The 102,346-nt window shown below is 47.2% G+C and overlaps 1 protein-coding gene and 2 long non-coding RNA genes across 3 annotated transcripts; 1 reads left to right on the top strand and 2 right to left on the bottom strand.

The window, feature by feature from the left end:
- Positions 1–362: 362 nt before the first annotated feature.
- On the bottom strand, positions 363–99,211 carry LOC144165205 (uncharacterized). The gene is made up of 6 exons (XM_077695325.1): positions 99,100–99,211; positions 87,495–87,568; positions 58,172–58,279; positions 46,144–46,182; positions 16,739–16,789; positions 363–487 (listed from the first exon to the last, which is right to left on the bottom strand). Exons 1-6 carry the CDS (start codon positions 99,188–99,190, stop codon positions 434–436), a joined length of 417 nt encoding a protein of 138 aa, XP_077551451.1. The 5' UTR covers positions 99,191–99,211; the 3' UTR covers positions 363–433.
- Positions 70,264–81,557, top strand: LOC144165206 (uncharacterized). Its single transcript, XR_013321408.1, has 3 exons — positions 70,264–70,474; positions 71,189–71,326; positions 78,368–81,557. It is a non-coding gene; the product is annotated as an uncharacterized LOC144165206 (long non-coding RNA).
- LOC144165207 (uncharacterized) lies at positions 81,680–85,209 on the bottom strand. Its single transcript, XR_013321409.1, has 2 exons — positions 84,907–85,209; positions 81,680–84,228 (listed from the first exon to the last, which is right to left on the bottom strand). It is a non-coding gene; the product is annotated as an uncharacterized LOC144165207 (long non-coding RNA).
- Positions 99,212–102,346: the final 3,135 nt, after the last annotated feature.

Raw genomic sequence — 102,346 nt, 5'->3', positions numbered from 1 at the left:
AGCAATAAAGCTAGGAGGAGTGCGCTTGTCAATTCACGGGGACCTGTTGATAATTGAAGGTCGCGAGTGGTCCACAATAAGCCCAGAAGACCGCCGTGCAAGTGACGTGGGGATTAATACGGCAGCAGGCCAGGCGAAGGGCTCACCGGCGCGAAAGGCGAATACCCGGCGCCGGGGGGTGTATGCGAACAAGAATTGCTGCGTCCACCCTTCGCGTTTCTGATTACGTCTCCAGATTGCACTTACAAGCTCGTATCTCCCTTTTTTGCATATATAAAGCAAACTCGCGTCGTTGCAATTACGGGCTCGTGTACAGCAATCCGAAGCAATGTCGTAACAGTACTCGTGAGACATTTGATGACAATAGCGAATGTTTTATTCTTTATTAACACACGAGAGAGGCCAGAAGACTTCCGTCGGCTTGGTTGCGAAGTTAAGTCTTGCGCCGCCTCATCACCAAGTCAGTGTGGAAATCCTTGAGGCATTTCTTTCGAAGAGAAGGGGGGAAAGGGGATTCGGGACACGAAAAATACCGTGAAACTCTATGAATCTTTACGTCGCATCTGAGGGTCATTTATTTATTTAATTATTTATTTATTTGTTTTTTTTTGTTTCTTTATTTGTTTGTTTGTTTATTTACTTATTAATTTGCTTGCTCCTAATCACCGAAGCTTTGTAGAGAGGAGTGGTTGATAGAGTACACAAAAAAGGGCAGCTGCGCAAAATACAAAAAATCTCTTATAAATTGGCTAACTATACTTGGTCGCGACATAAATAACATAATGAAGAGCAACTAGTAAGACCAAATATACACTTATCACAAAGGCATAAAGCAAACTATATGCACATCGCAAAGGAAAAAAGAAACGGAAGGTGGCAATGTTGCACATCACAGAGAAGCACTGACACAGAGTGGTATATGCTGAACGAAGCATACAAAATGAAGAATAAATGCAGATACAAGGGCAACTGTGCGCCAAAACCGGACGAAAAGATTTATGATGGGTCATCCGGAATCAAATACGCATATAATGAGCGTCAAAAAAGTGCATGATCTGTTATTGACGCTAGATCTGCACGAAGAACGAGTGACAAATTGTGTTAGTTTGACAATGAGTGATTCCAACTTTATCCATGTGATCAACACGCGACGAGCGACAATAGTTGATATCTGAACGTTGAACTCCGGGTCCAACATTTAAAGCGCAGCACGCATGAGCACGCTAAGACGAACGACACACCGCCACAGGTTATTAGTGACACCGCTTGTTGTGTGCCCCTCGTCCTGGTTTTTCTCGTGCTTCGATGCCTTGTGAATATTTGATTAGAAGTATCAACAAGCCCAGCATTTATTTTGCTACTGAACCCGTAGCTGAAACCCTTATTCGTGATGGGAAACACCAGGCGAACGTTTTTTTTTCTACCACAACCTTATCTCAAGAAAATATATAATTTATGAATTTAGATAAAGAGATAAAGAAGGATAGGAGAGGACTCTGTTCATGTTGGTCTCTTATTTTTGATATGGAATATTTACAGCACGTTTACAGCATCAAGTATAGCAAGTTTACAGCATCGTATCTTCTGAAACATTACAGCTCCCAGTTCACTGAGTTCCTTAGCAATATTTGATCCAGTGCATTTTGCCGTATGTAAATCTTCTGCGGTTCTTGCACACTTGCACAAGAAAAGTTTAACATTCTCCAGAACTAGGAAAGGTATTTGTGAAACGTGAAATTTTTATTCATGTGGCCTTGCGATTTCGAAAATACCCGCATAAATAAATGCTTTATGTTCTGCAAAAAAGCTATTCAGACACAAGAAAAACAAAATTACTCTGTCGCCAAACTTTTCTCACTTCACCAAGCAATTCAGGAAAAAGCAGCGCAAAAATCCTACACCCCTCCGTCTAGCCAGGACGATGGGTGAACGTGACGCTTTCTTTTGATGGATGTTTTGGTTGGCCAATCCCACACTCTAGAATGGGCTACTCATGAGGTATGCAGATCTTTTCTAGAATACGCACAGCAACTCTCGAGTGTGCACTACAACGACTAATGCTTGCGTTTGGGGTGTACTGCGCGAATCCGGTACATGCTGCTTTGAGTGAGTGCCGGTTTGAGGTGTTAACATAACGGTAAACAAACCTCAAAACAAAACAAAACCTCAAAATAAAAAAGTTAGGCCTAACGTCTTCTGGGTAACAGCCTTACGGCACGCAGAGCAACAACAAACTCATCCTGCGTCGGGGTATGGGTTACGGCTGTTGATGTTCACCTCACAACAGGACGTTAGGCCTATTTACGTCACGCTGTCGCACGCCTGCGTCACCTCCCTCTACTGCACATCTACGTTTAGCGAACGGGGCGTAACAGAGCTGTCGCCAAGCTTCGCACGGAAGCGTTTTAATTTTGCTACACTTCACGCCCAATCACCATCATCGTGGGAGAAAGTTCGCTTTCCTACAGGATGGGCCCCATATTAATAGTGCACGCATATTTTACACACTCAACATTTTTTACCCCTAATGTATTCAAACAGTATTGTATCGGTGGCATATGGTGGTGCAAAGCAGTTACACACATTTTCTTTGGGTACTAACACCCTGAATTTATATTGGTGGGTTGGTTAGGTGAGTTGGCGTTTTGGTGGGTGTCTGCACAAACGCTACTTCCCTGGCGTGTGAGATGCGTGGAGTCGGCATGTATTTGAGTTTCAGTTTATTATTGCTAACGACATATAAATGTGTGCAAACAATATTCAGAAACAATATACACAGAATATACTTTCAGGTGTTCACTTCGTGCAGCTTCCCACAGTCGGCTCCCTTTCGGTGCGGACTTGGGGTGTGCTGTGCTTTAAAATCCCTTGCAACTTCCACTCTTCCGCGCCGTAATGTGAGAGCACAACACCACCACACAGACAGGTAGGAGGACCACATTAATCGAAGTTGACGCAGTTATAAAGCGGTAAACCAGCCTATTTGTTCTACATTTATACAGAAGTCCGAGGAGAAAAGGCTCCGGGTCTACTCTTTTCGTATTCCATGGAGTTTTAGTTGTGACGCACCTTAGGACCTCGCGATGTCCGTCCAGCATTATGGACGAACGGTTCAAAGGGAGTCGCAGGGAAAAAAGGAAACTAGCACCGGCAAGATTGGAACCACCGACTCCCTCAACAACACGAATCCAATGCGCTACCACTATACTACGCCGCCAGACGAATGTTTGGATAGAAAATAGGTACTGAGGTGTACAGCGACCTCGCAATGTCCGTTGGCTTCCGTTGGCGTCCGTGCACCCAGCATTAAAATCGAAAAATATGTGAGTCAAGCCACCTAACAGGGTACAAAACGCAAAAAAAAATCGCACATCTCCACGCCGTGAACAATGCCGAGGGTGCGAAGTACTGGGACGCGAATTGTCTCTCGTGTGGCGCTTGTCATTTACACTGCATTTACTGCACCTCAAAATCATTTAGGACTCAGAGTGCATCAGCACGCACGGACGACGACACTCATTACACAAGCAATACACTACTTGCGTCCCAGTGCTTCGCACCCTCGGCATCGTTCACGGCGTGGAGATGTGTAATTTTTGGTAGCCGTTTCAAATGGTGTAAAATCTGTGTTCAGTTGTACCTTTTTAGGTCCATACAACACGGCGAGGTAAAAAATATTTCCTCGCTTGTGAAAAATGTTTCTTCTATTTCATCAGATTTCATCAGGTTTATCTAAACCAGACCCCCGCGAGTGCCCTGTTCAGTGGTGTCATGCACCACAGGGGTCAATTTCCTTCTTACACTCTCTCTCTCTCTCTCTCTCTCTCTCTCTCTCTCTCTCTCTCTCTCTCTCTCTCTCTCTCTCTCTCTCTCTCTCTCTCCATTTTTTGTAATTGAATTTTTTACACAGATATTGTCAAAGGGCCACCACTGGCAGTTTCTGTTCATAAGTTGAGTTATACCTTGTTTGAATTGCATACCCGCCTATGCAATACCCTTCGGGGCCTTTGGGGTATTCAAAATAAATAAATAAATAAAAATAAAGAAATAAATAAATCTGCTGAGCTGCTCTTTTTGAAGCAATGCGGCCTCCTTGATATCTGGGTAAAATGATCGTCATGCATAACGAGTTTCAAAAATGTACTTACTGTACCTGTGTCATTGCTAGTCGTCTGAACGCTCTATTCTTGTTACACTATTCAGACAAGACATTCTATTGTGAATCAACTAGAAAGATAACACGATATTAGCCATGTATTATTCGTTTGCTCGCATCAATAAACATGCTCTTTTAGGTATATAAAAATGAATATGAAACAAATATGACCCCCTTTGGAAGGGTCCTGGGCATATTTTTCCGCAATACTCCCTGAACGAAAAGCCTGATTTGGCCGTATCAGTAACATAGAAGCGGTGCTTTAATTATCCGCTTGAAAATCTGCACTACCTTCTGCACAAGCAGGCCGGTAAAAACGTTCTTAATATTGGCTTCGTGCTTCCACGTAGCCCTTCCTGTTTGCGTCGTGTGTTGCTGGATGAAGCACAGTATATTTTTTGTGCACTCCTAGTAACGGTCCTGGGCTTCCCGTCGTAGAGTGGCGTTTATTCATTTTGCAACCAGTGCAGAAATCTTCTTTCAATCTTCATTTCTCGCTTCCATCTTTGCGAGGATTTAAAGGATTGCAGTAAAGCATGTCTTTTTGTATTTTGGTCTCTTGTCTTTATGCAGCGCTTTTAAACCACGTCAAGTAAGTACCAACGGGCGAAATGACAACAATATTGTGGTTTTACTTTGAGTATTATTTCCTTTCTACGCTGCTCGAAGCATCGCAGGGCAATTAACTAGTGTATTATTCATACGCCCTAAACTGTGCGTATTTGCATTTCTCAACCTATGATGTAGTGGCAGTTCCGAACTACGAATCTTCCGCCTGTGTATAGACGATAAAGTCTGCGCAAAGAAAGACCATCCAAATTTAAAAAAAAAATACTTCCAACGGCACTGTGCGCTAAAGTCATAGGACGCAGGTGCAGGTACTCAGACTTGCTCCCCTTCACGCTGCATCAAACAGGTTAGCAGATGTTTGAAGGCTACGCACGCGTGTTGACGGACATTCACAGCCGCAATGTGGCGATCGAGCAATATTTATACATGCCACGAAAAGCAGCGATCACGATAGCTCTCTCGTGAGGTACCGGATGAGATTTGCTCAATATTGCCGCCCGGCAATGCTTAACTGGTCATTCATTATATAGCGACATGCACTTCCAGTTGCTGCACCCGCCTTTCTTAGCTAAGGCGTTTAATTTGACACCCCAGACACCCTGGCGGAACCACTTTGTACTTTAGCCTAAGGTATAACAATTCGTGATTATACGGTATGAATGCGCATCCGCGAAACCTTTTATTAGACACCTAATTTTTGGGAGGGCAATCCGAGCGCCGAAGCAGGCATTTCGCGCAGTTTAACTACTCTGCACCGTTACTGACCGATTATATATATTGTATTTCACTGCAGCAGTCTCCTTTTGTTGAGACCTTATTTTAAACCCCACGCACCCTAGTGGCATCCTTTTGAGATGGGGTCATGAGATGGTTTAACCATGCGTCCGCGAGAGCTTCCATATTACACCTCATTTTCCCATGCGAGAACGTTTCAACGTCCGCAGGGACCTTTTAGAGATCCTATTTTGCAACCCCGCATGTCTTCGTGACAAATCGAGGTAAAACTGGTCATGTTTATTTTACTGTGCAATCATTAGCTGGTTAAACCCGCATCTCGAAAGTGTCTAATATGACCTCGGGTTTGCGTGTGTGCGACCATTCCTGCGCCCGCAGGAAGCTCGCGGAGTTTAACTATTCTTAACTAGCACTCATAAACAGTAGGCCTCTTAATTGGTAGTACCCGTCTCTACTCAGAGGCAGCTCTAAATTGATGCCACACGATGGTCCAATGGCAACACTTTGTACTTACGTACTCTGTAACTAGCCATGGCAATCCCAGGATGCTGCCCCAGGACGCCTTACTTCGCACAATTTGCGAATCTGCGACCTAGTGAACGTCCGCATTGAGTCCGCGAAAAACAGGTTTCCTGCTCTGAACTCGTACCGATCAGGGTTTATTTGCAGGCCCTGGCTGCCGTCACGGAGGCCGTCATTTGAAACCCAATACTGGTGAGTGACATCACACTGAACTGAGCACAAGCTGTGACTAGTAATGAAAAGATTGCGATGTCATTTGGTAGCTCATTTCTGTGTATGCAGCATGTATGAGTACTTCCCCTACTTGTAACTAGTCGTAACTGGTTGTAAGTATCATAACCAGTATAGTAACTAGTATCGTAAGTAGGCGTAACTAGTATCGAGCAGCTCTGTCAGTTTTGATTACTTGCGCCTGTCTGCCCTTATTGTGACCTTTCAGGTGCTTCAAATTAGTTGACATCGTTGCAAGCGGAGACGGAAGGACAAAGGTCCTCTGGGTTGTAGAGGTCGTATTTCAAACATTCACTTTGGAATACACTACTCCGGCAGCCCAAAAGTTTTGAAGAACCGCAAAAATATCTTAACGCTATGCGTGACATATGAGTGTAAATTGATCAATTTTTATTTTTAAAAACAATTTTCTGTTTCAGACCTTTGTTTCTACTGTGCGCGCATGTGATTGGGCGTACGGTCATGTCACCCTGTAAAGGTCGAAAAGACAGTGACTCCCGTAGTCATTGTTTAAAAAATAAGATGTTCGTATCACAGTACTAAATTAATGACAGTCTTCAATTGAAAGAGCGAAAAAAAGAATGGAGTCCTTTTGTGGCACATGCACCCGCCATGGCATGGACATGCTATGGCGGGTGCATCTGCGGATTCAGTGGATTCATCTGCTGGCGGCGCTGTTGGCCGGCTTCAGAAGCGGCACGTAGGCAGGTTGGGGACCCACAAGAGAAACAAGTAGAAAGCAGTACGTTTGGGTCTGCGGTCTCCCAATGGCCGCGTATCCGCTCACGCCTCTGCAAACTTTTCCCCTGCCACGTAAATGCCTCTCTTCTCTCCGCCACCTCTATCTCATGGTTTTTCCTCCAGTCTCGCTCCTGCAGCGATAAACGCGGTGTAGTTTTGCTTAGGCAAATTGATTTTCGGCGCGCCAACTACTGAAACCTTTTTATTCTTGAGCTTGAAATTCTGCCACCTGGTACAGGCTCGGGCGTGAGCTTTTTTTGCATTTGTTTCTGTCAAAATATTGTTTTCAATGGGTATTCCAAAAGCGGAGCTGTTACTGCTTGAGCTTGGTTTGTTGGCGTTTCCGAAAAGAATGCCAGGCCAAGAAACTCCACCGGCGCGAAACCCCGGGCACGGCCTTCGCGCAGCTGCGTAGGCAGAGGCAAGCGCCGTCTATCTATGGAATCCTACGCGCTCCGGCACCGCTCGACCTTTGAGAACACTCTTTCTAGCGTTTGTGGCGTCATCTATTGCGTGCTCTTCTCCTCGCCAGAGGACGGGCTTTCTTGCCTTAAGTGGGAAGCACAGAATGGCTCGTATTACAGACGTTGAGTTCGCGGAGCTGGCTGCCACCGGTTCTAGCACGACATAACGCGGTCCACTTTGGGAGAGATGCCAAAGCCTGCACAAGAAACGATCAGGGCTTGCCAGTCATGGAAAACTTTGGGCGGCAGGTTCGGCAGCATATGTGAGGTGCAATAGCAGGGTCCCCGACGAAGGGAGACATGACGCGATAGAAGAACGCGACTCCCGAAGAGGAGGAACAGCAATGCTAAGGGTGCCGCTCCGCTGCTCGCGAACGGATCAGACGAATTCGGTCCAATCTCAGAAACGCGCCCGTGAAGTGGCGGCGAATCGCCGAGCATCTGAATTTACGAGCTCGCATGCATTGCGCGTACTTTAATGACCGAGTGTTCAATGTTCTTTGCGAGTCTAAGGAACATGCGCCGCAGAAAAATTGAACAGGTCTCGAAGCATAACCATGCATCAACTTAGCCGAGCCAAGAATAAGCTAGGAACGGCCGTCCGCTCCGCTGCTTCTGCAGCCTCGCACCACTAATGCAAAGTGCCCCATTTTTTTGTGTTCGGTATCGGAAATGTCAAGTTCCTATTCATAATGAACCAAAACAACACAGGCTACTACCAGTTACGTATCGATGTTTCTTTGCCAATTATGCCTAATGTTTTTTTTTTTCTTTTGCTCTACAATGTTGACAAGTGATAAGTGTCGATATATAGAAGCTTCTTATTTCAGAAGCATTTTATCTTTCGCCAGGTGGCTGAATCGAGGGGAAGACAAACACAGACAGATGGACGGACGGACCGACGGACGGACAGACAGACAGACAGACAGACAGACAGACAGACAGACAGACCAAAACTTTTGTGTTTGAGTAGCCCAAGAAAGGCTACCGTCTGAAAATCGGAGATCACTCAGGGTAGCGTCGTGCTCCTTTACAGCTTTTCTGCGCAGCCGGATGTCCCTGGCATCAAAGCATTGTGGTGCAACATTATCTCAAAATAGAACTGCTAAATCGGTGTAGGTTGTAAACCGCCCAATGGTGACACTGTGTATCTTCAGTCGCTTCACGAATGCAAGCACTCAAATGTACGTGGGAGGCCAATCTAAACTTTATTGAAGTGTACGACTGACTGAGTGACTAATTCACCATTGCCTAGCCAAAACTGCTGGACTACTCCACTCTAAACTTCGGTAATACATATTTATCAAGACGTATATGCTCACAAATGCGTGATTTCTTGAAAATACACCCCTGAGAGAGAAAAGCAGAAATTTAAAGATTCCACAATATATATTTCACTGGTTGATATATCCAATTGGCTTTCTCCACTTTTCATGTACTTGCAAAAAACAATTTTAACAATTTTGACCTGCAACGCCACCGAAAGAACGCAAGAAGATTTTTTTTGAAATTACACCCATAATGCCTAATAGATGATACGAAGCCCAGAAAAACGTCGTGTTCTGAAGGCTTCAAATTCCAGGACTACAATTGTTATTATGGCGTAAAAGCTGAATATTGCGGAATATTTTTATTGCACGAATGCGGAGTGCAAAATAAACACGTGTTTGGAATGAAATTCTTCTCGTGCGAGTAGATTTATTTTCTCATAAATAATGTTGACATAGGGTCAAATATATCTATACCTATTGTTCGTCTAGGAAGAAATTATCTCCTGTTCTACGGCCAACTGCTTGTGGGTCTTGATTCGCAACCTCTTTACCCATCCTTCCTCCACGGCAGAGCAATAAAACTACCAGGTTTTTTCGGGGGGCTTGCTAAACACCCAAATTTACGCACAGTCCTCTCCCTGAATTGCCCATGCTATATCCACTTTGTAAGAAGCTCGTCGTTTTCAGGGCTGCGAAACTTGCATTCGTTCTTCGCGCATTGCACAGACCTCATTTCTGCTCGCGTGACCTCAACACGGCACAACATGCACATGATGCAACGCCTTACCCTGGAAAGTCATGGTAAGCTATTTGTATTTGTTTGCAAAATGTTGTGTCCCCTGAGAAGGAAAAAAACAAAGTGGGGAAGGCCTGGGCGGGTATTGTTTCTCGAACCACTGACCAACAACTGACATCGTGCTCAGAGTTTGTAGTAGTTTAAACACAGACCAGCTACGCCAGAAACTAACTAGAACGTTAAGAAGAAACTCAACTACTTTTTAGATTCAATGACGATAATTTTGTGGCCCCACATAAATCCATAGACCGTCATTGGTCGTCCAGATTGGTACTCTGTAGATTTATATCAATTCTTTTATAAACACACGGGTGCACCCACGCATAAAAGAATACACCCGCGCATAAAATTAAAAAAAGAATAATGCAACCCTGTTTATTTTCTCGCTGGCCGACAGTTTCGGAGAGTGGATTCCTGCAGCACGAGTTTCAAAATATCTGTTTCATTTCGAACGTCGTAAATTACGTGCACCCGGGGACAAAAAATTACAGGACACGATTTCAGCTTTAAACTTCAGTTTCTCTGCTCCCTGGAAAATCAGCAGTTCATTTGGATTTGTAAGCATACAATCACGCTTTTGAGTATCGTAACCTCACGCGTATCAGGGGCTTAGCCCCAAGAAACCTTGATCAGAAATATTTTATTGTTTTTTCGTGATATCTTTTTTTCCTTAGTTACTTATTAAAATCGTTCATTTGATTTGTCTGTGGTGGTTCCGGAGCCGGGTGTATTTTTCAAGCTATTCTGGTTTGGTAAATGACGGGACAGCGCGTATCGACCTGTTCTAATGAAGTGTTGATAGTATTCAACGACAGGATTTCAGGGTGGTTTAACCTCTGCGAACACTTTTTCATTTTTGTATATTGCGGTGCCACCACCACCATCATCATCATCATCAATAGCCAACTACGTCCACTGCAGGACGAAGACATCTCCCATTGACCTCTATCCCCTCCTGTCCCCCGCCGCTCGTGTGAACTATTTGTCGCCGCCATTCCTTATTTTGTTTTTTCATCGATTAATTGGCCTTCCACTTTTTTTGCTCCAGTCCCTTGGTGTCCGCCATGTCATCCTGCTGGTCCGCCGGCTGTCATTTCAACTAACAACGCGGCCAGCCCAGGTCCACCTCTGTTTCTTTATTTGAACTATGATATGTTGCACTTTAGTTTGTTTTCTTATCCAGGTAGCTAGTTTCCTGCCTCGAAGGGTTACTCCGGTCGTTATTCGTCCCATGGCCGCTTCAAGTAATCTAAGTTTGCTTTAAAAACTATAACTTCCTGAACGGTAGCATGATGTTAGGGGAAGCAATAAATACCTTCTCTGTCTTAACTGACTTGTCTTTTGAAAAAAAAAAGAACTCACACATATTTTTCTCTATTTCGCAGGACTATGTACTACCACTGCGAGACATTGGCGAATTTCAGGCCCACCAAAGACAATGTGTGGGATGGCACCACTGTATCATCATTTGACTGCACCTTTTGCCTGCGTCATACAACAGGGCTGCGCGCAACAAGTCGTCTCGTCGTCCTTCATGCTGGAATTGAAAAGGGCATTGTGGACGTGGGTGGGACATGGGTTTTCTAGGCGACAAAGGCTGCTATGACTGCCTACCACAGTCAAATAGATGGCCTAAGCTTTGAGAAGTGCTGCAAAGAGCCATTTCTACCTAACATTGAAGCATGGAGTGTTATTGTCATAGACAAGGGTCGCTACCATAGCGCTCAGCTCGAAAAGGTGCCCTCGACTTTATCCCGCAAGGTTAAAATTATGTCTCGGTAGACTGCAAAAAAAAACATCCCGACGTCTAGTGGCAGCCCGAGTAGCGTCACTGGTCAACTACAACAAGCACATGTTTTTTGGGTACCGAATTGAAGCCCTGCCAATGTTGCTGCTCATGACATATTTGTCTTTCTCCTTACCACTGTGAGTTCAACCCTTTTGAAGTAGAATTGAGGCAGGTCAAAGGGTATAGTGTTGCCAACAATACATCATTCACTCTGGCCTACAGTCAAAGAACTGCTGAACTAAGTCATTGCCCTCGAGACTCGAGAAAACTTGGCGCGGGACTGCGCTCACCTGGAGCGTCTTCAGAAGGAGGTGCGATCGACATACCACGCGAAAACGTCATGATTCCTATAGATTCGGACTCCAGTAGCTGCAATAGCCGTAGTGTCAGCGAAATGAACGTTGTAGAGGGATTGAGATGAATCCGACATGCGCTGGCTCATGTACTGCTAGCTGTGTACTGAGAATGACGAGATGCTGTGCTTACCTTTCCCATGCCCGGCAGCTTGGAAATATGCTGTGTCGGCTAATGGGGTGTGTACGACACCTTGTGTACGACACCTGACAAGACGGTTTGTGCCTTTGTCGTACATAAAATGGAAGCTGGTGGCGAAAGCTGAGAGCGAGAAGTGTTCAGTGGTACATTACGTGTCCCGTTTCACGCAGAAAAAACGGAAAGTAAAAATTTGGTTACTACCAAACAAAGCGAAAACTGTCTTTGCAGTTATGTATTACCGGTGGATTATATGACAAGGCTAGAAGAATTATCTCTCAAGAACTGCGAGATGGTAGTTACTTTCAGAGATGCATTGTTGAGTTGTCTCCTAATTTCTATTTGTTTCAGTCACCTGGCAAACTGATATACAACTATCCCTTGCATATTGCGCATAAGATTATAATCATTTGTACCCACCGGATCATGTTTCATGTGTTTTCGACTACAGAGGGTAGATTGTTAATGTAAACAAGCATGTCCAACTTGCACAATTTTTTTTCAAACGCATTTTTACACGGGCAAATGGAGAATAGTAATTTGTATCGTCAATTTCTCTATTTAGAATGTCGGAACGCTGCATTTTCCGCGCCACTATCCTAAGCTTTTGTTAAATAAATAGTTTCTTCCCCAGGCCTTCGGATCTTAAGGCCATCCCCCGAGAGACAAAGGCGTGCTCTACGTAACAGTGCTTGTATCCCCGACTAAAAGTGATCAAGACCTCAGGAAGGTGAATCCCATAGTCCTATTCGTAGCCGTCAAGACTTTGCTTGGGCAAGCGCCTATTCATAGCAGGTTCAGTGCTCCGGGTGCCTTGCTTCTCGACGTGGCCTTAAATGCCAGCGTTTTGGCCATGTGGGAAAATCCTGCAGAGGAGACCAGCACTGTAAGTGATGCGGCGGCCCGCAAGAATTCTGGAAATGCACTGTGGGTTTCACTAGTGCCAACTGCAGCGGTGACCACCCTGCAGGTTACAACGGCTGCCCATTTGAAGTCAGGGCTCAGCACAGGATGAAAGCCTTCATCGATGGACCGAAATCTCTGACAGCCCGGTTTACACCCCCCGACAAAGACAGTTTCCCGGCTCTCAACGCTCAGGAAGCCCACAATGAATTCAACACGACGAAAAATTCGTCAAGTGCTGAACCACTGCAGTCATTAAAGCTCCTTGTTCGATCCCCTCATCTCGGCGTGAACTTCAAGACTGCGGAAATTCAACGGAGATGTGAAATATATGCGAACGTAATTAGGGAGCGCCGTGTTCATTCCACGTAAACTAAGATGGAGGACGGTAGGGATGTTATACGAGCCTTTTTTGCAGCCCTCTGGTCTCGCCTTGCTTTTATGGCCCCAAGATTTTTAAAGACTTTTTTTACGCCATGCTTAGCTTGGAACCAGTAATATTGGGATTTTCTGCGGCGCTCCGGCCAGAGCATGATGTATCTGCTTAAGGTAACGTTGCCCACAAAGACAAAATCAGTGCCCTTTATTATGTTAGGGAATTCTGCTGGGCTTACCTGTCGGTTGGCTGAGCTAAACTGATTCATCAAAGATTCACCGATACCTACCAATATTGGCTTTGGTGAAAGCAAAACTATTATGGAAAAGATCGCTTCCCGGTTATGTTCCTCATAAAACCCCCAGCGTTCCTACTTTTACACATGGGAGCGCCGCTTTGTATGTTCGACGTGAGCTTCCCCACGCTATAATATATCTGCGGGACCTTTGCTCAGATCCCGGCAATGAAGCGGCTCACGCCGCGGCTCGCGATATGATACACCGAGCCATTGCCGACGGTGGCCAATGTTTACCCCCTCACGATCAACCCCACCCACTGAGTGGCTACACGGAGATTCTCGCGCATTACCGGCAAACTCGCCGTCGTCTCCCACCACCACACTGGCGCCTCTCCAGAGAGGACGCTACAACTTGGCGGCGGCTACAAACAAATACCTATCCACATCCCACCCGCCTTCACCTCATCTTCCCCACCCAACACTCTTCCCTCTGTGCTCACTGTCCCCAGCCTGGCACCCTCTACTATATACTGTGGGAGTGCCAACGAACTCCAGACTTGCCCCCCCTTTCCAACCCAACCTTCGAGCAGTGGAGGGCTTCCCTGGCCAGACCGGACCCGGATATCCAGCTTAAGTTGGTGACCCGAGCACGGACGGCCAGCCGAAGTCAAGGCATCCCGGACTAGGGACGCCTTCCACAGGGCAACACCCACACATCAGCCTCTGCTGGAGAAATAAAAATATTTTCTCTCTCTCTCTCTCTCTCTCTCGCCGAAGTTGTGGCTGTGAACTTGCAAATAGAAATTGAGCGTTGCATCCGTCTACCTCCCACTACGGAAAGATGTTGATGTGAAGACGTTGCTGGAGCAACTTTGTGGCCGCTGTCCAGTATATGTTGAGATTTTAATGCGCACCACCCGCTGTGGGGAGATAAAGCAACAGACTCTCGAGGAAAATATTTAGCAGATTCCATTGATAGGTTGGATCTCTGTGTTGAAAATGATGGCACTCCAAACTTTTTCAGGCCTCCTTTTGCTACTAGTGCCGTCGATTAAACCCTAATTTCCACTAATACTCAGTTTAGGTAGAGAGTGGCACCAGACCGAATGAGTAGTGATCATTTCCCTATCTTTATGACAAAGGAGGATTTCCACTACAGGCTCCTAAGATGGCCCAGGTTGTCAACTGGGACACGTACCGATCGGAATTAGCGGGTCGGAATTAGAGAGAGGGGTGCCTGCACGTGCAGCTGTAGGTTTCATATCCTTCCTCGTGACATCCTCTCTTGTGCTAGCGGGAAATTTAAACGCGGACACCAAACGTCCCAATCTGACCTGTCCGGTGCTTTCAGTGGTCGAGCGCATTGTCTTGTTGTGTTACAGAAACGACGCCGGAGGGAAACAGACAAGTCGATGCTTGTCCGTTGGAATAACGCTCGGATCCTTGCAAGTTTCATTCAGTTAATTGACTACAAAGTTTGCTCCATCGCAAATTTAAAGCAAACGTGTTTTGTTTCGTGCATAGCCTGGACTGCGTCCATCTTCGAAGGTCCTCCTACTTCACAGAGCGGGAGGGCACTAATTGTTTTTTTTTCTACTTTTTTGTTCTCTAGGTTTCTGCCTCTCTCCTCAGGAGAAGAGCGGCACAAAACTCTCCCTCGCTCTTTTTTGCCTTTTCTTTGCCGCTGGCTCTGCGAGTTTAATGGTTGCAGAAGTGGTAGCTTTACCTTTCTCGCTCCCTCCCTTCCTCTGTGGCACGAATTCGGTTCAAGCTGTGCTTTTCTTTTACTTTTCTTTGCCCCTGGTTGCGTCAATGCCCCGCTGCACCCTATCACGGCTGCCATGTTCGCTACCCAGAATCGCCAGCAGTGGTGGTCCCGAAAGTTGTTCGTCTTAACTGAAGAGTACGTGTAAGGCTGTCCGTCTTAAGGGGAGTTTTTAGATGCGAAGCATCTCATGGTCGGGGCTATGTCCCTCCCTTGTCGTTGTCGTTGTTGCGCCGTCCACACCCCCACTGCGCATGCTCGGCTTTCTGATTGCCTGGTCCCTTCTACGGCTCCTGGAGCAACAGTGTTGCCGGTGTCTTCCTGGCCGGCACGAGACGAGCACGCTTCACTCGCCTTCGAGGTTTCATCGTCGACGTCAGCGGCGTGCGTCGGCGAGTCTCGGCAGGCTGTGATTACAAGCAGCCCACAATCATCCGGTGAACGTGCATCGACCCCATCTCCAGGAACTTTAGGGTTCATCCATTACAACAACCCTTGACTTTACATTTCACAGACCATAAGGCGGTCATAATCAGAGCGGTACGCCAACCACAGCTCGACGTCACCTACGTTGAACATGATGATGATAATGATTAAATAAAGACAAACTCATACCACATACAACGTCTCTCTCTCTTTAATGCCTCTCCACTCTAACACCCCCCCCCCTCCAATAAAATTACACCATCTCCCCGTAGGGTAACCCTGAGTAGTATGGGAAACAGCCGTGGGGTAAACGTAATTTCCCATTTCGTAGTTCCGGTAAGTGAAAACTGTGGTAGTTACCAAGAAAACCAAACGGTTTTCACTTACCGGAACTACGAAATGGGAAATTGCGTTGACTCCACGGCTGTTTCGCATACTACTCAGGGTTACCCTACGGGTGTAATTTTATTGGAGAAGAGTGGGGGTGTTAGAGTGGAGAGGCATTAAAGAGACAGAGAAAGAGAGACGTTGTACGTGGTATGATTTTGTCTTTATTTAATCATTATCATCATCATATTACCAAGAAAATAAAAAAACCAAACGGTACTAAGTTACCTTTTGGTTAACTTGGTATCATCATCATCATGTTACCAAGAAAACCAAACGGTAAATATAACGGTAGCTACGTACCTCAACCTCACGGAAATGATGATGATAATGATTAAATAAAGACAAACTCATACCACGTACAACGTCTCCCTCTCTCCCTTTTATGGCTCTCCACTCTAACACCTCTACCCCCCCCCCAAAAAAAAAATTACACCATCTTCTCGTAGGAGAACCCTCAGTAGTATGCGAAACAGCCATGGGGTCAACGAAATTTCCCATTTCGTAGTTCAGGTAAGTGAAAAGTGTGGCACTGTAATGCCAAAAAGGCGCTGTGGGTACCAAATAAAGAAAGAAAGAAAGAAAGTTACCATGTAAATCAAACGGTAAATATAACGGTAGCTACGTACCTAAACCTCACGGAAACTAGAACTGAAAACTAATGGGCACTTGCATCGACCCCATGCCTGCTTCGCATACTACTCAGGGTTCCCTTACGGGAAGATGGTGTAATTTTTTTTTTGCATTGATTCCACGGAAAACCAAACAAACGTTCACATGTGGTTCGGCATAAGCGAGAGTTTGTGGTAACTGAGGTCGTCTTTACGGGAGTTCAAGGTATAATTGTTTTTGTGTCAAGTATGCAAGCAAACTTACAAATACCAGGTCACCAGTTTTCTTCTCTTCCGGGGCAAGGTTCAGCTTTTTCTGTAAGACGTTTCACAAAACACATTTTAAGTATTTGCTGAAAAAATCGCCTGGGCGGCTGCATGCTTTATATGTGTTGGGATATGTACGCTAAGCTCATACAGATTATACAGCTCGAAGACGCGCGCGTAGAAGGAGGAGACAGGATGCACGCCCTTTATTTACGCCTATTATCTAGCCGCTGTTCGAGCATTACGAACAAGTACCGACTTGACTAACTAGCAGGCCTCTTATGAAGTACGTGTTGGTCTACCGTAATGCACAGGAAAACATTTATTAACACGAAGGGAACATTACTTCACAAACAAGGCTTGAGTACAAACATGCAGGCATTCCACCAACCGTATAGTTATATTTTCTATTCATTTGTGTAAGTTGTTTGATGTCACGAATGAATGGGAGTTTCTTGTCAAACGCTACACCTAAAATCTTTTGTTCTTTTTCGACAAGAATCGAGGCACCATTGAGAGTAATATCAGTGTCGGGCCGGACTCCGTGCCTCTTTGAGAATGCAACACGGGTACTTTTCGCAGGACTGAGTTTAAAACCCTTTTCGTCTGCCTAGGAAGCATATTTGTTCAGACCAGGCTGGAATTTATGTTCACGTATGAACATGGCACATTATTTGGAAGACGTGTATATCATCCACCAGCATTGAACAGGAAAGTGACGGTGGCAATGCCTTCTGAAGCCAATTCATCTTAATTATAAACAACGCGCAACTCGAAACTATGCCTTGACGAACTCAATTTTACTGCACGTGAACCTTTCAGAGTGCTGACCAGAATCTGAAGCCAAATGTTTGCTTAGAGAATCACATGGAACTAGGAAATGTTTTCAACACGTTATCTGATACCGAGAGAAGTTACGCCTCTATGACTGCCGTATTGCCATGCCGTAAAGTGCCTTTTCTATATGAAATAATATTGTCACTTAGCCAAGGACGACGCAGTTGTCTTGAAGGAGAAACACGTTTATTGGAGCGAACTGGTGCTCCCTTAACAACTCAAAAGAATAGAGGCGGCGAAGCAGCGGTCAACAAAGTGACTTGCGTCGGCGAGCGTCGCAGAATCGAATGCCTAGGCGTCTGCTCTGCAGGCTTTTTATCTTTCGGCGCGAGTGTTTCTGGAAACGTCGATTCACATCCAGAACATTGTAGATCACAGACGATTATTCTGGGTTAGCGACGTTAGGGCGAAACAGTTTGCTTATCTGAATGTGATAGCCCGTGCGGTATACAAATAAAGAATGGAATACGCGCTTTGCTTGGAACGCAGATAACACAGCCGGGCGTGGTCCGGCAGTAAAAACAAACAATAAATAAGCAAGCCCATACATGGTTCGCGGCATTACCCCCCTCTAAGAGTGCATCGACCCGATGCTAAAATAAAAGACAGTCCGAGGAAACAACAACAACAACAAGAAAGTCCGTCATCTTGCATAGTAAGGTTTCAAACGAACCACGTGGACGACTTCGGGCCGCGTGCGTCATCGTGAAGTTCCGGAATCACCATCGGGGATCACCTCGTAGCAGGGGCGTAGCCAGAAATTTGGCTCGGGGGGGGGCTGAGACTGCACCTCGACCTCCTCCATATGATTTTTCAAGGCATTAAAAATATGTTTTTTATTTATTTGTTTAGGTACACTAAGGGCCCCGAAGTGCATTACATATTGGGGATCGAAAGAGAAAAAATATACATAGGATCAGTGTACAAAGAAAACCATGGTAAGACATTATACACATATAAGGCAATAACACAATTTGTACACTCACTAGTTGCTATCAGCAATAGCAAAGTGGACAGAGTATGTTATAACATAGACAAGGCAATAGAAGTTCATTTACCACTTGGTTTCCGAATTGATAAAGTCCGGTTCAATCCATTCGCGTGAGGTACTCATTTTGAAGATATGATAAATATGTATAAGTATTTATGTATATTATACATACTAAATACAAAACTATTAACTGATAACAATGTATGTTACACGTTGGGGACGAATTATTGAACCCGTCGTACTGTCAAGAACAAGAAGAATAAAATATTTCTTCATAAAATGTATTCGTATGTTCCGAGAATTGCTGCAGAACTGCTATCACTGCATGCAATTTTGTTTTGTCTACATAACAACTAACACTTAAAGAAATATGTAAAAATATAAACAGATATCCTTAACAAACATGAAAGCAAAAGACACAGAAGTAAAGAACTACATTCATCTAAAACTAACAAAAGATTGCATGCAGTGGATATTATAAACGTGAAAAGCACGAAACAACTTGCGGGCGGACGTTTTAATGTCGCTTTGTCATTCAAGAATTTTTTTCCATTTTTGCTGACATGCGACGGTTAGGGACAAATCTGAACGCCGCTGTCTTTTACGCCATTATAAGGCGTAGGAGCAGCTTGTTAACAGTCGCGTACAGCGGATAATTCCACCAAGATTATTCACAGAAAAAAAGGAGTCAAAACGTACACTTGTGGAGAAAAAAGCGAGACGATTATATTTGGATGACAGCAACAAAAGTTTCACTGGCAACAAAGTGCACATTTATACAGAAAACCTAGCAACAAGATACTTAAATCGGAAAGCTGCAGTTAACGCACATATTTAAGCAACAGTGACTGTACAGTGTACATATTACATAAAACAAGGCCAACAAAGAATAAAGTTCAGCGAGCACATGAGGTTAACCCCACACATAGAAACGCAGTGAACCCAGGCAAAAATAAAACTATTACCCTAGAAATTGTAATGTGCTTTTAGAACACTGGCGTCGTGATGTAACAGGACCATATGGGTAAAATGGGTAGAAGCATAAATGCTTAAAATATTAAACAAAATGTGTATTTGAAAGGTGCTTTAGTGTGAACACAATTGCGTTGTGCCCGATGTAAAATAAGGCTCTACTTGACATTAATAGAATGACAAAAGACAGAAGTTTAAAAGACAAAAGATTTACGTAAGTCGCAGACGGTACATTTAGTTGCACATAGCCCATAGAGCAACGGTTTGTTGAAAAACGCCGCGTAAACCAGGTTTTCCAGAGCAAGGTGGGCGATTCGTACTTGACGTGCTTGTTAAATTTTAATTTCCAATTTCGTGATAATCCTAGAATATGATGTGGGCGGTTGCAGTGAACGGAAGCAATCTCTGTGGTTTCTAAAACTAATGTGCAATGATTCGTTACCACAATTACACTCTTATGAAGCAGAACTAACATCGTTTCTTTTACTTGCAATGGTTTCTTACTGATTCTCTGTTTAAAGGACAAAGCTTACTCGGCGGGAAATTTTAGCGAAGCGGTCAATGACTTCTGATACGCTGACATCAACGTCTCTGTGAGCGTACAGAAGCGCTAGGCCAACCATGCGTTCCTGGGACATCGTGAAGCGCAAGTAGTTCTTTAACAACCTCATGCTCGAAAATGTTCTCTCTGCGGTGGCAGTTGTCACTGGAAGGGTGACTAGAATCTGAAGCAGTTTGTGCACATTCGGATAGAACTGGCTGTCGCAGTGAGAGAGGGCAGTTATTCCTGTGCTGGGGCGGAGGTTTGCTGCTTTGTTCATCCACTTTGCCCACCAAAGTCGCAGTTCTCCCAAAGCAGCCCTTGCGTCCACGTCCTGTGGAAAACTAGCGACGAGGTTTTCCGCTGCTTTCTCGCGATTGTCTTGCAGTGGTGGTATTGCGGATGGCACAATTACACAAAAACACTCTAATGTTGTCCTGTGCTTTTCGAACCGTTGGTGCAACTGTGCTAACACGTAGTCCATGAATGGAATGAATACGGCTCTTCTAAAATATTGCTCTGGATTTTCTAATGCAACGCCACGATCCTGCTGGCGGACGCCGGCTCGTCGGCTGGTGATTTCGACATTCATTTTGTTTGCCACGGCCTGCACTTGTGCAAATATTTTCGAGAAGGAGGCAGTGGCACTGTCTCGGTCATTCTGAATAGTCTCCTGTACCAAGTGTAGGTCGTCCATCGCGGCGCTCATGTCGATGCTGCTGGACTGCAGCCTCTTTGACAGCGGCAGAGTCAATGCAAGCACATTCTTCGCCACACGCAGGCTCACGAAGAATGCTGTTGACAGAAGTGCCAACGCCAAACTATTCGCCTGAGCTGAACTTTCACCACTGCCATTGTCTTGAATTTCCTCTAGTGCTGCGATCACCGCTTCAAAAAGACTGACAAATGAAAGCACTGCATCACGCTTTTCCACCCAGCGCGTTTCGCATAATCCCAGAAGCCGCTGCCTTGTGGACTCTGGGCACCTCAAACTTATCATTTTTCTCAGAACGTGCGAACGGTTAGCAGATTTCCGAAAAAAATTCGATGTTTCCTTTAGCGTCGCAAAGCAGTTTCGGATATCTGTAATGGAGCAGGCCGCACACAAAACTAGGTTAAGGGAGTGGCTGGCGCAATGTGTGTACAATGCGGTCGGATATTTTTCGCGAACGACGGCTTGCACACCATTGGTTCTACCTGCCATAGAGCTTGCGCCGTCATACCCTTGGCCACGAAGGTGTTGCATGTTAATTCCTAGGTCAATGAGAAATTTGATAATTGTGTCGGCAAGGGCTCTGCCGCTTTGGTCCTGTATTGGCACAAAGCCTAAAAACACTTCTTCGATGTTGTCGGTATCCTTGTTCAGGTACCTTGCGCAAACGGTAAGCTGTTCAATTCCAGCAATGTCTGTAGTTTCATCGGAAAGTACTGCAAAGCAGCCTGAGGCGTTTACTTTTGCAACCAATCTTTCTTTGATGACTTCGCCAGAAATTTCTATAATTTGGTTTTGTACCGCTGGGCTTAAATACGAGGCATTAGTGAGGCAGCCCTCCAGGTGGTCCTTAAGAGCTGTATCGCCACAATCGGCTCGCATTCGAAGTAGCGCTCTGAAGTTTCCTTCGTTTTCCGCGGAGACGGCGCTCAAGTCCAGAGGACCGCTGTCCCTATGGCCACGCAGAGCCAGACCCTGCCGTGCGCAAAAATGAACTGTCTCAACAACAGGCTGCAATTTTCTTCTGTTTTCTCTTATTTGATTTTGTCTGCCCTGGTCCAGCTGATCAACCACACTAGGTGCGTTTCCTAAGAACGTTTGGATAAAGTTATGAGCCGCCAGTTGACAATCACGGTGATATTTGGTGCTTTCGTGCGCATCAAAGATTTCGAGAGCGTGCTTCCATTTCTGGAAAGGCTTAGACACGAGGGCTCCAGTGCGTGCATGTTGGCCCTTGCCAACCTCCGGCCCGCAGAACAGGACGCACACTCGACAAAAAGCACCTTGTTGAAGGTCTGAGTAGCTCAACCATCGATATCTATCGAGCCATGCCGACTGAAATCTTCGGTTTTGCTTCTAATCTTTCGTAGATTTGAATCTGTATCCTTGAGGTGGAATCCACGGAGATGTCAGAAGCTGATATCTGGTCTGGTCTTCCATTTTTGAGTAATTCGAGTGCAGCTCTATGTCAAATTTGCTTGTTAGGACCGTTTGCGCATCTGAAAGAGTTAAATATTTGATATCACTATACGTGGTTCGATACATAAGCGATCTGTTTCTAAATTGTGCACAATAACTGAACGAATAAGAAAAATATGTGCGAATTCTCACCAGATGAGCATGTTGAGCCTGTCGGTACAGACGGTACAGACGCATGCTTCTGAGTTTCCAGATGTGGCTCTGGCACCAGTCCTTCGTCTCTTGTGTCAGTAGAGATTTTTTGTCTTCAACCAGTACCTGCGCAAACCACAAGGGAAAAAAATAAACAGCAGCCCTCTCTTGTCGCTATACCCAATGACCCAATAATGCGCCATCTTTGTTTATAAGCTCCTACCGCCATGTATATAAGTAGCATAATGTTCGATGTGTGAAACTGCACCTTTGGCCTGCGCGAGCAAGGTGTTTCCTGCAATGCTCAGCGTAACGTGCTGGTTCACCGGTTTGTGACTTAGAAGCTGTTTTCGGACTAAGAAGCGGAATCTATATGTGTTTAGGGGGAACAGCGTAAGATGTGCCACCTAGGCTAAGGGTGCAGTGGCGACAAACTCAATACGAGTTGTAGAAAAACCAAATTTTTTAGACTGCGCCTCGTCATAGCTCCGTCACCCCCGTGGTTATCCGGCCTGTTCAATCCTACGCGTAATCAAAACCAGACGTGAAAATTGCATGTCAGGGAAGGGGACATTTTTTTTAGCGTGAGTAGCGATTTTTTCGATTTTTTATGCAAACCATGGAAGGAAGCGCTCCTCTGTGTTCTTGAAAAGAGAGGAATTTTTTTTTTGAAGGGGGAAGAGGGTTGTCTCATCACGCGACTGAAGGACCTACTGAATAAAAAGACAGCGCAAGGCTTGATCCACAGTGCTTTTCGTCCTGCCGGCATCGTCGGCATTGTATGCCGGCGTGGTGAAAACATTTTAAGAAAGGCAGCGACAACATCGAAATAATGATTTCCAAACCGAACATGACTGAATTTCAAGCAGTTGCATGACTGAAGGAAAAAAATAGGACATATACAGAAAAGGTATCAGTACTGAAAAGAATGCAAGCAAACAAATGTCTCCACGAATGAAAGTCAGGAGACCTGACTTTTATGAGAAAGAGTTGCTGTTACATGTTGGTTATGCTAACGCTTACTTTCGCAAATAATGCATCTTATTCCCCTCACTTGACTACAGGTTTATCAGTAATAATGTTGCTATTTTGCAAACGTAGCTGCCAATACCTGTCCGCCTACGAAAACCCGATTCTAGGCTTCAAGATCATGCATTTTACGCACCATACATTGAACACAAGAAAACCCGTAAAAGAAATAGCATAGTTACCTTTGCTGGCTTCAGTGTCTTGGCACGGACGCTTGGACGTAGGAGGAAAAAATGTCGATATCCTCTTCCGTGACATATTGTAATGCCGAATTCCGTGCAGTCGCTACGCGGCATTGAAGAGCAGACAGATGAACTCCGAAGACATATTAAGTTGAATATTTACACTAAAGGTTCTTATCTTCCCTGATGATCTGACGACGACGATTGTAGGGGAGGTTTCTTTAAAAGTATATTTAAACGAAAGAAAAAATATTTGCAGACTGAAGTTGAAGTTGAGCAGAGTAAGAAGTAAAATAAGCGTATCAGACAGCTAACTTTGTGTGAAACCCTGAGGATCCGACCCCTAGACGTCGTGTCTAGTTGTTTTGATCGGTCACTTAGGCTCCGCCCACGACGCACGTGCCAATCAGCATCTCGTGGCGATCTGGTTGGTTGCATTCGCAAATCCGTGCATAAACTGCGGCAGACAACGCCCCCGTAACCCCAAAACGTTGGTAACTCTCTCCCACCACTAGAAAAAAGGAACAGACGAAAAACAATTAAGTAAAACACAAAAAACGAAACCACGTGCAAACACTTGAGGGCACCTCTTAAGTTCGAGCACCTCTTTTCCTAAAATCGCGAGCTGCTCGTTTATTCTGTCATATGTTCTTTTTTTTCCCGCCGATTGGGATGCGGTGATGAATGGACAGCGCGGAGCGCAGACGGAAACGCATTTTTACTTCGCGCCTCTGGGTTTGACGCGGGCGGCCACGGGGCGGGTTCAAAGAAGGGACGCGCGCTGCGCATCGTTTCGTTTGTTTCTAATGATCCCGCAGCGCCCGGTGTCGGCGCCTCGGTTTGAGGGAAGTGGTAGGCTTGGCCGCTGCTCTATCGGGCAGGTCGACGAACTGCGGCAAGTATTCGCGGGGAGGGCTATGACGAACTAACGAGGCCGTCTGGGTGGCCCTCGTTTTGTGCGATCCCGAGCACTTTGGACCAACCGCGGGTAGAAGGGTTGTTTTCGCCTGCAGGTGTACCCGCGAGGCGGTTGAATGGCCTTCTCCCGCCAGTCATTCTGGGGATCTAGGCTTGGAAACATTGGGTCGCGCAGGTCATTTAGTCGCGTGTCTCGTGCCGGCTACGTGTGGTCTTTTTTCCGGCCTGAAAACGCGACGTCGTCTGGCTCACAACGAGGGCGGCAATAACGGGACGGCGGGGCGCGTGGAACGAGAATGGGAGGTCCGTCGGGAAACAATTAGTCGCCTATCGGCGGCGGAAAAAGGGATAAGTGCCGTGCGCGGTGTGTGGCGGCGTGCGCGGCCACAGAGTGGGGTGGGGGGGCGCTCGACAAAGCGACGTAGAATTGTCGGCTTGAATGTCTGTCGGCGACCCGAAGCGCGCGCGCCGTCTCAAAACTTTAATGACCACCAGGAGGGAAACGGGCCGCCAAGGGAGAGCTGGTGCGCTTTCCGGACAGGACTCCTGGGGTTCTCGACAAAATACTAGGATGGTTTCCGGCGCAGGTGGTTGCCTTGGTCGCCGTGCATGAGAGCGCGTCAAAATTTCGGGGGGGGGGGGGGGGGGGGCTGAAGCCCCATAAGCCCCCCCCCCCCCCCTCCCTACGCCCCTGCCTCGTAGGTAAGTTGGCCGACACGTCGTAGAATTTGGTAGGGTCCGAAATATTGTCGCAGAAGCTTCTCACTGAGTCCACGTCGTCGGATGGGAGTCCAAACCCAAACACGGTCCCCTGGGTGGTACTCGGCTTCTCGGCGTCGGAGGTTGTAGCGCCCGGCATCCACGAGCGGCTGGCGCGTTGTACGAACTCTAGCCAGCTGGCTGGCCTCCTCCGCACGCTGAAGGTATCCTTGGACGTCTGTGTTGAGGTCGTCGTCTTCTACGTGCGGAAGCATGGCGTCGAGCATCGTAGTTGGCCGTCTTCCGTAGACAAGCTCGAACGCCGTCAGCTGCATCGTCTCCTGGATAGCCGTGTTGTACGCAAACGTGACATACGGGAGCACTTCGTCCCAAGTCTTATGTTCAACATCAACGTACATTGACAGCATATCTGCGATTGTCTTGTTCAGACGTTCTGTTAGCCCGTTCGTTTGGGGGTGGTACGCCGTCGTTCTTCTGTGATCCGTGTTGCTGTAGCGTAATATTCCTTGCATCAGCTCCGCAGTAAAGGCCGTTCCGCGGTCCGTGATTGGTACTTCCGGGGCTCCATGTCGCAGCACAACTTGGCTTATGAAGAACTTTGCGACTTCCTGTGCAGTGCCCCTCGGAAGAGCGGCGGTCTCTCCGTAGCGCGTCATGTAGTCGGTCTCCACGACAATCCACTTGTTCTGTGCTTGTGACGTAGGGAACGGGCCTAGAAGGTCCATTCCAATCTGTTGAAAGGGCCTCGACAGGACAGCGATCGGTTGCAGAAAGCCGGCGGGTCTTGTCGGCGGCGTTTTTCGTCGCTGGCAGTCACGGCAACTCCGAACGTAGTGGGTGACGTCGGATGTAAGGCGGGGCCAAAAGTACTTCGCCTTGATTTTTGCAATAGTGCGAGCTGTGCCGAGATGTCCAGAAGACGGGTCGTCGTGGCACGCTTCCAAAATTTCGTCACGGAGCTCTACAGGGATGACAAGTAGGTAATGCGTTCTCGTTCCGGGGCTGAAATTCTTCTTCACGAGGACGGAGTTTTTGTGGCTGAATGCTGGCAAGTTCCGCTTGAACGCCCTAGGCACGGCGACATTTCGTCCTTCGAGGTAGTCGATCATGGCGCGCAAGTAGGGGTCGGCACGCTGCTGGGCGGCTAGGTCGCTCTCCGTAACGACTCCGAAGAACGCGCTGTCTTCATCGGAGTCTAGTGGTGGCGGGTCGACGGGGGCGCGGGACAGGCAGTCGCGTCGGAGTGTTTCCTGCCGGATTTGTAGACGATTGTAACGTCGAACTCTTGCAGGCGCAAGCTCCACCGCCCAAGACGGCCAGAGGGGTCCTTCAAATTGACGAGCCAACACAGCGCATGGTGGTCTGTGACAACCTTGAATGGTCTACCATATACGTATGGGCGAAATTTTGAAATGGCCCATATAATAGCGAGGCACTCTTTTTCAGAGGTTGAGTAATTTCTTTCCTCCTTCGATAGACCACGGCTGGTAAAGGCGATTACTTTTTCGCTACCGCTTTGCTTTTGGGCGAGAACGGCACTCAAGCCTATATCGCTCGCGTCGGTGTGCATTTCTGTTTCGGCGTTTTCGTCGAAATGAGCGAGCACGGGAGGGCTTTGCAGGCGTTTTGGCGTTTTTGCAGCTCGCGGAATGCCTCTTCCTGGTCGTTTTCCCAGCTAAAAGGCGTGCTATCTTTCGTCAACCGTGTGAGTGGCTATGCAATGCGGGCGAAGTTTGCGACGAAGCGCCGGTAGTATGCGCACAGTCCGAGAAATCTTCGCACGCCGTTCTTGTCTTTCGGCCTTGGGAAGTTCGCAATGGCCGAAGTTTTTGCCGGGTCAGGTAGGACTCCCGCGGCGTTGACGACGTGGCCCAAGAACTTCAGCTCCTCATACGCGAAACGACACTTTTCAGGCTTCAGCGTTAACCCCGATGTACGAGTGGCCTCGAGTGCAGACTCCAACCTTGCAAGGTGTTCGTCGAAATTCCGGGCGAATACCACAACGTCGTCGAGGTATACGAGGCAAGTGTGCCACTTCAGGCCAGCTAGCACAGTGTCCATGACTCTTTGAAACGTTGCTGGCGCCGTGCACAGCCCAAAGGGCATCACCTTGAACTCATATAGGCCATCCGGGGTTATAAACGCAGTCTTCTCTCGGTCTTTCTCGTCCACTTCAATTTGCCAGTAGCCGGTCTTCAAATCCATCGATGAGAAATACTCGGCATGGCAGAGGTGGTCAAGGGCGTCGTCGATTCGTGGCAGGGGATACACGTCCTTTTTGGTGATTTTGTTTAGTCGCCGGTAGTAAACGCAGAACCTTAATGTGCCGTCTTTTTTCTTTACAGCCATCAAAAAGCCCAGGGGCTTACTGATGGCTGTATAATGTCGTCGCTGAGCATGTCGTCGATTTGAGTCCGGATGGCTTCCCGTTCGTGGGAAGAGACACGGTATGGCGACTGTCGGGTAGGTCGGGCTCCATCTTCAGTTATAATACGGTGCTTCGCTAGGGGTGTCTGGCGTAATTTTGAACTCGGCGAAAAACACTCGCTGTAGCGACGCAGCAAAGCCAAAAATTTGTTCCGTTGTTCTTGCGGTAGCGCCGGATTCACGTCGAAGGGATGCGGAAGCTTGAAGGTGTCATCTGGTGTGCGTTCAAAGTCGGCGACCGCGATCACGTCACTTGCTTCTTGCATTTCTTCGAGGAACGCAATTGCAGCTCCCTTCTTTAAATGCTGGTACTCTTCGGTGAAATTAGTGACCAAAACGTGAGATTGGCGTTGCTTAAAGTGCGCAATGCCTCTTGCGACGGAGACACCGCGGTCGAGAAGCAACCTTCGATCACTCTCTACGATAGCGTCGATGTCAGCAGCTTCATCCTCACAGTAGACGGCGATCATCAAGCTTGCGCGGGGTGGCAGGGTGACGTGATCGTCGGCGATCCTTACAGCAGCACGGGGATCGGGGTTCAGTGGCGGCGTCGTGAAGTGATCACAGGAAAAAGTTATCGACTTGGTCTGGAGATCAATTATTGCGCCGTTGTCCGTCAAAAAGTCCATTCCGAGTATTACGTCGCGGGAGCAGTTAGGTAAAATTACGAACGCAGCAGGGTACGTGATGCCGTCTATGGTGACGCGGGATGTGCACGTTCCACTCGGCGTTACGAGATGGCGTCCTGCTGTGCGTATATGCGGACCGTCCCATGTTGTCGTAACTTTCTTCAGCTTCGACGCGAATCAGCCGCTCATTACCGACTAGTCGGCTCCCGTGTCGATAAGGGCGACTACGTCAAAGCCGTTGATGGACAACTGGACGTCGGACGCCGCTTTCCTCGAGTTTCTGGTGCATCGGGGCGTTGTATCTCGGCTTGTGCGTGTTGATGATCGGGCACCATGCGTCGTCATTCTCGTCATCTTCTCAGCGGCAGGCTCTGTCGTTTCGGGTACGCGTCGCGTCGTGTCGTCGTCGGGTTCGGGAGTCACGTCCGGGTTAGATCGAGTCGATGGGCTGCAGGTACGGTGTTCGGTGTGGCCATGCGTCGTTGGAGGGTTTTCATTTTTTCGCCGTTCTGCAACTTCACCTCCAGAAGTTGCTGCTTTTAGTTTCCCCAGCGTGGGCTGGGGGACCTTCCACGTGAGAAGTCAGCGGTGTTATGGCGGTTTGGCGACTGGTACCGGTAGGGCGACGGCGAACGGTTGAACGGGCAGGTCCTCGGCTCGTGTTGGACAGGTATTCGTCGATCTCAGTAGGGCGCTGGCCGGGTCGGGGGCGCGGTGCGTCGACGGAGAATCTTAGCAGACCGAGCCTCTTGCAAGGGCAGCGACGGTAGATGTGGTAGGCCTCTCTGCAGTGGTACAGTGCACAGCGGGCGATTATCGGGCGTTCTCCACACGTCGGTTTTCCTTGGTGTCTGGTATTGGTCTACAGGGCGTCGGGCGGGCGGCATTGGACGGCGGTATGGCTGGGCCTCTTGACTACGGATTGGAGCAGGGCGGGGTTGACGAAGAGCTGCAGAGTAGGTCATCGCTTGGGGCTGACGGGGTGCTTCTGAAGGCATAAAAGTTCCCAGTGCCTGTTGATCCTCTTCACGGATGACGTCAGTCAGAGAAGCCACTTGAGGTTGCGGCGTTGTTGGAAAAAGCTTCTGAAGCTCCTCCTTGACTACTGCTCAAATGGTCTCGCGCAATGTGTCGGAGCTTCCAGTTGCGGCACCGATGGTCTCCGAGAACAGCGCGTTGACAGGGCGGTCGTACTGCCTCGTTCGAATTTCTAGCGTCTTCTCCATCGCGGCCGCCTCAGACGCGAATTCCGCCACTGTCTTCGGAGGGTTACGGACTAGACAAGCAAAAAGCTCTTGCTTCACCCCTCGAATTAGAAAGCTGAGCTTCTTTTCTTCGGTCATTTCAGGGTCGGCACGGCGAAAAAGTCGCTTCAACTCCTTAACGAAAATCACGACCCCTTCGTTGGGGTGCTGCGTTTGAGTTTCAAGCAAAAGTGCAGCTCGCTCTTTTCTCACCACGGTAGTGAAGGTCTTAAGGAACTCTCTTTTGAATTGAGTCCAGTCGGTCAAAGAACTCTCATGGTTCTCGAACCAAGTTCGAGCAGCATCTTCTAAGTAAAAGAAGACATGGCGGAAAGTTTCTTCGTCGTCCCACCTGTTGAAGATGCGGACGCGCTCCAGCTTCTGCAACCATTCTTCGGGGTCTTCAGCAGGGGCTCCCCGGAACGATGGCGGTTCCCGGGGCTGCTGCAGGACGATTGGCGACGTTGTTTCTTGCACCATGGTGTTGGTTGCAGCGTTCCTTCTCTTGGGCCCTTCTGGCATGAGACCGAACTCGGGTAGCAATCCTTGCAGTCGGCGGCTTTCTCTGGTTGGGCTGGCTTGGCGGCTTCCAGATGTCGTAGAGAGCATAAAGGGTGAGTACCCCGCACCTCCACCAGATGTCACGAAGCCAAGGACGACGCAGTTGTCTTGAAGGAGAAACAAGTTTATTGGAGCGAACTTGTGCTCCCCTAACAACTCAAAAGAATACAGAGGCGGCGAAGCAGCGGTCAACAAAGTGACTTGCGTCGGCGAGCGTCGCAGAATCGAATGCCGAGGCGTCTGCTCTGCAGGCTTTTTATCTTTCGGCGCGAGTGTTTCTGGAACCATCGATTCACATCCAGAACATTGTAGATCTCAGACGATTATTCTGGGCTAGCGACAATAGGGCGAAACAGTTTGCTTATCTGAATGTGATAGCCCGTGCGGTAGAAAAATACAGAATGGAAGACGCGCTTTGCTTGGAACGCCGATAACACAGCCGGGCGTGGTCCGGCAGTAAAAACGAACAATAAATAAGCAAGCCCATACATGGTTCGCGCAATATGGCCGTGCAATATTATTCATATATAAAACCCCCTTCAATGTAGGATTCTAGGGCGACAGGTTCAGCATTTTGGTTTATCCCCACACTGAAGCCTGCCTCGCCGTTCAATAGAAGGCTACTGTCCTCTCAAAACAAGACTCCTGTTATTCATATTCTCGAGAAGCTTGCACAGGCAGGGACTCCTTTTCTTTTCTTTTCAGTGACCCATCTCCGCCAGCTCAACAACTTGCGGGAGAAGATGGGTCCTTCCCCTCCAGCAGAAAAGCTGTCACTGTAGCCTCCTTCCGAGACCTGGGAAGTTGCTTCGAAACCCATACACAACAACATAATTGCACAAGTGTTTCGAGTGTGTGTTCGTGTATGTGTTGTATATATATATATATATATATATATATATATATATATATATATATATATATATATATATTGTAAAGGAGATAGTTGGCGTTCCGGTAGAAGGCTGGGCTCGTTTATTCACGAACGAGGCGTCGACGCAGACGGGGTGAGCCGAAACGACCAGCTTTTCGGGAGACAGACGGTGAACAAGCGCGTCCTCTTCCTCGAGCGGCATCCGGCGCAGCATGTCCCCGTAGGAGGATTTGCCCGTTGTGGCTGATGCTCATCACAGTTCTCATTGGGCGCAACATGCTTACTACAATACCCCCGGCGGAAAGGGGAGCCATCGTGGCGACCTACGGGGAACACGAGACGAGCGGGTCATAGTATAGCTTCAGCCTCTGGACGTGAACCGTCTCGCGACCACGACGTCGGCGGTCCGAGGTGGACGTTACGAGTTCAACAACATAGTTCACTGGTGGCGTTTGTTCCAGTACTCGGTAAGGCCCTTGGTATTGAGAAAGAAATTTCGACGAAAGACCGGGAGCCGGGCACGGTACTGAAAGCATGACTAGTGATCCTTTCGTAAATGTTGGAGCTGTAATGGAGTCACCGTGACGCGCCTTTTGGCGTTGCTGCTCTTCCGATGCAAATCGTCGGGCTAGCTGGCGACATTCCTCGGCATGTCGAGCGATGTCAGACAGTGGTGCGTACTCGGAGGCGTCAGGTCAGTACGGAAGTACTCTATCTAGCATGCAGGAGGGCTCGCGACCATAGAGTAAAAAGAACGGCGAGAATCCTGTGGTCGCCTGCGTGGCCGTATTATAAGCATACGTCCCGAAAGGAAGAATGAGGTCCCAGTTAGAGTGGTCCAAGGAGACGTACAGCCGTGAGCTGAAGTAAACGGACCACGGGAGCGCTGACCAAAACTAATCGCTGCGCCGTCTGGTTGCTCGGCGCCTGTTGTCGAGACCGCGCACAGCGCAGGCGCGGCCTAGCAGTACAGCACACATGCCGCTATCACTCGCTGCTTCGCGATTGTCTCACGCTCCGATAAATTGACGCCAGGGGAGCCGCGCTGCCCTTTTACTGGCTGCGGGTCACGCACCTTCAGTGGAAATGGCGCGCTGGCGCAATCGACGGCAACGCGGCTCCGCTGGCAGAGTGGGCGCGCTGGTGATTATCTCGGGCTTCAAGCTTTTTTTTTTTTTGCGATCCCCCCCCCACCCCTCCACCCCCCTGCCGTCATATATTGAAGCAGAAAATGAAGCAGAAAAAAATCACTGGACAGTCGAAGAAAATAAAACACAACCCCATCTTTGTCGGTTTTGAGGATAGATGCGAAATCACAGCCTCCCGAGAATATCAGCGAACTGGGAAAATTATTGATGCTAACCTTACATGCCAAGGTTTTGACAAATACTGCTGTGTTTAGGTATGTACTGCATTGCTTTATGAAACTTCGTTTGCCGCATGCGGCATATGTGCCATTTCGCAATTGCTCGGGAAAATCTAGCTTCGCAGTTTTTCAAGTGCGAGGCACCGATACATACATTTTATGTTCAAAAACTATATTGCGATATGAGATACCATTGAACCACGCCTTCAATTCCCAGCGACTGTGGAACTGCATGCAAACTACATTTTTCGATTAGATTTATTTGCACTTGAAAACATTATTGACAGTTCTTGCGCACTTCCGTGCCATGAGTTGAAATTGAAGGATTTGATCCAAAGAGGGTCCTTCAGTCGACGATTGGAGATAAAAAGATTGCTAGCTTATGGTCGACAGCATGCGGCAAACAAACGACGGTATACTTCAATACAGCCAAGTTTATTTACACGTAATATTTTACAAAGCATTGCACAGGGCTGTCGTCCGTAGATGGGGGTCCTCAGACAAAAAGAGGAACGTGGGAGAAGAGGAACTCCGTGGGTCCCTCCGCGATACTCCCAACTTTCTTTTTTTTTCCAAACCCTGCCACGAACTAAAAAAAGTGGATTTGCTGGATGACATGCTAGAATAACGCCTCCGCACAGCACAAATTTTGAAGCTGGCTTTTTGCACAACGTTTAAATTATGCAGAAAAGCCACACTCAAAGGGCGTGCATAGAGATATGAGTATGAGCGACTTTGGCTGCAAGGGTTAGTTGTGCGACAATAGGGCACGTATCAACATATTTCATCGTGGGGTCCCTCACCACTTTTGCAAGCCCAGAAGGAGTATTTGGCACGCTACCGGCCGAGTACCACTGGCATAAAAAATCAGAGGTCGGGCAAATCCCAAGTCTGGCGGGCAGCCCTTTCCTTCACCACGCCATAATCTTTATTTAATTACAAAAGTCCCGCCTCCCAAAGAGACGTCTCAACCGAGAGTGAGTAGGACCTATCAATTAGCCAATACTATAGGCCGCTGAGCGGCCACAAAGACAGTCAGTTGTTGTTGTGTACACAAATAGCTATGGGACCCAACTCTGTCACTCTCATGCAGAAACTCGAAACTCGAAAAACACGAACAACACGAAAAACACAAAACACGAACTCGAACAAACAACAAGACAGCAGATATCAACTGAGAAACTTCATCACGTAACAAAAAAGAAACCTCCTGCTTTTTGAATAAAAAAAAGGCTACGAGCCCAACGCAGCCACAGCACGCTATGTGTGGCAGCGTAGCACCATTGCCACTTATCAGGTGAGTCGCATCGTTTTCAATGATAGGGCGGTGCCCGGCAGAGTTCCTCTAACTGCGCGGCGTGATTCCCCTGGCGTCAATTTATCGGAGCGTGAGACAATCGCGAAGCAGCGAGCGATAGCGGCATGTGTGCTGTACTGCTAGGCCGCGCCTGCGCTGTGTGCGATCTCGACAGCAGGCGCCGCGCAACCAGACGGCGCAGCGATTAGTTTTGGCCACCGCTCCCGTGGTCCGTTTACTTCAGCTCACGACTGTACATGGCGATCATATCGCCAAGTGTGCGGCTAAACCTTTTGGTCAGGCCATTTGTCTGGGGGTGGTAGGACGTGCTCTTTCGGTGGACCACGTGGCACTCGGCTAAAAGGGCCTCCACGACTCCAGACAGAAAGACGCGGCCTCTGTGGCTCAGAAGTTCGCGAGGAGCACCGTGCCGAAGAACAAAACGGCGTAGAAGGAAAGACACAACGTCCCGAGCCGAGGCGGCCGGTAGCGCAACTGTTTCGGCATACTGCGTTAAGTGATCAACGGCGACGATGATACAGCGGTTACCGGCGGCTGTGCTTGGGAGTGGGCCGTAGAAATCGATGCCTACCCGGTCGAAAGGCCGCGCTGGGCAGGGCAATGGCTGGAGTGGGCCACTCACGTGATGCGGTAGAGACTTGCGACGTTGGCAGTCCGGGCAAGATCTAACAAACTTGGCGACAAAGGTGTACATCCCGCGCCAGTAGTAGCGGAGTCGGAGGCGCTCGTAAGTTTTAAGGATTCCAGCGTGAGAACTTTGCGCATCGGTGTGAAACGTGGTACAAATGTCCTTGCGCAAGTGGCGAGAAATCACGAGTAGCCATTTTCGACCTTCGGGGAAGTAGTTCCGGTGATATAGGAGCTGGTCACGAATAGTGCAGTGGGTAGCTTGACGGCGCAGTGATCGAGGCACAGGAGCTGCCCGTGAGTGCGACAAATATTCGAGGATCGAAGAAACCCAAGGGTCTTTGCGCTTATCGGCAACCATGTCCGTCATGGCAAGATAGGTCAGGCTGTGGTATGCTACGAACAAGCTATCTATACCCGACGCAAACGGGGATCTAGAAAGAGCGTCGGCGTCGGTATGCTTCCGTCCAGATCGGTACACAACACGGATATCGTACTCTTGAGAAGGAGTGCCCAGCGGCCAAAACGGCCGCCGGGATCCTTCAGCAACGATAACAAACACAGAGCATGGTGGTCCGTTACGACGTCGAAAGGACGACCGTACAGGTAAAGACGAACTTTGCTGATTGCCCATACAATAGCCAAACATTCTTCCTCTGTTATGGAGTAGTTGACTTCGCCCTTCGTGAGTGTACGGCTCGCGTAACTCAACACGTATTCGTTAAATCCGTCCTTTCGTTGAGCGAGCACAGCACCTAAGCCAACACCACTGGTATCAGTGTGGATCTCAGTGGGCGCATTCGGGTCAAAGTGCCGCAGTATCGGTGGTGACGTAAGGACCTCACGTAACGTTAAGAAAGCGCTCCCCCACTCGGGGGACCATTCGAAAATATCTCTACTTCCGCCGAGAAGCTGTGTGAGAGGCGTAATGATGGAGGCAAAGTTTCGTACAAAGCGGCGGAAGTACGAACCGAGGCCAATGAAGCTTCGCAGGTCCTTCAGCGTTGTTGGCTTCGGAAACTCCGACACGGCACGAAGTTTTCCCGGATCCGGGAGGACACCGTCTTTCGAGACAATGTGTCCTAAAATGGTGAGTTTTCGAGTAGCGAAGCGGCACTTCTTAAGGTTCAGCTGGAGACCAGCAGAGGCAAGGCATGTTAGCACTTGTTCGAGGCACGTGAGATGGGTTGAAAAATCATGCGAAAACACGACAATGTCGTCTAAATAGCAGAGACACGTTTTCCATTTCAAGCCCCGCAGTACGTTGTCCATCATTCCTTCGAATGCGGCCGGCGCATTACAGAGTCCGAACGGCATGACGTTGCACTCGTAAAGGCCATCGGGCGTCGTAAAAGCCGTCTTTGAACGATCAGCGTCCGCCATGGGCACTTGCCAGTAGCCGGATTTCAAGTCTAATGACGAGAAAAACTGGGCTCCCTGCAGGCAGTCGAGCGCGTCGTCTATGCGAGGCAGCGGGTAAACGTCCTTGCGCGTGATTTTGTTCAGGCGGCGATAATCCACACAGAATCGAATAGAGCCGTCCTTTTTTTAACGAGAACCACAGGAGAAGCCCAAGGACTCACGGATGGTCGAATGACGTTGCGTTTCAGCATGTCCGCGACTTGTTCATCAATGACACGCCGTTCGGTGGAGGACACGCGATAGGGTCGCTGTCGCAACGGTGCGTGCGTGCCGGTGTCGATCTCATGACCCACAGTCGACGTGCGGCCCAAAGCGGTGTCGTAGCAGTCGAAGGATGAAGTGAAGCGGTGTAGAAGAGTAAGTAGCTCGTCACGGTCGGCCGAAGGAAGGTCGTCGTCAATGGCGCTTCTCAAAAGGGTGTCTGTCATCAGGTGTAGACTGAATACCAAGTGCCGTGATGTCAACGGGTGTCGATTCCTTGAATACACTGACAACTAGACCGGGATGCACTTCTACAGCGCCAAGGCATTCGCCGCGAGAAAGTGTGGTAGGGAACGACGTCGGGTTTGAAAAAAGCATTGTGCCGGCACCAGCTGCAATATCAAGAACGGCGAACGGCAGCGACAACCCTTTGCGAGCACAAATCAGACCGGATGGCTCGAAGACGACGGTGGCGTCAGAAATACTGTTGCACGACAACGGCACAAGCGCAGATGAGCCAGGAGGAATGTTCGTGTCGTCATTGACACGCAACTTGGCGGTTGTCTCGTCCTGCGGGTTTTCTACCTCCGGAAACAGCTCAACTTCGGCGCGATCACAGTCAATGATGGCGTGGTGGCGCGACAAAAAGTCCCATCCGAGAATCACGTCGTGAGAGCACGCCCACAAAACGATGAGCTCGGCTACATTACAACCCCTTGAATTGTGACCCGAGCAGTGCATGCGGCCAGCGGCTTTAACGGTTGCGCACTAGCGGTTCGGAGAGTAAAACCACCTATACGTGTCGTCACTTTTTGTAGCATTCGGCAAAGTTTCGCATCAATAACAGACACCGCAGGTCCAGTGTCAATAAGTGCCAGGGTAGCAACACCATCAACACACACTTCGATTACATTGGACGGCGAACAATGAGGACTTAGGCATTTGAACGGTGACGCAGTTTGTGCCTCCGAAACTGCGGCGTCTAGTTTTCCGGGTCATCGTTGGCAGTACGACGGCGCATCGGAGAGAGTGAGCGGCGTCGTGGGGAATGGGAAGGACGGCTGACGAAGTCGTGGTTATCAGACGGAGCAGTCGTCGGCAGCCGGGTCGGAGCGTGCTCCATGGGCGGTGTTGGCGTATAGGGTAAGGACCACGATGCGTTGTGCTCACCTGTCATGCCACGACTGCAGTAGCGTGCCACATGTCCGGCAATCCCACACGAATAGCAGATAGGGCGGTTATCCACCGTGCGCCAAGGATTCGCGAATGTCAACACTGGATGCGGGGCGACAGGCATGGACCGGACGCGTTGAACGCCGGCAGCGGCATGACTCCCAGGGCTTGCAGCAGGCGCAAAGAAGGGTCCCGGCATTGTTCCAGTGTAAGGTTGTGCCACGGTCTCGGCATAGGTGAAAGGCCTATGTGGCACTGGGTCGACGAAGGTCAAAGGGGCTGGCATCGTAGTTTGCGGCGTTATGTCGGCATATACCACTGGAGCTACTGCGGAATTGGGCGGTCGAGTGCTTGGTAGTGCGTCAGCGACTTGTTGTATAACACTCCTGAGGGTTGGGGCTAAAGCCGGCTGAGGTGGCTTCGCTACGTCGCTAACGAGAGACAGCTGACGAGCCACCTCTTCGCGAACAAACTGCTGAATTTGAAGTCCGACCATGTGCGTAGATCAGCCCCGTGGTTCTTATACCAGGTCTCTGCGACACCGGTGAAGGAGAGACTGAAGTTGTTCTGTTTGAGTTTATCGTCCCAATTGTTATGGGTGCTCACTCGTTCGAAGGTGGTGAGCCAATCCTCAGCATCCTGGTCATCAATGCCGTTGAAGAAGGGGGGATCCCCCGAACGGACCGTGCCAAGGCAGATGATAGGTGCCACAGGAGGTGTGGACTCGTGGTGGCCACCCTGAGACATCCTCGAGGGAAGTGTCCGGTTGCGCAGCTCCAGGATAGATAAATGGGGACCCGAGCAGCACCGCAACCTCCACTAAAAATTGTAAAGGAGATAGTCGGCGTTCCGATAGAAGGCTGGGCTCGTTTAGTCACAAACGAGGCGTCGACGCAGACGGGGTGAGCCGAAACGACCAGCTTTTCGCGAGACAGACGGTGAACAAGAGCGTCCTCTTCCTCGAGCGCCATCCGGCGCAGCATGTCCACGTAGGGGGATTTGTGGATTTGCCCGTTGTGGCTGATGCTCATCACAGTTCTCATGGGTGCAACATGCTTACTACAATATATATATATATATATATATATATATATATATATATATATATATATATATATATATATATATATATATATATATATATATATATATATTGGTACAGTGTGTCAGTAGTTCAAGAATGAAATGTTAGTACATAGCCCCAAGCATTGCGGGCATGTGCTAGGGCTCAGCTGGGAGGAAGAAGAGGTTCGGGCTAGGTCCAACGCGGTGCTCGCTTCTCTGTGTGTATGAAATACACCTTCATTTTCACGTACTCCTCTCCGTAACATCTTGGTAGAGGTTGCCCACCATCCGTTACCTCTCGTCTTGGCGCTCAAATCCTCGAGGCTTCGTCACCATTCATCACGTTACTCCGCAGCGGGAGTCATATTCACCCTGCCACCATGGCTCCGTAACCATATATATATATATATATATATATACATATATATATATATATATATATATATGTGTGTGTGTGTGTGTGTGTGTATATATATAAATTTCTTTCTTTCCAAATTCTGTATCTGTTTCAAACACCTACCACATTGCTTTCCGAGGTGTTCTTGACTGCCAACTCTTCTTTCTGTGTTATTTTGAACGAGCCCCTGATTTCCTATATATATATATATATATAAGGAGCAGTTGAACTTTTGAAGATGGTAGAGAACACAAGAAAAGAAAACTTTGAACAAGGTAAAAGCACGATTGTTGCCAACGTTTCAGCAGAGAGACTTGCTTTCGCCAGGGCAATCTCTCGCCTGGCTGGTAAAGTCAGGGCAATCTCCAGCCAGGCGAGAGATTGCCCTTACGAAAGCAAGTCTCTTTGCTAAAACGTTGGCAACAATCGTGCTTTTACCTTGTTCAAAGTTTTCTTTTCTTATATATATATATATATATATATATATACAGTGGTGTATGTCACTGTCGGCACCCAGAGCTGAAGGCTTACATGTACTTAGGGCAGCCCTTAGCTAATGAAGTGTTAATGTAGAGTTGTGAGGGGAGTTTTGCGTGTTGTTGCAGCATAGGGACTTCTTTTCAAAGCACATTTTATGATTCATGAACGTTTTTGTGTAGTGTGTTGGACTGGACACGTGTGGGAAGTGTTGTGCAAGTGTGCTGGCCCTTCAGTGTGTCCCCTGTTGTGGCAACCAGGGGTAGACTGCGTGTATGTTGTCCTTTAATTTTGGTATTCGTGTCGATACTTGTGTTTGTGCGTGAATTTAGTGATGTTAGGAACGAGTGCCACCTCCCCCTTTCGGCCTAGCGGCGCACACGCGTCCGTTTAAAAGATATAGTTTTCCGCTCTGGGGTACCGACTAAGACTACCCCAGGCCTTGTTCTGGGACAGAAAAGAGAACGACAACATTTCTTCATCTCCTCTCTGTCCTCGTGTTAATTTGGGCTTCCCGCCAATTCAATGTATTACGCTCTTGCTTGTTCTGGGCTTCCTGAGCCCGTCTACAGTCCCCGTTCCACGAACGCCTCCTTGGGCTGCGTAGTCCAACGAAGGCCTGTGGAATGGGCTTTTCGGCGGAGTCAAGTATGTGCGCCGTGGTAAGTTCGGTTGCGTCCTCCACGTGTAAGGGGGTATGAGTGTGCGCTATAGTTTTCATGTTTCTGTGAATGTGTTTCAGTTTGCTTTTGCTTTATTTAACCTTTTATGGGAAAGTGAACTGGTTGGGCTTTGTGTAAGTAAATAATGTGGCGAGGAAGGGGTCACTACTATACGGGTTCTTGTGCACATCCTACTCAAGAAATGGAAAAAGAACTCACACGCCAACAGCCACGTCAATGTGCGAGTATGCGTTGTGTCACATATTATGGTATGTCATCTGCTTCTTATTGAAACGATATGCTCTAAATGATGATAAAAATTTAAATTCTGGCGACCTGGGGCATCCGTGCGGAGAGAGCCCTACAACCAATTATGTGCATTGAGGACACCTACGACTGCGTAAGGTTCAGATCTATCGGGGCATAAAACTCAGAGCTCGATAATTGTTAGTCAGAAGCAATGTCGAGGGAGCACACAGCTATTATTTTACTAAAATTATTTTTCGACGGGCAACAGCCTCAAGGACGGTCTCTAAAGGAATGGTGTGAGATGTAAGGATTTTTGGGCAATAATAGTCACACCCCCCTGTGGTGTGCACCACCATCACAGCCCTTCGTACATACCACGTCTATTTTCGAGAAGTTTGTGTGTTTGAAATGTAAATGTGTTTCTTGCAGAAATATAACACTTGTCTCACTGGATTGTAGCATCTCGTTCACATCATCAAGATCTTTAAGACACCTGCTGTTCTACTGGAAAATGTTTGCACCCCATGTAAACATATTACCAGTGAAAGAAGACACTAAACTAGAAAGATACAAACAGGACGACTGCTAATTTTCAAACTAAATATCTTACTTGGGACACGTAACGCATGAAAACACTAACACACCAGGTTAATATTGAAATATATAATGAAAACCTATAAAAGATACAAAATCAAACAATGTACAATCATAGTCGATTGCAATCCCACCCATTCCTGCTACGTCTCGCCCATGCGCCCCAGCAGAAAGTTTAGCTCTTTACCTGTAAAAGCGATGGAAGGCACGAATATACAGTTATCTTCTTCTCTGGGGATATAAAAGCCCTCAGATATCTCCTGGTTTACTTTTGTCGTTCCAGCTACCCAAAACACGTCAGGCATCATATGCTTGCTGGGACGCATTCAGGGCACCGCTTGCAGTGGTCGGCCAAGTAAATGAGTAAATGATCACAAGATCCTCGGTGTAACGTTCCAATCCCAGCTTTGTTGGAATAAACATGTAGATACTACCTGTAAAAAACTATCTTCTGTAGCCGGCGCAATAGCGCGCACCCCTGTTTGTCGGGGTTCTCTTAGACGGTTCAATCAATCAATCACTCGGTTTATTTCCCAGAAATACATCTGGAGAGGTCCATGGGCTAAAAGCAGACTTAACCGCTTGACTGGGCCCATGAACCCATACACAACAGTGTCAGTATAACGCAGGGAGCTTTTTATACAAACTCTAACAAAATGAAACACATCGATACACACTGATTTTCACACAATGAGATACACAGCAGGTAACAGTTCCAGTACATAATGTTGAAAAAATGCAATTTCACATATTCAAACAAAATGCAAATATGCCACGTCATAACGCTCTGAAGTATAAAACATTTAAATGTATATAATTGTATAAAATTTATAAAAACGCATCAAGAAAATGGGAATGGGAGGAGAATGTATAACTAAAGAAATGGGCTATCAGCAAAACCATTTGCACTGCAGGGAGTGATGCTTATCAATCAATACATGGCTGTTTTCCAGTTTACTCTTTGGCGGCAAAAAACACTTTTAGCTCTCCTAAATAAAAATTAGCTGCAAAATCGTATCTATTTAGAATTAATGGCAAGTTGTGCTCTAGTGATTGCAACTTGTAGTTATTGCGGAATTTTCGTTGGTGCCAGTTTTCTGTGTTACGGGTATTTATAGGGTGAGTTTGGGCCTGGAGTGATGCCAATTGTATGAGAAAGTTTTCATCGGTAGCGAAGAAAAGTAGAAGGAGCGGAGAATTCGGAAGTCGTACATGTAATTTGCCTTGATTATGTTGTAACGTGGGAAGAAAGTACGAGTGGAACACGAATAATCAAGGTTTGCAATATGGCGAACGGCTTTCTTTTGTAAGATGAGTAGTTTATTGATATTTTGTTTAGTTGTAGTAGTCCATACTAAGCTGCAGTAATTTATATATGAGGCAAATAAAGCATTGCAGATGTTCAGTTTAACTTTTTCTGGGAAGAATCGTCGCTTGAGCGCTATCGCGCCGGCTACAGAAGATAGTTTTTTACAGGTAGTATCTACATGTTTATTCCAACAAAGCTGGGATTGGAACGTTACACCGAGGATCTTGTGATCATTTACTAATTCTACATCACGATTGGCATATTTAAGGTATATTTCAGTTCAACTCTTCTGTTTTTAGCTCGGAATAAAACTGCTTTTGTTTTCGTCGGATTAACCTTAATTCTATTTGAACTTGACCAATGAAATAATTTATCCAGAACCGCGTTACATTTGAGCATTAGACTATTCTCATCAGGACCAGAAAGAAGTATAGTACTGTCATCGGCATATATTACAAATGTTGCATTTAAGTCAATGTGCGCAATATCATTTATATATAAATTAAAAAGCAGGGGACCTAGCACGCTGCCTTGAGGAACAACATTTAAAATTGGTAGAAAAATAGACTGTTCAGCAGAAATATACAATGACTGCACTCTGTTTTCGAGATACGATTTCATAAGTGTTAGGGGCTTCCCACGAATTCCTGATTGCGATAACTGTTCGGCTAAAATATTATGGTTTAGACAGTCGAAGGCTTTACTAAAATCAATAAAGAGTGCTAAAGTGAGCTTATTATTTTCTATATTTGACAATATGTACTCCTTAATTGTTAGCAAGGCTGCTTCAGTGGACCTTCCTTTGCGAAAACCGAATTGTGCGTTTGTAATGATACTCCTTGCTTCAAGATAATTAGACATACGCGAAAAGATTAATTTTTCTATACATTTGGAGAAGACTGGTATGACAGATATGGGCCTGTAATTTTTAGGATCATTTCTATCTCCATGCTTAAAAATTACCGTTATTCTGTCTGGAAACAACGCATGCTGAAGAATTAAATTGTAAATATGAGTTAGAATTGGGGTAATAAATTCTAGGACGTACTTAACAGGTTTAATTTGAACGTTGTCTATATCTAATGCTCTACTGTTTTTTATACTCATAAAAGTTCTGTATACTTCGAAATCATCAGTAGGCTCCAAAAAAACGCTTCCAGTAGGTCCACTAGTAGGTATTTGGAGAGCAGTAGTTTCACCAGCTGGTACGTCAATGTTTGTAAAGTAACTATTGAAGTAATCCGCAAGAATTTTCCCAGATAGTTTATGGCCATTCTGGACTATGCTTTCGATTAGTGTGTTTATTTTTCCGCGGCCTAGAGAGCCATTTATTAGTTACCAAGGAACGCCTGGTTGTTTTGAACAAATTTCATCAAACAACTGCTGGTGATATGTTGCCTTAGCTTGTCTTATAGTTATTTATGCGCTGCCCCGTCTGTACTGCTTCTTTCTCGGTCCGTGTCTTTTTTCACTGGTAATGTTTTCAAGTCACCACCAACTAGCCCAACTTTCACCCGTAACTTTATCCCATCCATTATTTACATTTCGGAACGCTGCAGCGTGCGCGTGTGTGTTTATGATTAGCCTTTCGGGGCCGTTACTCTTGCGTGCTTTTTAATCTCTTTGACTTGACTGTCCCAGACGGTTGCCTTCGCTGGGATGCAGGCACGAACAGTTCGACGTCCATGTCGTCATCGGGAGTCCTGTGACTTACCGGCAGATTGGGCTCCCTGGACTTGACACCCTTCCGGGTGCTGATTGACTGCGCTACCACCTCATGGGGTGCCAGGACCACCACGGGAAGCACAGGTGGTGCGGTGGAGGTGGAAGTCGCCGCGGGTCACTACGTGTCCACCTCCTCTATGTCCTCATGTGTGCTTGGAGCCGGTGTAGTGTGAACGGTGGACGCTACACCGCTTCCAACAAAGACAGTGTTCACCAAAACCATTATTGGGATGGCAAGCCGTCTGGTAACGATTTAGGCTGCCGGACCAACTTAGGGGAGGGGCGGGGGCGGTACCACATCAGTCTCGCTGACCCGGGTCACCGCTCAAACAAGGCGCCAACAGGGTACGCTAACGCAGCTCGCCCTCCAGCGTGCTGCGTTGGCGTACCTCCCTAGGAGGAAAGAGGCGAATGTCTTTCGTGTCTCTAGGAGGGTCAAGTACTCAGTTACTTTGATGTTTATTATCTTATTTTCAAGATGAAACCTTTCACATGTCCAGGGGAATGCCGGGTGTGGTCCCTGATAATTCGCACAGATAAAATATTGTGAGAGATCAGCGTGTTGAGTGCATTTCGCACATGTTAGTCGACGGCGGCAGAAGTTCGTGCAATGCCCAGACCGCTGGCACTTAAGACGACGGCGTGGGTTTTGGATGTTTGGTCTGACAGAGCAATGGATGAAGCCTGCCCAGTCTGATTCTGATTGATTCTTATTCCCATAAGACTGTGATTCATATTTCAGATTGATTCTCATCTATATTTAACTCCGTCCGCAAGGACGCAGCAAGCAACGAGGTCCAAACTTTCTTAATCCAGCGTTGTTGCGGGTAAGGAAATGGCAAGATCAGAAAATAAAGACCGACGCTTCAAAGAGAAGTAATAATAATAAGAATAGTAATAACATGAAATAATGATAATAATAATGTTATCATTAATATTAATATTAATAATAATAATAATGTCTATTCAAGCTCTTATACATTGTAATGCCCAGCCCGCATAAGCCAAAGTGACTTGGGTGCGGGGTTGGGACGTCTCTGCTAATACAAAGAGCCTAAAGAGAAACAACATGGTGAATAAACAGAGTTCTAAAAAAGGCAAGCAAGAAAGAACATAAAAGCAAGGGAAAAAAGCAAGAAGAAAACACTACGTTGCATGGTGTCAAACCACATAAAAGCATAAATAACAAATATATTTGTTTGTTTTGGTTCACAAACTGCAATTCAAATAAAAGGAGCACAATCACATTCAAGCACAGTCTAAAGCCATTGTCTTATTCAATAGCAGCTTCGCGGACCCATGCCTTCGAGTATTTTTGGCTTGGGAAAGACAGTTAATGCTTGAGGGGGTGGAGGGGCGTCTATTTTATTAAAGCAAAAAGGAATGTGCAACGACTGTGTTTTCTTTCCGTACCCGGTTAGTTCTCGAGGCAGCACAAAACGTTCAGTTTGAAGGAGGCACCTTGTTTTTATATTATTAACTTTGAAAGAACTGTAGAAGAAATTTTTTAACAAGATATCAAAAATGAGTTGTTTTTCACGTGTAAAATATCTGATTTAACATAACTTGTTGCTGAGGTAGTTGGTACATACTTTAAGAAAGATGAAAACTAGGCGCACACTAGACGTGGACGAAGAAAACAAGGTAAGACATGTACAGGCGCCAAAGAGAACAAGGTAAGACAAACACAGGCGCCTGTATGGCGCCTGTGACCAACACAGGCGCCTGTGTAACCTTGTTATCTTCGTCCATGTCTAGTTTGCTCCGCGTTTTCGGCTTTCTTTAAATATCTGATTCTTTCATAACGATTTCTGTTCGGTCTCCATGATGTCTAGTGCCGTATATAATATTGTGGGCTATTTTGTGCAGGATGTCATTAAGAGTGTTTCGTTTATAGGAAGATGCATGGCCATAAATAGTTATACCATATCTTATGATATATTCTCCTAAGCATTTAAAAACCATTCTTTTTTTGCAGCGAGCAACAAACCGAACGAAGCGCATACAAACTAACACATACCGCTCGCACGTGCTTTGCAGGCTGTTCTATACTAAAACTCCAAGATGAAGTTCATCGCCGATGAACTTCATCTTGCAATTTCGGGATTTCAGAACTTCAGGATTGCAGTTCGGAATTGCAATCCTCATGAACAAGATCAACTGGACGGCAGGAGCGATTATGACAGGCGCGAGTATGCAGAAATACAGGTGGGCTCTCGACAAAGGCCCGGTAAGGGCTATGAAAACATATCAAATTTTTTTGGGATTTATTCAGGCAAATATGATTATTACTAAGCCAGTTCGTCGGAAGACAAACATACTCTTGCATAAACCGAGCACTAACATCATAATTCGAACACGGTAAAAGAAGAGCAGTATCGTCAGAATACATATAGGGTTTGGCATTCAGTGGCCAGGAAGCTAAGTCATTAACATAAATGTTAAATAAAAGTTGGCCGAAAGTCAACCTTGGCAAGTCATCCACCGCAAGTCATCCTTGGCTTCTTTGTTCTCGTTTTTTTATCGCCAACTGCTACAAAAACTTGGGAGCGCAAATGCTGGACACTTACAAATATGGCGTCTTCTTGGTCAAACATGCAGCGGGCTGTCTGTAAAGTAAAACAGGCCGCGTTTAAGGAGGGTCCGTCAACAATGAAACACCGCGAATTGCCTTTTCAATGATGTCCGAGTCTGAACAAATGAGCAGCTGAGCTTTCTTTCGCGCCAATAACATGTGAGAGATGATGGTGGGATCATCTAAATGTGCAAGCGCACCTTAAGAAATATTTCATAATTTGGTAACATACAAACTAGAATATGGAAGTTATTATTTGGGAGCGGCAACGCAAGGAAGATTGCAGAATGCAAGAAGGAAGGCGTTTATTCGGTGAACGACGCATCGGCCATGAAGCACCAATCACGACGATGACAATGGATCATGATTGGGGAACGAAGCTGATCATAATAGGTTGCATGATAATCAGTGGTGATCGCAGCAGTATGAGTCTCTTGCTAACTGGACTTGTGTTCTTCCTGAATGGGTTCTGTGTTCATACGGGCCAGGTACTGACTGCGCGCGATGCGTTAGAGAAACTGGTCGGGTACAGATGTTTCAGGAGTGGTGGTTGCAGAAAAGTAAAAATGGGGTTCGGTCGGCACCAGAATCCCGGGACGCTCGCCGCCGAGTCTGTACACAAAGCAGCCGCATCGGCGGATTGCCTCGAAAGCGCTTCATCCCTATTTCATATTTGCCGCGCTTTCGAGGCGCTTTTTCAAAGAAAGTGCTACGAGTTGTGCCGCGCCTCCGCCAGATGGCGCCACGGGTCCGGCGACCTAGAGAAGACGCAGTGAAACATCCCCCTCGCGAGGGGCACGATGAAATGCAGAGCATTTCCGGGGGCGCACGACGTTAAGTAGTTTGCGTTACGTTAATGTTGTTGCACTTGTGGCAACTGCTGACGAGAGAGCGCTCGTCAGCAGTAATTTGAATGAGTCAACGATATAAGGCGGGTTGGTAGCGTCCCATTCTGTGTCGGCTTTGTGGCGCAGGGGGTAGAGCACCATGTACATTGCGTTCCGCCCGCAGGGTCGAGGGATCGAAACCGGGCGCCGGATAGCGTTTTTTTTATATATAGTAGGGAGGGGTGCGGTGCGGACTACGGACGTCAACGCGGGTGACATCGTGAGTTACTGAAATGCTCTGCATTTAAAAGAATGGCGAATCGAGAACAGACGAAGGAGGGTGGCAGTAAACACAGGAAGGGGCAGAATCCAGTAGCTTCTAGAATTGCAGTATTTTAGGCAAATAGGTGCAGAGTTGGCCTACCGAAATTGCAGTACATGACTATTGGTTAATAAAAGCCTTGGTGCGCCAATTCGTTTGGATTGCTCAGTGCGCCAGGGATGCCCCTTGAGCCCGCTATTGTTGGGAATTTATATTGAAGCCTTGTGTCAGACCATTATTAGATATGAAGCTATCAAAGGGTACAAACTGCTTTCCACGGAGGTAAACCTCCTGGCATATGCAGACGATGTGGCGGTATTTTGTACCGACAAAGAGAGCATTTCAATGGTCATACAAACTGTCAGACGCTTCGGGTATGTAACGGGAAGTTGGGTCAATTGGGGAAAGTGTGGCGGATTTTGGAACGGGGCTTGGTCATCGACACCAAGCACCTTTGAAAATGTGAGTTGGGTGACGACGCCTGTGAAATAGTTAGGTACGCCTTAGAAAATTACCGTGATAGCGAGCCCTACTGGAGCGGACAGATAAAAGATCTGAAGGAAAAGGCGTAAAAATGGAAGGGGCCGGCGATGTCTGTATTCGCGAAGGCAACTGTCTGCAATTTATTTTTTTTGCGAATATTTGGTTTGTTATGCAAGCACTGCATTGCTCACAGGTTAATGTGCAGAAATTTCACAGGGTTTTTGCTGTTTTTGTGTGGTCATCGACGTGGGAAAGATGCAGCCGTACCAATTTGTTCAGGCGGGTCGGCGAAGGCGGTCCGGGGCTGATACACTTGTACGTACGTTAGCTCGTTATTCGCTTTCTGTTTTTACGCGATACTCGTGATCCTTTTCTGTCCACGGTAATTTATGTTCGATTGGCGCGTGCTTTACCTTCATTTGTGGTATCCTCAGATAGCATGTCGGGTGGCATTCACGGTTATTTGAAAGAGGTTGTGATGTTTTTTCAGTTCCTAACTGCCCGTTTTTCCCTGGAAGTCCTTCAGAGGACCATCCACAAGGGCTTTGCGCTACATCCCCATGGCATCCGCTTTTTGAGCATCCGTTTTTTGAGTTCCATACAATTCGACCATGTTGTTGGGCCACCACAGCATTTGGCGTTCACACATGGCCTGGCTTCCCGGTAACGTGGACGCGAGGCCAACACGACAGTATGTAATAGAGAGTATCTCGCAATTCGTGGAAGTGCAGAAATCAAAGGAATACCTTCCTGAATGGCTGTCAAGGCTGGTACCCCTGATGAAACTAAGGAAATTTAAACGACAATGCCAGAATAAGTACGGCTGGTAGCTGTACGTGTCATTTCTGTATCTCTTGTGTGCCCACTGTTATGTAATGTCGAAGACTGGCAATAAAGAAAAAAAAGCAGATTTGGCGTAGAAGTAGAGCATTGGCTTCGCATGCAGAAGGATCGTGGTTCAAATCCCTGTGCCGCACAATTCCCACCGGATTTAAAAAATCCGCGTGTTGATGGAATTTCAGTATGAGCCTTCTGGTGCGACTTGATCCCGGCGATCATTGTCGGTAACCGACTCCTTCACTAGAGCAGGATTGGCCACCCTGGTGTAGTAATGGCCACAACCTCCCATGAATACGCCAATTAACCCGAGGCCCTCAGTCTCCAGTGGCTCGAAGCCACTCACTACGGCGGCGGTCAGACCTATGGCGCACCCTACTGTGATAAGAATCCCTGGAGCCGGACAGGCCGCCATTGGAATCTAAACCTGGCAAAGTTTAACACGAAACCTTAACTAGCGAGGCGAGCCTGGAGGTGCTTTTGTTCAAGGAATTGGGGGCCTTAAATGGGATTTAATAGGGCTTAGTGAAGTTAGGACAGGTGAAGCTTGTATGATGCTGAACAATGGACGTATTCTATGTTACCGTGAACTAGTGGACCGAAGAGAACTTTGAGTTGGATTCAATGAAGGGCAGTAAATAAAAGTATAGCTGGCAACATATACGAATATAGCATCAACGAAAGGGCAGCCGGTCTTGTAATTAGTAATTAGGCTTAATAAGTGGTACAAATTTCAATTGGTACAGGGCTACGCGCCTGCATCTAGCCACGATTTGCAGCTCGTTGAACGCTTCTATGATGATGGGGAATCAGCAATGACTAAAGTAAAAACAGTATCCCGTTGTCATGTGAGACTTCAATGCTAGAGTAGGCAATAATCAGGCTGGAGACTAGGCAGTTGGGGACTATGTTCTCTGCTGTAGAAATAACAGAGGAGACGTATTAGCAGAATTCACAGAACGGAATAATCTACGCATCATGAATACCTTCTTCTGAAAACGGGACGCCGGAAGTGTATGTGGGGGAGCCCGAAAGGGCAGGTTAAAAATGAAATAGATTTCATATTATGCAGTAACCCTCGCGTCGTGCAGGATATAGGAGTCCTCCGAAGTGTGAGGTGTAGTGACCACCGCGTGGTAAGACCTCGAATTAGCTAGATTTGAGGAGGAACCGCAACAAGCTGGTACCAAAGAAGCCGGTAAATGAGCTAACCGTAAGGCGTAAAGTTAAAGAATTCAGGATCGCGCTGCAGAACCGATATTCATCTCTTACCGAGGGAGCAGAGTTTACGAGACAGGAAGCGAGGTAAAATCTTACACGCATTATCACCGAGTGTGCAGTAGAAGTCGAGGGCATGATGGCTAGACAGGATATATATACAAGTGAACTTTCCCAAGAGAGGAATGATCTAATTAGGAAACGGCAAAGTATGACTATATTCACCCCAGCTGACAGCATAGAAAAATAGGAGCTTTCGAAGTTAATCAATAAGCGTAAGACAGCTGACATACGGAAGTATATTATTGAAAAGATGGACCATGCTTTAAAGAAGGGCGGCAGCCCCAAAGCACAGAAGAGGCATCTAGGCGTGGGGAAAAAAATCAGATGCATCCATTTAAAGAACAGCAAGACATTGTCATCACAAATAGAGATAAAATAGTTATTGTAGCCAGGAAATTTTATAGAGATCGGTACAGTAGCCGCGACATCCCGGGTAGTACCTTACGATGGAGTAGTTCAGAGGAGATAGACATATCCCACCAGTAACGGCAGAACAAGTAAACAGGCATTGAAAGAAATACAAGTGGGCAACAAACCTGGTCAGGATCAGATAACAGCAGACCTCTTGAAGGATCACAGGCAAATGATACTATAACAAGTGGAAAACATACACACACAACGACTAATCACCTCCAGTGTTTGGGAATCTTGGAAGAACGCGAACATCATCCTAATATATAACAAAGGTGACATGAAGGACTTGATAATTTAGAGGCCGATGAGCTTACTGTCAGTCGTCTAGAAGGTACTTGCCAAGGTAATAGCTAACAAAAGTTTTACCACCTTAGATTTCATTCCACCTAAAGACCAAGCAGGGTTTCTTAAAGGCTATTCAACAATGGACCATATATACACGACCAGTCAGGTTACAGAGAAGTGCGCGGAGTGTACTCAATCCTTATATATTGCCGTGAACCATGAATTGGGTTTGTTTATTTGTGTTTTGCGTTTGCCGCCCGGCTGCGCCGGTCTGTGTTGTCGGTGTTGTCTGCAAGCCAAAGGAGGCGCGTGTTCCGCTCTTTCTTTCTGTGCCGGATGTACGTTATCTCTTCTGGTAGGGAGAGCGTTCCGAACTAACATGAACAGCCTAGAATAATCTTCGTAGATCTATAGTGTTCTGGATACACTTCGACTATTCGAGAAACCCTCGCGCCGAGTGATAAATTCCCGCAGAGCAGATGCCGTGGTATTCAAATCGTCGGCTCGCTTTCACACATCACTTTCTTGACTGTTGCTTCGCCACCTGTATTCTTTGAGTTGTTAGGGGAGCACAAGTGCGCTCCAATAAACTTATTGTCCTTGAAGACAACTGCATCTCCTTTGGCTTCGTGACATATAGCCTTCATAGATTATGCGAAAGTATCTGACTGCGTCGAAACCTCAGCAGGCATTCAGGCATTACGTAACCCGGGTTTAGGCGGGCATTATGTAAGAATACTGGAGGAGATTTACAATGGGTCCACAGCTACCATCGTCCTCCATAAGGAAAGCAGAAAAATACCTATAAGGAAGGACACAGACAAGGAGACAGAATCTCTCCAGTGTTATTCACAGCTTGTGTACACGAAGTACTCAGAACATTGGATTGGAGCGAGGGTTAATGGAGAATACCTCAGTAACCTCATATTTGCTGATGACTTTGCCTTGCTAGTAACTCGGGGGGCGAATTTCAAAGCGCGATTACCGCCCTGGACAAACAGGGAGAACCGTGAGCCTGAAAATTATTATGCAGAAAGCTAAAGTAATGATCAATACCCTCCAGAAGTGTTGCAATCTGGGCTAGTTTGAAAGACATTCTTGGATGAAACCAGCGCCAACTTAAACAAAGACGAAGGAAGTGCAACACATGGACAGCCAGCGGCTGTTTTTGTGCTGCACTTCTTTTGTGTTTGTTTAAATTCGCACTGGTTTCATCCAAGGACCAATAACCCCGGGAGAGACAGCGGTTTGAGATTGGCGGCGAGGCAATGGAAGTGGTAAGCGAATATATCTACTTATGCCAAGTTGTGACCACGGATCCCAACCATGAGGCAGATATAATTTAGAAGGATAAGAATGGGGTGGAGTGCATTCGGCAGGCATTCTCAATAATGAATGCCAGCCTATGTTTGTCTCTGAAGAGGAAAGCGTATGACAGCTGCATCTTACCGGTGCTCACCTACGGGGCAGAAAATTGGAGGCTCACTAAAAGGGTTCAACTTACATTGAGAACGACTCCACGGGCAATGGAACGGAAGATGATAGGTGTAACCTTAAGGGATAAGAAGCGAGCGGAGTGGGTCAGAAGACAAACCCGTGTTAAGGACGTATTAGTAGAAATTAATAAGAAGAAACAGGCGTGGTGAGGGAATGAAATGCGACCTCGAAATAACCGTTGGCCATTAAGGGTAACAGAGTGGATCTCTAGAGAAGGCAAGCGGGCCTGGGGGCAGCAGAAGGTTAGAGGGCAGCTAAGATCAAGAAGTTTGCGGAGATAAATTGGTCGCGGTTAGCACATAACGGGGTAATTGGAGAATAATAGGAGAGACCCGTGCACTCCAGTGGGCTTAGATAGGCTGTGATGATGATGATGATTATGATGATGACGACGACGACGATGATGATTATGATGATGACGACGACGATGATGATGATTATGATGATGATGGCGATTATGATGCAAATGTTACAAACGGAGGAATAGTGTCCCAACTGGAGTGGTCAGGACGAATGTACACAGAAATGATGTTGGAAAGGGTAAAACCGAATCGTTCAGTAGCTAAATGTAGTCGTGAATGGCTGGCCAAGCCCGATGTACCTCTGCATGCTGCTGGCAGAAAGGTTCGGCCGCTGTCCCTGAAAAGCACCCGAGGTGCGCCGTGACACCAAAAGGTGCCTGCTGCTAGAAATAGTGTGCGACCTCAGAGGCACCGCCGGTGCGAGGAGGGGCCGTTTCCGTGTAACGTGTAAAGTGGTCAACTGCCTTCACGATATATCGATGGCCCGCTGGTGAGATTGGCAAGGGACCTTAGATCAATGCCGACGACATCACACTGAGTGCAGAGGCATGGAATAGGTCGTTGTGGACCCTGAGGAGGAGACGCCGGTCTTTTGCGGTGTTGGGAAAGAGCACAGGATGTAACATATTTGTCTGCTGTGCTGGAAAGCCCGGGCCGGAAGAAACGGCTTTTGACGCGATCGTAGGTCTTATGAAACACAAAATGGCCAGCTCTGGAAATTATCGTGAAGTGCCAGCAACATGTCAGTCTGGAGGCTACGGGGCACAACTGGAACCCATTTGTCGCCAGTCGGGTGATAGTTGTAACGACAGAAGGCGCCATTCGGATTAGCCACGTTGGGGTAGTCGAAAAGAACGGAAAACACGCATCAGCCTCGACCCTACAGAAATAAACAAAACTCTATTGAGGGACACTACGCCATGCTGACTTTTGAAGATATCACTCCCTTCACGCTTGACGCTGCGTAAGGGTTCTGGCAAATAACGATCGATTACGTGAGCTCTAAAATTTTCTCCATGAGTACTCCTGGCGGCCGGAACCGGTTTCTTCGCATGCCTTTCGCGACCTCGCCTGCCCCTGATGTTCTCCATTGTGCATATGTCCAGGTTATGGAAGGCCTCGAAGGCATCGCCGTCGTAATGGACGACATTCTTGCGTGAGGTCGTACCAAAGAGGAACCTGCCGGGACATCGGAAACATTGTGCAGCGATGCCGACAGGACAACTTTAAGAGAAATCGCAAGAAGTGCCGTTTTTTTGCAGGGCACTGTCACATACCTAGGGCACGTTCTGGCACGTGCTGGGCTCAGCTTGCAGCCGGACAGGCTGCATGACATCATTCAACTTCAAGCGCCAAGTAACAAGAAAGAGCTGCAGACCTTCCTGGGTATGGAGAATTTCGTCTCTCGGTTCCTTCCAAACATGCGATGGTTGCAGCTCCACGGTGAAAGCTTCTGAAAAAGTATGTCACGTGGGTGTAGGAGCACCAACATCAATAGGGCTTTGCGGCTGTCCGAGAGGTGCTCTCAATAGCTTCAATTCTAGCGTAATATAAAAAGGCCAGTCGATAACACTGTCAGTCGGCGTACGTCAAAGCAGCGTTGGTGCAGTGATAATTCAGAATGGCCATTCACTCGCTTTTTCGTGTTGTTCTCTAATGGAAACGGAGCAGACGTACGGTCAGATCGAAAAAGAAGTAGTTACTCTCATTCATGGCTCTCATACTGGCTCTCATCTGATTCAACGACTACTTTATGGGCAGCCACAAGTTGTAGTGGAAACATTAGAAACCGCTAGCAGTGTTTTTCGACAAACGGTTGTGTCAGTGCCCATTACGACGGCTGCACATGCACCTAAACCTGTAAAAGTACCTCGAACGTACACCCCGGGGAAAGATATCATTATTTTTGACCCGTTATCACGGTTTCCAAATGCTTCTGTTTTCAAGGAGAAGGACTAACACTTTCAGGTCAACGTCACCGCTAACCTGCCCCTTTCGGAGAAGCGCTTGGTGCAATTGCGCGAAGAGGCGGCAAGGAACCCACCAATGCTCCAACTTCAACGCTACGCAAGCACGAGTTGGCCGGAAAACAAAAATGAAGTTATCCCGGAACTACCCAGTTACTGGGCCGTGCGAGATGAACTTCGCAAGCAAGAAGGTTTGGTACTACAGCAGTTACCGCCTCCTTAGATGTGTCACGATATGATTTGTTGTTTGCACACCGAACACGGAGGATTGGAAAAGATGTAGGCACACGCGTGAACTGCATTCTATTAACTCAACATTAACAATGAGATAGAAAAAACAGCGCGCCGTTGCCCTATGTGCCAGAAGGGCAGGCCGAATGCTATTGATGAGCCGTGAAATTCCAAGTTGGCCGTGGCAGATCATTGGCGCGGATTTTTTGTTACATAATGACAAGCAGTACTTGCTCGTCGTTGATTTCCATTGTTGCTTCTTTAAAAACAGAGCAGTGCAGTCGACATCAGCTAAAATTGTGATTTCCCCTTTCGCGGATATCTTTGCGACTCATGAATTTTCGCACCAACTCTACACCGATAATGGTCCACCATTCACCACCCAGCGATTGCGGAACTTCATCGGCAAAGTGGGCCCAAACCACGTTTGCTCAAGTACGGATCACCCGCGCTCGAACGGTACGGCCGAAAGTGCAGTACTAGAAGCCTAGAAACAGCTAAAAAAGCATTCATTTGAATTGGTATACTATTGTGCGGCATTTCTCGACTGGAGAAACTCTCCCCGTGAGCCATGTTTGCAGTGTCCGGTGCCGCGACTCATGGGAATGTTTACCAGAACCCTGCTGCCTGTTCCTGAGATCCACCTACAGCCGCGGCTCGTACCACTTTACGACGTGCAGCAGCGACTGCTACAGATCCGGCTGAAACAACGGACCTTCTACAAGAGAAGGGGCCAAGCCCCTGCCAGAGTTACCACGTACCTCCAGGGTCGCAGTATAAAATGTTCTAGCCAAAATGTGGTATCCCGCTGAAGTGGTCCAGACGGCTAGTACACCGCTGTCCTACGTTGTGGAACCAGAGGACGGGCGTAAGCTTCAACGCAACCGGGAATACTTCATCGAGGGGCGACCACCGTTACCACTGGTCAGCGCACCCACCGACGAGTCTGTTCCTGCATCTCCGCAACAATCGAAGCCCCCACCGTTGAGAAGAAGCCGAGGAGAATGACGTACACCGGAAAGATATTTAGAAAAGGAATTCTAATCCACTCAATAAAGCTAACTGAAAAAGGGCAGATGTGACCGTCCGCAGGAAAGAACTTGACCAGAAGACACGTGCCAGTATCTTACGATATGCCCCATACCGGGTCCTGAACGTTAGCAGCCGTCTCTGTCAATAAACGCTGATTGGCAGACACGCCTTTGCGCGTGCTACACACAGGGTACAAATGTGGGGGAGGGCGGGTGGTAGAAGGGGTAAGAGTTAATCAGGAACCGTCTCAGACCATTAAACCTCCCACACTAGACACTTTGACAGTCACATCAGCGACGTCGTGCCTAAACAAACTAATGGAGCACAAAATTTGGAACCCTCTACCACAAAAGACTGGGAACGATTTCCTGAAACAATGTTTTGTTTCTTACCGGTATTGTCTACACGGACTACTTTGCTATAACTGAAGTAGGCAGTAAAGCAGCAACCCTCCCCACACAGCGTTAGATTTAAAAGGAGCTTTGACAATGTTGCCCACCTGACTATTATCGCAAGTTAAGTGAAAACAAATTCTACCGTACGATCGTACAACTACTTCCGATGCCTTCTCAGGAATCCTACAGCCACAACAGGAATCGGAGATCTCCGAAAAGACACTGTCCCTGTAACACAGGCACCCCGCAAGGTTCTGTGCTTTTGACAATGCTCTTAAATACGGCAGTGATAAAGCTCACATCTTAACTGCGGTAAATTGAAGGTATATGTCATGCTATCTATTCGAACGATATAACTAATGGGACGAATAACGGATCAAATGGCAACATACAGGACGAATTTCAACAGGAAATGCACATAGTGCGAAACCACGCCCACACGAGGTGCTCGAATGCATGCCAGAGAAATTAGAAGTACACCTTGTTATACTTCTTCAAAGGGCGATCTGATATCAACCAACCCCAGATCGTACTCAACTCGGACAGACAGGAGATCCCCATTGTCCTGCTAGCTCTCATCCTTGTCTTGCAGAGGCAGAAAAAACACTGAGAGAAGGTACAGGGTCCGACCCCACACACAATCCTCAGCTGAGATTGTGAGAACGGTACGCCGAATAACGAATAAACACCACGAGCTGAAAGAGTCAGATGTGTCAAGGCTTATTTAGTCCCTGACAGTCAGGTGGATTACCTGCCCTGCTTGATATCTGCACCTCACGAACTGGGGGAGGTAGAAGCTCGGTGCTGTTGTTCTCTGAAGGGTTTACAAACTACCTCTAGGCCTTCCCCCGACTACAGCAACTGCTAAGATCTCCCTAAATTTTTACAACAGGGTGGAGGAGCATACGCAGGCACACCCTGTAGTTTCATTTATTGAGTGATGAGAGAGCTGAGTGAACACCGGCCCATATCAAACGCTAATGCTGCGCCCTTGTAGGACACGGTCCTATCCTCGCGTGACCATAGGAGCGAATGCACCAATGTGGCATCGTGTGCGCTTTCGTTTCTGGACATGCCAGAGTGGGCAGGGGCATTTATAAGTTATATTTTACCAGCCCGAAGAAGTTTAGAGATTGCACACGCCCTTGTGAGATTCCTTTCTCGCATAATCCGCCATGAGCGGTTGGCGACTACTTAAGAAACTGAGTTAACAGCTGCCCACCAGATATAACATACTGGCTAAGCGGAATGAATGCTTGGGCGGTACAGGCTTTAACTCGTTCTAAATAAACAAAACGTGTAGGCACCTATGCCGTCCCAGTTAAAGAAAACAAAACCCAGTTTATACACGCATGATTACAACAGGCATACAAGACGTATAAATTTAAAGAACCTCTGCGATTCCACGCGAATTCGCTGAGTAAATAAAGCTAAATGACAGTCCCTAAAAATATCTCCAGCTGAAGATACGTAAAACGCAAGATCCCCATTGAGGATTACTAGTAAGATCGTACAAGCGAAATATACCCACTGGCATGTCGTCAACGAGAGATACAGTAGCCACAGAAAAGGCTATATCTCAAAAAAACGAAATAGCAAAAGCCAACAACAAACGGTATTTTCTATGGCAAACCACAATATATCTTTGTTGGTAAGTTATAGTGATGAAAGCTGCGTGGAAATAAAACATCTCTTACTTTTCTGTGCACACTTCGGGGCTTGTGAAGTAAGCACACCAGTGGTCTCTGCATACTAAATTAGCTTTGGGCGTTAAGGGGATGCGGCTTCCAATATTTATTCAGGTCGCGTAGTCCCGGCCAGAACTAGCGGCCGCCCAGCCGCTGACTCCACGTTCCATCTGTCTGCTGGTGCATGGCGCTGCTCGGCTGGCCAGGCACCGCTGACGGTGATTGTGGCGCTCATGATGACGATGGCGATGGTGTCGCTACAATAGAGTTTAAAGCTGACAATATTTGTATGCAGCACCAAGAATAGTCGCAGTCGCAGCAGCACCGTGATGGAACCAATGGGTAGGCAGCAGACCGGTTTGGCTGTCGGCATGGACAAGTGGCAGCCCCTTCAAAATACCCCACAAAAGCAAACGGTTCGAAAAGGAAGCCTCACTGGCCGCTGGAAAAATGTGTTCTTACTGCGTCTAGGTAATTGGCATCCGAGCAGGCCACCATAAGGAAGATGAGAGGGTTCGACGTGCCAGGCTGTGTCTTCTCCGCGCACTGCATTAGGAATCCCTGCACAGCCTATAACGGCAGAAGGGAAAGTAGAATTTTAAATCACTTCACCACAGCGGTTCTTTCTTGTTGCTTTGGAAGGACGCCTACACGTCCTTTCACTCAGATCATTACTTTAGGGCGCGTACCCACACAATAACTCTAAATTATTTGTGCTATTTTGGGTTTTGGTAGCCCAAAAGACGTAAGCCGCGCTTTTCCGGTAGTCTTCAGAAGCCTAGTTCATTGATGCCGGTACGTGGGCTTCGTCCAAACGAATTTTGCCGACAGAGTTCACTTACCCGCGATACCAACTCAGCCAAAAGACCCGTGTTCAAGCGAATAAAATTAACCTGCCCGTGTACTTGCGTCCAAACCTGCGTGTCATCTTTGGCGTCCACTGCCCATAAAAATGTCTAGAGTCATTTTTTTCTGCCTAAGTACTTCGAAGCAAAAGTTTTATGGCTTTCTTCAGATCCCTTGCACGTCACTGGCATTACATTTCACACACTTCCCCAGAAGCAGCGTGGCTGCGGGGCGCCTGCTCTTCTCACGTGTCCCGTGATAGAATCTCAGCGCCACCTGCTGGGCGAACCCGGAATCAGAGTTCTCCGTGTCTTGCGTGTACCTGCTTGACTTCGGTCTGTCGCGTCAACCCGTCGAGCAATGGGACGTCAGTTACCCCCGCGTTGGACTACCTCTTGTTCTACTGATGGCACCACGCGGAGGTTGAACTTTGGTGACACACTCGGCTCTCCCCAGAAACTCGGTTTCCATTCCTATGCGAACTGGAACGTGCTTCTGAAGAGAGCAGTATGAGCAACCTAAGCGCGGAACTTTTCGCTGGTCTGTCGGTCTGAAAAGGCAAGTTTTAAAGCGACGCTTTTTCCCTCTACAACCCCCCTCCCCCCAAGGGTTCTGTCGCGACCACTGGTGTCAACAGAAAACTTCCAGGAAGAACTTAAACAAGTTATCGTCGTCACCATGAATCGAACCCAGAACGAACAGAGAAACGAAGCGAGATCCCGTTGTCTTACTGATGGTGGTATGAGCCCACGCAGAGACGGGGGAGACAGACATTACAATCACCGAGTACATCTGTGAGTTTACCCTCTGCGTTCTCGCTGAATGCCCCGTCATAGTGCAACGCGACATCTCGCGCCGCTGTGCGCTCCGCCCATGGCACGTGAAGCGGTCATGTGCGCGTCTTGCGCATGCTCAAGGCGTTAGTAAAAATAAAGGAAGCTAACACCAATGCATGGCATCTCGCTTCTCCGGCTCTTCCGCCGATTTTGTCACCGTCGGCGGAGGCGGCAGAGTCGGAGGAGAAGTCAGATGGTCTAACACTGGGTTTCAGCTTCCTTAAATTGTATATAAAAAAGAGTTCACACTCTTGGGCATCACCAATACTACGCAACCCAATCACCATTCGTGGGTAGCAAAGAATATCTCTTTGAAGTAGTCAAGCGTGTGGTTAAGTACATTTCACTTGTCTCTGGTTTCACTCGTTGTAGAGCCACGTGTGTGAATTCAAGTGATGTCGCATGGGTAATCGTTGTGGCCGCAGTTTGCAGCTTCGCTTTACAACCCCCTGCCCAGGGTTCATCGGCGCGCATTTTTAACAAGTTAGTCACTAGAACGCGCAGATAGAGCCTTCCCCGACAACAACGTAAACCTCAAAATTACTGTGGACAGAGAGAAAACGGGGGTTACAGCACTGATGGCATCAATGCAGTAGCTATTGACACAAAAACCATTGCCGCATCTTGGACTAGTGGTGCACGGCTACAAATATAGCAGAGCTGGCGGACCCTCTCCCTTCGTCCGAGACTCCGCTGTCGCACCTCAAGTGGGTTTCAAAACATGCCGCTCAAAGTGCTCCACCATTGGCAAGCCGGGATCGTTTTGTCCGCACGCTTTCACGTCCCCCCCAAGGTGGACCGCGTTAGCCCGCATTACTCGGCGTCTGTAGCCTGAACTGTTCTGTGCTCCCTCTTCAGGCGCGAACGTACGCGAACTGGAGAGGCGAGGAGTACGCCAGAGATCACGCCAGGAACGCTAAGCCGAGTATTTTCGAAGATGGAGCTAACGACACCGGGCGGCCCTGACGGGGCGCCCACTCACTTGCATTTTTGGTGGTATGTTTTGGAAGGCGAAACAAAAACTTTAAACACCTCTTCGGTTAGAAACCCGCGAGCGAGGTTAGAAGAAATTCCCGTACCTCTTACTCGAAACACTAGTTCAAATTAGCATTTCTTGCGTTGCCGACAAATCCGGAAGCCAAACAAGGAGCACGTGCGCAATACGTGGAATGAAGACAGTAAATCTCAGTGCAATGCATTACCACCCCTAAGTTTGGGGACTGCTGTGACTCGCTTTTCACTTTTCCGCCCCATAACAACTGGGAGGCAACATTCTGAGGACTCCGCGTGATTTAACGTGCTACCCAAGGTTTCCCGTGACCTCAAACTCGCACGGGTTAACCAACTACATATAATACGAAGGCGTCAGGTCTGCAGATTGGTTTACTGATCATACCCCTTTAACACGTATAAACTGGCACGACCAGTAACGCAGAAGCACTTCTAGCCTAAACGGCTGGCATGACAGAAACGACCCTGTCTCCTGCCTGATGGTAAGCAAGAGAAACCACTAGACGTGGAGGCGCCTGAACTGCGCCGCCGCCCGAAAGTCGTCCCTACTAATAAGAAATTCCCCAACAACGAAGTCTTCCCCATGGCGTTTCAGGGCAGCCGCCCGTTCGCTTAGTAGGCACTGAGACAGTCTGGACCTTCCGATGTACTATCCTCCGAGAACATTTCACCACCACGAAGCTCGATATACCGTGTTCGGCTGTCGCCTGGTACTCACACTTGGGGCAGCCCGCTTCTGCCGTAACAGCCCAGCGCTGCAAGCGGTCTTGCGTAGGAAGGATTCACCAGGCTCGTTGGCGCCTCGCGCTCTTAGTGGGGAATCCGCCTTGGGGGCCCGCCACAAAAACTCCGGCTGCTCTACCTTTTCTCAACAGTAGCTGCTCGAACAGCCTTTCGAAACGGGTTTACCGCACCCCTAAAGCGGTTCTGAAGCCAGCACGTCCTAATGAAGGTCCGTGAGGGTGTTGCGAGACGGTGGCGCTATTCCGGCAGTAGGGAAGAGGTGTTCTGACTGACAAGGGGACCAAAGTATGTCTGGACGGTACGACAACGTACAATGCAAGTAGCCGCACTCAAGGTCAAGCTCTTTGGTTTCGTTCATGAGCTCCCTGAATGCTCACAGGCGGCCAATCATGTCGTGAAAAGATGCCAAAGCCGCTGGGATGCCTTGGTGACCCCCCTACACGTGCCGTCCCTACATCCGCCCAAATTGTAGGGTCCCGCGCACAATTGACAATAGAGGAAAAGCGATAGAAGCTTTCGTTGTAGCATGCCCGGGATAAAATTCACGCTTCTGTCTGGCAGTTTTACAGCGTTATGATATTTTGCGTAGTTACGCATTTCTCAGAACGCTGACAAGTGGCCCGTGCGTCGAGGAATGCAAGACGTAATAAGAAACATTCAATGTCTCTGTATTGCTGACCAACACGTACCAGCAGATCCTGAAGTGGCCGTGATGAGCTCCAAGAGTGATAACAAAGACCCACGTCGTACACGCCTTCTCTGAAGGCGAGTAACTACAACTTTGCGCTTTAAGAAGGTCTACCTAAAGCCTACGGCAAAAATCAATGGTGTCGTGTTGTAGCTCTTCTTTAAGAAAAGACCTCAACACCGCGTGCAGCGCAGAAGACGGCGTACAGTCAATGTTTGCGCAGCCAAGACGCCCCTACCAAACAACACGTCGATTAGACGCCTACAGCCTCAATTAGGCGGAACACAACACACGCATTAACAAGGGTTCCCCGGAGGACCCGCCGCCAGTCGCTTCCCTGGCCTCACGTGGGGGATACGGAATGGCCAGTGTTATCTGGGGTGGTATTTTCCCATTCCTTTTGACCGTTTTTCCCCTCTCAAAAGAGTAGGTTCTGTGCGAGTCTTGATTGGCTATAGAAGCGCGCTGGAACCATTCTGCGGCTTCTCGAAGCAGATCGTCTGAATTTTAAATAGACTAGTGTAATGTCCACTTGTGAGGTCAGTGGCCAGGCCCCCAGGCTGCGCATGAGAACCCGCCACTCTGTCTGCTGGCTCAACACCGTGGACTCTACGCGGCAGCCGTCGCCGTCGCCAACTTGTCACGGCACGCACGGGAGACGGTTTGTCTGGCCGACCAAATACCACGGGGATAATCCCCCATTAAAAACGCAGACGGCGCCGCCGGGTTCCGAGAATCGTCGGCGTGGTGCTCTGGAGAGGGGTAATTGCCGACGTCGGAGCGTGCGCCGCGCGAGCCTCCACTGTTAACGCGCTCCGTTCGGCATAGTGCCCTGTCGCCGCCTTTCGCCATCACCCCGCGGGGTCGCGCGCGCTTGCTCGTCCGCGAGCGGGCCGTTGACCCAAAGATGGTGGCGCCTCATTGAATATTCCGTAGCGCGCTGAGTGACAGCTGTCTGCGTGAACTTGGGCGCTCCCTTACGCGTGTACGAACGCTACAGGGGCGTTCCCGAAAGAGTGTGATGTCGAGGTGTTATAAGGCCGAACGTGGCCGTTAGAAATCGTTCTTGTCTGAGCGCTGAGATGGGCAGTTCCCGGCGGGACAAGGAGTCTCGACCGTCAAAGCTAGGTTGGGATTTGTGAGCCCCCTAGGCTAGAGGTTAGGATCGCGTCGGAAGTTTAGGGTACAGCGCCGTACCGGGCAACTAGACGGACCCTGCGGCGAAAACAGAGTCTCGGCCGTCGTTTCTCGAGTGCTTTGTTCGCTCCGAGGATAGGAGAGTTAGACGAAGTTGAGAAGCTCCAGTGATTTGTACGCACTTAGAGCTAGCGCCTAACTGGAGTTCGAAGTTTTTCCTTTATTACTCATGTACCCAGTAATCCTACTGTAAATAGCTGTATAAAAACTTTCGTTTCACTTAATCAACCCCAACGCCTCGAGTTCGTCAATTCGACCACCATCTCCAAGAACTTCAACACCATCGCCCTACCAGCCTCCTGCCTAATCAACCGGAGCCCGGGCGATTGGGTTCCTGATCGACACCGGACTTCGGGGAAATGAACCACGACCATCTTAACTGACGAGGTTCAGCCATGAGTGTTCTGCTCGTTGCCTTGTTGTTTGCTCGCCGGCGGACAGGCGTGAGAAAAGTAATATAGGCGAGTTCGAAATGCGTATAGAAGCATTCCGCCCGTCTTATGATGCAGCAGATGTTGAGGTGTGCCTTACCGAGGCTGCTAAATGGTTTCATTTAAGACGGTTTCTCCATAAAAAGAGCTAGTCTTCGCGCTACAGGAGAGCAGTTCCTGTAACATTTCTTTTACTGTTTTCAAGCTGCCACTTATTATGACGAGTTTGTTTTCATAGACAGTGCTGTTGTGCGTTGCTATATATTATGCTATATTATGTTCTATTTCTTGGTTTACTCAGATCATGTATGAGTGCCTAAGTACACTCTTAATCTGGTTCCACGTAAGATCCACTTAGTAACTGGAACTTTTTTACAAAAAAGTTCCAGTTATATATTTGGAACCGTGTTCCACATATCCTGAAAATTAAGTGGAACAGTGCACCACATATTTTTGCAACTAAATTATGTGGATCGGTGTTCCAAATAAAAGTATGCGGATCACTGTTCCAAATAAAAGGGTAGTTTAAGTTACTGGAACATTGATCCATGTAAAATGATTATGGAATTTATCCGGTGCGCCGTTCCAGGTACCTTCAGGCCAGCTGTTTATATAAAACGGTGTTCCTATAGACATTGGGAAGCTGTCTATGGGACTCCACTTTTCCAATATTTCTGCTTTCCTGTCGGTATACACCGAGGTCATATGCCAGGCTGGTGGATGCATTGGTATCAGCAGGAAACCGCAAGCACCATTTTAACACAGCCTTGATATATGACCCGCAGTGATACCAACAATTGGAAAGCAGAAACCACCGCAGCAGTGTGGTCCCTGACAGTTCCCAACAGTTGCCTATCGGAGCACAGTTCTATATAAAAGTTGGTCTGAGGCACCTAGAGCGGCACACAGTCTTTGGCTTCACCCGCAGAATCATGTTCTGGGTTTCAGCTGCATGTAAAAGAAACAATATACTTGCATTAAAATACGCACAAAACCAACTATTATGACTCATACACTGCTTTTCAATATACTATACAACTTTATTGTGTGTTAGTATGCATACATTTCAGATATGAATAGCTATTTATTTTAAATTGCACAGAAAATGACCAACGTACAAGGAATAAATACCATAACGATTGCATTAGGCTCCAAATGGCATTTTCACATATTCACCTTTACTAAACATGGTTAATAAAGACGGTATTAGGGGCAACTGCTTCACAAATAAATAGACGTGCGCGTCTACCGCGGCACTGACACAGACATTATACAACAGTGAGCATCAAATATGCTGTCTTATCAGATAAACCAAGGTAATTCAAAGGCAGAATTACCCGTTCGTTTGCCATACTATGTTTACGCATAACTGTTTGGGAAAATGCAGGTTACTATGTTTACGCATAACTGTTTGGGAAAATGCAGTTTGCTATTAAATTGTAGGGAAAGGCCTCAAAACAAGCCATACACGGTTGTATTATCACAAACCTAAAACAGTGCAGTGCAAGAGTCACAAGTTAGGAAAAGAACGCTCGAACCAAGATTAACGATAAAACATTTTGACACGAGAGGTCACATGTGGCAGTATGCCACCATTAAAACATGATTATTAAAGATAGTACAGTTTCCTGACACCAGACGTAAGTGTAACATCAAGCTATTTGTAGGCAAAATAGACTTCATGAGCGTCCTGAAAAGGCCTTTGACTTAAGGCACGTTACTTGCCCAAACAATTTGTAGTTGTTTAAAATAATTCATCCCAAGAAGTCTTACAAAAGAGAGCGTGAATCTTATATAATTTTGCAAACCAGGTAGCTGGAAGCATGTTACACATATTAACATTTAAAAAGCAGACTAATTATATACGTCATAAATTCAAGCGGGAACAAGTCAGACATCCTTAAGAAGCAAACAAGCCAGCGTTGAATGATACAGGTGACCAGTTTTACAAAGCAGACTTGAAAGCATTTTTTCCAGCCTCAACATTTTACCTTAGCTGAAATTCACAGTTGCGTGCTATAAAAAACCTCCCGTTTTGCTATCAGTGTAATTGTGACCAATGCCCTGCTTCTGCCAAGCAAGAAATGCTGCTTTGTTCAAATAAGAAAACTTGTTCAAGCCAAATACGCACATTTAGAATTCTTCTAGGTCATGGGTGTCAGCTCACATCCGCTACTAAAATTTATCAATGAAGGCGGAAGCCATCTGCGTAAATAATCACTGTCACTTTTGCATCAGCAGCAGCACTGCAATGAAAAAAAAATCTCATGAGCTACACTTGAATAATAAGGACGTTACAATGCGGTGCCATAAACTACATTAACACCCACTATAGATTCAAAGGCAGCCTGCGCATTGTGCCAATGATGAAAAATTGATTGATTGTAGGGTTTTAACGCGCCGACGCAACGCAGGCGATGAGGCGCGCCGTAGTGGAGAGCTCCGGATTAATTTTGACCACCTGGGGATCTTTAACCTGCGCCGAAATCTCGTACACACGGGAGTTTTTGCTTTTCGCCTCCATCAGAAAAGCGGCCGCTGCGGCCGGGAATCGAACCCGCGACCTCGTGCTCAGCAGCGCAACGCCTTAGCCACTGAGCCACCGCGGCGGGTATGATGAAAAATAAGGCACGACTTCAGTGTTCAGCTGACATGAAACTTGCATGTGCCGGTAACTTAAACCTCTTCATCTGATTTTACCCCCTTCATGCCTTTCATCTGACCTCCTTCATGCTTTTCAAGAGATACTTTAACCTCTACCAATTATTTAAAATCCCAAGTAGAGCTGAACACTTCAAGTATTTCAACAGAGACTCCAACTTAAATGACACCAGGCCACTGTCAAACTTCTCATGCTTTCCAAGAACTCCCTGCAAAAGTCCCAAGAACTCTCCAAAGGCACACAACCATATGAACATGATGACACGATGAAAAAGATGACATATGCGGCGAAGAGGATGACCACATCCTGATGTGACAATACAGGCGGCGAATCCGTGATGTGTTTCTTGCGGGCAATATTGATGCCGCCAGTCCCTTCTCTCAGAATAACCGGGCCTCGAGAAGACTTACTGCTCACCTCATGTACCTTCAAGGAAACAAGAAAATTTTGTTACATGGTTGCTTTAAATGAGTGAGTTGCTTAGTCCCTTTCATAACACAGTAATTGATTTAAAATCAGTGATTTCTTGGGGTTTTTTTCTGGGAGTGCTGCTAAAGCTGAAAGAGCGCTAAACAATATCACCACAGACAATCAATGAAATTGCCCTGATTCTGGAAAGTATCCAACTTTGCTGCCTCGGTATCCTGAATATAAGGTTTTTTATTTTTGAGAGGTTTCGTTTATAATCAAATAATAATTACTATAATCACCTTTCGGCATTATATTTTACACACCTTCTCGCTGCAAAAAATGTTCTCTGTACTGTATAGTGTGCTTCCTAGAATGCTGTAGTGAGGCGGGCTTATTATAACTTATAGCTAAACGATGTTTCTACCACAAAGAAATAAATGGCCAGTCATAGGAAGTCATAAATATCGCACTGTGGCAGAAATTTTATGTGGAATTACTTCCACCTAAAATATTTCCCTCTCGATATGTCTTACCTCCATGGTTCGTAGTGGTATGAGGCAGACGTTGAGCTGACTAATGCTGAACTAGGCTGTTGCACAATTTTCTTATAAATCGAAACTATAGCACATTTTCTTGCAGACGTCACTTTCTGTGCTCTAAACAATTCCCTTAAAAAAATTACCCCTTATTTAACCACCTGTCAAAATCCAATGCAAGCATTACTCATGCTACGCCTGTATTTGGGAGTATTATTGGTGCTACGGGCGTATTAAAAGCGGGAGATTTAAATCGCCAGTTGCCACCGTATTGTAGCAGCAACCACGTTGGGCGTGTCAGTGGTGCCGGCAAATCACAGCAACAACTCTCAAGGTGTAAAAGCTAAATATTTACAAAACTAAAATACAAAATAGTGTTTTTTTTGGCCACTGTTGGAGCATCCGTAATAGGCGGAATGTGAACACAATGGCCAATATTGGCGTTCACGATAACTTCTTAACAGTGAGATTTTATTAGGACGAACAGACCCAGAAATTGAGTCTCGCAAAAACAAAATGCCAGCTTACCCAACCAAAATTGAGACCCAGGTGTTTCTGCCAGGGCCGTCTCAAAGTGCACTTCCAGGAAAGTTTCGCTGACGTGTTCCGAAAAGCTCCTACTGTCACCTTGAGCCACAGGCCAAGCTGTCACTGAAAAGAAGTTTCAAACCATTAGTTATAAAGAAACTACCTAAAAACGCGCCATGAAAGACCCAAAAATGGCAGTGCGTACTTACTTGTAGAATGCAATGATTTCATCCCGTGCAAGAGCTTTAATTTGTTGCCTTCTGATGATACACTTCCAAGAAGGGGTCCAAATACAAATAAAATGGCCTTCTGCATTCCTTGTACCGCTGTTTTAGGTCTATCTTCGCCCTATTGCCTAGAAAATAAACAGTACAAAAATATCAGGGAATAAATTTATGCCTTGCTTTACCCAGGGAGCCCGAGAAAATATTGAACAATGTCTGATTCGTTCCACGAAAGTAGAATGTCTTTTTAAGTGCAATGCACTTCTTAAGCGACCCTGAACCTGCGTCCACCGGCGATGTCCGCATCACATACCCACGTGGAGGATTGGCCAGGAATCTCCTCGTCTTCCTTGGCAACGGGGGGAGATGGGCGCGCGCTGCCTGGCCGCTGACATAGCACATACCCACGTGGGGGATTGGCCAGGAATCGGTCGTGAGAAGGGATAATGCACCCGCTTAAATGCATCTTTCTTTCTTTGTAGTTGTGTGTGTGTGTGTGTGATCTTTCTTTCGCGAACATTACCGAACCGCGCCAATTCAACTCGTGCATTCGCACTTTCACATTCTTCCCCTCGGGGAAATGCGGGGAATTTTTACAGCGGAAGCCCTGGTAATCTTTTCTTGCTAAACAATTTGAGATATGAAAATATTTGAACATACTTTAAGCTCACCTCTCCTTGGTCTATGCGAACTGGTGAATATCTGCACAATATGCACGACTCAAAAAGTACTCTTTTGTGGCTTATGAGCTACACAGGGCATTCATAATCCGCCACACTCTCCCCGACGACCCTTCAGCATGCCAAAGATGTCTTCAGCCAGTGAATGTCACAGCCATGACTTCGCAGGAGCATGTAAAGAAAGGAAATAATTTGTTTTCATTTTTTTTGCAGAGGAACAAAAACATTTGTCACAACCTATCAGTGGAGGGCCAAATGTCTCCACAGTCAGCCATATACACTTTCTGAACAGGTCATAGAGTATGAATACAGAATGTAGCAATCCGCTTTTGCAGTATAATTTCTACGTTCAAAGGAGAACAGAAATGGATCAATGTTTGGTGCACATCATGATGCAACAACTTTGCACCCGAGCGTTTTGAAAATTATTCCAACTCTCGAGCTGCCACTGACATTGATAGCATAAAATGGCAGTAATGGATTATTTTTAAACTTACTTTGTGACGTTAAAACTTCTAATAGTGCACACGTAAGTTTTATGGGTAATTATTCTGAGGTCTCAGGTTACCACTGACATTGACAGCATAGAAACGGCACCACATTTTCTGCGTGTTTCCACCTGCCTTCCCCTCCACAAAAGGAACGTTTTGTTACTACGCTACTGCTCAGACAACCACTTTCCCTTGCATTTCACTACACGTCAGGGAGCCAACTAATATTGACTAGTGTAAATAGACCATCTGAATTCATCGAAGGCATTGGAAGAAACAAGGAACAACTACACACACAGCACAGATAAACGTAAGCAGTGCTGCCGCCAACGCCTTGAACGCACATCAACTTTAGGCGGAATAGCGTGATTAGCACAGTAAATTTATGGCTCTCAGAAGACCAACACAACGCAATTAACACGGAAGTTTGAAACTAGCGATAAGTCTAAAGACAGACGCTCCGACAAACATGTTCTGTAGTGTGTGCGCGTGAGACAATAGCGTGCGACTAACCCGAGAAGATTCAGTACCGCTGACAGGTACAGCAACCCTCAATATACAACTAAGCAACACCACACCATAAGGGGACATGCAGACTCGAGAAATGCGCGCACCAGCCACTTTCTAAATAGCACTAGCTAACGTGCGCAGTCAGAAATGCCAAGCCGACTCCGACCCACAAACACATAAGCTTAAGTGAATAACGGCCGCAAACGTTTCTCGCATTGAACAGGCAGCGGAGCGGCACGTTTATCGGACGCAGTGATGAACAAGTGAAAGAACAACAACCGTTACCAGAACATAAATAAGCAGCACTGACCTTTTTTGCGCCTCCCGGCAAAACTTCACTTCGTCGAACAGTAAGTACAGCCCGAGGACATGAAGAAATCCGCAGTTTCACGCCACAACCAAACTGGTAACCGTTCCCGCCAGCAGTGACCAACAGTTCATTCAGTACATCAGGCGCATAACGCGAGCAATCGAGAAAACCGCTATAGAAGGCCACTGGTGGCGCTGCATGCGGACGAACAAAAACTAGCTTTCGTAAACGTTGAGACGTAGGGGCGCTGCTGTCGTTAAAATTGTTCACGCAGTCCCGTTTTTTCCTCATCGTTGTTGTACCCGTTGCCGTCGCACTATACCATGCATCAACGCAAGCGGTACTGCCTTGACCTGCCCTTCAGGAGAGGAATTAACCAACCTTCTGGGCGGGTGAGGAGCATCGCTAGGCGGATGTGACGTCACGTTTGCTCGCAGCGTTCCCGCGCGGTATGTTTACATTTTTCCGAGTGCTGCCTACACGGCGTACGTGCCGTAGCCATTCAAGTAGTCGCGTTCGACTTATGCGGTCGACGCAAGAATTCATAAACTGGCGATGGTTGTCGCCCTGTCAGTCGTCGTTCAACAGCTCTAGCGTCTTCTGGCACTACAGCTTTGCAGTTATCTGTGGGCGTTCAACTGTCCACCATCGGCCGACCAGGTGAGTGTTTTTTGGCGGGTTTGCAATCAGTTCGCATATCTCCTACTGCAAAGCTTGCTTTCTGCTCGCGGCAGTTATATTAGCGACGTTTACGAAATTCTTAACGGCGCGTTCTCCCCGTCTTGCATTATTGTCGCTGTTATGCTGCTCGTTCGCGTCTGTCGGCGATCGCGAGCTGTTGACGGTTTGTTGCACGGCGCGGAAACTCGCTCGCATTGCAAACCCGTCTCGCCCATGTATCTTTAATGTGGCGTCATTAACATCACTTGTTTTCCTCGACGCTTTTTCTAGACAACGTGCCTTGTGCTAACCGATCTTAATATTGTAACGAAAATGAACTTGCTGTACGATCTGTTGGTGAAGTTAGGAGCGTGACAGGTCCCTGTTGGCAAGGTTTTCGTGTGTGCGTGTGGTTCGTGAGGGCGTTGTAACACGCTACTTTAGCCTGTTGCACTCGTTGCTGCATCCAGCACTTTTGCTGTCAGGAGTGCCTGCCAAGGAATGCTTACGTCGTTATGTGTTTTCATCTCATCAATCGGCGTTCAATAACCGATGGAAATTCAGCGGGAACGACCCGGATAACGCAGGGCGGGCAAGAGCACTGCTTGTGTGGTCTTCGCTTTCGTTTGCCCTTTTTTTAGCCATCCTAGATTGTTTATTTACTGCTGCCTCAACGGTGCTTCATTCCTCATGTTCCATTTATTTCTCTTGCAGCATCTCCTGACTGCAGTCACGGTGCCCCTAGCCTGCCTGCAGCACTCATCCTGCCATTCTAGTGGGAACTGCCATTCTAGTGCAGGCCACTTGTCACAACCAAACGGGGTCCCGACTTTTCCTGGCTTCTATTTGATGGTATACTTTAGATCCACCAGTGCGTTCTCACTCCGTGTACATTTCAAGCGAGGGTTTACAGTAACACGGTAGTTGATAGCCATGAAGACAGCAGTGTGTGTACTAGAAATCAAGTTTAGTTATTTATGCCGATGTCAAAAAACCAACCTGGTCTATGCATCCATTCCAGCCTGACATTTTCAAATACAAGTCTTTCAGTAGCTAGTGAAACAATGAAGAGGTAGGGATAGCTCATGCACTGCTTAATTACTACCTTCATTTTTTTACTGTTGAAAATTTATGGATGATGCTATATGTACCACCTAGTGAAGTCCCACCAGAAATTGTTATATGCACTACCGACGTAGCACAATCTATGAGGTGGGCTGGCGTGACCTTCGTGCAAACAGCACCGTACGTGGTTTCCGTCACGACAAAGTTTGCACTGTAGTCTTGGGCGTGTAATGGGTTATGGCTGACCGCAGGGCCGTTTACAGTGCTTTCCAGCTTCCAGTGGAGGCAGGAACATAAATTACGTCGTCGGCCAGGGCACAGTACATGGTGTTAGTCAACATCATAGATATACCGTGCCTCGGATGGCCGCGTCATATATATATTTTTTTTTAAATTTTACTTTTGAGTTTTGTGTAAGCAAGGATGTATCTAGTGCCCCTATGCTGTCTATCCTTGGTTTTTGTAAACACTAAGTAATATCGCACGGTAGCTTTATTCATCGTAATGAGATTTCTCAGGTGCCAGATTGCTCAGATCTCACATGGTTTCCTATGGCTGCAGGGATGTACAATGTCTTGGGTTCTATTCTTGGCTGCCGGGGCTGCATTGAATTTATAAAGCCAAAAAAAATAACCTTCTGTACACAATGTCTTGGTTTACGCTAAAGATCCTTGAGTGAGAGGTCTACCACACTGCCCTGTGCCTCATAGTGCGAAGTGACCTCAATTTACTCGATTATGATGCAATTACTTAATGCCTTCTCATGTAAACTCTTGAGTGCAAACGGGAGAAGATGCACCTACCTCGCCTTGAGCTATTAGACTAAGTTGCCTTTTTCGCACGACATCTAAGCTGTGTGAGAAAGCCATACAGGGCTAAGAATGTTGTAAGAAATGCCTCTTACGTGAGGCAGCTCATACATAATGTTTAAAAAAAGCGTGTCGCATTATTTTGCCGTAAGCTCTTTAAACGTTTTACACCCCTCCTACCGCCCTGCTTTTATTGTTAATAAAGGCACTTTGCATATGTAGATACAGGAAAATGAAGCAGAAAGACAAAGATATTTTTTTCAGCTGCACAGTGTCGCAGGCTATGCACCTGACGCAATGCTGTTTGTTCATCACGGTTTGCACTGTGCTTTGAAACAGTTTGTTACCAAGGTCCAAAGATTCACTTGGCTATTTCATGTCAGGAATGATACAAAGGGATCATCTGTGGAAGCAATGCCCATCTTATTCTTGTCCTTTTGTAATTTATGAGAGCTGCTGCAGCCAAGCATTCTATGGTATATTTATGAACTAGAAAATACATGGAAAAGGCAGTCTCTAAGCTGGAGGGAAACTATCGAGTAGCATATGCATTTAGTTTAAATAGTGGCGTGTTGCCCAACTGCTGGGCAACCGCATTAAGTTTATGCCGTGCTTGTGATTTGCTCAAGTATGTGAACTAGTCTTAGGCATTTACGTGTTGATAAAAGAATTCCGTGCTATCTTCATTCATTCACTGCAACTCGTTTGTGCTCATGGGGAGCATTCGGAATATGACCCTTAGCATGATAAAAATCAGAATACGCTTTACTCAGTTGGACTCAAGATATACCTGATCAGGACACGTCTACTCCTGAATGCTTAGATACCTGATCACATAAAAATTGGCCAACTTAACAAGCTGCAGGAAAAGAAGCAGCCCCATTCCTTCACCATAAAATAAAAAGAAGACAAGAAGAAACTATTTCACATTTGCAAAAGGTCCAGGCGAGGCTGTTGTTTCTTACGCTTTCAAGAATACATTAATACTGTTGTTGTTTTACAATATAAAGTGAATTTTCCTTACACTACTTAATCGACTTCAGTTGTTTTCCTTTCTGGGTGACCTATGAGACCAAAGGTGCAATGTAATTAACAGTATGGTCATGTTGGTTGTAAACATGATAGAAAAGGAGCACAAAAATATGCATGGCAAAACTCAGGACTTTTGTTGTGTTGTTTTTCATTTATAGTTAATTTTGTTTTGTCCTATGGAACAATGCAATTCTCAAAACCAGCTTTCCTCAGAAACCTATTGAGCACAATTTTTCATACTAGGCAACATTACATGCAATGGCTGCACAGCACTTTCTGCCTGAATATAAATGTGGCTAAAAAATGTCTTAGTTATTTTGAAGCAGGCAGTTTTCATTGCCAGTCAGACAAAATGGGGCCAGATGCCATCTGTGCAAAACCGCATGTGACCGCACCATGGGAGGAGGAGGACAAAGATTTTATTGAGCCTTTAAAGGCCCCTTAGGGGACGTGGTGACCGGCGTACCGGTGTCCGCAGCAGCCCTCGCCGTCACCACCCGCTGGGTAGACAGGTCGAAGCTGCCCAGTGCCTCAGCCCAGTGCCCACCGTCTGCTAAGAGAGGATAGGGGTTGTGGGGACAGTTCCAAAGAAGATGGTCCAGTGTTTCCACTGCTCCACAGGCCGTGCAGTTGGTGGAGGGGTAGACGGAAGGATAAATACGGTGCAGGTGGTAGCGACATGGGAGGGTATGGGTTTGCACCAGTCGCCATAGCCGTTCTTCCCTGTTGGATAAATCCGGGTGTGCGGGGGGGAGCTGGCGGCGTGAGAGGCGGTAATGTGCCGTAATGTCTTGGAAGGTCAAGAGACTGTCCCAAGCTGATAGGGCTCCGTGAAAGGGTTCGAGGCTAGGGCCTGCTTGGACGGTATGCTCTCGAGCGGCCCTATGTGCTGCCTCATTTCCCCCCACGCCCATGTGGTCTGGAGTCCAGATCAGCTTTATTTGTATGGTAGGAGGATTTTTGAGGAGAATTTTGAGCGCCAGGGGCGAGATCATGCCTCTGGCGTAATTTCGAATGGCCGTTTTCGAATCCGAGATGATAGTGATAGGGGGCGGCCTATGTGTAAGGGCTAGCGTGATAGGTGACCGGTAAAAAGTGCAAAGGCTCATGGGTACGTTGTCTGCTCCAGCCACTTTCGGTTCGAGATCTCGCCTGGCCTCCCGTACGCCGGCGGCTTTCACGCGCGTGTGTGCGTGTTGTTTATTTGTCACAGAGTGCTAACCTTTCAGAGAAGCCCCTAGTAGAATTCATTGTTGTTACACATTGAATGTGCGATGCATGAGCGGTTTTTTTTTTTCAGTGGAAACAGATAAACAACAAGCACAAGCGCGCGTGAAAGCCGTCGGCATATGGGAGGCCAGGAGAGCTCTCGAACCGGAAGTAACAGAACTCCGCGGGAGCTGACAATGCACCCATGAGCATTTGCACTTTTTACCGATCATCTATTGCCACCTCTTCCGCCTCAGTGGTCAGTTGGTGCGGTCTGTTAGGGATTTAAGAGGAGGAGTGTTGGGATGGTTGATTACTACTGCGACAGCGTATGCATCCTGCCATCGATAGCAAGCTGCGTCCACGTAAACCGTAGTGGGGTGGACGGGGTATTTCTCTGTAAGTGCTTGTGCTCGTAGTTCCCTAGGCTGCTTGTTGAAAACAGGGTGATATTGCGCGGTAAAGGGTGGATAGTGAGGGAGCCATGAATGTCGGCTGGTACCGGGAGCCTGTCATCACAGAGGATAGGGGCTTTAAGGTTAAGAGTAACAAGGAGAGTGTGACCGGTGGGGGTGGATGAGAGCCTATTTAGCTGACCGATAAGGTGGGCTTCAATGAGTTCCTCCGCAGTATTGTAAATGCCGAGTTTCTCGAGTCTGGCAGTGGTAGTGCTCTGAGGGATTTGTAGCGCCGTTTTTTAGGTCTTTCGAATGAGGCAGTTGACTTTAGAGAGTTCGGTACGCGAGGGCAAGAGATACGGGAGGGAGTAAGTGAGAAGGCAGAGCCCAAATGCCTGTATCAGCCGGATACGCTCCGTTTCTTTGAGCCCCTTGTTGCGGGCAGCAATCCTGCGGATGAGGGCGATCGTCTGATTCACCTGAGAATTCAGCTGTGCTAGGTACTTAATGTTTGCGAAATTGCGCTGTATGCAGAGCCCAAGTATTTTCAGGACTTCCACTTGGCGAACATCCCTACCATCAATGCGGACCTCAATGGTGGGTGTCTGGGCCGGGTTGCCGGTTGATTTGGCGGGGTGGATTAAAAGCTCAGATTTTTCAGGTGAGCATCCAAGCCCAACTTGCGCGGCGGCGGTAACTAAGTCAGCTCCCTGTTAGAGAACCTCCTCGATTTGAAAGTCGCTGCCTCTGGTGGTCCACAGCGTAATATTATCGGTGTATATGCTGTGGAGTAAGCAAGGGATCGCGGCGAGCTTACTGGGAAGGTGGATTAGGGCAATGTTAAATAGGAGTGGGGATAATACTGCACCTTGAGGCGTGCCAATGGTTGGGAAATGGATAGTGTCGGATTGTAGGTCACCGAGCTGAATAACGTGAAATTGACGTGAACCTTTTTCCTCCTTACCTAAAACAGATTTCCTTTTTTGTTGTTTGATCCTGTTTACAGCAAGCCCTTTTTTGTAGAGAAAAGGAACTGCCACCTGAAGAAAACCACCTCTGCTTCAAAAATGCACTGATCAAGATTAGTATCATACTACAATGAGAACATATAAATGTTAAAATGTAAAAAATTAGCCATATACACAAATAACTAATGAAGTGTGCCGCTGCACAAATTTGTTTTCAATACATAAACAAAGGAGTGCTTCAAAGAGAAAGGACAAGAAAAAGGGCAGGGGTGTTTTCTGGTCTGCTTCACTACAACCTAAAATGATGCTTTGGCTCTCGGTAAGATTAAGTACACTATTTATATGGTACTAGAAAGTGTCCAAGCAGCATTTCTGACTCGCCCCGTCTTTCTATGAGCATTACTGACAGTTTCTCTCTTGTTGATCGAAGAAAGGAGTGAAATGCGCTGAAAGCATCAAATCTGCATTCGCACCGTTCAGTTGCATGGTCTGGCTCATTAACAAGGAACCACACGACAAACAGACGTGCTCACACGTCAGCTCAGAGTTGCGTATCGAGAAATTCTGGGTGAGCTAGAGAAGCTTGCCAGGTCTTGCACTTAAACATCAGTAAAGCATGCATTATGCGACAAACCAACGACGACAGAAATAGCTACCTTCATACTGGGCAAGTGTTCGAACCACTGTGGCGTGTTAACGCCGCGATCAGAAAGTTGCCACGCCAGTTTGACAGCCCTGGCGCGAATCGTGTGTGTCAGTCCGGCCCACAATTGAAGACTTCCGCGTTATTACTGTGATTTGTGGCAGCCAGATTGGTGGGATCGACCCATGGATGATCGGTCAGAAGCAGTGACAAGCAGCCATTTTGACCCTCCGAACGCTTGAAAGTACGTGTAAACATAAAAAAGTGTTGCTGACTGCAGCTAGATAATGCTATATCGGTGGTGGGTATAGCACTTCATAGGTTGTATTCACTGGTGTGGCCTACAAGTGGGCGACCCTGTGTGTGCGCCGCCATGTATGTGCCGCAGCGTCTGTGATACGTCGGACTCCATGAGATTGCGGTAATGGACCTTTTTCTATTAGCAATCTGCACATGCGCGGGCTGGTAATCCGCCATTCTGGACACTCGTCTCGGGCAAAACAAACAAAAGGGTGCCCCCTCCACTTGTTGCTGGGGTAGCAGCTATGCTTTCTAGTGATGCACGTTTTTATTCCTTCTTTTTCGACAGCATGTGGTGAGTTGTGCGTGCACACAAAGGATTTCAAAGGAAAGGGGTGAAGACTTGAGGTTGACCACGGTACGAGCACATGGCTACCAGCAAGGGGGTGAGCGGTGCAAGCATGGCACAACTCGGGAGATGGCATCACGTGCACTGGCTTCATTTAATATAAATATAGAATATAACTATAAATTGGCGTGTCACTGTTGGCGTATCAGCTGAATCACTGTTCCAGAGGAGGCTGGAACAACTGCGCTATTGGCTCCGCTTGTTCCCAGGCTTGGGTTGCGACATCAGTGTCCTGACCATAGGCGTGCGCAGGGTTCTCGATTAGGGGGGGGGGGGCGAAGTCTTACCTGAGCGCCCCCCCCCCCCCTGGGAACTCCCGACCTCCTCCCACTGAAGCCTTAGCGGTCGAAACGCAGTGGAAAGACGAGGAATTGTTATAAAATTTTTATTTCAATGAAATGGAATTGCAACACCTACAAAATATTTCTGGGCAGAAGTTTTTACTTTCATGTGTACCATCGGCAAAGGGGGCAGGTCCCAGGGCGGATGCGGCATCAATTTCACAACACGCTGCTGAAAAAACTTCCATTCTCCCTAAAGCACAGAAACATATGACACATCTGTCTTTTGTAAACTGCAACGTGGTACCCGTGCGTACCGCTCGAACGCTAGCTTTTGAAGTTCGTAAGAATTTAAGAAGGTAATATTGTATGTTCTTAAATTCTTTTTACGCGGCTATTTTGCTCAGTACTAGGCACATTATTTGCGAGGAAAAGTAGCTGCAAATATGAAAATTAAGTGAGAACGTGTTTCTCACAGCGACCTGCTTTTGGTCCCCGCCTTTCCGGGGCTGAAAGTAAACAGCTTTTGGAGGGTAACATGAGGGTTCTTCGGCTGCCATGGTCGTGAAAGCACACGCGTGGTCGACTCATAACCCTACGTGACAGGTTCAATTGAGTTAAGGCATGGGGCAAATTTGGCGCCCCCCTCCAGAATATTAGGGGGGGCGGCCGCCCCTCCTGCCCCCCCTGTGCGCACGCCTATGGTCCTGACAGCACCACACCTAGCTTGCTCATCCCAGAGCTTGCAGTCTCCTCCTGATGCATTTTTCTTGCTCTTTGCTCCGCCTCCTTTCCATCTTGAGGTTCGTGCCTAAAATACTCTCATCATGTCTTTGCAGCACCTGCTGACTGGGCTCTAGCCTGTGCCTGCTGGTGAAGAGAAGTTTGCTGTGAGACGAGGGTCTTGACGAGCACGTAACTCCTGTTGTTAAAGTGAAGCTTTCAGGACCTCACTGATTGCATTCAATGTGGCTACATAATGCACTGCAGGAAAGCTAACTTTACACAGTGATTTTCACAAAGCGATGAGGATGATAAGCAAAAGCACATGCACCTCAAGAAAAAACGCTTTCCATGGTCATAATGGAACCAGTGTCCCTTGCATTATGAAACCATTGTCTGTCAGACTGCGCCCTTCTGATACGGTCGAAGCAGTTTAGATTTTGGACTTTGACTCAAGCCGCAAGAGAGAGAGCGAGAATAAACTTTAATTAAATGCGCAAAATGCTTCAGAGAGGTGTCCTCATTCCAGGATGCCTTGAGCTCAAGCCGCGTTGACAGTCCTTTTGATCAGGCGCAGCTGACCTTCGAGGCCGGAGCTGGCCAGAAAGCTTCGAGTTAGAAAGGAACATCAGTTTCTGATCAAAAACTTTATTTTTACAGTTATGATGATAAGAATCGGGGGATGCATGTGGTTTTTCATTGAAACTGTAGATATGAAATTTGTTTCTGTGTAATACGACTCTATTCACATTTATTTGGATTTTTATGTTTGATTTTACGACAGCCTTTATAAAAGAACTGCTGGGGGGGCGCAGCTGAATAAAGTACCAGTTAACTGTGCGCAAGTCAAGGAGTGCAATAATACTAGCATTATCATTCTATCTGGTCTGTAGCAGAAGTTACAGCCATGTGAAGTTTGGGCCTAGAAAATGGGAACCAGGAAAACTGGTGTTGCCGTCCAGGCCCAAACTTCAAACAGCTGTCACTTCTGCTACAGACCATATATAATGATAATGTTAGTCTTATGGCAGTCAGTCCTTGATTTGTGCACAGTTCACCGGTACCTTGTTCAGCTGCATCCCTCAAGCAGTTTTTTTACAAAGGCTGTCAAAAAATCAAACATAAAAGCCAAATAAAGTTTAATGTAGTTGTTTTACACAGAAACAAACTTCATATCTACAATTTCAATGAAAAACCACATGCATCACCCAATTTTTATCGTCCTAACTGTAAAAATCATGTTTTTTTTTTTTTAAGACCAGGTGCCCACTTAGAAAAAACGAATTTGAGTTTTTTGGTAGACAGCCCGGTAAAAGACCTCCCAAAAGCAAAGATTGTGGTGTGTTTCCACCATACTACTCTAAGGTGCTGGTGGCAACTGCCCTGGATGAACTGCTTTTAAACTTTATTTCAGGAAATGAGTGAAGATCAATCCCCTTTTACGGTGGGGTGCTACATGAATGGTTCATTTTTAGCCACTAGATTCAAATGTCATGTCTTCATCCTCTCTCTAAGGGGTTTTGGCACCTCCCCTTAAGGGTGATTGACCTTGACTTGTGACAGCCACGCAGCACTTATTTCATTTGTAACGTCATGGCAATTCGCAGTCCCACTTCCAGTTTGTTTCCTCCTACTGTGTACTGTGGAGTACAGACTACTGGGTGGTAGTAGTGTCGCCAGCAAGCAGTCCTCTAGCTCCCACGTTGCTGTTCATCTATACCATCCAGCCACACGCCTGGTTGATAAGAAAGTACAGTGGCTACTAAGACTCCCAACCCTTAATTTTGTCCATTTGCCGTATTCTTCGTCTCTGTTCAGCTGCGTGGGAAGGTTCAGCCGCAGCTGCTGTGCTCTTCTATTGCTCAGTCTCCTATCCAGAGAGTTCCTCTCCACAGTTATGTGCAAATCTGTGGTTGTCAGTTTCATCATTGCTCTCTGTTACTTGTTCTGTCATGTGTTCATTAGTTGCTGTAATTAATTGCAAGGAAAAAAACGTGCACGCTTTTGTCTTACGACAATAATGGCTTTTTTTTTAACGTTTCTTGAACTGTTAAAAAAAAACACCCGGGGCCTCTTGCTAGTGCATCAGACCCCCTTAGAAGTAGCGATTAGTTAAAGTTCACGACGGGTATGAGTGGGAAATAGCAAGGGAAAAATAGTGGGTCGGTATATGAAATGCAGGAGTGTGTCCCACACTGCCTCCGCTAAATTAGGTGGGTAGGAGGGACGCAAGAGATCATTTAAGGAATTTGGTTGTAAGTTAGTGGGAAGGGTGTCTAGGAGAAATTGTCTTTCAGTTTAACTCAGTTTTCTCGCGAGGGATTTCTTGTTAGATTGTCATCTGAGCTTGGACGTTGCCTGTTTCAGCTATCACTTACTTGCATGCTGTTTGGACTTTTGATTGCAGTGGCTTTGAAACTTCGCCGCTTGATTTTGCTCGACGAAAGCTTCGCGTTCAAACTGTCGTCGTCATTAGAATGTGAGGTGCACCATTTTTGTCTAATTTTGCATCTCGATGCACCGCTATCCAGATTCAAACTAATGGTGTCACGGAATAGATGTTGGTTTCACACCGCGAGGGTCCTGATTTGTTTCTGACTGCAGGAAGCGTTTTTTTTTTTCTGCACTTCTTTACCCACGATCATTATCATTGTCAGAGAAAGTTGGCTTTTCTGTAATGCCTTTTTGGCATGGCATATTCCACTGGTGAGACATAGAAAGTTTTGCTTTAAAATCAGGGTCTTCAAGCACTTTTGGTCCAGTGAGTAGCAATCTGCACGTATTTGTAACCATACAATACTGAGTTAGCACCCTTCGATCCTTCCTGTCTTGTGCCAGCAGTCTCGTCATCCAACACATGAAAGTGCCCTCGACTTTTGCCCGCAATTTTCACTTATGCCTGACCCAATAACTTTTGTTGATTTCCAGTGTTGCGCATGTCACATTTTCATTCAGGGTCACCTTGGGGCAGATAAGCGCCTGCTTGTATTTTTATCAAGTGGTTTTAGCCACGGCGCATACTTCGCACTCTTGTGTGAGCAGCATTATGGTGCCTTGTTGCTTGTCCAGCAAGTGATGTGATGCCATGTCAATAAACATTCTTCAGTGTTTGTGATGACTTTGGTGTTTTCTTGGCTTCACTTTCATATAGTGAGAGTTGCTATCCATCAAGAAGCATACACTTACATATGCTAGGTATTCTTATTTTTTTCTTAGGAAGACATTTACAAAGTTTCGTTGGCAACACAGCATAACATCAAAACAAATAAAACCAACTAAAATGGCAAATGTGGCATATTTTTAAAATTAATAAACTGGAAAAACAACACAACACGAGAGAGAGAGCACGAAAAGTGACAGCACTGCCTGTTGGTACCATTCTGTTGTTTTCATGCTAAATATTTTCAAATAAATAAATATGCAAGGAATGCAGTTGAAGTAGGGTAACTTTTTATTTGAGCTTGTCTCTTGGACATACAAGTACATTTCTTGAATCGATTGCTGGATGCAATTTTCGATATTAGGCAAGCACTGGATTCTCGAATGGACACAACAGACATTTGTTCAATTCTTATTTGCAATTGCATTGTGCAGTTTAACCCGTACAAAACATTTCACCAAAGTCCAAAGCATTGGTTTAGGTAGAACCAAAAAAATGCCTGTGTGCCAAGATTTCGAAGCATGTCAAAGATTTATAGGTGGCCTGACTTAACCTATAGCCCTACACTGCAGTTACCCTTCATAGCTGGCCCAAGTTATGCTGAGCTTTTCCTCGTGAAACCTAAAAAGTTGAATTTTGATGTTTACAGCTACGCTGTGCAATGTATAAGCCTAGCATAATTTACTCTTCAGTATTTTTACTCTATCCAGGTTTTATGTTAATTACACCACAATAAAAGTTTGCAGCCAGTGTTCAATTGACGAGCGTCAACCAATTCAGGTTGAAAGCACAAAATGCTCTAACAGAAATCGCAGTCTTCACATGTGATCAAATACGTAGTTCTTTAACACTAAACAAGGCTACTGCAGAATGCTAGGAGCGTAAAATATACTCGAGGTGCAGTTGGCCAGTGTGTAATTTAAGCAGCATTGTTTTAAGACAAACGGGAATTGGTGAAACAGCCATGAGCTTCTGACAGCAGCTATCATCGTGACTGGCCAATTCACCTGAGTGGGGATGTTACGGCTATGTGCTGGCCTAATGAATTGCCAAGAAATTTAAAACTCATTGTATGTCGGGTTGCTTGTACCTGTGGACTTTTTTTCAGTTTAAGGTCATAATGCGCTCCCTGGGTCCACCTTTAGTCAGCTAGACCCACTGAGCTATAGTGGTGTCAAGGATGTGGTGCTGGACTAGCACTAGGGATGTCCTGGGTTTGATTCCCATGTGGTTTGAACTCTTCCCAAAGTTTTGAACTCAATCCACTCTTTGCACTGCCGGCCGGTTTAGGAGCTGTTGTGCTAGTACAGACAGCGGATAGTGGCTTCTTAGTCAATGGGCCACTTATTGCTTTCGCGTTGATAAGGTAGAGTTTTCAAGATTGTGTGTAACGGTCGGTTACACTTGCCACATTTAGGGTGCTTAAATCCGACCATGTGCAAATTGCAGGCCTGTGATAAATGGGTACAGGTGATTATCTAGATGCATAAAACTGCGCCTACTGTCAAGGCATGCCGTGAATTTGTTGGTGGAATGGACATTTACAAACATGTATTCGCATGATTTCCACTGCAGCATAAAAAATTGAGGTAAAAAAGGTGCATTGTAATAAAAGGTGCATTGTAATTTTGCAGCTCCAAAGTAGTACACTACATAAGACCAGCACTGCTTCCCCTTGTGGTGCTTTGGACGGCTCACAGCAAAGTCCACTAAGCATCAGAATCAGCTAGTGCTTGATGTAGTTGCTACATCTATTCCCTTTGAAACGCAAGCTGCTGGACACCAGATTTCCCTACACTAATAACATTAGAATTGGGTTAGAAAAGTGAAATGAACTGGAAAGCTGTGGGTGAAAAGTATGATCAACGTGACAATTCCAACAGGGACAAGACCACCCTGTTTTGGGAGCTTTACCCCAAAAGACCAAGGCACTTGGCAACGAAAGGAGCCCCAGCTGAAAACAGAGCAAGGCCTCATGGCTTGTGGAGGGTGCTTCTCGTGGTAGAATATAACTGCCTGTCATCATGCGATTTCGACTGCCCAGGAGTCTTCACCACCACTGTGGTGACATTGAAGGAAGGTGACAGGAAAGTGTCCGCAAAGTCGCACATCAAGGCTACTATTCCTGTTGACACTGGACAGATAAGAGCCAAAATTACAACTAAACTAGTTTTCTGCACAAGAAAGAGGTCACTTTCTTGTTTTGCCAAAGCTAAGAACATGCCCTTAAATAATCCATGCATGACATATGTTCATCACAGATGGGTTTGGGTGTACCAAATTATTTGTTATACGGAACCTTTTTTCCCCGCACTGAGCAGTGCGAACTCGCAGGAAGCAGTTTTATTTCGTGTAAGGCATTTCTAAGAGCAACGCAATCACTTTGTTGTCTGTCTACTTTACTCATACTATCAATTCGTAAATTTATACCAGCAAATAGAAAACAAACAGAAAGAAGAACACAATTTAGCGCACGAGATATCCCCAGCTGTCCATTGCTTTGACACTCGCTGAAAGATTTGTAATGTTCAAGCTGGCATAGATCTGTAGATCGTTTGGTTTTGTTTTCACTGGCATTTCCAGTACACACGCTGCTGTCTTCATGGCTATCCACAGCTGTGTTAGTGTAAACACTCGCTTTAAATGTATGCAGAGAGAACGCAGCAGTGTATCTGAAGTATACCATCAATTATAAGCCAGGCAAGGGCGGGAACCCGTTAGGTCGTGACAAGTGGCCTGCGAACATCAGTTCCCACTAGAATGGCAGGATGAGTGCTGCACGCAGGCTAGGGGCACCGTGACTGCAGTCAGGAGATGCTGCAAGAGAAAAATGAAACGTGAAGAATCAAACAACGTTCACGCAACAGTAAATAATCTACGACGACTGAAAAGAAGGGCAAACGACAGAGAAGACCACACAAGCACTGCCCCTGCCCTGCGTTGTTATCGGGGTCGTTCCGCCTGCATTTGCATCAGTTATAGAACGCTGAGTGGTTCACTATTAAATATGAAAACACATAACGAAGCAACCATCCCTTGGCAGGCACTCCTGGCAAGCAAGAGTACTAGATGCAGGAAAGAGGTGCAAGAGGCCAAAGCAGCGTGTTACAACGCCCTCACGAACCACACGCGCCCACGAAAACCTTGCCAACAGCGTTCTGTCACGCTCAGTTCGCACAGCAAGTTCATTTTCGTTACAACATTAAGATAGGTTAGCCCAAGGATAACAAGCGATGTTAATGACGCCACATTGAAGAAGAGACAAAGAAGCGCCACGGGCGAGACGGGTTCCCGCGCCGTGCAACAAACCGCCAACAGCTTGCGATCGCCGACAGACGCGAACAGAGCAGCATAAACAGCAACAATAATGCAAGACGGTGAGAACGCGCCGTTAACAATTTCGTAAACGTCGCTAATATAACTGCTGCAAGCAGAAAGCACGCTTTGCAGTAGGAGATATGCGAACTGATTGCAAACCCGCCAAAAAACACTCACCTGGTCGGCCGATGGTAACTGGTAACCGGCCGATGGTAACAGATAACTGCAAAGCTGTTGTGCCAGAAGACGCTGGAGCTGTTGAACGACGACTGACAGGGCGACAGCCATCGCCAGTTTATGAATTCTTGCGTTGACCGCGTAAGTCGAACGCGACTACTTGAATCGCTACGGCACGTACGCCGTGTAGGCAGCACTCGGAAAAATGTAAACATACCGCGCGGGAACGCTGCGAGCAAACGTGACGTCACATCCGCCTAGCGATGCTCCTCACCCGCCCAAGAGGTTGGTTAATTCCTCTCCTGAAGGGCAGGTCTGCCTTGCGGCTGTCAACGCATGCGCACGGCATGCCGCACTGAATTGGCGGTCGTTTCGTAATGGTTTCGGCCAACTTTTTCTTCCTCCGTGGCTTGGGCGATGCGGGGCGATGCACGCCGTGGCCAGTGACCAGTCCGCGGAAGAGATCACAAGCTCGGCACCCTTGATCGCTTATATTTGCTTTGGAAAATGGGAGTAGGCCTCTAAGCGGACGTCTACGCGGCTCTGAGGCTGGAACAAAGAGCTCCGATATTAGCCAATTTAACACGTTAGTTGGGCTAAAGTTGTTTCTCTCCGCGGGCCGTGAGCGCGTGCGGTATGTGTGCATAAACTTTGATGACAGCTTTATTTCGTTCTTTGCAGTGAAAACAAAACGACGCTTCTTTATTGACTGCGTTCTCTTGACAACAAGTATTTCCAATGCCAATAATATATACTGCGACGCTCTTTGATACCCACGTTATAGAAAACCACTTCCGCATAGTAAACACAGTGTGATTACTCGCTAATTAGCGAGTAATAATACATCTGCCCGCTTTACAGCAGTTTTTCTTCATGACCACCAATAGTGTCCAGCAGGAGATGGCAGGTTCGGTGAACTTGAATTACTACGGCAAGTAACAACATTAGGGTAACACTGCGAATTTTTGCGATACTGAAATGCATAATTTGAAATAAGAATGCCATTTCAGTATAAATATATAGAATGTAAGGGAGATGCCACGGGGTAGATTTAGTTCTCCGGGTTTTGTGTCATTCTCCTCCTGCAAAGAGGCTTTCGTTTTTGCTTGCGAAAATTACTAGCCGGGACGAGACAAAATACAAAAACTAACTTCTAAGCATATAACTGCATGCGTAGCATGATGTGTGTGGTGTAAAATGTGACGCAGTCGGTTACCATTATGTATGTACCCCATCACAACATAAGTAACGTGGACTAAGTACCAATGAGCGCATACTACACCACAGCGAGATGATGACTGAGTGTTGAACAAAAACTGCCGTTTCTGTTTCTGCGAAGCTTTGTAAACCAAATGCATAAAATGTAATGTCCTCAACAAGTATTTCGTAATGAAGATGTTCACAAAAGCACCACGAATTCTTCAGCCCTTATACAGCTATGGCTTTGCCCGAACGGCATATGGAGAAAGGGAAGTCGTTTAGTCCTTCTCAAATTGAAGTCACTGGTGATTTTGTGCTTGACGCCTCAAATTAGAAAAATGCGATGTTCACGAAAGCGGTTTGGGTGCCGCAGAACACCTGGAAATGGGTTCCTGCAATTTCTTCTTTTGCGTAAGATATCCTCCACTCGACATTTTTAATGCTTTGTACGGCGTTGACAAAAAAGTGGGATTTCGTTTTCTGTCACAGGATATTACTAAAACTACAGCATAGCCGTATTATGAAAGTTAACTGCTGCAAGGCAGTTTCATAGATGTCGGCGAAGTTCATTAAATTTTATGTGCGGTGTGCTCGTGTATATTAAACGTGCACGTGCATCTTGGGCCAAGAAGCACCTAATATATATGCGGTTCATTGTTCCAGTTGATGCATGAAAGAGTGCATACTTCACTGCCGTGCACGAGTTATGTGGAACAAGACACGAGCAAAAAATATACAAACGCACTCTCCCCAACCGTTTACTGGGACATAAGTGGAACAGTAACCGGAACCGCCGACATCGCATGACCCCATTTCTTCGGTTCCAGATAAAAACCACGAACATAAAGAAAACAAGCTGACGGTTCCAGATAAGATCCACCTATATGCCTCGTTCCAGTTATTCTTTCGTTCGGATCCAGATAAAATATATGGATCACCCTTTTTAACTGGAACTTATATGGAACCAGATTAAGAGTGTAGTGTCTAAGTAGTTGCGTAATAGGTGTTATTTTACAAATGCATGTTTTTAACCAATCTGTTTTACCAATTGAGTGGATGAAGGGCTTGTCACATGAAGCGCCTGCATTGCGGAAGGTGGGAGATGTGGCCTTGATGTATGCCTTGTACCCAAGGGGGGCTCGGGTTTTCTCAAGTAACAGCTGTTCACTTTTCGCCCGAGCCTGCCCGCATCACTGTGATGCAAATGAACTGATTTGACTTGATTTTATTTGATTTGATTTGAAAACAAGACCTCTGCCTCTCGAAGAGGACTGTGCAGTGTGCGGTGTGACCTGCGAAAGGCGGCGACAAACAGCAGACGGCTTAAAAATATTACACTAGTTGGCGTTGCCTCGCGTCGCTTCCATAGCCGAGCTGGGCGCACTCACATCGTATTCCTCGGGCTTCACCGGTCTGTTCATCTTGGTCATGCAGCCGTGAGCCTCCATCACTGCATCCGCCACTGCGCGAGAAAGACGCCCGGGTGGCGCGTGACACATGGGATACGCAGTGAATCGCTCTTTTCTTGTGGGGAGGGGCAAGAGGGGCACGGTTATTTTCCCACACAAAAACTCGCGATTATCGCGATGACGCACCAAATTTGTTTGTGCGTGTTTAGGGATAAATATCTAATTTAAAGCGTCGATGCCTACACACACTCCGCGCACGTACACACATGTTATGTCTAAACAATTTTTGTGAAAACATTAGGCCCCATTCGCAATTGAGATTTGAAGACCGAGGAAACAGAGGAGTTGTTGGTCTTCTCCATGCAAATTGAGTCAAATAAAGATCAACAATCCACCTCCTCAAGTCAGAAATCCAAACTGCCAATGGCCCAAACCAATGTCCACTTCAACTCAGCCAAAGTCTAAAGCCAACATCCGCACTAGGCCTGCAAAGTAACTGCTGAGCGTCCCGAATGTGATGATAACGCAATCGGATAGACTCCGCTCCCCGTGGTCGATTCGGACCCCGGAAAGCGTTCTTTTTTTCTTGTGTTGTGAACTTCCCCCGCCTGCTCGTGGCTTCTCGCCGCTTTCCCCCCACAATTCTTGGCTTAGGAATTTCCTCCTCACTACTTTGCATCATCGGGTTTTAATCGAAGCCAGGCTTGAATGGAAGTCAAGCGTAAACAGCGCCGCTCTTAAAACAACACATACTATCACCTATTGCACTGTCGCCCAGTGCAACATCCTGCTCGCATACGCGGCGTCTGCAAATAATCTAATACCATTTTAAACGGCGCTAGTGCCATTCTTCAGGATGAGCACCGTGTGGGAATGGTCGACGTTCTAGAGCAATGCCCAAAGCAATTGTGGAATGGTCGACTTCTGTGGTGCCGTAAAAACGTAAAATGTATACATAGCCACATGTTTCAATGCTGATACCACGTCTCAACTTGCATGATAAGCTTATATGTATATGTACAATTTAGTACTTCTGGTTCTGTACGCGGATCCTGTTTGTAATATTTGTCGAGCCCTTTTTTCTTTCATAATCACCCCTATGCAATTCCCTTAGGCGTCCCGGGCAACATAATTCGAATGAAAAACCTTGGGTCCCCTCAAAAATTAGCGATGGGTGAAGCGCGCAGATATAGAAATCGAGCTCCTTAAATCAGGAAAGAAACTCGGCTGGAAGATACTATATTCCACATAAAGAAAAGATGCGGCTCGACATGCGTGCGACGAAATGACAACCGAAGAACCTTTGGGGCGTCTCTGTGGCTACAGGGTAATTGAGTGTATATCGAAAGAAGGGAAGGGCAGGCAAGGAAGACCGTTTACCACCTAAGAAAATTCGGAGACGAAGAATGGACCGTGACCACGCGGGGGAAGAGCGGTTGAAGGTCACTGGGAGACACCCGCGTCATGAAGTATGCTCTTAACTTCAGCAAATCCGAAGGGGCTTGTCTTGTTCAATTTCTTGGCATAAGTGAAAAACTCCGAGCACTCAATAAAGGCCCCACAACGTCCACTAAGGGCTCGGGGCACACCTTTTGGTCGGGGCACACCTTTGGCCTACAAACGTGAATTCGCACGCAGAAATTGAGGGCGGTCTTAAACAATATCCTGTATTGAAAGGTAGTGGTGAGGTAGTGCAAGGACAATGAACAAGGACAATGAAAAAACGAAATGAAGGTGCAATAGCATCACTGCGCGTGCACTAAATGCACTAGAAATAATTGAGCTAACAATACCGAGTACAAATAGATGTTAACAAGGTATTCAGCACAGGCGTGTGAATTAGCCACAGCAGGGTAATGACGCTGGTGGGATGCTGCGCGAAGCAGGTAGTCATGTTGGATGCCACAGGCTACGCAACAAGATGGAAAAGAAGGCCTAAAAGTAATTACGGCTTCCTCTCGCGCCGCGCAAGGGACCTTACCACGAAAATATCGCGGACATGCAAATCGGTAGCGGGAATTCTTCACCTTTGTGGATTATATAAACGTTTCTGCATGAGGTATGTCACCAAACTCCTACCATTCCTAACTTTAGTGTGAGGTGTTAAGTTTGGCATTATTTTGCATTTCTAAACGCGTATAATGTCGGCAGCTTGATGTTGCCTCCGTCGGTAACTCGATGCAGCATCACAAGTATGACTCGGTACAATACAACGTTTATACGTTGAAGAACTAAAGGAATAAATTGAACTTCCAGTCTATTCCGGGAGTTGAAATGCGCTCAATTTTGTCACTACCCAGGGATGGAATGGAAAAATTATGGCAAGTTCTAATCCGCCTATTTATGATTACATTGAAATGGGGACGTCCATTCCGAAACACCACCCCGCCACATCACGACTCTGGACGCATTTCGGAAACCCCAACTAATTCGGTCCTCACGCCTTCACCAACCCTTTATGGAACGGATAGAAGACCTTGTTCGGGAAGTTAAACCTCAAACACAGACTCTAGCCGCGTCCTATCAAACCCTGAGTGTGGACGCATAGCTCATTCGCGTATAGGATACACGCCTTGGCTTTGCCCGCAGGTAAAAGCGTCAGTTACATACTAGATAGATTCTTAACAAGATTGCGCAAGTCACACAACCCGCCGCTGAGTACAGGCAGACGTTAAGCAGAGAAAAAAGGCTGAAGGTGTTCGAGAGCTTTCAAGGCCCTATCCCGTGGCCCTATCTCTACCCGCAAGACATGGAACTACTGCGCTATGTAAACTGTTATGAATCGGCCCGCCGTCGGGCTTCGTTTCAATACTCCTCGGCTTTGCGGCGAAGCCTCCACTACAAACGCCTTTCAGACAAGCCCCACCATGTCGGTGACTCATGTTTTCACGCCTCGACAAGCGCGGGTCAGACGCTTCGCTTTCGGCACGTTTCAAACTTCGACGGTTACCGGCGAAGCACGTCTCAACGCGCTTCAAGGACAGAGAGGCCCCACGATCGCAGCAGAGTCCTCCTCTTTCCCCTCTTTCGGACTGAGCGTGCGCCGCTGCTACCGACTGCTCACGAATTCCGGAAAGAGTGTGGTGTGTGTCTGTGACGTTGGTGGCGTGTGCACAATCTAGAGGGAACGCTTGTTTCGACCGTTAGCGCTTTGGGTATAAATACGACCCCTCCAAGCGCTGTAGTCCACTCCTGTTTGAGACGTGAATCATTGCTGTCACTCTGCTCGAGTCCTGTACTGTTACCTCACCCGTCGGGGCCTTGTTCTTTGGCTTCGGCTGAACTCTCGCTATGAAGTAAACAGCTACGTTAGCCTACGGCTTCTGGACTTCTTCCTGGCTGCAACAGCGGCTGGCCACTCGCATCACACCACGCTACCAAACGTATTGCAGAGGCGACGAAGCACGGCTCGGGTGCGCCCACCCGGTCGACACAACTGGTTAGCAGCGGTCGGATGGCAACTTCGTAACACCTGGAGGCAGCGGTGCGAGATCCAACACCACGGACGTCAAGGCGGCTTGGGACTTCGCAGAATTCACGGCGGTAAAGGGGGAGTGGAGGGCTTTTCTTCACTGAGTTTTACCAGGCTTCTGATGATAGCTGGTAGAACGTGTGTTTTTGTCGCGTGGGTTATTCGTGCAAAACATTGTTGGAGCAGTGGAAACGCAGTGCTCTAGACCGGCCATGAATTTGAAGGCGTTAAAAAAACCGCAGTTGTTGAAGCTTGCAAAAGAGTTGAGCTTGGATGTTACGGACGCGCTGAGAAGGCCAGAGCTGATACAGGCCATACTCGCTGTTGGGGCTGATGATGTCGAGCTGTCTGAGTGCATTGAGATGATCAATGGCAGGGAGACCGCTAAACGTCAGGCTGCAGAGGCTGAGCGCCAGCGTGAGGAACGCGAGGAGAAAAAATTACGCCCACCTCCCCTCGCGGGAACCCTGTTGTGATGCGACGCTGAAGGTGGTTCAAGCGCAATCAGAGAGCAACAGTCGACCGAAAGGCCGCCGGAGAGCGGAACACCGGTTATATGCGCAGCGCGCCCGAAGGAGAGGAGACCGTGGAGAGAGAGAGTACTGCACATGCGCAGCACCACGCGCAGCGCCGCCCACCGGCGGAGTGAGAGCGCGCTTGGCTCTCACCTGGGCACGCTCTCACCTGGGTTCGCTCTCACCTGGGCACGCGCCGGCGCCAGTGCGTCTGCCGCGGCTATGACGCAACACAATCCAACACAATCCACTTTAATCCAATCCAATCCAAATTCAATCCAATTCAAGCCAAGCCAATCGAATCCAGTGCCCCTTGCGAGAGAGTGTTCGCTATGGGAGAGGAGAGGGGTGGAGGAGAGTGCGGACGCCGCCGCCGACGACGACGACGGATGCACGCAGGAATGACAGGGCCGCCGACAAGAGATGCTCTCAGCGTCGCATCTAAAAGCGAGAACAGGAGCTCGAGAGGCAGAAACAGGAACGCGAGGAAAGAAAGCGAGAACAGGAACGCATGGAAAGAAAGCGAGAAGAGGAACGCGAGGAAAGAAACTGAGGAGAGGAACGCTAGGATAGAAGGCGAGAACAGAAGCGACAGCATGAGCTGGACATGGAGTGTCTTGACATCGAGGCCATAGAGTTAGTGAGAAACTCTATGATCTAGGCATCTTGATCTAGGCGTGACAGTGACAGCAGCGCGCCTAGCGTGTAGTCTGCGGCGACTGAGCGGCCTACGCTACGAATGACTGACCTAATGCGACCCACAAGATAGGAGATGACATCGGTCTTTTTTTGGTCAACTTCGAGCGTACGTGCGAGAGGGCCCACTTTAGCCGAGACTCATGGCCGCAAAAGCTGCTTACGCTTTTGCCAGGTGAAGCATCAGACTTGATGGCCCGCTTGAAAAAGGAGAAGGCGGATTACTACCCGAAAGTCAAGTCGAGCCTCTTGCGTACGTACAGGCTGTCACAAGAGGCGTTTCGCCAGCAATTCCGCGAAGCCGAGAAAGATAATGGTGAGTCGTACTCGGTGTTCGCCTACAAGCTGAGGGATAACATGGAGGAGTGGCTGAAAAAGGCAAAGGCTTTCGGAGAGCACGACAAGTTAGAAGGCAGTTTCTAAAGCCGTACGTACGTGAGCTAGTGGTAAAAGGTAAACCGTGCTGAGTTATTCGCGACTCCGCGGCGACAGTAGACATGATCCACCCTTCGTACGTTGAACGGGATCAGCAGACGGGACAGTGTGTTTGGGTGAAGCAGGCCGTGGAAGCCCGAGACGTGCGCCTGCCGATTGCTAGGGTCAGCATCGGAGGTCTGATCGGTGAACTTGTCAAGCAGGCGGCAGTATCCCCACAACTTCTTCCGGAATACAGGTACCTATTCTCAAACAGGTCGGACCAGCTGTTACGCGAAAAGGGGTACAATTTTGAGAAACTGCCGAGGAAAGAACCAGCTGGGCTCGCTGCGAAAAGCTCGAGTAACGATAGGGTCACCACCTCTGAGAGGAATGGCGAGACTCAGACAGAGAGCGAGGATGGGGCATTTCCGGAGACTCACGACAGAGGGCAGCGTAAGTACACTTTGTGTAAGGCCCCTACTGTAAGCATAGATGTGTCAGCGTGGTCAGGTTCACGGGAGGCTTTGAAAACGGCTACCAATCGGAATGCGCGCCGCTCACAAGCTAATGGCATCCTGCGGGAAAGCCAAAACTGTGACGTCAGTGAAAGGAGAAAACACGAGTCCGTTGAAACGAAGGGTGTTTCTCTGGACGCGAGTTCAGAACTTAGCAACGCTGGGGCAGAGCCGGCAGTGGAGACACTGAACGATGTTCACGGTGAAGCTAAGCGTAGTGACGGTGCCGCAACGGAGCGAGTCGCTAGCGTTCCACCTGAAACTTAAATACTCGTCAGGCAACGGCCAGCCGAGCACGTAGCCATTCCGGTGGCGCCTGGCGTTGAACCGTCTTCAGAGACCGTGCCACCCGTGCCTAAATTGGCCTTGACAGCCGGAAAGGAGAGCGAAAACAACCTGCGCTGTTCGCTTGACCATAGTCTCGCAAACAAATGCGGCGAGAGCTCTCATGCGCGCCCCCGGAGTGGCAGCGCCGCACGCTCGCTTTGCGCCGGGTCTCAGCTGACCTCGGAGCGGCCGAGAACAAAAGCGCACGCCGTTCTCGAGCGGTGAAAATTATAACAGTCTCCTCCGCGCGCTAGAAATACGTCTCGGAAGAAGACCTCTCGACGGGTCTCAGTTGCTTTCGGAGAGCAGGCGCACCTAAGGTGCGATTTAAAGAGGGGAAGGCTCAGGGCAATGACGAGAGCTCAAATCGCAGCTTTCAGCGCGAGAAGTGGCTTGTAGACGCCTGACTTTCGCAGTTTCATTCTTTTTCCTGGAGCAGGGTTCGCCCTTCACAATTACGTTTTTTTTGTGTGTGGGACATTTCCAATCACGCGAAATGTAACTTTTCAAGTTTGTTCACTTGTCTAAAGTATTGCTGGGCTAAATTATGACTAGTGTAGTTAGTTATTTGCGTATTCTTCAGCAACTAAAGCCTGCTAGAGCTTCAGTGTGGATTTGTCTTCACACTTGCCGGCGATGCGGTTGTCTTCCTGTGCTGTTCGGTCGCTTGCCTGACCAAGCCAGAGACGTTCTTGGGGAGCCACTACCCGTCGAGTGACCGGCCCGGTGAAGCTCCACCGCGGTGTCGTACAGCCCAGGCCTGGAGTCGATCGTCTGCCGAGCACTTCACTTTGAAAGCGTCCCTCCGGACAACGGTTTAAGACACTTATCCATCGGGATCTCGGAACCCCGGCGGAGAAGAAGAAGAATCGGCCGCCATCGGGCTTCGTTTCAATACTCCTCGGCTGTGCGGCGAAGCCTCCACTACGTGCGCCTTTCAGACAAGCCCCACTGTGTCGGTGATTCATGTCTTCACGCTTCGACAAGCCCGGTTCAGACGCTTCCCTTTCGGCGCGTTTCAAACTTCGACGGTTACCGGCGAAGCACGTCTCAACGCGCTTCAAGGACACAAGGACCCACGATGGCAGCGGAGTCCTCCTCTCTCCCCTCTCTCCGGCTCAGCGTGCGCCGCTGCTAACGACTGCTCACGAACTCGGGGAAGAGTGTGTTGTGTGTCTGTGACGTTGGTGGCGTGTGCGCAATCTAGAGGGAACGCTTGTTTCGACCGTTAGTTCTTTGGGTATAAATAAGACCCCTCCAAGCGCTGTACTCCATTCCTGTTTGCGCAGTAAATCCTTGCTGTCACTCTGCTCGAGTCCTGTACTGTTACCTCGCCGGTCGGGGCGTTATTCTTTGGCTTCGGCTCACCTCTCTATATGAAGTAAACAGTTACGTTAGCCTACGGTTTCTGGACTTCTTCACGGCTGCAACAGTGGCTGGCCGCTCGCAACACACCACGCTACCAAACGTATGCCGGAGGCGACGGAGCTCGGCTCGAGTCGGCCCACCCGGTCGCAACAATACTTGAACCCCTCATCAGCAAAGCGGGGTTGATTAACTTATCCAGCACCTTCAGGACAATCATCTTCAAGCAGAAATAGCTCATCTTCCACTGCGCTACCCAGGCACACCCAATGAGTCCTTCGATCGGAATATCCACCTCTATGAACTGAGGTATGCATTGGCTGAATGCAAACAAAAAACAGTGCTCCCGGACCCGACCAGGCCACTTACGAGGTTCTCGCCAGGGTAGGGTCGAAGAAAAAGCGACTCTGCTCACCTACTTCAATAAGCTGTAGCCGTCTGGGACCTGCCCACGCACTAGAAGACAGCTAAAGTACGTTACATCCTTAAACCAAATACATCTCCACAGATCGAAAACCTCAAACCAATTCTACTCACATCCTTTATTGCGAATGTACAAGGGAGAATTATCCCCAAGAGATACCAGCAGCATTCAGAAAATAGCGTACAGATCGCAGGTAACAGGTATCTGTGTTGACGTCTCAGCACCCTGAACTTGTTCCTTCGACTAAAAGAAGAAATAATCGCCTGAGCCCTGGATTTTAGGAGGGCCTTTGATCATGTTGCCCACGCTTCGGTTCTTGGTCGGCTCAATCAAACTGGCTTATTACTGACACGAGATTACTTAAACACTATTGAGAAAACCGTAACATTGTATTTATACCCCGGTGTCATACGCTCTGCTGATCTTGGAACAATCACATGAGCCACGGAAGCGCGAACGCTAACCGCATGCTCGGGCATATAAAAACAATTTATCTGACGCCACCTTTTTAAACTTATATATAAAACGAAGGTCACAGAGGCCTTTCAGAATTGCGAGGTCAACGGATATCTGTACCTACGACCGGTCGGCTAGAGTCACACTAATAAAGCCGACTTTATAATTGATAAGACTTGAACCACGTTGAAACATTGTATAGCACAAAAATTTCACGTTTAAAATACACCACGTGAATTCATAATTAAAATTCATAGCTCGCCCCCCCCCACTACTTTTATCCCACATGGGTCATCACCCTAAAGTGGGCAGGCCTTCTGTCGTGGGGATTTTTATCATCTTCCACTCCTAAGACTTCATCCGAGTGAACCACCTTTGAGGAGCATCGGCTGATACAAACAAATCGCTTGCGCCCGCACTTTCGTAGGAAGACGTGCTGATTAGTTTCCTGTGTGACATTACTGTCATTGTGTGGACTTTCCTTGTGGATTTTGTGCGGACTGACTGTTGTATGGTGTGTTATCAAAAGATGTTACTTTTTTGGTTTTCCTTTTGTAACATGTTGATAACGCCGCTTTCTTTTTAGCGTGCAGTTCATGTCTGTAAAACATCTTGTGAAACATAGTTTTTGCTTAACATGAAAGCTGTACCAGTCCCTTTTGATGCCAGGTGGAAGTTGAGATTAAATCGGATAGATAAAACGAAATATCTTTCCCTGATTTTCTCAGACATTGTCGAACTATGCTCAGACTAGGAGACCTCCCTTCTAAAGCAGTCCAACTGAGCAGTCATCTCACGCTCCAGACATGTGCGCTGTCTGCTGCCCTGTACAACATCGCATTCATTAGCCTTCCCGCTGGCTTAGAGCAAATGCCGAACCTTCGAAGTGTCCTTTATTGAGATGACATTACCCTAAGGAAGAGCACCGATCCTCTCCGTGGCATGCAAGAAACGCTCCAAGTTGCTGCTGACACAGTGAATGCCTATGCCCAAGCAAGTGAAGTAAGTGGCCTCGGTGTTATCCCCGAAATTCAAAATAAATAAACGTTTACGAGCATAGCCGCTTAACATTTGACCATCAAACAGCTCATTATATCCATTCACCCGGCGCAGGCTCCCAAAATTATGTCCCTTAGCTTCTAAGTCAACCTCCGAAATCTCTCTTCGGTCTCAGTACAGCGGCTGATATGGTAAGACATATGATTCGTCAAATCACCAGCCGGCACCGAGGCATGAAAGAGAAACGTACTCGCCTCATCCGTAAAATAATCAAACCGCCTCTGGGTCTTCTGATGGGTGTGTCTACCCCCAACATACTAGCATGGGGTTCCACAACACCATTCAAGAACTCATCGAAGGACACCTTTCCAGTCACTGTCTTGGACTAGCCCAAACCAAGGCATGCTGTGCCATCTTTCAACGTATCAACATGTTCAAGTAATGTCCATCCCCCGCGCTTGGCGCCAGTCTCTCTCTGTCTCCCTTCCCCAGAAATATGCCCCTGACCGCCACCCAGTTCGTATAGCAGCCCGAAGCAAAGCCCTCAAAAGTTTTACAGCAGACGCTCCGACGTGATTTTCAGAGAAGCGGCCAGTTAAGCGCATAGTGAAACCGTGAAGACCATGGCGACCTCCAAAAGCGCAATCACCAGCCGCGGCTAAATCCCGACAACCTCCTCCCGGAACACTGAAGAATTGTCTATTTCACTCGTTCTCACCCAACCCACGTGTGAGATCCTACTAACTGCTTCCCAAGGCGCGGCCCGCAGTGAGGTCCCACAACACTCAAGCGACATGCTCAGGCCTTCGGGGTGGACATCGTGCGCGCTCCGGCCCACTCAGCATTCACGGCAATAATTTTTCTCATCAACACACCACTACCTTTCTCACCGAGTTTCTCATACCGAAGGGGGGGATGGGGCTGGGAGGGGTGGACCTCTTTACCTCTTTAGATTTACCAGGAAATTAGCTAATACTATCTAACCGGGAAATAGACTTTCCCGAGTCCCATTGCTGGAACTTTTCTGTAACCGAGGGCCAAAACCTCGCGCTGAGACAGCCTCTATCAGGTAATGTCCTCCCCGTAATCCGTATGCATGTACCACGCAATATTAAGCTGAACGTAAATTCTGCCGATAGCCTGAAATCCTGTAAGACGTACTATTCGTGAAAGTTCAGACTAGTTGGTTGGTTGTTCGGTTGGTTGGTTTGCAAAAGTTTATAGCAGAAAAAAAAAACGAAGGAATGAAGTGGTGACACAGAGAAGCGCTGCACTGCACTTGTCCGTGTCACCACTTTCGTCCTTCGTTCTTTTCTCACGCTTTAAACCTTCGTTCAGCATAATATTCCACTGCGCAAAAAACCACACTTTCAGCCCCTGAACGTCTCCGCATTGTCGGAGCAGAGGGAGATACTACAGCCAAGCTGTCACCCTGAGTATTAAGTCCGGCTTGTGGCCAGGGCTACGACAGCCCGGACAGCACATAAGCAAACGCTCCCGAATCCTTGCTCAATAAAATTTTCTGTCTCCCCGGTAGATAGGAGTCATTCAGAGGCAGATAGGAGTCATTAGATGGTTTTCTTCTTACTTTTTGCGTGCATGTCTGTGTTTGACGGCTTTTTAACGTATCATAATCAAGCGATCTAAGTATAACATAGATTCTTGATTTCTCCAGTGCATTTGGAAGTCATTTTGTTTTTCATTTTGTGTTTCTTAAATGTATTGTTCACTGATCTACAAATAAACTGTTATAACTATGAGATATGTTAAATTTGGAAATTTTGAAATTCTTGGGAAGATAGAGGGCGTTAGCCTACCAGTGATACAATTTTGTGATTTCGTTAGTTACTTTTAGATTTCTAGTTTTATATTTTGTATTTTTTAAATATGCTTCCACCCGCAATTTGCATTCAGGGGAATTTAACGACAAGTTTGTTAATTGCGCCAGGTATGCATTTCGGCGCAGATGCCAGTCGTTTCACATGCGGTGAGACTGACACACCTAATAGTGCGTACGGAGCATTTAAATGCAGCCAGGAGAATATGTAAGCAATCTCAAATATTTCTCTTTACCAAATATTCTTCCGGGAATATCTAAATTTTTGTAGCAGAAATGCCTCAGTTCTTTGTATTTCTCGGTTATTTTGAATGTTAGGGTATTGATTCTTGCAAAATGAAAAATAAACGCTTACAGTAAACTACCGGATTGCAATTGCATCTGTATAAACAAGGTATATCGACAAGCGATATCTTAAAAACAAACGGCACATTTGTGAAACTTTACCAGCAGCCCCGCGGCTGTACAATTGCAGTCATGTTACCCTGGAAGCCATGATACAAAATTAGGTGGTTGGAGTTTTTGCCGCCTTTGGCAGCTCAACCCAGGAGCGACGCTTACGAGGAATCGGGATCGAAGGGCAGTCCATGGAGTGAACCCTCGCATAAAAGGCGAGGGCGAGCAGAACTCGGACATAGCTGTGGAGACGCATGGCTTGTGTGTGCGCCGGTGTGCTCGAAACTGCCTGGGCCGCCGGCCCGTTCGTATAGTGGGCACTTGTATTTGCAAAGAAAAAAGTGCAGCTGTCCATTTCCCGCAGGGTCGCCGCTGTGCAAACGATCAAACACCACTTCGGTTTCTGTGGTAATTGATATTTGATGAAAAACTGCCCCAGCCACTAAAGTTTCTGCTGCGTCCCGATATGTGTATTCAGCAATAATGTCGAACACTTGTGCAACCTTTAAAGGTGTTTTTAATACTGGAGCTCTCTCGAGTGGTAAGAGCGTTTCGAGAGAGGTTTCAGTTGCAGTTTTAGCCCGAAATTGCTGGTGTTGCTCTTGCACATGGTCATCGCCGTCATTTCAGCACGTCGTTTCAAGGTGGCCCCGTAAAAAGGAGGTCGCTCTGGCCATCTCGAGGCTTGTTAGACTCGAGGCTTGCTCTAGGCTTGTTAGAAGAAGGTCACCCGCTACAAGAAGCTGTCCCCTGCTGGGTTCTCCATAGTAAGGGGAAGCTTTATCTGTCAGCACCTGAGAATTCTCGCTTTGAGGCACGTGCCTGCCATTGATGATGTGCAGGCAGTCGGAAACACTTGGGCGGGTGCAATAAACGCGGGAGCGGTAAGCGCGTTTGCTAAACAGCCATTCACCACTTAGCAAACGGGGAGCCTTCGTCGTTGTGCGAATCCAGCCAAGCTGTTCTCAGCTGTAGTCCTTTCCCAAAACTTGTCCACTGGGAAAGTGTGGCCTACAGAGCCATTTTAAAGGTTTACTTGCGCCGTAAGGTTTGAAAAATATTTTTGAAGTGTGCTTCAGAAGCGTTTTAGGCTGGTTGAGAAACGAGCCTAAAAATGTTTTGATCATACGCACGCTAGGTGCTCCCTTTGGATTCGGCGCCCAATCCGCGTCCTTCGATTGGGAATTCTTGCACCATTCGATCTGCTTTCGATTCAAAACACCTTAACACCAAGTCAGCATGCTCCGCTTGTGGTTCTCTTGGGCGTGATTATAGCAGAAATAGTCGGCTATTCTCTTTATGCCGGATGCGTAGCTGGCTCCCGCCTCCGATCGATTCGGCCATTGCCGGCTAGAGCGTTGTTTCGCTTGTGCCGTGGTTTGTTAGTGATATGTCGCTTTCCGATTGATCAACTTTTTTTATACCGATGCTAATAATCCTGGGTATATTCTGGGGGTTTAGCACTCCGAACCCAGCGTCAAATATGCGCTCCGCTAACGTAACATATTTCTCATAAGGTAGTATAAACGCTTGTCACAATTCGCTCACTAAAATTTGACAATGGTTTGGTGGTGTGCGAAGTTGTTAAAATGGGTTGGTTATCCCCGAACTAAGGAGGCAGGGGATGGAGCGTTTGCGTTGCCTCCCAGGGCCACGCATTTGGTAGGCTGATTATGCATGCATGCATACATACATACATACATACATACATACATACATACATACATACATACATACATACATACATACATACATACATACATACATACATACATACATACATACATACATACATACATACATACATACATGCATGCATGCATGCATGCATGCATGCATACATACATACATACATACATACATACATACATGCATGCATACATACATACATACATACATACATACATACATACATACATACATACATACATACATACATACATACATACATACATACATACATACATACATACATACATACATACATACATACATACATACATACATACATACATACATACATACATACATACATACATACATACATACATACATACATACATACATACATACATACATACATACATACATACATGCATACATACATACATACATACATACATACATACATACATACATACTCTAGCAGCAGCGGTCGCGCCGGTGAACGCACCAATCTAAGCCTCGCCCATTTCCAGGTCCCTGGACGTTCGCTACTGACTTGCGGATCAACACTCGAGAGCGTGCCTGCTGCAGCACCTGCGCAGGCCGTGCTCCAAGTGCTGTGAACGGCGCATCGAACGACGACTTGGAATCCACGGGAAACTATAAAGGCCGGTCAGCGGTGGCGGATCATCACTCTAGCAGCAGCGGTCGCGCCGGTGAACGCACCAATCTAAGCCTCGCCCATTTCCAGGTCTGCATTTACGTCTTGGTTACTCTGTTAGCTCCTCATTGACGCGACTGCTGCTGCAATTGAAGTTGTTTGTTTGCAATAGTTTGTTGTATCCGTGTTGGTTGCAATGCCTACAAACGTTGAGCTTGCTAAACGTCTTGACATGCTTGAAGGCCTATTCCAAGGGAAAATCGCCGAGGTTTTAGAAGATGTAACAAGTAAGGTGAAAGCTAGCCTAATGGCTGACACTGGCCCTGTAGTAGTCGAAGAGCTCAGAAAGGAAATCGAAGAATTTCGCCGCAGTCTGACGTTTATGGACGGAACTGTAGAAACGTTGACAAAAGAACGTGATCAACTCAGAGCTGCAAACAAAGCTATGGCTGTGCGGAATGAGGAGCTCGAAAGGCGAGTGTCGGAACTCGAGCAGTACTCTCGCAAGAACAACATCGAAGTGAAAGGCATTCCATGCACTAAAGGTGAAAGTTGCCTCGCGATAATTCAAGAAATCGGTAACAAAATAGAGTGTCCCATCAATGAGAGCGACATTGACATCGTTCATCGCGTACCCGCGTCCTCAGACGCAAAACATATAATCGCTAGATTTTGCTCACGTGCAAAAAAAGCAGACTTCGTTTCTAAGGCCCGCAAAGCGCGACTTCAGACGTCCAACATTGGCTTTCCGGCAAACGATGCATCACCCCTGTATGTGAACGAGCACCTCACCCAGGAAAACAAACGGCTGTTCGCAAAATCACTCTCGCTCAAAAGGGAAAACAACTGGCAGTTCCTGTGGACTGATGACTGCGTAATCAAAGCGCGTAAGACAACCGATAGCAAGGTTTTCAGGATTCGTAACGAGACGGATCTCGCCGTCTTCACTGCTCAGTGATAGAAAATTTACATCCACGTGCCACTATGTCGTACGTCAGCACACAGGAACTGCCGTATCTGCTTTCTTATCATCATACTGCTATACACTTTAACGCACGCAGTCTCAGAAAGCATTATGATGAATTT

This window comes from Haemaphysalis longicornis, unplaced genomic scaffold (assembly GCF_048455015.1).
Source record: "Haemaphysalis longicornis isolate Haplotype H1 unplaced genomic scaffold, Haemaphysalis longicornis Haplotype H1 scaffold_14, whole genome shotgun sequence".
Classification (NCBI taxonomy): Eukaryota; Metazoa; Arthropoda; class Arachnida; order Ixodida; family Ixodidae; genus Haemaphysalis; species Haemaphysalis longicornis.
Note: the sequence above shows the minus strand (reverse complement) of the source record. Positions and strands in the feature narration are given on the sequence as shown.

Coding starts and splice junctions, on each gene's coding strand:
- LOC144165205 (XM_077695325.1), bottom strand. CDS start 99,190: ATGCGTCTCCACAGCTATGTCCGAGTTCTGCTCGCCCTCGCCTTTTAT. Junction 87,569..99,099: donor CCCTTCGATCCCGATTCCTC/GTAAGCGTCGCT, acceptor TTTCTCGCGCAG/TGGCGGATGCAGTGATGGAG. Junction 16,790..46,143: donor ACCAAGAAGACGCCATATTT/GTAAGTGTCCAG, acceptor AACGTCTTACAG/AAAAAGCTGAACCTTGCCCC.